Source organism: Anolis carolinensis, chromosome 1 (assembly GCF_035594765.1).
Source record: "Anolis carolinensis isolate JA03-04 chromosome 1, rAnoCar3.1.pri, whole genome shotgun sequence".
Lineage (NCBI taxonomy): Eukaryota > Metazoa > Chordata > Lepidosauria > Squamata > Dactyloidae > Anolis > Anolis carolinensis.
The window spans coordinates 48,628,832-48,773,010 of record NC_085841.1 but is presented as its reverse complement, the minus strand read 5'-3'; the positions used below and the strand labels follow the sequence as shown (position 1 = coordinate 48,773,010).

At 41.6% G+C, this 144,179-nt stretch overlaps 2 protein-coding genes across 7 annotated transcripts in view; both read left to right on the top strand.

The window, feature by feature from the left end:
• The window catches only part of LOC100567116 (calpain-1 catalytic subunit), a 55,859-nt gene extending 10,375 nt beyond the window's left edge, over positions 1-45,484 (top strand). The window contains exons 2-22 of the mRNA XM_003215899.4: positions 17,891-18,181; positions 19,162-19,231; positions 21,872-21,990; positions 22,235-22,368; positions 22,701-22,869; positions 24,819-24,902; positions 24,984-25,069; positions 25,580-25,654; positions 29,498-29,658; positions 29,985-30,154; positions 30,257-30,268; positions 31,186-31,397; positions 32,325-32,364; positions 33,337-33,402; positions 35,398-35,455; positions 35,595-35,659; positions 37,108-37,176; positions 37,307-37,385; positions 38,512-38,628; positions 39,342-39,400; positions 40,601-45,484. Coding sequence (XP_003215947.1) covers positions 17,936-18,181; positions 19,162-19,231; positions 21,872-21,990; positions 22,235-22,368; positions 22,701-22,869; positions 24,819-24,902; positions 24,984-25,069; positions 25,580-25,654; positions 29,498-29,658; positions 29,985-30,154; positions 30,257-30,268; positions 31,186-31,397; positions 32,325-32,364; positions 33,337-33,402; positions 35,398-35,455; positions 35,595-35,659; positions 37,108-37,176; positions 37,307-37,385; positions 38,512-38,628; positions 39,342-39,400; positions 40,601-40,627 — 2,118 coding nt within the window. The 5' untranslated portion in view covers positions 17,891-17,935 and the 3' untranslated portion in view covers positions 40,628-45,484. The remainder of the gene's footprint in view (positions 1-17,890; positions 18,182-19,161; positions 19,232-21,871; positions 21,991-22,234; positions 22,369-22,700; positions 22,870-24,818; positions 24,903-24,983; positions 25,070-25,579; positions 25,655-29,497; positions 29,659-29,984; positions 30,155-30,256; positions 30,269-31,185; positions 31,398-32,324; positions 32,365-33,336; positions 33,403-35,397; positions 35,456-35,594; positions 35,660-37,107; positions 37,177-37,306; positions 37,386-38,511; positions 38,629-39,341; positions 39,401-40,600) is intronic.
• Positions 45,485-73,058: 27,574 nt separating this feature from the next.
• On the top strand, positions 73,059-143,727 carry LOC100551915 (uncharacterized). 6 transcript variants are annotated; one of them, XM_062973824.1, is made up of 33 exons: positions 73,059-73,194; positions 74,055-75,766; positions 80,560-80,658; positions 87,414-87,575; positions 89,075-89,206; positions 90,773-90,961; positions 91,824-91,907; positions 92,859-92,977; positions 93,154-93,268; positions 94,150-94,236; positions 95,266-95,381; positions 103,240-103,363; positions 104,267-104,367; positions 105,125-105,218; positions 107,396-107,533; positions 108,316-108,572; positions 109,248-109,371; positions 110,892-111,053; positions 112,403-112,558; positions 113,489-113,706; positions 118,104-118,281; positions 124,636-124,773; positions 125,508-125,924; positions 126,857-126,964; positions 129,215-130,951; positions 131,953-132,033; positions 133,289-133,375; positions 134,302-134,393; positions 135,189-135,274; positions 135,963-136,029; positions 136,889-137,046; positions 138,647-138,802; positions 141,655-143,727. In XM_062973824.1, exons 2-33 carry the CDS (start codon positions 75,347-75,349, stop codon positions 141,891-141,893), a joined length of 6,441 nt encoding a protein of 2,146 aa, XP_062829894.1. In that variant the 5' UTR covers positions 73,059-73,194; positions 74,055-75,346; the 3' UTR covers positions 141,894-143,727. The 6 variants fall into 6 exon arrangements, with proteins under 6 accessions (XP_062829894.1, XP_062829890.1, XP_062829886.1 ...); XM_062973820.1 differs by having other exon boundaries at positions 110,892-111,119; positions 131,956-132,033; XM_062973816.1 differs by having other exon boundaries at positions 110,892-111,119.
• Positions 143,728-144,179: the final 452 nt, after the last annotated feature.

The window sequence follows — 144,179 nt, the reverse complement described above, 5'->3', positions numbered from 1 at the left end:
ATCTTTGGGGTAGGAATCTGCATATATGAGTTTGTGACTTTCAATTTGGAAGTGAACAACAGTTGGCCCTCTATATTCATGGATTGTACCATCCACAGCTTCATAATATTTGAAAAATATCTAAAACTCTTAATTTTGCCATTTTATATGAGGGATATGGACACCATTTTCCTATACCACTGTATATAATTGAACATTCACATATTTTGGTATCAGCAGGGAATGGGGGCAGGAACCAAACCTTAATCAAGACACATTGTAATTTTATCTCATTGACAGAGCTTGGTAACATTGTTTTTTGGACTGCAACTCCTTAGTGCCATATAACCTATATACTCAAATATAAGTCTAGAAAATTTACTTTAAAAATCAGCCCAAAAAACATTGATTCCAGGTAGAAGGCAGTCCCAGTCAGAGTTGGCTTGACACACCTTCCTCTGGACACATTCACCCTCCATTTATTCCTCTTCAAATTCCACAGCACTCTTGGTAGCAGCTGACCTCCAGTTAGAATGCTCGAAGTCCAGGGCTTTCCGGTTCTCTGTGTCTATGCCACAGTTTTTAACGTTAGCTTTAAGCCCATCTTTAAATCTCTAGTATATATAGTAGTCCAGAAATGTAAAAGTTAGAGGTATTTGTTTTAGTACAAAAACTAGAGTAGTGTAAGGGATTTTTGAAATGGGATGGAATTGGAAATTTACTACTGTAAATTTACACTGTTTTGAATATGGAAGGGTGTTGCATGCAAAGATGCCCATTTCACTGTGTCTCTCACAGACCCAAAGAGCATACATTGAAATAAGCAGCTTTGTATGCAATGCTCTTTATAGTGCATACACACTAGAAACCCACCATTTCCGGTGTGTGGAAATGGAAATCTGTGTAGGCTGCTTTTCACCTGCAAAGTGGCTCTTAATAAACCATAGTATGGTTTGTAAGAGCTAACCCATCCCCAGAAGGAGATTGTCAAAAGCAAGTTGAAGTTGATAGTAGTTCTAGGATTGCAGGAGAAAAGAATTCTTCAAGTCTCTTGGGTTAGCTGTAATGTTTAAAGTAGTAGTTTCTTAGTCATTACTAGGAGCATGAGAGGCTCCTTTTTTTAATGACTAAACAGTGCAGTGTTTGTTGTCGTTTCTGCAATTCATCTCTGCTGTCTTTCTGTCTAGAGCTTAATCTATTCAACGATCTGCCACAAAACAAAACAGACCTTCCATATTTGGAGGTCAGAATGAACTAAATACATACAAATGTATACATATATACTTGGTTCTTGCATGCTATTTCACAAATGTGGGCTATCTGGTTAAAGGGTGTTTGCTTTCTTCAACGAATAAGATTTTAAGACTACCTGTTGATTTGTCAGAGTCTATTGTGGCTTGTAGCATGACTTTCCTGGATCTAGACGCTATACTCCTATTTATGCAGGCCAAAATCCCATTGGCTTTTTTCGCCTCCTCGCCACATTGTAAGTTCATGTTTAACTTGTTGTCCACGAAGACTCCAAGATCTTTTTCACACGTACTGCTGTCGAGCCAGGTGTCTCACATTCTGTATCTTTGCATTTCATTTTTTCTGCCTAAGTATCTTGCATTTGTCCCTGTTGAACTTCATTTTGTTAGTTTTGGCCCATCTGTCTAGTCTGTTAAGATCGTTTTGAATTCTGCTCCTGTCTTCTGGAGTGTTAGCTATCCCTCCCAGTTTGGTGTCGTCTGCAAACTTGATGATTGTGCTTTCTAACCTTTCGTCTAAGTCATTAATAAAGATGTTGAACAGAACCGGGCCCAGGACGGAACCCTGCAGCACTCCACTTGTGACTCTTTCCAAGATGAAGAAGACGCGTTGGTGAGCACCCTTTGGGTTCATTCACTTACCCAATTACAGATCTACCTAACCGTAGTTTTGCCCAGCCCACATTTGACTAACTTGTTTGCCAGAAGGTCATGGGGGACCTTGTCGAAGGCCTTACTGAAATCCAGATACGCTACATCCACGGCGTTCCCCCCATCGACCCAGCTTGTAACTGTATCGAAAAAAGAGATCAGATTAGTCTGGCATGATTTGTTTTTGGTAAATCCGTGTTGACTATTAGCAATGACCGCATTTGTTTCTAAGTGTTTGCAGACCACTTCCTTAATGATCTTTTCCAGAATCTTGCCTGGTATCGACGTGAGGCTAACCGGACGGTAATTGTTTGGGTCGTTCTTTGTTCCCTTCTTGAAGATAGGGACCTGTCACGACCCAGGCTACAGAGCACCAATAACCATACGCAGAGGCCAGATTCTATCTAATATCTTTATTAAGGAAATATATAAGATTAATAAAAATAAATGTAAAAGTTAGTTCAGAAGCAGACCTTTCAGGAAAGGTCAAAATTAGTCCAAAAAAGCAATGTCCAATATGAAATATTATGTTCCAAAGTTGTAATCCAATAACCGAAACACTCACTTTGCCAGGCAAAGTGAGGGGAGATGACAAGGTCCTTTAGTCCATAAACTTGAGCAAGGCTAGGAAATAACTTGATACTTGAAGCAAGGCTTAAAACGTGGAACAAGGTAACAAGGAACAAGAACAAGGTCCGTGGAATAACTTGGTAAAATCCGTGATACAAGGCAAGGTATAGTCCTGGAAAACAAGCAAGGTCCGTAGGTAAACAAAGGCTGGAAACTGGAGCGAAGGCTGGAAAGCAGGGCAAGGCTTGAGCAGGAACGAGGCTTGAAACGGAGCGCGCTGTCCAGACACAACTCGCTCCGGAGGCTGACGAATTGACTCCGCGAAGTTACTACGCGGGTAAAACACCTATATAGAGTCTAACTTTCTCGCCGAAGCAGTTCCCTGGGAACCAGAAACGAAAGCTAAACTCTGGGACCAGATGTTTGACTCCCTAAAGATTCTCACGGAAAGCAGTCTTAATTGGCTACATTCTTAGCTGCAATTCTAGCACTCCTGCGCGAAGCTGCTTCCAAACCCCTCTGTTGTTTACAAAACTCACGGCGCAAGAACACGGGAGATGTGGGCTCTGGGTTTGTTTGACATACTTCTGGGACACAACTTTCTTGCAGGTGCAAGGTTCCCAGATCTGCCTGGGAAAGATCTGGCTGAGAAGATTCCAGTTCTGACTGGGAAGGTAAAAAACCCAAGTTTTCTTCTTCATCAGGGATTACAATGTCCTGAGCAGGACTACAAGGCCCATGGGTCATCACACTATCCCCCTCCTCAAGGCCCCTCCCAAACTGGGGCCCTCTCCCCGAGGCGCGAGGTCGCGGCTTGGCGGGATAGGTCTGATGAAAGCGACGGGTTAGATCAGGAGCATGGACTGTGGAGGCGTCTTCCCAAGAGCGTTCCTCAGGGCCAAAACCCACCCAGTCAATGAGATATTGTAGGCGGCGGCGGTGAAAGCGAGAATCCAAAATGTCCTCAACCTCGAACTCCTCCTCCCCATTCATCAAAACAGGAGGGGGGGCCGGTTGGTCTGTATCAGGACGCACACCATCCGCCGGAAGGAGCAGGGAACGGTGAAACACTGGGTGGATGCGCATTGAACGCGGAAGTTGGAGTTTGAAAGTCACGGGGTTTAATTGCGCCACCACTGGATAGGGGCCAATGAAACGGGCATCTAACTTCCGGCAAGGGCGGTGGGAGGGCAGAAAGCGAGTGGACAGAAAAACCCGATCTCCTACCTTGATTTCGGGGCCCGGCTGGCGATGTTTGTCAGCGTGGCGTTTATAGTCCTCCTTGGCTTGGTCTAGTTGCTGGAGCAAAAGTTGTTGTACCGCTGTGAGTTCCTGCAGCCAATCCTCTGCTGCGGGAACTTCTGAAGTTTCAATGACAGGGGGAAAGAAACGTGGATGGAAGCCGTAGTTTGCAAAGAACGGCGTTTCTTTTGTAGAAGCTTGAACTCCATTATTATAGGCAAACTCTGACAGTGGTAACAGAGAAGCCCAATTGTCCTGTTGATAGTTTACATAACAGCGAAGATACTGCTCCAAAGTGGCATTGGTGCGCTCCGTTTGCCCATCTGTTTGGGGATGATGAGCTGAAGATAAGCGAGAGTCTATGCCCAATAGTTTTTGTAGTGCCTTCCAAAAACGAGAGGTGAATTGAGATCCACGGTCTGTGACTAAACTCTTGGGCAATCCATGTAGTCTGAAAACATGTTGAAGGAATAGATCTGCAGTCTCTTTGGCCGTGGGAAGACCTTCACAGGGAATGAAATGGGCTAACTTGGTGAAAAGGTCCACCACCACTAGGATCGTGGTGAATCCACAGGAAGGTGGTAGGTCAGTGATGAAATCCGCAGAAATTATTTCCCATGGCCGAGATGGGGTAGGAAGGGGATGCAGAAGCCCTGAGGGCTTCTCCCTTCTTATCTTGGAGCGCTGGCATACTGGGCAGGTGTTGACATATTTTTCCACATCTTTGCGGATCTTGGGCCACCAAAAATCCCTTAGGATCAGATGCATGGTTTTAAATAGTCCGAAATGCCCTGCTGGTTTGCAGTCATGACACAGACGAAGCGCTTTCTCCCTGCCCGGTCCGGGTGGGATATAAACATGATTTCTATAGCATAGCAGTCCATCTTTAAGCGAAAAGGGAAAATGCAGACCTTGGCGAAGTTGGTCCTGCGCCCAGGCATCTGCTTGCTGACTAGCCCTGATTTCTTGAGCACAGATGGGTCCTGGAGTAGAGGAAGTTGAACCAATGGGAGTGGATTTGGTGTTCCCCACTGTGAGCGTGGCAAAGTTCTCGGGTTGTAGTAATTGGGATTCAAAGGTCTCCTTGCGTCCTGCAGCGTATTCCGGTTTACGTGACAGGGCGTCTGCTTGCTTGGTTTGGGCTGGGGTCACATAATGAATCTGGAAGTTAAAACGTTCAAAGAACAAAGCCCAACGTTGCTGCCTCTGATTTAGTTTGCGGGCAGTTCTTAGATGTTCTAGATTTCGATGATCAGTGTGGACTTCAATGGGAAATTTGGCCCCTTCTAGCCAATGTCTCCAAGTTTCAAAGGCTGCCTTTATGGCCAGTAGTTCCTTTTCCCAAATGGTGTAATTTCTCTCTGGTGTGGTTAGTTGACGGGAGTAAAAGGCACAGGGATGAAGGTGGTCTCCCACCGGTTGTAAGAGTACAGCCCCAATTGCCACATCAGAGGCGTCCGCTTGCACAACAAAAGGGGTTCCAGGATCTGGGTGCTGTAGAATTGGCTGGGACGTGAATAATTTCTTTAGTTGCTGGAACCCTTTCTCTGCTTGATCAGTCCAGCGGAAGGGCTGTTTTCCACGGATGCAGCTAGTGATTGGGTCAGACCAGCGGGCAAAATCTGGAATGAACTTGCGGTAATAGTTCGCGAACCCCAAGAAACGCTGCACCTCTTTCTTGTTAGTTGGCGCCCGCCATTCCAATACTGCTGAAACCTTGGCTGGATCCATGGAGAGCCCTAGAGGCGAGATACGGTAACCAAGGAAATCTACCTCTTGTAGATCAAAAGCGCATTTTTCCAACTTGGCATAAAGTCCATGATCCCGCAATCGTTGTAACACCATTTTGACGTGGTTCTCATGTTCTGATTGTGATCTAGAAAACACCAAAAAATCGTCCAGGTAGATTATCAAGAACCTATCTAGATAGTCCTGAAAAATGTCATTGACAAAATGCTGGAACGTTGCGGGAGCTCCGCATAATCCAAAATTCATAACTCGGGACTCGAATAATCCGAATTTGGTCTGGAAGGCGGTCTTCCACTCGTCCCCTTCTCTGATGCGAACTAAGTTGTAAGCCCCCCGAAGATCCAGCTTGGTGTAAACCTTGGCTCCTCGAAGCCGATCCAGTAGATCCGAGATTAAGGGTAGGGGATAGCTGTTCCGCTTGGTGATATTGTTCAATGCTCTGTAGTCCACCACCAAGCGTAGTTCCCCTGACTTCTTCTTCACAAACATCACTGGGGAGGCGGCTGGGGATTGAGAGGGTCTAATGAATCCCTTACGAAGGTTTGTCTCTATGAATTCCCTGAGAGCTTCTTGCTCTGGTTCAGTCAGGGAGTATAGGTGCCCTCGCGGGATCGGGGCCCCCTCCACCAGGTCAATGGCACAGTCATAAGGTCTATGTGGGGGTAATTTCTCGGCTTCCTTTTCATTGAATACATCCCAATACTCGGAGTACTTCTTGGGCAGGGTGATGATGGGCTCGGTGTCTGTGGCATGGCAGACCTTGGCTACAAGGCAATGGTTTTGGCAGTACTGTGAAGCAAACTGCAGTTCTCTGTTGGACCAGGAGATGCTTGGGTCGTGGAGAGTCAGCCATGGAATTCCCAAAATCACAGGGAAATGGGGAACCTCGGTAACAAAGAAGGAAATCTCTTCCATATGTTCCCTTATCCACATCCTGGTGGGTTCCGACCACTGACTTACGGGGCCCGTCTTGAGGGGGCGGCCGTCTATGGCTTGCACCACACGGGCATTCTTGAAATCATGATATTGTAATCCCAGAGAGTCGGCATACTCTCTATCAATGAAATTGTTGGTGGCTCCGGAGTCTATCATGGCGTGGATCATGACGGGTCCCCTTTTTGCTGACCATAAGGTGACCACGAGAAGGAACAGGACCCCGGTTGGCGGCTCTTGAACGGGTTTTTTGACCGGGTTGGCGAGCCTCTCTACGCCCGGTCGTTGGCTTCCCCCGCCGGCTGTGTGCCAGCCGGCTCAGACGCCTTCGTCTCCGTGGAGGACGCCGCCGCAAGACGGGCGGCGGGCTTCCCTTTGGCTGGGCACTCTCTGGCGAAGTGGCCCCCGTTCCCGCAGTACCAACAGAGGTTTAAGCGTTGACGACGGGCCTTCTCGGCGGCATCTAATCTGGGACGCACGTTGCCCAACTGCATCGGCACCTCCTCGCTTCCTCTGGGGTATGGGGTTGGTGGTGGGGGTCTCCACACTGGACGTGGCTGAACGCTGGCGGGAGCGGGGGGTTTTGCCCCAGCTCTACCGCTCTGGCCTCGAACCCACTGTTTCCTGTTGGCAATCATGACTTCAGCCCGTAAACATTGATCAATGAGTGCTTCGAGGGTCTGGGGAGGATCCACCTTGGAGATTTCCTCCAGCATTTCGATGTTGAGACCCTCCCGGAATTGTCCTCTGAGGGCTACATCATTCCAGCCGGTGTTGTGGGCCAGCACTCGGAACTCGGCTATGTACTGAGACATAGGTCTGTCTCCTTGGAAGAGGCGACGGAGTTTGTGACCGACTGCCTCCAAATTGTCCTCGATTCCCCAAGTCTCTTTAAGGTGGTCCAAGAAGCGTTGCGCGGATCTTAGGTGTGGAGAGGCTTGGTCGAACAGTGCCGTCGCCCAGTTGGCCGCTGGCCCGTCTAGAAGACTGTAAACCCATGCCACCTTGATGTCTTCTTGGGGAAATTCGGCAGCACGGGCCTCTAGATAAGCTTGGCATTGGCGACGGAAAACATGAACCTTAGAAGCTTCTCCAGTAAACTTGGTTGGCAACGCCATGGCCGGTAGACAGATTCCGCGTTCCTTCAAACCTTTTATTTCTCCATCCTGGGCATTGAGCTTATCACGGATTCGATCCACCTCATCCTTGTCGATGGTGTAGGTAATCGGCTGGCCGCTCGGCCCAGGTACGGTTCCGGTAGACATTCTGGCCGAGGTTGATTGGTGCTTAGGGTGGCGGAGTCAAACTGTCACGACCCAGGCTACAGAGCACCAATAACCATACGCAGAGGCCAGATTCTATCTAATATCTTTATTAAGGAAATATATAAGATTAATAAAAATAAATGTAAAAGTTAGTTCAGAAGCAGACCTTTCAGGAAAGGTCAAAATTAGTCCAAAAAAGCAATGTCCAATATGAAATATTATGTTCCAAAGTTGTAATCCAATAACCGAAACACTCACTTTGCCAGGCAAAGTGAGGGGAGATGACAAGGTCCTTTAGTCCATAAACTTGAGCAAGGCTAGGAAATAACTTGATACTTGAAGCAAGGCTTAAAACGTGGAACAAGGTAACAAGGAACAAGAACAAGGTCCGTGGAATAACTTGGTAAAATCCGTGATACAAGGCAAGGTATAGTCCTGGAAAACAAGCAAGGTCCGTAGGTAAACAAAGGCTGGAAACTGGAGCGAAGGCTGGAAAGCAGGGCAAGGCTTGAGCAGGAACGAGGCTTGAAACGGAGCGCGCTGTCCAGACACAACTCGCTCCGGAGGCTGACGAATTGACTCCGCGAAGTTACTACGCGGGTAAAACACCTATATAGAGTCTAACTTTCTCGCCGAAGCAGTTCCCTGGGAACCAGAAACGAAAGCTAAACTCTGGGACCAGATGTTTGACTCCCTAAAGATTCTCACGGAAAGCAGTCTTAATTGGCTACATTCTTAGCTGCAATTCTAGCACTCCTGCGCGAAGCTGCTTCCAAACCCCTCTGTTGTTTACAAAACTCACGGCGCAAGAACACGGGAGATGTGGGCTCTGGGTTTGTTTGACATACTTCTGGGACACAACTTTCTTGCAGGTGCAAGGTTCCCAGATCTGCCTGGGAAAGATCTGGCTGAGAAGATTCCAGTTCTGACTGGGAAGGTAAAAAACCCAAGTTTTCTTCTTCATCAGGGATTACAATGTCCTGAGCAGGACTACAAGGCCCATGGGTCATCACAGGACCACATTTGCTTTACTCCAATCTGCTGGGACTTCTCCCGTTTTCCAAGAACCCTCAAAAATGATTGCTAGTGGTTCCGAAATAACTTCCACTAGTTCCTTCAATACTCTTGGGTGTGGTTGATCTGGCCCTGGAGACTAGAATTCATTTAGAGCGGCCAGGTGTTCCCGAACAACTTGTTTCCCAATTTGGGGTTGGATTTCCCCTAATCCTTCATCCACTCCATGTTGCTGAGGTTAAGGCTGGCTTTCTTTTTGTGAGAAGACTGAGGCAAAGAAGGCATTAAATAGTTCTGCCTTTTTCCTATCCCCTGTCAGTGTTTCCCCATCTTCTCCTCGCAGAGTCCCTATCGCCTCCTTGTTCTTCCTTTTCCTAAGGACGTAAACAAAGAAGCCCTTTTTATTGTTTTAAATGTCTCTGGCAAGCCTGAGCTCATTTTGCGCTTTAGTCTTGCGAACCTTTCCCTACAGGAGTTGGCTATTCACTTACAAATGTGACTCTCTTACCCTCAAATTTTCAGGGCTTTTAACCATGTTTTCTCTATAATATTTTCACCCTTTATGGACCCAGTTTACATGAGGTTAAAAACAACAGGTTAGTTCAGAGTTTCCAATGTTTTTCTTGCCTAAGGGTTATAATGGGATACATCTAATACAGATTCAAGATGGGCTTTAAAATATTTCTACTTGAAGTTATAAAAAGGTGTTGTTGTTTTTTTGCTGCTTTATTAAAACGAGGCTTGCTTCTGCAAGAGAGGGCATGTCAAGGGATGGATTGGAGGGAAAACTTCTGCCCCATTGGTACCCCCTTTTATCCTTTCCCCCCCTCTATGGCAAGAGCAGCAGTCTCTGCTGCTGCACTGAACACTGCTGATGGCAACTGCTTTTTGTGACTCAGTCCCTTTCCGTTGCCCTCCTCTGTTGGTATGCCTCATCACTTCCTCCTCTTTTTGCTCCACTCTGCACACTCTCCATCTTTATCACTGACAGTTTCTGGACTTAGTGTACAAACAAGAGCAGAGAGACTAGCAACACAGAAAGTTGTGGTTGTGTGCTTTCAAGTCATTTCTGACTTATGGAACACCTTAGGTTACCCTGTCATGGGATTTTCTGAAAATAAGAGTGTGTCACACAGTGGGTTTTCATGGCCAAGCAAGTATTTGAACCTAGTTCTCCAGAGTCTTGGTTCAGTGTTCAAACCATGCTGGCTCCATAACACAAGAATGCTGGACTTCTATTCCTGATACTGATTGGGGTTGCCAGTCTCCTTTCTTCCATGGCATTGGGCATAGGTGTATCTATATGTGTGTGTACATATGTGCTGTATTCTCCTTCCTAACAACAGTCCTATTCCCACAATCCAGGATGGTGTGGAGGCCATGCTGGAGTGCTAGCGGTGATTGTGTGACTAGGGTGCACACTCAAGTGCTGGATGTGTACTGGAGACATTTCCAGTATTCCCCCTACCTACATTCAGCTAAGTCCAGGTTCAAGCTTTATTTTGCAGAACTGAGGGGTGCCACAGCAACCCAATCACTGTTTCCTGATCTAGCTGTAATAAAGGGGTTTAGAGGTTTCTTCCCTTTCCTTCACCCATGCACATTGTAACAGGGTTTTTTGTTTGTTTATTTAAGGAAAATGGTTAAATAAACACACAGGTTAACCCTGAGACAAGTTCCAGTGCTGATTAGGCCATGTACCCTGTCCAGGTTGTCCACAGTCTGTGAGAAGCACTTGCAATACTGTGAGACTTGTAAACCGATATGTTGTGGTTGGTTTTGAATGTGAGAAATCCAACTGCTTAATTTTCAACTAAATGCACTGTTCCACCACAAGCTCAGTGGATTGTATGTAATTAGAAAGCTATTTTATCAAATGCACTCAAATATGTACTTTCGCAATACAAACATTTTTCATAGACCACCAGTTCAGTTTTCCTCGTAATTTCAGAAAATGTCTAAGAACCAGCTATTCTTATGCAGACTGAACTAAAAACTGTCATTCTGCCCTCATTTGGAAACAAGAATATCTGTTTATATGCACCCTTTCACAACTACTCAGACCAAATCTATTGTTATGTATTTAAATAAGCATCTTTAATCTAGCCACCTTTATTTTTTAAGAAAAGTATCTGAATTGGGAACATCTACTGGTGGTGTGCTACAATCCTGCTTTTACAAACAGCACCTTTAGGAGCAAAATAACAAGTGTATCTCCTAGCATTGCTTATTATTGGCTATGCTGGCTTGGGAACCACAGTCCAACAACCCCCAGCCCTTAAAATATAGGGGATGGTTTTCATTTGAAAAAACTTAGAAGGGGCTTACCATGATTTGGGACTATTTCCCAGCCATGCCAACCTCTGCTCTAAAATAAAAACATCAAAAACTGTACTACATTGGAAGAAAGTCCTTTATAGTCCAACATTATATCCCTGTTGTGAGCAAACAGATGCCTATGTAAAGTCCACAAGCAACTGGTACTGAGAAACATGCTGTCTCCATGCTTGGGGTTAATACAAGGCTATTTTCAGTACAAGGCTCCCAGACTTTAAAACTACCACCCAGCTAGACTCCTTGTTGTCCTTCCATCAACTGGCAAAGCTTTTTCATTCCAGGACACTTCTGGATAATAACCAACTATTTTTAACAAAAGGCCTTTTAGTAGTCTCATGCTCATTAGTGTTTCATAGACTCATTAGTATTAAAATGTATTTTAATAATACATTTATGTGTGCTTTTGTCTGTTCCTACTTTAAACTACATCTGTTTTAATTTTGTAATCCTGGTTCTGGGTATTAATAGTGGGAGATAAATAAAATAATTCTAGATTAGTAGCTAATGATGTCATATCTTCCTTGTTTAAATCCACTTGTTTAATCACATGAATGACATCACTTGAAATTTGGCTTTTGGAGACAAGGCTTCATTAATGCAAACCTTCACCAAATGCTTGGGCTGGCCATCTCATTTCCTCTCATTAATACTCCACTCCCACCCAATATTTCACAGCCAGCTTTCATTCTTTTGATCCCAATGAAAAAGAAAAGTGATGTCAGGAAGACCACCAAGATCTGGTTCTTAACAAGGTACCACTGTTTGTTCTTTGAAATACAGTAGAGTCTCACTTATCCAACGTTCTGGATTATCCAACGCATTTTTGTAGTCAATGTTGTCAATACATCGTGATATTTTGGTGCTAAATTTGTAAATACAGTAATTACTGCGTATTGAACTACTTTTTCTGTCAAATTTGTTGTATAACATGATGTTTTGGTGCTTAATTTATAAAATCATAACCTAATTTGATGTTTAATAGGCTTTTCCTTAATCCCTTCTTATTATCCAACATATTTGCTTATCCAACATTCTGCCGGCCCGTTTATGTTGGATAAGTGAGACTCTACTGTACTGCACAAATATTATTTATTTATTTAAAAGATTTATATTGCTCCCTCCTCACCCTGAAGGGGACTCAGGGCGGAGCACAACATATACAGTAGAGTCTCGCTTATCCAACATAAACAGGCTGGCAGAATGTTGGATAAGCGAAAACGTTGGACAATAAGGAGGGATTAAGGAAAAGCCTATTAAACGTCAAATTACGCTATGATTTTACAAATTAAGCACCAAAAACATCATGTTTTACACCAGATCGACAGAAAAAGCAGTTCAATACATGGTAATGTTATGTAGTAATTACTGTATTTATGAATTTAGCACCGAAACATCGCAATATATTGAAAACATTGACTAAAAAAACATTAGCTACTAACAAATTGACTAGAAATAAAGATAGAATTGTATAAAATAAACTTACAGTAGCAATATTGTTGGAAATTAAATCCATAAAAAGTTCAGTCTTTGCTGCCTAGAGAAACAGCCATGGATTGGGGTGGGAGGCAAAGTGCACTGGATAATCCAAAACGTTGGATAAGCGAATGTGGTATAAGTAAGACTCTACTGTATATGGCAAACATTCAGTACCGGAACATAATAATAATAATAATAATAATAATAATAATAATAATAATAATAATAATAAAACTTTATTTATACCCCGCCACCATCTCCCCAACGGGGACCCGGGGCGGCTAACATGGGGCCACGCCCAGAGCAATACAATATAATAACATATAAAAACAACATATCATAACACAATTAAAAGCAATACAATAGATAATAATAGACATTACATCAAGAAATCAAAACAAAAACAAAAAAAAACCCAGTAAAACTGTAAAACAAGGGCAGGCCGCATGGACATGAGGATAAAACTCGGAGTGAGAGGGACAGAGGGGTACTCCACTGTGGACAGGGACACATGAAAGTAGGGCAGTCTAGAGGATAAATGCTGAGGGGGGAGTAACACAGAAATATATAACAGAAATTACTCACCGAAAGCACAGCGGAAGAGCCATGTTTTCAAATCTTTCCTAAAAGCTAACAGAGTGGGAGCTTGCCTGATCTCAGTGGGTAGTGAATTCCATAGTCGGGGGGCCACAGCGGAAAAGGCCCTCTCCCTTGTACTCACCAGGCGAGCCTGGGATATAGACAGTGGTGATAAAAGGGCCTCCCCGGATGATCGCAAGGATCGGGCAGGTGTATGGAAGGAGATACGGTCACGGAGGTAGGTGGGTCCCAAACCGTTTAGGGCTTTATAGATCATAGAATCATAGAATCATAGAATCATAGAATAGTAGAGTTGGAAGAGACCACATGGGCCATCTAGTCCAACCCCCTGCTAAGAAGCAGGAAATCGCATTCAAAGCACCCCCGACAGATGGCCATCCAGCCTCTGCTTAAAAGCCTCCAAGGAAGGAGCCTCCACCACGGCCCCGGGGAGAGAGTTCCACTGTCGAACAGCTCTCACAGTGAGGAAGTTCTTCCTGATGTTCAGGTGGAATCTCCTTTCCTGTAGTTTGAAGCCATTGTTCCGTGTCCTAGTCTGCAGGGCAGCAGAAAACAAGCTTGCTCCCTCTTCCCTATGACTTCCCTTCACGTATTTGTACATGGCTATCATGTCTCCTCTCAGCCTTCTCTTCTGCAGGCTAAACATGCCCAGCTCTTTAAGCCGCTCCTCATATGGCTTGTTCTCCAGACCCTTAATCATTTTAGTCGCCCTCCTCTGGACGCTTTCCAGTTTGTCAACATCTCCCTTCAACTGTGGTGCCCAAAATTGGACACAGTATTCCAGGTGTGGTCTGACCAAGGCAGAATAGAGGGGGAGCATAACTTCCCTGGATCTAGACGCTATTCCCCTATTGATGCAGGCCAGAATCCCATTGGCTTTTTTAGCAGCCGCATCACATTGTTGGCTCATGTTTAACTTGTTGTCCACGAGGACTCCAAGGTCTTTTTCGCACACACTGCTGTCAAGCCAGGCGTCCCCCATTCTGTATCTTTGATTTCCATTTTTTCTGCTGAAGTGAAGTATCTTGCATTTGTCCCTGTTGAACTTCATTTTGTTAGTTTTGGCCCATCTCTCTAGTCTGTCAAGATCGTTTTGAATTCTGCTCCTGTCTTCTGGAGTGTTAGCTATCCCTCCCAGTTTTGTGTCGTCTGCAAACTTGATGGTCGTGCCTTCTAACCCTTCGTCTAAGATGATGGTCTGCACCTTGAATTGGGACTGGAAAATGAACGGCAGCCAGTGGAGCTCCTTAAACAAGGGAGTGGATCTCTCCCTGTAACTTGCCCCCGTTATTAATCTGGCAGCCGAGCGTTGGACCAATTGTAGTTTCCGGGCCGTCTTCAAGGGAAGCCCCACGTAGAGCGCATTACAGTAGTCCAGTCTAGAGGTAACTAAGGCATGGACCACCGTGGTCAAGTCAGACTTCACGAGGTATGGTCGCAGTTGGCGCACAAGTTTGAGTTGTGCAAAGGCCCTCCCGGCCACTGCCGACACCTGTGCTTCAAGCGTCAACGCTGAATCCAGGAGGACCCCCAAACTGCGGACCTGTGATTTCAAGGGGAGTGCAACCCCGTCCAGCACAGGTTGCCACCCAATACCCCGATCCGACGGGCAACTGACCAGGAGGGCCTCTGTCTTGTCAGGATTGATCCTCAGCTTGTTCCTCCTCATCCAGTCCGCCACAGCGGCCAGGCACTGGTTCAGCATCCGAGGGGCTTCCTTGGAATCAGATGGGAACGAGTAGTGGATTTGCGTGTCATCTGCGTAGAGATGGCAACACCCTCCAAAACTCCGGATGACCTCTCCCAGCGGTTTCATGTAGATGTTAAATAGCATGGGGGATAGGATAGACCCTTGCGGGACCCCACAGGTCAATGGCCAAGGGTCCGAGCAGGTATCCCCCAGCTTCACCATCTGTGAACGGCCCTCCAGGAAGGACTGGAGCCACTGCAGAACCGTGCCACCAAGCCCCATCCCAGAGAGCCTCCCCAGAAGGATACCATGGTCGATGGTATCAAAAGCCGCTGAGATGTCCAAGAGAACCAGCAGGGTCACACTCCCCCTGTCCAGCTCCCTGCGGAGGTCATCCACCAAGGCGACCAAAGCAGTCTCGGTGCTGTGCCCAGGCCTGAAGCCAGACTATAGATATACATAAACACTAATACCAGTTATCATCACATTAAAACAATTATTTAAAACCATCATAGCTACTATTACGAAACTACTTTTCAGCCACTACTGTTCATTCCTTTTAGGTCCACTTTATTATAACTTGAATTTGTGAATATTAGAAACTTTCCACCTGAAGAAGACTTGGTCAAGGTCCAAACCGATTGTGGAAGTATAGAGGAATATTTGTTTATAGAGACTTTTGTTGAAATTTCCTTTATAAGAAAGAGAAAGAAAACACCATTGTGAACTTTAAAGAGGAAATCTGTTTAAAATAACCCTTGTTGAAAATTCCCTTCTACAAAAAAGAAACAATAATCAGTATTGTGAATGTAACAAACATATGTTTCATTGTATACTGTTTTTGTTGTATCTTTTACAAGTTGTTGAAACAAGAATATATTTGTGAATACTTCAGTATTGTAATAGTGGAGTATTACTTTGCTGATTCAAGGGAATCCTTTACTCTCATTACTCTCACGTTGATCTAATCTCGCCAGGGAGGGAATTCCATAGCCAAGGGACTATTTATTTATTGGGTTGTTGTATGTTTTCCGGGCTGTATGGCCATGTTCTAGAAGTATTCTCTCCTGACGTTTCGCCCACATCTATGGCAGACAGATATTTCTATCCTGCCTTTCTCTACCCCAAGGGGACTCAAGGCGGCTTACAAACGGCACTGCCTTGGACATAAAAACATGAAGTAAGATTAAATTAAAATTGATACATACATCAAACATAATTAAAATACATTTCAATGTTTAGACACATCACCCAAAAGCAAGGTCTAAGGCCGTTCCATAATCAAATTGCATGATTTCCAGTAAACTTATTGCAGTCTCTGAGAAGGCCCTGTCTCTCGTCCCTGCCAATCGCACCTGTGATGGTGGCGGGACCGAGAGCGGGGCCTCCCCAGAAGATCTTAATCTCTGCAATGGTTCATAGAGGGAGATGCATTCAGACAGGTAAAATATGGCCAAAATGTGTTGCCATTCAACCACAGGAAACTTCCCTCTGTGCAACTTGAACCCCTAAAATTAGGTTGATATCTTTTACATAAGCATATTGACTAAAATTCAAAATATGATATTTGGAGGGGGGGAACCTGTTTTAATTCTGCATCTCATGCAGATGTTAGGCACAAGAACACTACTAGAAATTTTTTAAAACCTTAACACAAAATGAATTAAAATGATCCCCAGACCTCCAGGGCCATGCTGTATTCACAAGAGCTATATGAAGTCTTGAAAAATTGTTATGAGCTTTTACACTTTAAAAAGGAAGGAAGACAGATCAATGACAATACATTGATAATACAAAGAGCAGGAGTCTTTTCCTGGAGGCAGACATCATTTGTACAAAGTTTAATTACAGTATTTCAAAATAGTTATAAAAATGAGAACAAAAATGTACTCGGCACCTGTTACTTCTGCACACAGAGAGGGAGCATGCAAGTGAATGACGCTGAGTGGTTGAGCGAAAGCATATGCCATTTCTTGCTACCACCAGAATCTGCCTTAGTAGTTGCAAATTTTATGCCACCATGTTCTTGGAATATATGTTGCTTCCCAGTATTCTGTGTAGCTGGGTTGCGATGGGTTGAGAATGGTCTTGAAGAAAGTTATGTAAAAAAGGAGTCAGAGAAGTCAGTATGAATCATTGCTCACAATCAGATGTTCTAGAAAAAGTGAAGTAAGTATTGATGCCTTTTGTAACAACATACTTGTTTGGAAAATCATCCACTGCTCTCTTTTATCTTAAAAATAAGTATAGAAACCATTTGGGAAAAACAGTAGTCAGAACTCAGAATAGAACTTTCAGCTGTCAAGCCCAATTTAACAAGGCAGCACCAGCCTTTTTACCTGGTCTCCGCATTAATGAATCAATTAAAAATTAATAATTAGTAATAGGTCATGGTCTGGTGTTCAAGTATTATTATTATTGCTACCTATTATCATTATCATCATTATACATTTGTATGGAATCCTTTCAGTAAAAATATTATAGTAGAAGAGTGAGTATTTACTTCTCCCTTCTCTCCAAATCTGAAGATGTTTGATGAGCAACTTAAAATAAAAATTCGATACATTGTACGGTTTTAAATCTTCAGTTACATCATAGTCTGTAGCAATAAAATATACAGTATTTAAACTGGTAAAGAAACTGGTTAGGATTTGCTACTTTATTACGTTGTTTACTGCAGACACACTTCTGCAACATAACTCTTGAAAGTCTGTCATTGTCTGGCCCCTTTTCACCATCTCACCATTGTCACTGCTTCCAACTAGATAAAAGACAAGATATGGTGGATATGCACCCTAAAAATCCTTTGTGGAAAGGATCTTCTTTGTCATAAGCTTTTTGTTAACTTAGATGCACCTGTATATGTATGTAATGGTATAATTTTGTATCATATCCCATTTATTTTAACCAGTTGTTCCTCCACAGCCATAAGAATAGTTTAGCACAAGGGTGGGCAGTTGTTGCATTCTTTGGGGTTTACTTGCTTGCTGCTAGATGGTCTGCAGATGTTCTTGTCTGTCAAATTGAGCCCCTCTGAAGTGGTCACAAAGACACCAGCATGCAGCAGAGGCTTCCCCATTTCATTTCCAGCTGATCGGTGGTCTGTTTCAATGTGCTTTTATTTTGGATTTTAGGAGTGCTGCTGAAGCCTCATTTTCCTTCATCCTGCTGGACGTGTCATGATGCCCTTTGGAGGAATGGCTGCCAGACTAGAAAGGGACCGTCTGCGAGCAGAGGGCGTGGGCAGTCACCAAAATGCTGTTAAATACCTGGGTCAGGATTACGAAACCCTGAAGCAGGAATGTTTGGAGAGTGGCCGATTGTTTGAAGATCCCCAGTTTCCTGCCATCCCTTCTGTCCTTGGCTTCAAGGAACTGGGGCCAAATTCTGGCAAGACCCAAGGAGTGCGTTGGAAGCGCCCATCGGTGAGTATCTGCTAAGAGGAAGCTTCATGAAATGCCCTGACTTGGCATTCTGCATTGTAATAATTCACATTAGCAGATTCATAAAAAACTTCTTCACTCATTGATTCTATGCTAGCATTTTTGTGCTTGTTTTCTGCACCCAAGGCTATACCAATTACTTCAATGGCCCTTTTCCATCTTCTTATTAATTCCTCTTTCCCATTTAAACCTCTTTCTTTGCACTCCCAGAAATTACTAGTATGGGCTTCAGCCAAGTTGCAAATGATGTTACATTTGCAGAGGGTTTTCTTGTCTGCAGAATGGGAGAGATGCCTGGCAGTGTCTGCTCTTGAACTTTCATTTCAGCAGCACTGTATGGACTCCTACTGACCTCTTTATATCAAATACTTAAGTCATTGCGTTGGAACCTCAGTCAAGTTACATAGTTATCCCTTTTTTTTAGTTTGTAGAACAGCAATGATCTGCATAGTTTTTCAGGTCAGTTTTGGTCTTATTTGAAGAAATTGAAACTTAGACCATGATATGAGATCTACACACACCATTATAAGTGATTCATAGAAATGGAGTGAGAAGTAAGGCCCAAGAGTCATCTCATGCAAACCCTTGCTTATGGAGGAACTGGAGACAATGTGCTGATGTTATTTCAAGTCCTGACTGAACTCTGAACTTCCTGAATGATGCCCTGCTCTTTCTTTTGCCAACTCAAGATGAGAGACAATCTGAATTGAACTAAATAGAAAAGAAAAGCCAATGAGTCTTTTTTTTTTAAAGAAAAAGGTCCATAAAGATTTTTGAAGATGTTAAGAATACAATATGCATTTAAGCATATGCTATTTACAAAACTTCAAATGTTAATTTTTGGAACTGTATCTCCAAGGAGTTCAATGTGGCTCTTTTCAAGTTCTACCCATTGCATTGTGTTGTCTGTTCAGCTTTTGTGGGAATGCTGAGGAAACCACTTTTACTTTTTACTTCTACAGGAAATTGTGGATGACCCACAGTTTATTGTGGGAGGTGCTACAAGGACAGATATCTGCCAAGGGGCTCTGGGTGAGTAATGTATATTCATTCTTTGGAGAAGTGATGGGATGAGGGAAAGAGTAAATTAGTTGGTGAAAAGAGAGGGTCAGAATTTGGGTGTTGAATACATTTGTGGACAATAAGCCTTGAGTTGAAGCCAAACACTAGTTTATCAATTGCCAAATTTTGCTGTTCCAGCTCCCTTGACAACTAAGATAGAAAGCAATACATAGGCTTAATAAGGCAGTTACATCATCAGGTCTTCAGGTTAATGAGGAAAATGCTTTAGAATAGAAAGATAGTTACTTTCTTTCTACTCAGTAGTTAGTAACATGTGTAAAAGAAAGAGTAACTATCATAAGTGGTAGCTGTAGAAAATACACAAGAGCTTATTGTGGCTAGGCAAATATTGTGTACAAATTTACCATCATGCTGTTTATGAAACATAAATCAATGTTATCTTCACTCTTGGATTCGATCTCCAAGGCATCTCATTTGTATGTACAAGTAAAATATTTCAGCACTAAAAATGTCCAAAATACTTCTGACCCCAAGCATTTTGGATATACTGAACCTTCAGCTTTATAGCAGTAATATAAGAAATATGCGTCATAAGTCCAACCTACAACCCCAGCCCTTGAGATGGTGGGTTATTCTCATTGGAGTCAGAAAGTATCCCACAGTTCACTCAGTGCATGTTTTTGTTTATTTTTAAAATTCTGGTCTGTGTGCATTAAAGATTTCCCCATTGCTACAGCATTATGGTGGAATAACAGAAGCTGTGGCATTCTTAATAGAACCAGACACTCTATCCCCACTGAAGAGTAATAGGCCTATACCAATCTATACTTTCAATTGCCATTTGGTAACTACATTATTTTTCTATATATCCCCCAGTGTATGGGGTTTTGTTTTGTTTTGTTTTGACAGTGGGGGAGAGGAAAATAATCTACATTCTTTTGATTAACAAGTTATTTTCACTAACCAGGGGACAAGGCATCAACATTTAAGCTGAGCATGCATTCCTATTTCAGACCGAATCAAATAGAGACAGCATTTTTAAAATGTTGCTTTTTGGCTTGTGTACAAAAAAAGCATGTTTTCAAACAGAAATCAAATGGAAAATAATTATATAAATAAAATTGGCTAATTTGAAGATGGGCATAATGCCAACATTAGGCATTGTCTAATGCAAAATTCTTGTAACTCTTTAAAAGAAGCACCAAGTAAGATATTTTTCTTTTATGAAAAGCACAGTTTCGGTTAAGAAATTCTCCTTCATTGTTTACATGTCATAATAAAGGAGAGAATATTACTGTTTCTCATAAATATTGAAGGTTTTACCAGAGAAATGGTGTTGATGCATTTGCCTTCGGTTTCCTCTCCCAGAATACTCCAGCCAGCGTGGCTAGTGGCTTGGGGAGTTTTGTTCAAAAGTAACTTTTCCAATTTTTGACACAAATGTGTCTCAAAGCAAAAGAAAATATTTTGAGTGGCCTCATAAGGGAAGGTAAAGGTACCATGAGCAATGTAGAGTTGGCCCTCTGCATTTACAGATTTAATTATTGCAAATGTAATTAATATGTTTCTCTAGATCTCTAGTGTGACCACAGTTGTTGTGCTAAAGGACACCTCTAGAAATCGTTTGGTCCTCCAGGACATCTCTGTGATCAATTATCACTGAAAGTTGACCATAGAGTCTTACTGGAGATCTTTTGGAAAGGCATGACCTTTTAAAGATCATAACCTTTTGGAAAACCAGAATCTCCATAACCTTTTGGAGAAAAATTGCATTCACAACCATTTTAAAATCATAACCTTTTGGAAAAGTATGATCTTCCAGAAAAGAGCCAAAACATGTTTGAGTAAAATCTTCTCCTCAGTGGTACTTATGCAAGGCAATTTGGTTTTCAGTGGTTAGTCTGATAACCTAGTTGTCTCTGATCTGTTAGGAACAGAGATTATGCCAATGCCCAAAATATAGCAGTTCTTCAGAAGTGTTCTTTTCAGTGCCCAAAAACATCTACTCTCCCATAAAAACATTTTGTTTCTATAGCATGCTCTCAAGAGACAAAAATAAAGTATGCTTCTTTAAAAGTAACATATCAGGTTTGCTCATAACTTTCATGTATTCAGCATACAGGTACATAACTTGTCAATCCAGTAACAGATAGGATTTGAAGTAGTTTCTCTGTGCAGATAACACAGGGTATCTTTCTTTTAATCAACAGCAACATGAGTTTGGTCTTAACAGTCCAAAGTCTAATAGCATCTTATGTTCTAAAATGGAGTCTGAGCTTTGAGCAGTCCCAGAGCTGATCATGTGTTCTGCAGCCCCTCCCACAACCTCAAGAAACATAGAGTAAAGGGAAAGCATATAAAACATACATATACAACACTGAGTGCAAACAGAATCACATATAAACAAAATGACTAGTGGAGGTTTGAAGAAGATTGTTATTTTCAACAAGCTCCTAGGAATTCCTAGAAAAACATTCCTTCAGGAAAAATGGTGATTTCTCCATTTCTCCATTTTTGTGGGGTTACTGTGCATCAAATCCCTATGAATGTAGAGGGCCTACTGTGCTGATATTGAACATATGGATCAGAAGTAAGGAAATTGGAATCCAAATATTCTAGGATCTGGCATTCTGTTTTCCTGCTCTTCAGGTGATTGCTGGTTACTGGCTGCCATTGGCTCCCTGACTCTCAATGAGGATCTTCTGCACCGAGTTGTGCCTCATGGCCAGAGCTTCCAGGAGGACTATGCAGGCATCTTCCACTTCCAGGTGAGATCAAGGAAAAGGTTGTTCGTATTTCCCCTAGAAAGTGCTACATAGTCTTTTCTCAAAAATGGAATGGAATTGAGCTGTGAAAAATGTACAGCCATAGACAAAAGGAAGTTTTTACCAATGAACAAGGTGTTGTTTAGCATTTAGTGTCCCCATTCACACCTAGCATCTATTTTACTTTTGTCTTATCATCATCAACCAGTTTTGGCCCAAATTCATTGTTCTCCTCTTATCTCCCCAGATCTGGCAATTTGGTGAATGGGTGGATGTGGTAGTTGATGACCGCCTGCCCACTAAAGATGGAGAGCTGGTATTTGTGCATTCAGCAGAATGTCAAGAGTTCTGGAGTGCTCTGCTAGAAAAGGCATATGCTAAGTGAGTACTGTCTTAGCCTATATTATGCAGAGTACATAATTGAGAGTGTTGGCTTCCCCTCCTTGATGTACCTTTTCGAGGAAGCTCTGTTCATTCTTGGAGCCCACTCCTATTTAAAAACAAACACCCTCACATTGCCACTTTTTTAGAGATAAGGAGGTGTGGTTTAATATTATCTTCTTAAAGGCTTGAAAATTACTATTTTTCTGTACAACTCCAAGAATCTCTCCACCAGCATGGCCATCAGCCAACTTTCTTGAGTCGGATAGTTAAAAAAATAACCTTTCCAGACTCTGATCCATCTAATTGTCTCAATTCTGTTCGGCATATAGGTTGAATGGCTCTTATGAGGCCCTGTCAGGTGGCAGCACCACAGAAGGCTTTGAGGACTTCACAGGAGGCGTAGCCGAAATGTACGATCTCAAGAAGCCACCTAGGAACATTGCTCAGATCATTTGCAAGGCTCTCGAAAGGGGTTCCCTCCTTGGCTGTTCCATTGATGTAAGTGCCTCAGATGGGTGTCATTTGTGAAATGCTTCAGATTTGGAATTTTATAGGGAACCGATCTCTTCTTCCATTTGGCTCTGGTTTTTGAAAAAGTGTTATGGGACCTGCCATAAATATTGGTGGCTTTAATTGGTTGAGATTGATCAAAGTAGAACAACAGAATGGGCCCAAAGATTAACTGAAAATTGTAAGATGGGATGGAGAATGTTAAGCTACAGACCTTTTTTCCCCATATTAGGCTGTACAAACATGTTTTGGCTGGTGCCTCCTTGTGGTGGGTAGATGCATTGAAAATAGCTCTTCAGCAAATACCATTCACAATTCCTTTTTTCTTTGAATTTTTCCTTGTGTTCTTCAAAAATATAGCTTTGCTGGTCAAGTGCTGGTCTGACATACACAGTTCCATGTTTGATTATTTGCCCATTGCAAATCTTTCTACAATTTCCCTATCCATGTTTTTTCAAAAGGAATAAATAAAAATTGTATTAGTAATTCCACATGGAGAGACCCATTAGTTCTAAGTTTAAAGGAGGAGTCCGTCAAATAAAAGCTTACCCACATTTTGCCTTTGTGTCCTTTAAGAAGCAAAAACCGAGATTCTTTCAATGGATTCTAAATAAGAAATAAGACATCAATCTTAAGATGCTAAAAAATCAGTTGTTTAATTAGTAGAAAAGCCAAATACATTTGGCCTATGTGTTTACTCTTAAGGTCGTCTTCAGTGATATAAAATCATAAAATAATAATACATAAATACATAATATTAATTACATGAAACCGTATTACTTTGCCTATAACTAAAATACCTCTCCAACTGTTTACTGGATATTTGTCTTTTTATGACTTTATATAACCCCCTGAAAAAAGGCCTTACACACAGACCAAAACGCAGAAGTTTCTGCTAGTAAAAGAAAAATCTGTTTCCCATATCTATTTTCATTCCCTGCCATGGCTGATAATGCATTGAATCCTCAGGTTAGGTGTGTTTAGATATATTTGTAATCAGAAGGTTTTTTTCCTCCTCCAGTTCATTTCGGAAAAACTAAAAAGGCAATATGGAACAAGCAAGGAAAAGGAATGAGAGCCACATCCCAAATATATTACGATGGGATGGGTTAGAGCTACCCTTCTAGTTGGAGACATATATCGTTTATAAAGTTTGTGTCTTCCCAAATATTGTGAATACCAAAGTTGGTGCACAGTTGACACTGTTTAGGGATTTTTAATTGTTTATTATTTATTTATTTATTTATTTATTTATTTATTTATGGTACTTTACCCCGCCTCTCTCAGCCCCAGAGGGAACTTCACAACATGGCAATAATTCAGTGCTTTCAAAAAGAGTACAAAAACAGCAATTTAAATAAAGTAAAATATTAAAATACAATTAAAACAGTTAAAACATTTAACTCCAAACAACAGAGTAAATCACATGGTCCATAGGCATAGTCCAGGCCATTCCATTAGTCAGTTACATATATTTTATTGCATCAGATTTCTGAAGGCTTGGTCAAAGAGCCATGACTTCACTTTTTGCAGAAAATCAGGATGGAGGTGGCTGATCTAATCTCCCTGGGGAGGGAGTTTCATAGCCGAGAGGCCACCACCGATAAGGCCTTGTCTCTCATGCCCGCCAATCGCACCTGTGAAGAGGGCGGGACCGAGAGCAGGGCCTCCCCAGACCATCTTAAACTCTGTGATGGTTCATAGAGGGAGATACATTCGGACAGAGAAACTGGGCCAGAACCATTTAGGGCTTTATAGGCTAAAGCTAGCATTTTGAATTGTGTTCGTTAATGGTTAATTCTTAATCATACATTATATTTGGTGTGCATCATCATCTATGAGTGATGTTTTGTAGTCCTCTGAAATCTAAGAGGCATAAAAGAGTAACCTTTCTATGGGAAGTTTATTGACTAAAACCATCTTCCCTTTCTTAACAGATCACCAGTGCATTTGATATGGAAGCAGTTACTTTCAAGAAACTAGTGAAAGGTCATGCCTATTCTGTCACAGGATTTAAGAATGTGAGTTTCTTTTCCATTGGGTGGTAAGCTTTTCATGAGGTTATCCGGGTTTGCAAGTTGTCTAATACCCCACTTTGGCAGGTGGACTATCGTGGCCAACAAGAATCACTCATCCGCATAAGGAACCCCTGGGGTCAGGTGGAGTGGACTGGAGCCTGGAGTGACAGGTGGGTGTGACCAGGTCAAGACACCAAAGCCACTGCAATAGCATTTTGGGGGGGGGGGGGCTAATCTGTGACATCTCAGAATGGCCCTATTATGTAAGGGTATATAAAAGTGACTCACAAATGCAGCATTATCATTCAGTATAAATGAACCATTGTAGAAAGAAATGGCAGCATCATTTCAAATACAAGTGCTTTTTGATTGAATAAATTCATCTTTGTAACTCTGAGACATTGAAGGAAAAATCAAGTAAGGAAACTTACATTGGATCAGTCCGGTTTAGTTTATCTACACTGACTGGCAGTGTATCTTTAGGGTTTCAGATGTGTCTTTTTAATTCTCTCAGGAAATACTAGGAACTGAACCAAGGACCTTTTTGTGTAGAAAACTGATGCTCTACCACTGAATTGTTGCTCTTTGCATCAGACTTTTTGTTCCCTAGAAATAATATTATTGGATCAATTCAGAAGGGAGAAAAACATAGCATAACAGTCTTTCGGTTGCTATCTTAGCTCTTCTGAGTGGAATGAAGTGGACCCTGATCAGAGGGAAGAACTGCATCTAAAAATGGAAGATGGTGAATTCTGGTAAGTTTCTAAATTAATGGCACCATTGATTGTTGATATGTTGGTTGTCACATCTGTGTCAGTAAATTAAAAATATTTGTTGCTGGTAGAATGCTTTGTTAGACATTATTACTACTACTATTACTTATATACCTTTTTTCTCTTAGAGAGACTCAAAGCAATGTACAGTGGTAAAAAATATAATACAGAATTTAAAACCTAAAGACTATAAATATTAAAAGAGAATTAAACTTAGAAGTATCTAAGAATTAATAATTAAAACCATCCAAACCAATTTAAAATGCATAAAACACCACACAACACCCTGACTCTGTCTTTAAGATGTTCTTTAAAATCCTGCCTGAATAAAAAGATATTAGCTTGCTGCCGGAAGGAGGGGCAAAACAATAGAATTGATTACACTTGTTTTCTGTAACATGTAACCTTACTTAAGAGGCATCCTGGAAATCTTTCATTTGCTCATTATAGAACTCCACTTAAAACAGAGCCAGTGCTACTAATAAGAATGTAAGTAGAGAAGCGTGTTTTTTATAATTTTCTTTTTTTTAAAAACTTTTCCTTAGTAGTGTTAATATGGGAGTTTCATAGATCTATTGTGTATGTTATTTTTACTCCTTTATCTAGCGTGCTAAGCACAATAAAATTAAAACAGACACAACACCCGAGGAAGTGATAACGAAACAAAGGGAACAACCCGGGAGACCTTGTTGTGTTCCAGTTCTTGGCATTGCAAAGCAAACGAAGAATTCGTTTGAATATAGAAACTGTTATCTTGGACACTGAATATTTTTACTACAATTGACATTGGCCCAAGATTCTACACAACTCCAGGAATAATATGGACTTGGTTGTCTCTTTTTGTCTGTTATTTACTTTTGATATAGTATACTTTGTGAGAGTATGACATGGATATTGTACCTTTGTTTATGAAATCCTGAAAGCAATTTTGTTATATGCAATATAGTTTGAAGAGAATTACTTTAATATAGAGTCGTAGAAACCTGAATTGTATTACATTTCTTGGGATTGTTACAAGAGTGTATATACATACATTATTTTTCTATATTATTATAGATATTTGTGCATTATCAGCTAAGCATCTCTGTTTTGTCAGGATTCAGCTTCAATTTGTTTTTCCTCATTCAGCTCATTACTTCTTCCAGACATTCATTCAGAGGTGTGAAGTCTTGGCTTGGCTTTTTCCCTCCTCTGTTTCACTTCCTTGTTTAGTTTTCCCTTTGGTGTGGGCTTTTCCATTTGTACTTAGTTTTAGGGGTAGAGCTTAAAAACCTCCTAGAGGCCTGGCTCAGTTGGTTTAGCCCTTTTGCCTCAGAGCTTGCCTGAAAGGCTTTTCCCTCCCTTTTTATTCTGTATCAGAGTTTTAGAGGAGAAGGCCAGAAATCAGGTTCCTTGGCCTTGGCAATCCAGACAGGCATCCTTAGCACGTACTTTACCATTATAGCATATATTTTACCACCGCCATAGCAAAAATCCAGTATTTTACCACCAAAATAGTATTTTACTACCACCATAGCAAAGTCCTGTACTTAACCAATATAGCTTAGATTATTTTACCATATACAGTAGAGTCTCACTTATCCAACACTCGCTTATCCAATGTTCTGGATTATCCAACGCGTTTTTGTAGTCAATGTTTTCAATACATCATAATACTTTGGTGCTAAATTCGTAAATACAGTAATTACTACATAGCATTACTGAGTATTGAACTACTTTTTCTGTCAAATTTGTTGTATAACATTATGTTTTGGTGCATAATTTGTAAAATCATAGCCTAATTTGATGTTTAATAGGCTTTTCCTTAATGCCTCCTTATTATCCAACATATTTGCTTATCCAACATTCTGCCGGCCCGTTTATGTTGGATAAGAGAGACTCTACTGTAGTTATTATACCCTATACTTACAATTATAGCTTGTACTTTATCTATAGCCTAGTATTCACTATTATAGTATAGTTACTTCACCATAATTCTGTACTTTACCATCTTCGTTCTGTATTATATCTATAGCCAAGTATTTACCAACAATATAGTCCAGTATTCTACCTTCAATAGCCAAGTACTTTACTATATAGCCAAGTTCAACCGACAAACTTCGTCTTTGTAATATATTATTTTGATTCGCCTTTCAAGAACCCTGACTGAAGTTAACTTTGCCTTTTGTTTCCAGTAAACTTATTTTGGTTAACTTTATCCTTAGCTGTAGCTGCTTTTGAAGGCATGGAGAAATATATTTGGGTGTCAACAGCATACTGATAACACCCTGCCCCATGCCTACAGGTGATCTCTCCCAGCGGTTTCATGTAAATATTAAAAAGCATTGGGGATAGAATGACACCTTGTGGGATATCACATAGTAGCTCCTTTTTTTTTTTTTTTGAGGAGCAGCTATCCCCAGGTGCCACTATCTAGAACCTGCCTGAAAGGTACAACCAGAACCGCAGTGCCTCTTATACCCCCCCCCCCACTGTTCCAGAAAGATACCATGGTTGATGGTATCGAAGGTTGCAGAGAAGTCTAGAAGCACCAACAGGGACACACTCTCCCTATCAGTGTTGAGACAAAGATCATCCACTAAGGTGACCATAGCAATCTCAACTCTGTATCCTGCACTGAAGCCAGTTTGAAATTGGTCAAGGAAATGTGTGTCATCCAAGACTGCCTGAAGTTGGAAGGCAACTGCCTTCTCAATCACCTTGCCCAGAAAAAGAAGTTTAGACACTGCTCTGTAGTTATTAAGGTCCAGAGGGTCCAGGGAGGGCTTTCATCAGTGAACAATTTCCATCTTGTTCATCTTTTGAACTAGATGGAAAATTCCCCTCCCTGAGATATGTGTTAATAATTCATTGTATTTGAGGTCAAATTGCATCTCCTCCCTGGATGACCAGCCAAGAGGAACAGGGATCAAGAAAGCAGGTTGTCCTTACTTGCCCCAGCAGCTTGTTCACATCAACAGTACTCACCAATTGAAACTGATCCAGCATATTCCTACTCACAGAGTCACTGGACACCTCATTGTTTTCTTCTGCTCCAGTGACATTGCTAAGTCAGTTCTTATGCAAGAGATTTTATCTATGAAGTGGTTGTTAAAAGCATCACGGAGAGCTACTGAAGGTTCTGATAATGGGTTTGGTAGGGAAAACACCTGGATTAAGCCTCTTGCCACTCTGAACAGCTCAGCTGGGTGAGAATTCGCAGATATAATGCTTGCAGAGAGGAAAACTTTCTTCACTGCAAGTATTGCCACCTTATAGGAGCAAATGTGCCCTCTTTACAGTGTCTTGTCACATAAAAGTCGAGGTTTCCACCATCTGCATTCTAGTCATAATCTCTGTTTCATTTCTTTGAGTGTCTCTGTATATCAGGGAGTCTGATTTGTAACAGGTCAAAGAGGATGTTTGGGAGCAATTGTGTCAATAGCCCTGGTTTGATAGGGCTTTATAGGTCATAATCACCACTATGAATTATGCCCAGAAATGCACTGGCAGCCAGTTGAGCTGCTGCAACAGATGGGTTGGCCACTCCTGTTCAAATTTACGAACACTTTTCGAAGCTAGGCCCAAATGACCTGACTTTCGACTGACCAGAAGCGCCTTGTCTAGATTCAGTTTCAGTTTGTTTACCCTTGTTAATGATGACAGATAGTATTTATACCTTTTGTGTCTGTACCACACAGGTGGGGAAAGAATGGCAGTGGTAGCCATTCTCTTTTTCCCTACAACCATTTCTGTCCTGTTCTTATGTCCCTTTCTGTTCTTGCCTGTTCTTGCTAACCTCACTGCTGCTTCTGTGTTATCTCACCATCACTTTTGTCCCTGCAGGATGTCTTTTCGAGAATTTATGCGTCAGTTTTCCAGGCTGGAAATCTGTAACCTCACCCCAGATGCTCTGGACAAGGATGGGTTAAGCAGATGGCACACTACCCTCTTTGAGGGAACCTGGCGCCGTGGCAGCACAGCTGGAGGTTGCAGGAACCATCCAGGTGACACTTGGATTTCTATTCTTTCTCCTTTGTTGTTGATGCATTACTGAAGTAAGCATTGTGTTCTGCATAGTTTATATACTTTGAAAATTGGGGCCCTGGCGCAAAATTGCATGCTATTAGTTTAGTTTTGTCAGAGTAAGTCTGGGATACATTGTATCGTATTTCCTAAAGTGGCTTCTATCCTGATAGCACAGCACTTGTGGAGACCCCCCACTACTGTTCATTTCTAGTGATGTTATTTGTAACCTGCCATTCTCTCAGTACAGAATTCATGAGGGCTTTTATAGCACTGCATAATTGGAGTCCTTCCTCTCTTCTTGCAGCAACATTCTGGATTAATCCACAGTTCAAAATCAAGCTCCTAGAAGAGGATGATGACCCAGAAGATGATGAGGTGGCTTGCACTTTCTTAGTTGCCTTGATGCAAAAACATCGCCGAAAAGCTCGCCGAGTTGGAGAAGATATGCATACCATCGGCTTTGCTGTCTATGAGGTAATCCCTCAAAGTTTTCTGATGTAAATTCCTGTCTAGCAAAGTTTAGCAGAAGCTAATTTCTAATCTCTTTTTTTCTCCCCTCTCCTGATCTTTTTGTAGGTTCCTGAGGAGGTATGTCCTGAACAATGAAGTATTGCTGAATTGTGACAAACGGAGACCTCATAGTCAATTGAAATTGATTGATCAAAAGATTTATTGTCTTTTTAAAATAATTCTGCATGGATTCTGGAGGGAAAAGCCCTTACCATTTACACGGCAAATGGTTACAGTGTTTGCACAACTTCTTAGACTATAATTGACCAGAATAGTCAAAGTTATATATATTCTCACTTGGGAGAAAAAAATCCTTAGCTCTGCAGTGAATGCATCCCCTTTCAGAGTAGAAGATGCAACATAAGGAAATGTTTCAACATATCAGTGGCAAATGGACTTTTCCTTTGTTATGACACCTTCCTAACTTTGTGTCCATCACAAATAAGTTTTTGGTTCACAAGACTTCCTCTCCATCTGTGTGTTTTTATCTCTGGGCTTTTTTTTTGGTTGTGTCTGTACCTACTCACTAAAGGTGTTGGCTCCTTATCATCTGAAGGGAGGGGCAAACTACAGGCAGTCCCTGGATTATGAACAAGATAAGTTTTGTTGTTAAGTTGAATTTATATGTCAGTCAGAAGAAGTACATTTTAAGTGCAACTCCAGCCATATATGTGTCTGTGTTTTGGATAGCATAGGGAAAGCTTAACACCCCTGTAATGTATGTTCTGCTATTTGCACCTCTGTTCAAAAGATTTCACTTCACTTTCTGTCCCTGTAACAATTGGATTTTAAAGATTTTGGGTTATTTTGGAAACAAGGATTGCTAACAAAGTGGATATGCATTTTCCCCATGACAACTCTTACAGGAGCGAATTCCCTTCCTAGAAGTAGATTGTTCTATGCCATTTGGAACTAGGAGTCATATGTACGTCGGATGTTTGTAACTCAGGGGTTGCATGTATTTACTTAGCTATACACAGTTGCTTCTCTCCTAGGCACAGGGCTGCCAAAATGTCCACCTGAAGAAGGATTTCTTTCTGAGAAACCAGTCTCAGGCTCGCTCAGAAACCTTTATCAACCTGCGGGAGGTGAGCAACCATATCCGCCTGCCTCCTGGTGAATACATCATCGTGCCCTCCACCTTCGAGCCCAACAAGGAAGCAGACTTTGTCCTGCGTGTCTTCACAGAAAAGCAGTCTGATGCAGAGTAAGTCCCATGTACTGTATGAGTTGCTTTACTATTTCTTGTTGCTTGTAAGGTATTGATGAATATCCCTCAACAGAGATTTCCTGGCGCTCTGTTCTCTAACCTCAAGAGTCTTGTGTTGATGAAGCTTATTTGGAGGTATGGAAGGAAAACTAATTTGTGTTGTAGGTGTGAGCAGAGGAAACCTAACAGTGCGACAATTATTTACAGTGACATGTTTAACTACCTGAGTGAATAACCCATCTCTGTATGTGGCAGTGGGGCAACTTCTCTCTGAGATACAGCAAGGGTGGTGATCTATTTTCATCCAGATCTCAACTTCTGCTAGATCCCTTTTTTTAATGTTCATTTTTATCCAATGAAACAAACATACCATCACGCAAACAAGGACGTATGCAAAGAAACAAATTACATCAAACATGCAAAACAACCATTTTCTTCTTAATATAAAACACTAACCTACAACAGCTAACAAAACAAAAAAGTCAAATCAATATCCAGAACGAACATACAAAAGTAAAAGCAATGAACAAATGTAAAAACCAATCTACCTGTCTAATCCACAGACCTCCCATTTTCTGTCTGATGGTTTTTAGTTCTGATTTGTCCTCTCCTTTAAGAGATGTTATATAACCACACTTCTACATTTAATGACTCGTTACTAGCTCATAAATCCCACAATTAGTTAAGTCTCCCAATTTTATATTGATAAATCCTCAATTTCTCTGGAATTTAGATAGATACCTCTCTTCCATCAGCTTTTCCATTAGTTTGTCGGTCTTAATGACTTTAAATGTTGGTTAGCCATTGTCATAGACATTTCTTTTCCATTCTGTTGTGTAATCAGAAACACTTCATACAGGAGTTCCTCTCCATCCCTTTTATGCATACTTACTAGAGACCTGTTTCATAGCCTTTCTATTTCAGGGAACTGGATGAGGAGATCTCTGCAGATCTTCCAGATGAGGTAAGGACTCCATCCAGGAGATGCATTATTTAAATGTTACCCCCTCCCCCTTTTTACTTCTTTGTACTGTGCCTTTGATGACTACAGTGTACATAGGTACTTTGCAAGAAGCATATCAGTATTCCCCTTCACAGTTGGCTTATTTGCTCCCGAAGAGCTATGTTTATTAAGTAGGCCTTGCTGGTCAAAACAGTTTAGGGTGAAAGATAGAGAAGAAAGCCAAACTGAAGGAAAGAGAAAAAGGGAAAAGGTGTAAAGAGGTGACCTGATGATGGAGGAAACATGAAAGCAAGTTCAGCATCATGTGTTGGTCAGGATGTGTGCAAGTGATACGGTAGGCTTATTACTTAACCATGGAGCAGTGTTGTTCTCAGCTTGATCTATGTTACTCTGTTATTACAAGGATAGAGGGGTGCGGGGCAGAGAAAGCTCTGTATGTCCTAAGTTCATTGGAGAAGAATTCAGAGGTACAGGCAGTCCCCAAGTTATGAACAAAATAGGTTCTGTAGGTTTGTTCTTAAGCTGAATTTGTATGAAAGTCAGTACTGGCACATTTTAAAAGTGTAACTCCAACCAGCTTTGGATAGCATAGGGAAGGGTAACTCCCTTGTGTTTGTTTTGCTATCTGTGCCCCTATTCAGAAGATTTCACCTTACTTTCTATGCTTGTGATAATTGGATTTTGGGACATTTTGCTTGTTGTCAATTGGTGATAAAGCTTCAGTGGAAACACCTTTTCCCCATGATAACTCTTTCAGGAGTGAATTTCCCTTCTGAGGGATAGATTTATCTCACTTCCCATTTTCTCATCTCCATTCTTAACTATGAGTAATTTGTAAGTAGGATGTTTGTAACTCGAGGACTGCCTGTATAGATAGTATAGCTATAGCCTGCTCTCAGTGTAAACCTCAAATTATAAAATGATTACAAAGAATGCTGTTTGATCAGCTCCTCCTAAATTTTATTTTCTCAGGAAGAAATCTCTGAGGACGATGTAGATGAGAACTTCAAAAACATGTTCCGTCAGCTTGCAGGAGAGGTGTGTGCTGAGATGCGATACTCTATACATTTCTCCCGTGCCAATTTTTCTGTTCAGAGAACAGTCAAAATCTTCAGTGAATGTGAATATGCAAAATATCACACTAACTGGTAATGTAGAAGCGATAACCATTGTCATTTGGAGGGTGTTTGTTCTAATGGATATAGCGTTTGGATTTAACAAGAGACTGATCTGACAGGTTTCCTCTAAGGTCACTTTCTTTCAAGCCCAACTATTGTTGCTGTTGCTAACTTTATTTACTCGTATATCCTCCTTTCCCCGATGCACCTAAGGTTAGGCTTTAAGACAGCATATACACTAGAAAGATTACAATTAAAATGTTGCACAAAAAAATCAACATTAAACTGAATTAAGTTATTAGCCAAATAAGAAACATGCACTCTAAAAAGGTTTTAAAAGTTACACAATACAATATAAAACAATACAGCGCTTATAGCCCATGTCTTAACCTATCAGTTTTAGGAAAGTTAGGAGGATTGTTTTAGCCTCCCTCTGCCTTATATTATCACAAGGATAGAGTTTTGGAGAGCTTACATCTAAAATTAGTTTGCAGAACAAGTTTAGGGTCCCCCTCCCCAATAATTTTCAGGTTTATCTTACTATGTCCCCACCCTGTCACCCCAATTAGAAAGAATCAGAACTATACAGATGGCCTTTAAAGCAAATGAAGTGTGTCATTTGATAAGAGAGGAGAATCAGGTTTCCAGGAATTCTGCACTTCTGCTTTAAAACAAGCCAGGCTCCTTGTACATCATGTTATACATTGAAATCGCAGTTTTGTTTTTGGCCACCACCACACAATTTTAAGATACAGCCCTATTTTTGGAGAAAAAATGGAAAAATTATACTGTTGAATATAGGACGGACCCTATTCATTTGAGCCCAGCATGCCGCCTGGACTTCTCCCTCTTTCTTTTTCTCTCTGTGTTGCTTGGTGTCATTAGAATTCAGGCAGCCACACAGAGAGAGGAGGGAAGAGAAAAGCTGGAAGGCCCAGACTTCTGGGTCTGGCTTCACTCTTTCTCTCTGGAGACAGAAGACGGGAGAAAAAAACTCTGTGCCTAAGCCAGGGTTTCCTCTCACCCCTCCCCACCTCCAGAGGCAGACAGAGGCAGAGAGGTGCCCAGGACACCTGGCTTCTCTCCCAATTCTCTTTAAAAAGCAACCCTGCGATTCCAGGATGCCATCATTCCAAGATTCACCCCTTTTTTGGAGCCTTAATTTTGGGAAAACAAGCACGTCCTAGATTCGATGTTATAAATTATATTGTTGGCCTTCTTTGGAAGAAGGTTGGAAAAAATCCAAAAATCCATATAGTGAATGGAAGCACCTTATAATTTATGATCTTGTGACATCTCAAAGGTGGTGAATTAGACTAGAGTTTCTGGTTGGTGGTTTCCTAGTCATATAGAATTCTTATTTACACCAAAGGGATGCTTTTCCTTAAGATTATTCAGAACTGTCCTTTAACACAGTGTTCATTCATGTAATGGTTCATGGACTGGTCCCACTTCCTGAAATAGTCCCAAAATAAATTCCAGGAAGGAATAAACAAATGGTAGTGGGGGATGCTGATCATCATATCATATATTTGTTTTAATATACATTATAATATAATAATAACTTTATTTTTTATTCCACCTCCATCTCCCCAAAGGAACTTGGAGCAGCTCACATGGGGATATGCCCAATCAAACATAGATTAAAAACATAATTCAGTAAAATTAACAATCTTATAAGCACATAAAACAGCATTCCTTAGTTTAACACTTGTCCTTACCTGAGGAGTTTTTGCTAGAACCTGGAAAATGTGGGAGATGGAGGAGGGGTGATTTGGAATACAAGTCTCCAAACTCCCAGCTCAATGTGAACATTGTCCTGATGTGGAACTATTGAACTGCTTTTGGAGGAGGGTGAGATTCTGAACAAATAGGAACAATCATAAATGGCTGATGCTCTGCTTTCTTCCCCCAGGACATGGAAATCAGTGTCTTTGAGCTCAGAACTGTCCTGAACAGAGTCATTGCCAGGCGTAAGTGCTTCTTATTCAGCTCTCTGACTCATAGTGTGTGGGGAGTAGAACTTCTGCTCCTTCCTTTCCATGCACATACCTTACCCATGTATCATTTTGAAAACAGCTTCATAATTGTTCTTGTTCCTCACTTTGACAGACAAAGACCTGAAGACAGATGGGTTCAGCATGGATTCTTGCCGCAACATGGTCAACCTAATGGATGTATCCTCTATTGTGGTCAATAGGTTCACGGGGTCTATCCTTAAGCTGAAATGTAGTGTGACTTTTTTATTTGTTTTTGCTTGTATTATATTAAGCAGAGTGGGAACTCTATGAGGCAGTTACTAAGCTGTAGAACAGTTTTATCTCGCAAATGTGTATAGCTTTTCCAAACCCCTAAATTGGTTAGAAACAGATCAAAAGTTCAGATTGTTACAATATTGCAGAAATCAGTCTGTACTTGAGGTCGTGCATATTTATTGACACATGCTTCACCCTCTGAAAAATATTGCATTTAAGTGAATGCCTCTGGCTGTGTTTGACTGAGTGCATGGAGGAGAGAGAGAGAGAGAGAGAGAGAGAGAGAGAGAGAGAGAGAGAGAGAGAGAGAGAGAGAGAGAGAGAGAGAGAGAGAGAGAGAGTTTAGCCTGAAACCCTTGCCATTTCCCAGAGCATTTTATTCTTGCAGCCTGACCATTTTGGGCAATGTTTCTTTTGGAACAGTGTAAATAAGGACCAAAGCAAAGTGGGCAGAGAACAGATGCAAAGAATAAGATCCAGAAGTGAGAGCAGTTAAGCTCATATGCCACCTTTTACATATTTATGTTTTCTCTTTTCAAAGAAGCACTTCATCATTTGGCAATAGGGAACTATGTGTGAGAGAAGAGACTACAACCACAAATTGTTGTACTCCACCTCAAAGGAGAGGTGGATTATAAAATAACATATAATAAAACAGTAGTAGTGGTAGTAGTAGTAGGAATAATAATAATTTAGTAGTAGTATTAAAGCTGGTTGCCTGATTTCAGAAAACTGTCAAGACATGGATAGCACTGTATTCCAGTAACAAACACTTTTAGGAAGTTAGTTGTAGCACTCACAGCTCTTATTTCATGTTTTTATATACTGTCATCCCTCTGTATCCTCAGATTTCGCATGCATGAATTCAACTATCCACACTTTAAACTCCCCCCCCCCCCAATCTAAAAAGTAAACCTTGATTTTGCCATTCTATATAAGGGACACTACTTTACCACATCTTTGTTTATAATGTGACTTGAGCATCCACAGATTTTGGTATCCATGGAGTTGGGGAAGGGAGAAGTTCTGGAATCAAGACCCAGCAGATACCAAAGAGTCACTCTTTGGCATAGATTTGGCACAGTTGTATTCCAAATGTTTTCACCATTCCAAGCTGAAAAGCACACAAATGAAGCAATTATACAACACATATATATCCAGGTAGTGGGTCTAGAATGGAGGGGTGGGTGGGATTGACCTTATTAACTTAAATTTCAACCAATACTATTTTTGGATTTCGCATCTTTCAGTTCTTTCAGCTGTTTTGGAGGTCCTGCCTATATCATGTGTTTCATCATCTTTTCCTCAGAATTTGTGATTGTAAGCTTTATTCTATTGATTTTTTTCTCCTTGACTGTTCTGTTCTTCAGAAAGATGGCAGTGCTCGTCTGGGACTTGTGGAGTTTCAGATCTTGTGGAACAAGATCAGGAGCTGGCTGGTAAGGAAGGGAAAGAGGCATGGGTCGATGGCACAATTAGCACAGTTCTTTGGGAAGAGATCAAGAGAGTACACAAACCATAACAGTTGGGAAAAGAATCACAGTGTCATCATTTTTTTTGTCATAACAGAATATATTTCGTCAGCATGATTTGGATAAGTCAGGCACCATGAGCGCCTATGAGATGCGTCTGGCCTTAGAAACAGCTGGTAAGTTTTAGAATGAAAAATCATAAACATGCTGGGGGCACTGGGGTGTTTGTTGGGAGTGCTTATAAGCTGAAGTAGCTGGTGCATTGACTATTCTGTGTTCTTTGGATGCTGATATATCTTATGTAATGCCATTATTTTCTTTTTCCCATTGAGGAGAGAGGGCATGACCAGTTTATGTGTAGGGTTAATACTCACTCTCTGAACCTCCAAAGGCACAAGCAGTCATATCACCAGAACAGAGATGTAAAAATCCATCAGTTATGTTCTCATTGCATTCCTTAGATTCCTATCAACATATTCATCCCAATTCCATTATCAGGTTGTGATGCCTTTTATCCCTCTTCACTAATGCAAATAAAAAACCAATGTGTTTTTCAAATGCATAAACATAAAATAAAAGTTTCAAACGTAGTCATAGCTTGCAAACATTTTTTTCTCCAGAATGTTTTACAGCCCTTACAGGATTTCCTAGGCACGATGCATTCATCCTATTGCCAGTCTTCAAAGAACTGGTATTTTTTGTAGTGAAATGAACATCCAGCAAATTCCTCTGTCTGAGAGAGATCAATGTTCTTAACCTCCCTTGTTCACGCCAACCCCAAAGTGTCTGTAAAAAAATAGGAACAGCTTCATTTTCTGGCATCATATCCACCACCTTTGATCCATTTATGAACATGGAGAAATTAAATCTGATGTATGTCATACTCCACTCTCTCCCACTGTGGGATCATCAAAAGGTTTGCTTGCTTTCAACATTACAAAGTTTGAGTCTTTTTTATTTATTTAAAAAGAAGAGTAGTCTTGAAGGGGTGCCTCATCCCTTCATTTATAAAACACACTCAATATACTGATTTTAAAGTGATTGATCTTAAGTAAACAGCTTTTTTAAGGTTGAGAGGGTTTGAGAAAGAAGTAGGTATCCTTTTAATTGAAAACTATTTTATTCCTTCTTTTGGGCACTCCTCCCCTACATACATTTTTCTGTGTTAATGGAATTGTATTTTCGCTCCAGTTTGTTGTCTTGCTGATATATATTTTTTGGAAGAACAACATTCTAAGAACTATGTTCCTGGTTTAGACTCTTGGTAGACTTAACATTCACATCCATTTTTTCACATTTTAGGATTCAAACTGGACAACAAGTTGCATCAAGTGCTGGTGGCCCGATATGCTGACGACTCATTGGGTGTGGATTTTGATAACTTTGTCTCCTGTTTAGTGAAGCTGGAGACCATGTTCAGTAAGTGTCTCTATTGCTGAGTCTGAGCAGCCTTCTATAGGAGCAATTTGTGAATCCCAACAGCATGTAAGGATACACCTCTAAGTATTGCTCCCAAATGCTATCTCGAAATCATAGAGGCTATTTTCACTATATTTTATTTAGTAGGGCTTAGCCAGGAGCCCTTCATGTTGTATTTTAGTGGAAAGTCCTTTCCTGAGCCTAAAATGCCTTCAAATTTCTACATGCAGTTTAGGTCTAAAAATCCCAAAAGCCCCAGCCAGCTTGTCCAATGGTCAGGAGTTCTGGGAGCTGAGGTCCAAAACTCCTAGAGGGCCAGTGGTTGTGTAGCCCTGATTTAGATGGCATTTGGTGTCCAACAGAATGGGAGACTGGGGAGCAATAAAAATACATGTGGCTTTTCAAAAGGAAGAAACAAGTTGATAGCAGCTCTAGCCCCTGCAGCCACCCCTTTCACCAGAGTGGGACATGCTGTGGGCACTCATTGTCCTGAACCAAAAACTTAACTGGGTTTTGCACTTGTTATTCTGGAAAAATGAAAGAAATATACATAATTCTGTATTTTGCAAGATTGTGTAGAAATTGGGAGATATGCTCCAGGTTTTGAAGGAACAAATCTCTCTTTGAAAGCATATTATATTTATATCCCCCTTTTCTCTCTACAACAGAGACTCAAAGTGGCTTACAAAGTGGCTTTTCTTAAAATCTTGCAGGGTTCTTCCAAAGCATGGATCCTGAAGGTACTGGCAGTGCAGTGATGAACCTTGGTGAGGTAAGAAAATTGAAACTGCTAGATAAGTGACAACATAAGCTCAACTAAATGGAGCCCCGGTGGCAAAGTGCGTTACAGCGCTGAGCTGCTGAACTTGCAGACCAAAAGGTCCCAGGTTCAAACCCCGGGAGCAGCGTGAGCGGCCGCTGTTAGCTCCAGCTCCTGCCAACCTAGCAGTTCGAAAACATGCTAATGTGAGTAGATCAATAGGTACCGCTCCGGCAGAAAGGTAACGGCGCTCCATGCAGTCATGCCGGCCACATGACCTTGGAGGTGTCTACAGACAACGCCAGCTCTTCAGCTTAAAAATGGAGATGAGCACCAACCCCCAGAGTCAGACATGACTGGACTTAACGTCAGGGGAAACCTTTACCTTTTTTAAGCTCAACTAAAAGCTCTCTCCCAGAAAGCATGCAGTATAATTTTATGTACCATTATGTACCGACATGGGAGCTAAGGCAGCTTAGGACTGCTCTTAAACCTTCATGTGGTGAACCCATTTTAACCCTGCAAATTTAAGGCAACTAACATCCCAATTTTTTTGTTTATTTACTTGAAGTAGCACTCAGAATGTGAATAAAATATGAAATATCAGGGGAAATATAGGGATTGGTGAAGAAGAGGAATCAAGTTCAAGCTTGTCCCTTCTATGGTGGGACCCTAGCTAGCCAGGAGCCTGGAGGAATTATACAAATCACAGCCTAATGCATTTTTTCTTGGTGTCTTGGTTTCAGGCCTGTTCCTGGGGTTATTTGGGGCACTGAATCAGAAAATTGCATTGGATAGACCACATCAACTCTAGTTTCTTAGATATGGTTGTCATTGTTTTCTGTGGGTGAGCAGATAACGATTGGCACATGACATACGTTCTGTATCTTATAAGCTAGAGTTGGTTGGGGAAAATGTTGCAATCTATGGAATCAACAGATTTACTCAGAAACAGATCTAACATTTGAAGCACAAAAATGTGTTTCTGAATGTATGTGCACCTTGGCCTCTTTCAAGCTACTTTTAACACTTCCTTGGTGGAAACTATATCTGTCCCTCGTGGTTTGAACCATGATCACATTTTCAAAGTTATGTAATTTCACTACATTATTCTTTGGCCAAACTGTGGAAGGCAGATAATACAACAGTTATTTGTTCACCTAACATCTGGTCTTCTACAAGTGCATCACTCTTGCTGTCTTTCCTTCACAGTGGCTGACATTCACAATGTGCGGCTAGAGCAGAGGTGGACCTTCTGGCTGTGCTGACCCTGTCGGACTGGGCTACCCAAGTGCCTCCTTCAGGCTGATACCGGATGGCCCAACTCCCCTCCTTTTTTTCATCAACCCACTGTTGAGCCCAATGTCTGATTCCTCCATTCCCCTTGTTCACCCACATAGTAGTACCCCACGGCATAAGCACTCTTGCTCTCACCAACACCATTGTCTCTGTAGGGATCAGTCTCTCTTTTAGGGGCCAGGGCAGAGAGGAGACAGATTTTTCCTGCTGTGAGCTTACCTTGCAACATCTCTTGCTGAATTGAGACAACCAAGAAAAGATCAGGAGTGTGTGCTGGTTTTAGAATCAGTTTGCCTATCGGGAGGGCTCCCTTCAAAGTTGGCAGAAGGACTTCGGTGGAATGTTGTTGCTTCTCCTAAGAGGTTGGCCTTTTTATATCACTTGGTCCGGTTACTGATTCTGCTTTTGTAAGGAAACCTGCTCCTCTCTCCTGGAATCATTTCTCTTTGGTTTTGCTTTTCACTGGTAGTCAGTGGCCATGGGCAAAAGGGATATGAGGCCTGTATTCTACTCTTCAGTCTTAAATAAAAGAATTTTATGGAGAAGTTTTTTGCAAAGACCACTCAGGATCCCACTTCCAAGAAGTAACACAACTGTTCTCCCTGCAGAGAGTGTTTCCACTCCTGCAAAAATACAGAGATGTAGTGCACTTGGTTTGAAAACCGTAGCCTTTTCCAAGTTAGAGTCACTGAGAATCCCTTATAGAAGCATCACCGGATTCCAGGAGGCTGAGCAAGATTAGGTTTTGGTCCTGATCCCAAACTGAAGTGCTGTGCATCAGGATGTCTGTGTCCTCTGCACAGAGTAGACAGGATTAGTCACGGAACCTTTCAACACAGGTTCATCTACAGAGTGAAAACATAGGTCATTCTAGGATTGTGAAACATCTCAGCTAGAAAAGAGGGAAGAAATCTAGACTATACAATGCTCTCCCAGTCCACATGCTGCAAGAGGGTTCATTTTTCCTTGACTGTTTAAACCAATTAAGGCTGGATGTGATTAGTAACAAATTCCTATCATGGCAGAGTTCAAAAATTAAGGTATAACCATTGCTTTCCTGACACTGTTCCTTTCAGTGTTCTCCTTATTTTTCTAAGAGTTTATTTTTAAAAAATGTACATTGAACGATTAAAAAATATAGTCAAAATATAGAACTTCTAGTAGGGCTCTGCAGTTTGCCACAGACATGCCCTTGGCTTTGTTTCGTACATATGCTAGATGACCATACAGTGTTCCCTCACTTATCGTGGGCGTTACGTTCCAGGACAACCCACGATAAGTGAAAATCTGCAAAGTAGGGATGCTAGGCTTTTCCTTAGGAAGGAAGTAGAAAGAGGGAGGGAAGAAGGGAAGAAAGAGGCAGGAGAACATGGCACCGCCTCCTTCTCCTCCCGCTGCCATTTGGGCTCCTTCTCCGCCCCGCCATCCCCACCTGACTGAGACCACCACCACTGTTAATCATATTTTTATGATTTATAATATTTTTAGTGTCTATTAAAAACTGCAAAACAGCAAGTCCACGAAAAGCAAACCACAAAGTAGTGAGGGAACACTGTACATCATTCAAAAGACATTGGGGAGCTGAATTGTTCTTTCCTCTATGACATTGTTTTTTTCTGAGGAGACAACTTTTAAAAAGCAAGTAATTGGAAAAACACAGGAGAGCTTCAGTACACAATCAAGAGTCTCATCTGGCATCCCTGAGATAAAATAAAGCCTGCTGGTTTGGGCTTCTTGTGTTTTAATCCCAGCACCTTTCCATGCAACTCAAGAACTATGCAGAATAACTAATAATGTGGCTTTGTTGAAGCTGTTAGCATGAACTTGGTCAGTCAAGCAATATAGAAGCATTATAACTAAACAGGCTAGCACAACCAAAGGTTAGAGTCCCATTCACATACTATCTGCCTTGCCTGAAACTCTTACCTTGGCCTTGGCTAAGTCCTTTTTCTGGCTTTTATTATTTCCATTCTGAATTTCTGAATAGCATAACAAGCAAAACTAGGAGGGACTATTACCAATTATAATGCTGAGTTGCTACACTGCTGTGGATGGAGCTCTCAATCATGCGCTGCTTTCCCAGAATGAGGGTAGAATTCCCAGCCAAGTTTCATTTGCAAGCCTCTGATCTTCAACTGTAGTCAACTTGTGCAAGATTGGATTTATCTTTAAAGCATGTCCATCCAGCTGTCATATTTTGGAGTAATTTAACAGAAACCATTCAGAAGAGTTGTCAGACTTTACTGGTGCTCTGACATCAACTGGAAACTGCATTCCACAAATAAAATGTGTGTTCTTAAAAAGTGAAAACTAAAGTAACAGAGAGGGAAACAGAGTAAATGTTTTTTGAGCTACTATGCCTATATATGGAAATTGCAGTTGTCCCCTTGGGTTTTTGAAGTCATGCCTAGCATTTGACAAACCTATTGGAAGTCCACAATCACATCTCTGTCAGTCAGAGTGGTGAAATTTAATAAAATGTGGTTCTGGCAATTTTTTAAAACGCTAGGTTATCAAGCAAGGTGCAAGTCTAATGCTGAGAGGAAGAAAGTGGACATGAGGGCTGAGACCTTTGCTGTTGGTTGAGAATTCTGTCCAGCGGCTCCTCTGCCTCACTCCTTTAAACACTGCCTCATATGAAAATTTGAAACTCCTGAAATAGAAATGTTAATATATTTCAAATTCTTAAAAGTGAAAAAGATGCCAAGCAGCCTTGTTCCAATTCTAGGCTTTTGCAGCTGTATTTTTTTTAAAACCCACCCACCATCTTCCTCATGTGAATCATCCCTCATCCAATTAAGGAGAGCTGAGAATTATGTAACCAGTAGATGCAAGCCAGCTATATAGATTTTATGCAGAAATTAGAAAACTACCTTTGTTAATAAAACTCCTCCAAGCAGCATAACTTGTTAGCTTGGCAATTCTGGGACCTGATAGTCCTAGAAGCCATTTTCCAAGCTTTGGGTTGGGAAGATAGATTGCTAGAAAGGAAGTGGCTAGCTTACATGTAGCAAAATTAGAATTACAGAATGAAACCATAACAAATCAGATTGTCTTCTACTGTCTCGCACACTTACACTCTTGTGTGCCCATTGTCGTCCACAAGGACATTCAGCCTCTGGTTGCATTTCATAGAATCATAGAATCATAGAATCATAGAATAGTAGAGTTGGAAGAGACCTCAAGGGCCATCTAGTCCAACCCCCCGCTAAGAAGCAGGAAATCGCATTCAAAGCACCCCCGACAGATGGCCATCCAGCCTCTGCTTAAAAGCCTCCAAAGAAGGAGCCTCCACCACGGCCCGGGGGAGAGAGTTCCACTGCCGAACAGCCCTCACAGTGAGGAAGTTCTTCCTGATGTTCAGGTGGAATCTCCTTTCCTGTAGTTTGAAGCCATTGTTCCGTGTCCTAGTCTGCAGGGCAGCAGAAAATAAGCTTGCTCCCTCCTCCCTATGACTTCCCCTCACATATTTGTACATGGCTATCATGTCTCCTCTCAGCCTTCTCTTCTGCAGGCTAAACATGCCCAGCTCTTTAAGCCTCTCCTCATAGGGCTTGTTCTCCAGACCCTTAATCATTTTAGTTGCCCTCCTCTGGACGCTTTCCAGCTTGTCAGCATCTCCCTTCATCTGCGGTGCCCAAAACTGGACACAGTATTCCAGGTGTGGTCTGACCAAGGCAGAATAGAGGGGGAGCATGACTTCCCTGGATCTAGACGTTATTCCCCTATTGATGCAGGCCAAAATCCCATTGGCTTTTTTAGCTGCCGCATCACATTGTAGGCTCATGTTTAACTTGTTGTCCACGAGGACTCCAAGATCTTTTTCGCACACACTGCTGTCAAGCCAGGCGTCCCCCATTCTGTATCTTTGATTTCCATTTTTTCTGCCGAAGTGAAGTATCTTGCATTTGTCCCTGTTGAACTTCATTTTGTTAGTTTCGGCCCATCTCTCTAGTCTGTCAAGATCGTTTTGAATTCTGCTCCTGTCTTCTGGAGTGTTAGCTATCCCTCCGAGTTTGGTGTCATCTGCAAACTTGATGATCGTGCCTTCTAACCCTTCGTCTAAGTCGTTAATAAAGATGTTGAACAGAACCGGGCCCAGGACGGAGCCCTGCGGCACTCCACTTGTCACTTCTTTCCATGATGAAGACGACGCATTGGTGAGCACCCTTTGGGTTCGTTCGCTTAGCCAATTACAGATCCACCTAACCGTAGTTTTGTCTAGCCCACATTTTACTAGTTTGTTTGCCAGAAGGTCATGGGGGACTTTGTCGAAGGCCTTACTGAAATCTAGATATGCTACATCCACGGCATTCCCTGTATCGACCCAACTCGTAACTCTATCGAAAAAAGAGATCAGATTAGTCTGGCATGACTTGTTTTTGGTAAATCCATGTTGACTATTAGCAATGATCGCATTTGTTTCTAAGTGTTTGCAGACCACTTCCTTAATGATCTTTTCCAGAATCTTGCCTGGTATTGATGTGAGGCTGACCGGACGGTAATTGGACTGACCGGACGGTAATTTCTTTTTTCATTGCCCCACTACAGCTGCAGCTGAGTCAGTGCATGACTTCCCTGGCCAACACCAGCCCCGATTCCTTTATGCCTTATGCCTCTCTCCAGGCCGGCAGTGTGGCCTTAGTGCTTTACTGGAGGGCTTTGTGCTCTCGCGCTGCTTTAGAGTTCCTCCAGAATATGGCTCCAGTGATAAAACCACTTTAGCTCAAGGAGCAGGGCTGTCTCCTCAGCTTAATTTGCAACATATGTGAAGTAATAAATAGAGATATAACAAAATTCTGCTTTTGTGTGAAGTTCGTGTTTGTACCAGAGAGTGGATTTATTATGCTCAGGGTGATGCAGAAGTTGGATTAGCCCTTTGACTGAAATCAAAGGGATAATCATTTTTGAAACTTTGGAGACACAGATGGAACTCCTAAGAGCAAATGCCAGGTTCTGTAGGCTTTATTTTAGAAGAAACTGCAAAACCACCTCTTTGGGATTCCTTACCTAAGAAACCCTGAAAAATTATTGGGGTACCCCATGGATAGGCGACTTGAAGGGACATACATAAAAGAACATGGTTTTGTCACCACAGTATTATCATACACCAGATACAATAAACCATTTCCCATAAATGAAACAAAACAGAAAAGGAAACAATGACCAGAAATGTACATAGACTCACATAAAAGCCTTGGGGTGAAAATGCATTTTCCATCCCAAAGTGTTCATATTTTTCTAGGCCTTCATTTCTCTAAGCAGTGACAAGGGACAGTACTTGGGGTGGCCCTGTGTCTGAAATTATAAATTCAACATTTGCTTAGATCTGTCTCAAGATTTTAAGTGACTTTCAGAATCATTTTTTTAAAATCTAGAAGCCACTAGGTGGCAGAATGGTTCTTTCTTCCCCGCACAGACCACTTGACTTTGGCCTGTTACCTGGCAGTCCAACTCTGATCAAAAAGTGCCAATGGGCTGAACTCCAGCAAAGCTGCCCTCTTGGCCTAAACTCTGGAAGAAATCTGTATTGGAGCTCATGAAAAAAAGGACTGGCACGAGAAGCCAAGGAAGTATTTGCCAACTGGGCATCATCTTCTCTCCCAGTCCCAGCCTTGAATGCATGGAATGAGGTCATCTTTATAGCCCACAAAAGCACCTTGATGAAGAAGCAGCTAACACTCAGAAAAGGCCCTTGGGCACCTCTTCGGCCTCCAGACCTTTGAGAACTGAGGTGAAATCTTCTGTCCTAGGTAGTCTATCCAATGTTAGGCTGGCCTTGAATCACAATTACATCCATCCATGTGTAATTTTAAAAGACATCTCTCTTTATGTTGCCCAAATTCCTTCCCCCTACCTTCATAGGCCAATAGCCTACACAAGGAAAAAGATCTTTATGGAAATCAATATCTCTTCAATGTCTTTATGAATGATTTGGATGATGGAATAGAATGGATGCTTATTAAATTTGCAGTTAAAACCAAATTGGGAGGGACGGCTAATACCCCAGAAGATAGGATCAGAATCCAAAATTACCTTAACAGATTGGAGACCTGGACCAAAGCTAACAAAATGAATTTCAAAAGAGAAATGTACGGTACATCTGGCAACCCAGATCACAATCTTTATTTGAATAGAGAATTCACCACAGAACATACAAAAACACAAATGTATGCATTGTAGGCAATGTCAGTTTGGACATACAGTAGAGTCTTGCTTATCCAACGTAAACGGGCCAACAGAACGTTGGATAAGCAAATATGTTGGATAATAAGGAGAGATTAAGAAAAAGCATATTAAACATCAAATTAGGTTATGATTTTACAAATTAAGCACCAAAACATCATGTTTAACAACAAATTGGACAGAAAAAGTAGTTCAATACACAGTAATGCTATGTAGTAATTACTGTATTTATGAATTTAGCACCAAAATATCACGATATATTGAAAACATTAACTACAAAAATGCGTTGGATAATCCAGAATGTTGGATAAGCGAGTGTTGGATAAGTGAGACTCTACTGTACTCGCTCCAAGAGTCTGAAAAGCTATCTGCCGTGATGTCCAGATTTCTTGCTCATGTCTGGCTCAGAAAAGGGATTCCTGCAATAAAGGGCGGACAGCTTTTTCCTGTTACGTCAGAAGTCAAATGGTGTGTGCTACTGGTGGTGGTGGTGGTGCTGGTCCAAATATTTGAAGTTAACATTCAGTCCAAAACCCTTAGCTTTAACAGTTGCAAGAAATAGATTGTTGCTATTCACTGCAAGCTTTCAATTAGATAGCTCATTCAGCATGGAGTCTTTACAAGCTCCAGCAAACACACTCTCTGTTCCTTTGGCAGAGAACGGCACTCGCCAGGCCAACCTGATCAACCAACCTTGTGCCAAGGACCCAACAAAGGTCGATCCTGTTCTTTTCCATCTGGCTACTGCCTTTGTTCGATTCCAACAGACATGATACTGCCTGAGAAATGTGAATGGAGGCTCTGGGAAAACCGAGTTTCCGCAGAAACCACAGAATTAGCAAGAAGGGCAAAGGAGCAGAGAGGATCCCTGCTGTTCCAACGCGTTGAATTTGAGAAGTCCGGACCACACAAGGCATTTGCCGTTGGATAGGATTTGGAGAAGGCCAGAGTTCTTTTCCTGTGTTTTCAGGCCAGCTGTGGCTCGCAGCTGGACATTAAAAGTTTCCAGGAAACATGTTCAAATTAAGAAGAACCTAATGCTACTCACAAAATATAATACAGGCAGTCCCCGAGTTACAAACATCGATTTACAAATGATTCATAGTTAAGAATGGAGGTGAGAAAACAAGAACTGAGAGAAATCCACCTCTCCAAAGGGAAATTCACACCTGAAAAGTTATCATGGGGAAAGGTGTCACCACTGAAGCTTTTTTACATATTCTAGTTTCCACAACAAGTCAATTTAAAAAAATTCACAGGGACAGAAAGTGACGTGAAATCTTCTGAACAGGGGCACAGACAGACAAATAACCACCACAGGGATGTTAATATATTAAAATAGCCTCAGCCAACAGTTTTGAGACCATACATTGATTTTCTTAGAAATATGTTTTAAAGTCCTTTGCCCTTAGTAAAATTGTTCCTTGCAGATGAAGAAAATGGTTTCTGAAATGAAATGGTAGCCTTAGTATATAATCAAACTGGTGAGCCGAGAGGCTGAGGTCTGATGGCCAAGCCTCACTTAAGACCTCCTGAGCAACTCTGTGCTCTGGTAAACTGTCTCCATAGAAAATTTAGATTTCTAAGAAGTTACTTTTTTGAACTATAATTTCCAGAATGACAAGGATGCACTGTCTAGAATATTCTGATGGCATATGGTTGAAATTAACCTCCCAGTAAATATTTAGGAGTAAGAAGGAAAGGTAAGTTTCTTCAAGATATCATAATTTGACACAAAGTGCTGTGGGACATGACTTCAGGGAATCAGTATATGCTTTTGCTGTTTTTGTTGCTGTTTTGAAGAGGTAAAAACAGCTTCAACTTAACTGTTTCTCTCCATCTTCAGTACCTCCAAGTTTTGGGACAAGCAATACTTTTGTGACTCTAGGGAAAGTGGTCAGTTAGCTAAAAACAAACAGAAGGAACATATTTGTGGCAGAGAGCAATTGGGGTCAAGAACACTGAAGTCAGAGAGAAAGCAACAAAAACCTACAGTTCAGATTTTTGGAAAACTAGCAAATCAGGTATGCAAGAGAGTGAGAAATAGAAAAATAAAGTTTGGAGTGAGTACATGGATGAATACAGTCAGTTATCTTACTGTGTGCTAATGGTGGGAAAAAGTTTGCCGCTCATTCAAGTGGAATCATAGAGTCATAAAGTTGGAAGGAGCCTCCTGAGCCATCAAATCCAGCTCCCTGCTCAATGCAGGATTTCCAGCTAAAGCATCCCAATTCCTTTTTCGAAGACATCCACCGAAGGAGCCCACTACATCTCTAGGCAATGGGTTGCATTGCTGAACCTCTCTTGCCATCAAGAAGTTTCTTCTAATGTTCAACTGAAATCTCTAGTCCCCAAAACCTTAAACCATGAGGCCTGCTCCTGCCTTCTGGGGCAGTGGAGAACAAGAATGCGGTCTCCTCTCTCACAGCCCTTTTAATATTTAAAGACTGTGATCATGGCACCCTTTCGTCTTCTCTTCACCAACCTGAACATGCCCAGCTCCTCAACCCTTCTTCATGTGTTTTGTTCTCCATATTCTACTGAAGAAACGCCAAGTAGAATCAGGAGTTTTAGCCTTTTGTTCTGGGTTCTCCAACAAATACTAACTTGGGCATATTGCTGCTACAATTTATCTCTTTGAATCTCTCTTATTTCAATCCCTCAGTTAAACTATTGAGATATAACATGCTGAATTTTGAATCTTTTACAGTCATGATTGTGTAATATTAAAAAACAAAAGTTTTTCCTCATGCAGGTGTATTTTGTTCAGCCTGTTATACCAAGTGCATATGAGTTTTTCTGTTGACTTATGGGGACCCCGTGGATTTCACAGGTTTTTCTTAGGCAAGGAATATTCAGTGGTGGTTTTCCATTGCCTTTCTCTAAGATACAACCCATAGCAACTAGCATTAGTTAATGTCTCCCATCCAAGTACTAATCTGGGATGACCTTGCTTAGCTTCCAAACTCAAGCAGGGCCTGGTGCCTTTAGGATACCTAGGCATTATATCATATATATCAACAGATTAACGTGATTAACATAGTAAGAACTTATTTATATGGTTGTAAACTGTCCACTTACTATTTTGTCTTGCTCTCATGTATATCTATGTGGTTTGAAAAAAAGTCAGCTGGCATCCTCTTGGTTAGTTCCAAGTAGGATAGACTCATTCAAACAATTGATGACTGGTTAGTCAACATATAGACAAATGTAATGGATTAAATGGATCTATTTTAATCAAAACCAGAAAAGAATTTAGGCCAGTTTTCACATTCTCTACCCAAGCAGCCTAAAATCAACTGATTATTCTAATTTAAGTGGGTCCATTCTATTGCCAAACATTACATCACTGCATCAAACACTCATTTAAATTACATTAATTCTCTAGGTCTATAGAATCAATGTTGTTCAGGACATAACATATCATAACATTTAATGCTTTAAAAAAAATCCTTCCTTGCCATTCTAATTCCTGTTGGCCAGAAACCTCTTCTCTTTCCTCTTCTGTTGACTTTCTTTACAACCAGCTGTTTCATGAGGTCCCCACCATTTGCTTCTTCAGCAACTGCTTGCATAGTTGAGGAGCCTCTTTCTAACCATCCAGCAGCTTCCGAGCAAAGCAAGTGGTGGGGAATCCACACAGGCTGGGCCCAGCTGTTCATGCCAACTGCTGTTGATGCTGCCCATTGCACGCAAACCCTCTGACATTCCCTCTACCCAAAAGATGTGGGCTTTCCCTTCCCCTGCCTTTTCTTGCCATAAAAATTCCAGACTTGTTGGCACAAAAGAGCTTTTTGTCTGGGGTAAGATTGGGCAGAGTTGAGGAGAGGCACCCAGGATGGTCCAGCTGCTGCTTCTGTTCATGGAATGGGGCCAGGTTTTGGACTCTTCAGCTGACACTTGCTGTAAAAGTATGCTGGCTGCTTATACAAGCTGAAGGATCAAATTGGGAAACTGACAGAAATAGTCTCAGTGTAGCAACAAGCCAACCTGAATTAACTGCTATCCCTTGACTGTCCTAAAGTTAGTGAATTCTATAGTTCAAACTCTCCCTATAGCAAATGGTCAAAACATAACAGTGAATTACTAACAGTTAACAATTTGCCTAAATATCCTAAAGGCACCAGATCCCATCTGATCTTGGAAAATTATCAAGTACAGTTAGTACTTGGAGTCCATTAAGGTGAACCAGGTGTTGTTGAGTATATTTCAGAGGAAGGAACTGGCAAAATCACCCTTTAGTATTTCTTGCCCAAGAAAACCCTATGACGTTTATGGAGTCATCATAAATCAAGAGGCAACTTACACACACACACAACAATTTGCTGCCTTTTCATGAAATCCTAGATTTGATGAGAAAACCAACTATTTGCTTCAGCAGGCTTTGTCTCTGTGTGGAGCTCCATCAAATGGATAGCCCTTCCACTAAGCAGGCAACATTACTCATGTTACTTTGCTAGTATTGTATTGGTGGTAGTAGTGGGGGAATTGCTTGTGGAATGGTCTCCTTCATTTACCAAAACGAATTGGGCAGCCTTTGGGTACTATGCCTCCTGGCTTAAAATGTTGAAAGGACACTATTTGTTCCTGTAATTTAGAAAAATGTCTTAGGCCAAGCCAGGACCGTAGCCAGGATTCTGATTCAGGGGGTGGGGGGTGAGATTTTGATTCGGGGGGATGAGATTTTGATTTGGGGGGGGGATGAGATTTTGATTCGGGCGAGGGAGGGGCTGAGTCTGAATGAGAGGGGATCTACCCTAGCAAACCTTTTGTATCATTATCCCAATACCCCCATGCATATGGGATATATTGAGCATGGTGCTCAGATCATGATATGAATAAGCACAACAGTTTAAATAATAAATTTAAGGCCTTCTCGCGGACCACCCTGAGAATTTCGGGGGGGGGGGGAGGCTGAAGCCCCTCAAGCCCCCCCCTCCCCCCCGGCTACATGCCTGGGCCAAGCATACTTTCCTAATTTCCTTAGAAAATGAGCAGATTTACTAGTCAGATGGAAATAACATGAATGAGGTGGCCTACCATTTCAAATGGGTTTCAGTTTTGACTGCCACCTACCTACTTCTGAAGAATAATATTTGAGATACCTGTTTTTTATTATCTGACTTCTTACCTCCAGAAGGTTCATGCTTTGGAGGCTAAAAAGGTTTTATTTCTTGAAAACAATCTTTCTTTCCTCTCTTTTTCCCCTAAAGTTTGCATGAAAGGAGCAAATATAACACATCGTTTGGTTAGAATTTAACATTAACCATAAGGTTTTCTCATTAGCTGACCAAACACCAGCAAAGTATAACTGTGAAGTTTATGCAGTTCTTTTCCCTTTCCCTTTCTCCTTAATTTGCTACCCAAGGGAAATGTGTAATGCTGCACAAATGCAAAACAGATCATTTCTGCATTTTATGCCACAAATCTCACCCTCAATCAGGTGACAATTCAACATGAATAAATCATTGCATGTTATTTAATGCTACACAATTCTGCTCACATTTTAATTGCTTATTTCCGTCTCTTGTACTTAGTCATATCTTTAAGTCCTTCCACATCTTCCCAAGCTTTTCTAGATCTCTAACCTAGGTAAAGGTTTTCCCCTGACATTAAGTCTAGTCATGTTCAACTCTGGGGTGTGGTGCTCATCTCCATTTCTAAGCTGAAGAGCTGGTGTTGTCCATAGATACCTCCTAAGTCATGTGGCCGGCATGACTGCATGGAGTGCTGTTACCTTCCTACCAGAGATCTATTGATCTATTCATATTGGCATGTTTTAGAACTGCTAGATTGGAAGAAGCTGAGGCTAACAACAGGATGTCACCCCGCTCCCAGGATTCGAACCCACTGCTCCACTGGGGGCTCATATCTACACTTCTGAAAAGTAGGGCAGAAGCCTCCATGTCTTGAAGGCATCTTTTCTCTAGTCAGCTACCTAATAATTGGAGGTTACAAAACAAACCACGCCTCAAAAACTAGGGGAAAATCAGTTTCTGATTCACACAGTTCTGGATAAGTAAAATTGGTTTCAGGACCCACTAAATGTTTTTGTTTATAGGCTAGTAGGCTGTGAATGTTCTGTAGTACTTTTCGTGGGGGGGGGGGGGGGGGGGTACCACAAAACATTTGAGGATAGCAAAAAAGATCTCTGTGCAATTTTCTGCTCAACACATAGCTACCTCCACAAATTTTGTTCGTGGTGTTTAATCAATACCTGCAAAACCATTTTGGGGTTCTGTAAAAGGAGAACCATTCATTAGGGAAACATGAAGGAAAATCAGCTGTTTTCTCTAACATTATTTGACTTTTTTCTGTTTGTGGAATTAGAAATCTACTCAGTTATCAGAAGACATTTGAGAACTTTACTGATTTCTTAAATAGTGTCAATTGGTTGTGTATATGTGCCTTCAAGTTGCCTGTTGACTTATGGCAGTCCCATAAATTTCTTAGGGATTTCCTAAGCAAAAAATACACAAGGGTATGCAAATCACAGAAAAATAAGTTCTTAGAGGACAGTGGAAGATTATGTATACAGTCAGCTTGACTTGGTTTTGAATGCATTTTCGCAAGATTAAAATGATCACAGATTGACTTCCTGTTCTGATGTCACCAGTAATCTAAAACCATCAGCAAATAGGAGGTTTTCAGGAGATATTTCATGTGGCATATATGGGTCATGAAAGTGGTAAATGAAGAAGGAGTAGCCTAAGAAATACACTATTAAAGGTTTTTAAAGCAATGACTTGATCTGGCTTGGTTGAAGGGAATACGGTCAAAACAAGAAATGATTTTCAGAAAACACTCTTTGAAGCATCCTATGCAAAAGACGATAATAATAACTTGATAACTTTATTCTTATATCCTGCCCCATCTCCCCAAGGGGAATCGGGGTGGCTTACATGGGGACCAAGCCCAGTAATGTACAAAAATACAACAACATAAAATACATTGCAATTATGATAAAATTAATACATAAAATATATAAAATCACTAGCTGTGCCCGGCCACGCGTTGCTGTGGCGAAGTATGGTGGTCTGGGAAATAAAGTATTGAGGAATTGGTGGTAGTTAAGGTCAAGGGTAAAGGTTTTCCCCAGACATTAAGTCCAGTCGTGTCTGACTCTGGAGGTTGGTGCTCATCTCCATTTCTAAGCCGAAGAGCCAGCGTTGTCCGTAGACTCCTCCAAGGTCATGTGGGATGACTACATGGAGCGGCGTTACCTTCCCGCCGGAGCAGTACCTATTGATGCACTCACATTTGCATGTTTTCGAACTTCTGGGTTGGCAGAAGCTGGAGCCAACAGTGGGGGCTCTCTCCGCTCCCCCAATTCAAACCTGTGGCCTTTCGGTCCAGAAGTTCAGCAGCTCAGCGCTTTAACACGCTGCACCATCAGGGGATATTATTTCCTAAAGGTTGTGAATATACAATATTTCTGATTGGGTTTTTTTGTTTGTTGGAGGCAAGTATGAATGCTGCAATTAGGAAAAATGATTAGGATTAGGCCTTGCAGCTTTAAAGCCTGGCTGTTTCCTCCCTGAGTGAATTTTTTGTTGGGAGGTGTTAGCTGGCCCTGATTGTTTCCTGTCTGGAATTCCCTTGTTTTCAGAGTGGTGTTGTTTGCGATATTTTATGTGCTTCTACTGTCTGTGGCCCTGAGAAAACAGAGGATTTTCCAGACTTTGATGATGGGAATACTTTGTTGGGAGGTGTTAGCTGGCCCTGATTGTTTCCTGTCTGGAATACCCTTGTTTTCAGAGTGATGTTGTTTGCGATATTTTATGTGCTTCTACTGTCTGTGGCCCTGAGAAAACAGGATTTGCAGACTTTGATGATGGGAATACTTTGTTGGGAGGTGTTAGCTGGCCCTGATTGTTTCCTGTGTGGAATTCCCCTGTTTATTTACTGTCCTGGTTTTAGAGATTATATTGTTCTGCATTATTCTATCCCAGTAATTATTTCATATTAAAGAAGAATCTCACTTATCCAACATTCGCTTATACAATGTTCTGGATTATCCAACGCAGTCTGCCTTTTCATAATCAATGTTTTTTGTAGTCAGTGTTTTAAATTCATTGTGATATTTTAGTGGTAAATTTGTAAATACAGTACAGTAGAGTCTCACTTATCCAACATAAACGGGCCGGCAGAACATTGGATAAGCGAATATGTTGGATAATGAGGAATTAAGGATAACCCTATTAAACATCAAATTAAGTTATGATTTTACAAATTAAGCACCAAAACATCATGTTAGACAACAAATTTGTCAGAAAAAGTAGTTCAGTACACAGTAATGCTATATAGTAATTACTGTATTTATGAATTTAGCACCAAAATATCACGATATATTGAAAGCATTGACTACAAAAATGCGTTGGATAATCCAGAACGTTGGATAAGCGAGTGTTGGATAAGTGAGACTCTACTGTAAATACTACATAGCATTACTGCGCATGGAACTACTTTTTCTGTCAAATTTGTTGTATAATATGATGTTTTGGTGCTTAATTTGTATAATGATTACCTAATTTGATGTTTAATTGGCTTTTCCTGAATCCCTTCTTATTATCCAACATATTCACTTATCCTGCCGGCCTGTTTACGTTGGATAAGTGAGACTCTACTGTATATTTCTAATCTTATATTATCTGCTCAGAACTGGATTATCTGAGGCCCCTTCTTCACAGCTGTATAAAATGCACACTGAAGTGGATTATATGGTAGTGCGGAGTCAAGATAATCCAGTGCAAAGCAGATAATATAAGATTATAAATGGGTTATATAGCTGTGTGGAAGGGCCTTGAGTCTACACTGCCATATAATCCAGTGCAAATTAGATAATCTGTGGAAGAAGTCTAAGTGAGGCCTAAATCGGCCTGTCCCCTAACTGAAACCTGGCTGTCCCTTGGTTGCTAGGCAACCAAGTGGGCAGAGATTAGCCCTCTAAACTGGCAGCAATTGGATAAAAAAAATTATTGCTCTCCCTCTAATTAGGACTTTATTTTTCTTTTCTTTTTGTTGTATCAACCTTGAGGCGTGGATGATGGGTTGTGTTGTCAAATTTTGAGGTTGGGGGGCCTGTAGTTTTGTTGTTTTGTGAATTGCCGTGATGCCATCACTCTTTTATATATATAGATAACATACTCGACAACAACCTAACCAGTAGCCAATGACTGGCACAATGGTGTGTTCAATGTTAGATGTACGGGAAAAAATTATACTTGTGCAATATATAATCATTTTGCATTGCAATTATGACATATTTATGATATACAACTTTGGGAAGCGGAGATGGAAGACAGCTGACCAGCTACACCTGTTTCAAACAACTGCCATTTCAGAAATGGCCAAATGAACAGAGAACCAGGACTTATTTGTCCAAACTATTTATACTCTCTTAAGATTGAATAATAGACCGTATTGTCTGTCCCTTCCCAGGCATGCTGGGCTGAGAGACCAGTTGCCATTAGCCTGCTGTACTTATCCCACCCCAACCACAAAACTAATGATGTCTGCTAGGCAGCTGCTTCCAACCATTCCAGTCAAGTGGCTGCTCCTTTCATAAGGGAAGATTTGGTACTTCCTGGTGCCAGTAACTTCTCTAGCTGTGTATTCAGGTCTCAGTTCAAAAGCAATAAAAAGTGAAGGACAGCATCAGTCTTTTGCTTCTTGTGCGGTGTCAATACATTAAGGGGACTCCCTGTCCTGATCAATACTTTTTTAGAGTCATAGACAATAATGCATGCCTTGATGAACTCCAGACCAGGATAGTCCTCTAACTGCAGCCATGTTCCCCACCCAGTCTGCTCTCTGAGGAATACGGTAGAATAAATAAAGCACTGGGGATTTTTTTAGGGTATGCATATTTCTCATTATGTGCATTTGAGCCACAAAGTCCATGGTGCTCATTTGTATATGTCAGCACATTCTGATATGTGAAAATATACATTGCCTGGCCAGAAGGCTTGTGGTTACGATATGAGTGAGTGGGGAAGCTGAAGAAATTGGCCCTACCATTTAAAAACTCGGTAATCAAGGAGACGGCTTTTGATCTGCATTTTAAACTTGTCAGAAATTCTCTGTCTGGATTGTGTCAATTGTTTTGAAGTGATTCTTATCAATAGCTCATGATATGAACTCATTAATCTTAGGGTGCATGTCTCCCTCCCATCTTTTGGGCATCTGTCTGGGAATGTCATGATATCATGGGCCAAAAGTCATGTCCTACCCTTTCCCCCCTGCCTCCCATGTTATGGCACTCAGCTACACACCTGGTTATTATTCATTTTGACTCCATTTAGAGAGGCATTACAATAACTCAGAGTTTTAACAATCATTTTTCCATCTCACATTATTTCTAGTACTAATAGTTTTGATAATTATGACATTTTGTAAAAGAACTCATGCTGTTTACTACTAGATTGTCTTTAATTGAGTAACATTAAAATTTAATTAGGTAAACAAATATATAGAAGACAATATCTAAAAGTACTCTGCATATACATTTACATATTTTAATATAAATCTGAGAACCCCAGGAAAGACTGGCAATATTTCCAATCTCTATATTTTCTATTCATCACAAGATGGGGTTCCTCTTGATCATTTTATCAACAAACATGAGAATAAGATAAAGGTTTTCCCCTGACATTAAGTCTAGTCGTGTCTGACTCTGGAGGTTGGTGCTTATCTCCATTTCTAAGCTGAAGACCCAGCGTTGTTTGTAGACGCCTCCAAAGTCATGTGGTCAGCATGACTGCTGGAGTAGTACCTATTGATCTACTCACATTTGCACATTTTTGAACTGCTAGGTTGGCAGAAGCTGGGGCTAACAGTGGGAGCTCACCCCACCCCCAGATTTGAACCATCGCTCTCTCGGTCAGCAAGTTCGGCGGCTCAGCAGTTTAACATGAGAATTTTCAGTATTAAATACCCCCATTTATTTAAGGCAGACAGACTTCAATTTTTACCAATGTTAGAAGTCTATCAGTACTGTAAAAAGTTTAAAGTGAAAAACCTATTTTGACACATTTTATCTGTGTTTAATGGATTCAGCTACATAGTTCCCCTTGTTTGAAAGGGGAAAGGGCAATATCTGCTCATTCTGCATAAAAAGCTGGACAACATTTTTAAAAAAATAAGAAAAAAACACATGATTTGCAGTGAGAGAAGAGGTGGCATATTTCTGGATATTCAAGTCCAAGATATTTTCCTAAGGTCAGCTTGATAAATTCACCAGTCAATACTTCTAAAATCTACACCTGAATTTTCAGAGATGACAAACATGGCAATCAATGGATTACAATTTGTAGCCAATATGGCATCGTGGTTAGTCAAGTGTTGGAAAGAAACCAGGGAAATCCAGGTTTGAGCCCTTGCTGAGCCATGAAATTCAGACCAGATCTTTCCACTAGACTGTTGTCAGGATAAAAAAGCAAGAAAAACCCCATGGGTATTGCCTTTAGCCCAATGAAGAAAATTGTAATATAAATGTAACTAGATATGACAGCCAACGTGGTGTAATGGTTTGGAGACCGGGGTTCGAATCCTCACTTGGCCATTGAAACCCACTGGTTCTGGGCAAGTCACATTCACTCAGAGGAAGGCAAAGACAATCCCTTTTCTGAACAAATCTTGCCCGAAAACACTTCATTTTGTTTTGCATTAAAGTTAACATAAGATGAAAATGACTTGAAGGCAGAAAACATCAATAGTATCAGATACAATATATAGAACATATATATTGACTAATTGAGATCACTTTGCGTCTGTGCAAACAGAGACCTTCCCTGTGAGGAGATACCCTTAAATCTACTCATTGCAGTCCAGAACTGCCCCCCCCTCCCTACCTCTGAAACCTACATTACAAAGAAACAAATGTTGCTATGGTTCAGAATTGACTCAGATGAGGCAATGGTGACTAAGAAGAGATTTCTGATGGAGGTCTCATCATTCTTCCTTCAAAAAGATTTCCCAGGTGCATACACTTGGGACCTGGAAAACTTTACTTTTTTGGATGTCAGTTCCCCAAATTCCTCAGCTAGACCTATGCTGCCAAAAAGAAACATTTCCCAGTTCTGTCTATGTTGTTATCGCTCAGATAACAGGAGTAGATTTGAAAATAAAATCTCCCAGGACTTAAAAAATGTATGCATTTAAAAATATTTCTTTTTGCTGTTGCTTTCAATTGGTATTTTGTTGTTGTTATAAGCTTATATAGTCTGGTGTAGTTTTTAGCATTTTTAAAAACATGCTTGATTCTGTTATGAAGAGTAAGCTTGGTTTGCCTCAGATGCTTCATTCATTACTTTCCCGACCCGTATCCATCTGATGCTTGATAAAGAAACAGAAATATAGTTCAGTAAATAAAGATTTCCTAGTTGTAATATTGTCAATGAGCAAATTGAATGAACTGCTCCACTAAGTAATTTTAAAGTAATTTATTCAGTTATTTAATAAATATAAGACAAAGCAGGTCTTTCATTTCTTGGCATCTCAGAAAGTACTGTTTTGGTTATTGTTCTAGGTTTGCTGACCACATTTTTATTCCCATGGGCCATCTGATACACCGAAATACAGGGAAACAGACTCACAGCATATACAAACAAGCATGGGAGCTACACTGTCTATGTGTAGAATACTTTTATTAACATTTTCATAATATCTGGGTTCTATTGCCTCAATATTTCACTGTAATATATCTCTGACACCGTTTCTTAAAAGACTTTTTTTCTCCAGGCTACATACATCCTTCAGGCTCTCCTTACATATTTTGTCTCCAGGAATCTTGAACTTTTAATGTCCATATTTTTCCCTTTGAATGACTCCATCTTGTTTTTGTTATTTACTACAATCTCTACATTCCACTGCATAATATAACTGTGTTTGTTCAGAGAAAATTTGACATATTATCTCAACTCCCCAGTGTATGTGAGCTATTTTCTATGTTTAGATTATACTCTGATATCCTGTTCAATAGAGGAGATCCACTAAATCAATTGTCAAATGGTGAGTCAACATGTAAGTAAATACCAATGATGCAATGGCTTAACTCTAGTTGGAACAAATAGTGGTATATAGGCTTTAGAGTGTTCACAATTCTTAATTATAAGTCAGCCTTGTTGACTTCATACCCTGTATCTACTAAATCAGTGAGTTCAGCCAAGAGAAGGCCAACCACTTGTATAGCTCCTCTCCTTTCAAGAGTATCTGGGTAATAGCACATTTATGTAACTATGAGGTGAACAATTAAAGACACTTTCCTGATTTTCCTCTTCCCGGCCCATTCCATTTTCCTTTTGTACTATTCCAGTCTCAACGTAACCCACAGATGCAGAACCACACCTATTCTAGTCTTTGTAGAGAACTTAACAGTATTTTGATACTTTTTTCATTTAATACTTATTTGATATTGTTTTTTATTTAAGAATTATTTAAGAAAAGGTACTACCACTGTTACTGTTGCTCTTATTACTACTATCACTACTACATGTGTTATTCATATATCTTTGTTGCCAAAGAATCCAGCTGTTAGATGCTATGGGTTTCTCTTTTAGCCTAGAATTGTAACAGATTGACAATGCCAGCAGAGCACTAATATACTAAACAATTCTGAATACACAATTAAGTGTGTGGGAAGGGAAGGGGGGCCTGTAAGTTCTTCAGCAGCTTAAAAGACTCAGGGAAAGTGGGCTTGGGTGGCTTGGTGATTGGAAGGCAAGTCCCAGGAGCCTTACATCACCGTTGACCCTTGCCGTGCTCTTCCAAATAAGTGAGCTGTTGAGTGACTGTTTCTGATTTTGGAGCATGATGTTTCTATACTGGGGCCAGACTGGTCCCTTGGGTTGTTCTCTGCCTCCTCATGAGAAAGCTACAAGGGCTGGGAAAGGTCATCCCAGCTGAGCTCACTGCAACCTCTTTGAAAGGCCAAAGGATGGGTCGACATAATCACAACTGGTTTGGAAGATGGAAAGAAAAGAAGGAAGAGATGCTCTTTGATCTCAAACCTAAACTTCCACAAAAGCCCAAGCAAAGTGAACCTATTGCAATTCCTAATATTTTTGTATTTCATACTCCCTCCTCCTTAATTATTCTCTGGTGAAATCTTGCATAAGCTAAGTACAAAGATTCCATTTCCAGCTCTGCCTCCGCTCACTAACATAATAATGTTTAACTAGAGGCAGTAGATTAGATTCACCACTCCTTTTCCCCCAATTTGGTTAAAGGTAACGTACTTGAATTCTCTTGGCTTCTAAGTAATTATGACCATTTACTTAAATTAAGATTTAAACCCCACAACCAAGGAGCCACTGTGTGACTTCCAAGAAGGCACTGCCTCTTAATTCAATTCGTCAAGCAGGGCTCTTGTGTCATTGACTACAAAAGGCTGATCCAGCACTAGGCAGCAAAGAGGAGCAGACCAAATGGGTGTTTCTAAGACACTTCAGAATGATCCTGGCCGTTGGGGAAGAACGGTTCTAGCATCCTCAGAAAGCATCAATGCCTAAAAGCATGCACTAGGCCTTTGATGAATCCAAAGGAGTTAGAGCTGAAAAAGGTTGGGAGTTGCAGTTCATTGATATCTATACTTCACCCATTCTGGGAATAGATGGTAAGAAAGAAAAAAACAGATCAGATCTAGCAACTCCGCCTTGTTCAGAAATCCCTCTTTTGAGGTGTATAAGCTTCACCTCTCACAATTGCATCAGGGGTTATTACAGATATTCAGGGAAAAGACCTATTCAAAAGAAGTCAAGGTTTAGATCAGGAGCAGGTAAAGTTCAGCCCTACACATATTGTTTGACTACAACATACATCCGGATAGCCAATGCTGAGGAACGTTGGGAGGAGCAGTTCAGCAGTTCATGATCTGAATTGTGCTCTTCTAGGCACTCTATTGTTAGACCTGAACTCCCATTGAGTTGGCTTTTGTAGCGACACTTGAATGTTCCCTGTTTGAACCTCCCTGGCTTTGAACTCCTTGACTGTCTTGTTTCCAGAGCTCATCCAGAGTTGGCCTTCCCTGAAACAAAACTAAATGGTAAGATGGGCAGCTGATGTATCATTGCAGCATGAATCCCACCTGGGTGGATTATAATGGAAGTATCCAAACTGGTGAGTTTGTCTTGAGGACAGAGTTCAACATGTTGGGTAGCTACTTTAAAGTTCAAAATATGACTAAAAGTCCACACTGACATAAAAATAAAATCTGTAAAGCACTTCATGTGCTGAAAATGCAAATACAATGTCACATAAAAAGTCAAATATGTTCCTGCCCTTGTATGAAAAGAACCTTTGATGTGCATTCCTAAAACTTTTAAATTAAAAATTCAACAACTTTTGACAGACAAAATGATAAATGAGATAAAGGACAAATCTAATGTGACCTCTGAAATGTGGTTCCCGTCTACAGATTTTTCAACATTTCACAGATGAAATCTGGGATATGTATGGCAACACAACATCTGAATATGGTAAAAAATACCAAACATTAATTATGAGGAAGAATATACAACCTAGGAAAGGTTACAGCAGTTTGCTTTCACCGAGCTGACTGGGAAGTGAAGATCTGCCTTCCTCCTCTCCTCCCACTGAGGTAATTGAGTTCAAATTTCTTTTGAACTCAGTTTGCAGCAAATAATGTAAGCTTAGGGCAAAGATTGAAAGGTTAAGGAATATTGGGACATTTTAAGAGCAGCTGAAAAGATGTGATAATACAGGATGTATCAGGGCCATCCCATTCAAACTGGAAAGGTTGGAAGGGTATATTTCTGCCATGTAAATCCCATGGAGCTCAGTAAAAGTTCACATGCTTTGGATTGCAGCATTCACTACCAAAATGTAAACTTTTCATGCTGTGGGTTTTGTGAATCAGCCCAAAAAGGTTGTGCTGCAGATATACAAGAGTCCTAGGAGGTGATTCAGTTGGGTGGATCTCATGAAGGAGCAGCCTTGTTAGCATATTTGTGATATTTATAAACTTACAGAGTTGTATGGGTCACACCATGGGACATTGGAGCCCATGCAGCTGTACATGTGGGTGGAAGGCTCTTTGGCAGTGAAGCACTTATACCATTTTGTCATCATTGCTCAACTAGCTAGCAACTTAGTTCACATTTCCTGTATCATAACCAGCCCACTTGCAGTGTCATTTCAATAATAAAATATGAGTCGATTTACAGCAAACAAACCAATCATATTCAGACTGCATCCATTCAAGCTTTGTCACCATACCATTTATTTCCATGGCTGTCCGGTTCCAATGGGCCTTTAGTTACAGGTTCACGAAGCTGCAGAGACCCCATTGGGAGGTAATTTCACTGAGGGTCTCTTTCCATCAAAAGTGTCTGCCTTCCCAACCTGCTACTGAATAATGGTGTGTGGGGGGGGGGGGGGACTGAATTACATAGGGACTCAGCCACTTTACATCTATTGAAGAAAAGGGGACAACTCAAAGAAAAACCAGACAACATAATAATCTCTAAAGTAAGATCTGGATACAAGAATGTAAGGAACCAGCTTATGCTATGCCCAACAATGTTTTGGTCTGACTGGCCACTTTACATCTATTGAAGAAAAGGGGACAACTCAAAGAAAAACCAGACAACATAATAATCTCTAAAGTAAGATCTGGATACAAGAATGTAAGGAACCAGCTTATGCTATGCCCAACAATGTTTTGGTCTGACTGGCAATGGGTTTCAAGACCCCAGGCAAGAAGAGTTTTCCAGCTGTATGCTCCCCAGTTCTCAGAATGGGAGCAGAACTTGGAAACTTGCCTACGAATATGGTTCATGGAATTTCCCTGCTACATAAAGCAGGTGAGTTAAAATCCCTATTATTGAACATGATTTGATTTTGTTTACTAGATTGACAGAAACACATATTAGCTTTTCTAGTCAACAGATAATAAATAGGGATTCGGAGGACAATGCTGAATGGGGTGAACTATGGTATTTTGGATTCCTGAAAAGTACAAAATCCATGAAAAAGCCCAGCTCAGTTCGTCCTAGCTTGATGGGGTTCTCCACTTCTTTCTAAGTCCACTATACAACAATCTACCACACTGATCACCTTATCACGTTGAGTAATTTCCCAGTTGTAGGATACTTCAACCTCTTTTCAAGCATAGAGGGGCACTGAGTTTATCACATGATGAGTAAACTACTTCTGGCTGTCATGAATAGCCCTCCAATGTTGAAAAGAGGCAGAAGTGTCCTGAAAGGAGGGAACACTGGCAATCCACCTCATCACATTTAGACATTTTCCCTCTTAGGACACTTCAGCCTCTTTTCTAGCATGGAGAGTCACAGAGCTCATCACATATTCCACGGTTGAAAAGAGGCAGAAATATCCTGAAAAGAGGGAACTTGAATATGGACCAACAATCATGTTCAGAGCTCTTACCTTTTATTGCACTTTACTCCCCTCTTTACATCTGAAAAACTGGTGGGAGGGGAACCATCAAAATTTTCCCATCCTATTTCATTGCTCAACCATCAACAGTCTGTTGTATCCTATGGGCTTTGATACAGAACCATAGGATCCCATGGAAAGCAATGGTTTTAACCTGGATCACCGTCTCTTGTATCCTATGGGGTTTGGTGCAGAACAATAGTATCCCATGGAAAGCAATGGTTTTAACCTGGATCACCATCTCTTGTATCCTATGGGGTTTGGTGCAGAACAATAGTATTCCATGGAAAGGAACTGGTTTAAAACTGGTGTCAGTCTCCTTTAAGGTAAGGAGCTTTGGGCAGGGCAAGGGCAGGGCAAGGGATCTCTTGGTTTTCAGATACTGTTGTTTCTTCTGATTTAAATCAATACTGACCTTGTGATGAATGCAAGATGAATGTATTGCCAGCTCTTAAGTTTTCAGTGTGAGTCTGATGGGGAGGCAGAACTCCAAACGAGGCAACTGTCTCCCTTGATGGGATGATTATCTCCCTTAAAGGGAAGGACATCCATGCTTTCCCCTCTCAATGTGATGAGTTGGTTATTTGGTGAGCTCTTTTAAGTAGCTCGTGAGGTGGTACAGTCAGTTACCATTCCAACTATATATGCCTAAATCTGGACCTAGCACTATAAGTCACCTTTCCAAATAAATTTACAAAAGGAACCCCTGATCTCTGCTGCACCCAAATTATCTAAACTGTGGTATTCCATGTGGCTGAGAATTTTTTCATACTGCATACAGTCAAAGCTAAATTTGGCAACAGAGTAGGGTGAAATGGGAGCTGCCCATAGTTACAACTACTTGAGAACAAATGTGTATGTGATACATATTTCACAGGTACATTTTGCTTATATTCATACTTTACATTTTGTGGTAAAATGGACCCTCGGTATCCACTGGAGTTTGGTTCCAGAACCCCATGTGTATACAAAAATCCATGTGTTCCAGTATTATTGTATACCATGGCATAGTAAAATGGTGTCCCTTATGTAAAATTGCAATAAAAATGAATATTTCAAGCCATGGATGCTGGAATCCATGGATACAGAATCTGTGAATATAAAAGACCGACTCTAGATGTTTGAAGAAAAGAAGACAGACATGTTTCTTTGATGGATACTTTTTGCATTGGCCTTAATTCCTCCTAAAAGAAGAAGGAAAGCATTGAAGAATATCCAGCCCCACTTTCCCTGCAGTATAGAAACATGTGGCCATGTTATGACTCTGTCAAGGAAAATAAGTGACCATCTTTATCATAGCAAGAAAAAATGTAATGGGACTCTTAAACCTGTTGCCTGTTTCAGCTTTTGGTAGAGCCTTTCAACAGCTGTTCCTTGAAGCAGATCATGAATCTGTGGTGCACAAATGCTGTGACCCCTTTGCTCCCACCCCTTTCTCCCATTGTATGCATCTGAAGCCAGTGGTACTGCCATCCCAACAGATAGGGCATGTGGTTGTGATCTATCACTTGCACTGTATGTGTGTCCCTCCCCTCTCACTCTTGTTTTGGTGAGGGGAGGCCGAGTGTCATTTAAAGGACAGCTGAGGAGGCAAAGCCTTTTGGATTAATATTGTTCCTCATTGTCCAGCATATTGTCCTCCTGGTGCAAGAGGCAAACTGTTTTGTCGGGGGCAATGCAAAGACATTAATGCTGCTTTTAGAGCCCTTGGAGCTTTATGCAATTCTCTAGAGACGGAAGAAGAGAAGACAGCCAAACAAGGAGATCAAGACAGTAAGATCTGCTTTAGTTACACACTTATATTGCTTTTTCTGAGAACTGGGCCAGGGATGTATTCATTGCAAATATGATCTCTAGGGTTACTGCATCAGCCTGTGAACTTCCAATTGCATGACCTGATGAAAAAAATATAGAAAGAAAGAAAAACCTAATTGCAAACATGTGCCATTTTACCAGCCATTTAGACTAAAACTGAACATTAAAGATATAGAGTTGAGTACAGACCTGCTTATACTTAAAAGATATTCACTCAGTTCCTTGGGTCATGAACTTAATTTCCATGTATTCCAATGGGTTTGCTCCAAGTTTGACCAGATCTGGATCAAATGCAAAACTTTTAACACCGAGCTACTTTTGATGGAGCTCAAAGCTAATGGTTCATAGCAAGAGTTTCATGCTGCTTGTGACTTCAATGCTCTAATTCTGTGATTAAAGATACTGCAGTCCAGGAAGAAATAAACTGGGAAAAGGTTAAATGAAGGTACTTGATTTATTTTGCTTTCTGTCAGCATCCTTAAAGCATTCTTATAAAGTAAAGGAGTGAAGTATAAAAATGTGTCAATCTGCCAATAGAATTAAATCCCAGTTTAAACTGGTATTGTGGGAAATTAAAGTATTCATGCAGTAAGCATTTTCATTAATGTCTCATATATTGTTATGCACTGGTTCAAACTGTTGTTTTTAAACACTGATTTTAGTTTCTGCTGGGTAAAAAAGATGTTGAAGTCATTGCCACAAACTATCCGTGAACATCTTTCAGTTAAATGTCTTTAAGACATACAATATGGCATGTGTTCTTTAATCAAGAAAATCAAGAAAAGAGAAGCAATATTTATTGTTCCACTCAATAAAGAAAAAAAACTATACTGTACTGTCCTTTTTGTGGATTTAAATATTCACTGTTTTTCCTCTTTTACAGGGGTTCTGCCCCCTTAGCCCCCATGAATGTGAAGGGTAAACTGCAATAATTGCCAATATCCATTAATCAAATGTCATTATCAAAGGTTCATAATCTGCTTGCACACAAAGTGATGTAATATTTTAATAGGTTGATCAATTTACTGAAAGGCAATTCACTCATTTATCTTCGGAAATTGACTTTCAGCATCAATATTGCAGTGCTGATATGACTCTCTAAGATGCTGTCTAGAAATGAAGGAGTTATTAAAAGTATTTCAGAGACTCTGAAGGCAAGGAGTGTAAAGAGGCCTGTTAGTGAGAATAATTCGTGTCCCGTGCTTATTGATGAGTGTTCCTTTCTTTCTGTATTGGCAAATATGCTCTGAGATTCTTTTTTCTTGTTTCTCTAGATTTCATTCAGTTGCAATCCAAAAAGAACAGCATTTCCTGTGTAACTAGAAAACTGCTACTGAGCTTGTGGTAAGACCATATGTGATCTATCCTGTCTCACAGAGTCATCCATCCATTACAGTCAATTAACTAAGGCAGAACAATGAGGAGTTTTGCTGTTTCATGTTAAGAGACTCTTAGAGGTCAGTAAATTTGTAAACAAATCGGGAACTTCACATTGCAATCCTTTTCATACTTATTTCAATAAAATTAGCTGCTGGATCTCAGCCTCAGTAATTTAATCTGATCTTGGGCTGTTCAATTGCATCTTCAAAAGCAAAAAAAAGATGTAATTTTATAACTCAATTTAGCATATTTGTCCCGACGATTTGAAGATAAGGGATGGATTATTTTAATTATCTTTGTAAGGTATAATAAGAAAGGATATTGACGGAAAGGATTCTTAATATACATATTCAAATGAAATATTACCTTCCCATCCATTGTATTCACAAGACATGTACTCAAGATTCCTGAAAATCAGTTTCAGTATCACATAATTTGGTCACCATTATTGTACTCACAATTAGAGTGAATTAAAGCACCGTGAAGAAAATAATCATTCTCTCAGCACATGGCTATGCTCGGAATTTATATCAAAAGAACCATTCTCATGAGCTATAGCACGAGCCCTGGTGGTGCAATGGGTTAAACCCTCGTGCCAGCAAGATTGCTGACCAAAAGGTCGGTGGTGTGAATCCAGGGAGCAGGGTGAGCTCCTGTCTTCAGCTCCAGCTTCCCATGCTGGGACATGAGACAAGCCTCCCACAGGATGGTAAAACATCCGGGTGTCCCTTGGGCAACGTCCTTACAGATGGCCAATTCTCTCACACCAGAAGCGACTTGCAGAGCTATAGCCAAAGTCTAAGTTGCAAACTCTAGCACAGAATTTGGAAAACGTTCCTTTTTGGACTACAACTCTCAGAATCCCCATGTAGTCCAAACAAATAACTTTTTTATTGTTGTGGAGGGTCATTTGAACAAAGTAAATGGTTAACTGAGAGGCCTGAAATCAAACAGTCCCAACAGACTAAACTAAAAGGCTGGTTTCTAACTCATGACTCATGAAATAGATTAAGCCTCACAAAAATACATATTTGGAAATAAGGAGAAATAATGTCATAACAAAATAACAACTACATTTTCTCACTTCTAACTTGTCCTGTTAATACACATCTCCTAGAGTTTTAATGAGATCAGGAGACAATCCCTCCTTATGGCGGTCTTTTTCTAATGACTTCCTGTCATGGAAGTATTGATTAATATACTTTTAATTAGTTCTTGGACAATCAAATTATTGTTTCTTATTGGGATGAAGATGAAATACCAGTTCTTTAATTCACTTTTAAAAATTACTGAAACATTTTTTTTTCAAAACAAAGAAGATGCAACTAATTTTTCTATTTCTGTCCCATATCCCTCTCTCCTAGGAAGGCACAAGGTAAAAGCAAATTAAGAGCCAATTCATAACTAACCACAGTGGACAGGAAGCGATTAGATACTGACGTTGAAACCAGATGTTTAGTTAATTAATAGCAAAATAGCCTTGAAAAGTCTCAGTAGAATCTTTTTTTCAGTCCACATTGGACACACTGTGGCCATAATTGCATTTTAAATACAAAACGCATTACCACAATTCTGAAGAAAGATGGGAGAACAATATGGAAATACTGGAATATAGTCAGCTGGCAACAGTGTCATAGGGATTCTCTGTAGAAGGCCTGAGTAAACAATTTGAGATTACCTTGCTAATTTGAAAGCAATTACAGTTTCCGGTTACGGAAAATAATATTTTATTTTGATGCTATTGGGAAGAATACATCAAAAATCCAGTTCTCACATACAGAAATCTTATCTTGCAGCTAATGAGTTCTGCCAATGGTTTCTTTCCACCAGTTCAGTAAAACAGGACTTCTTAATTTTTTTCCACTTGCAAGCCCTTTCGGCTTTAGAAATTTTGACATCACCCCAGATATAAAAATATCTATATATAAAATATAAAGTAAGTATAATAGTCAAACATTTACTGATAAGCAATCAGCAGTTGCAAAGCTTGCTAAACAGGCTGATTTCCTTTTTTTATGAAGCATCTCCTGTAGAGTCTACTGTAAATATTGCATAACAGATTCATGTAATTGTCTAAAGCAACCACTAGGTGGCGTTCAGAAACCCCTTATGGTTGCCAAATTTTTCAGGGCCCCAACACTGAGCAAAGGGGATCCCATTTGGACCAGGACCCACAGTTTAAGAAGCAGTGGACTAAACAATGCAGGGGAATTCCTCTTTCCACCTGGGGACTCCCTTATTCTGCTTGAGAAAACTGGGGGGCTCTATGGAGCAGGCATGGTTCCCATGTAACGGTTTAGGGAAGAAGGGGCCAGGAGAACTCTCATTGCACAAACAGACATATGGTCACCTAATATTGGACCTAACCCAAATTACTTTCCAACATGTCATAGTGAAATGAGGGAACATTCAGCCCCACTAGCTTCTGCATCTTTCATTTGCTGGATAGATAAGACAAGGTGTATCAACACTGTTAACAGCTTTCATGGCCGGAATCACTGGGTTGCTGTGAATTTTCCGGGCTGTATGACCACATTCCAGAAACCTTCCCTCCTGATGTTTCACCCACATCTATGGCAGGCATTCTCAGAGGAGTGAGGTCTGCTGGAAACTAGGCAAGTGGGGTTTATATATCTGTGGAAGGTCCAGGGTGGAAGAAAAAACTCCTGTCTGTTTGAGGCAAGTGTGAATGCTGCAATTGATCACCTTGATTAGCATTGAATAACACTGCAGCTTCAAAGTCTGGCTGCTTCCTGTCTGGAGAAATCCTTTGTTGGGAGGTGTTAGCTGTTCCTGTTTGTTTCATGTCTGGAATTCCCCTGTTTTCAGAATGTTGTTCTTTATTTATTGTCCTGATTTTAGAGGGGGTTTTTTTAATACTGGTAGACGCAGTTTGTTCATTTCCATGGTTTCCTCCTTTCTGTTGACATGCTTGTGGATTTTAATGGCCTCTTGGTATAGTCTGACATGATGGTTGTTGGAGTGGTCCAGCAATTCTGTGTTCTCAAGTAATATGCTGTGTCCAGGTGAAACGTCAGGAGATAATGCATTTGAAACATGGCCATACAGCCCAGAAAACTCACAGTAAGCCACTATATCGACACTATTTAATGAATGCTGTTTGACATCACTTTTATCACCATGTCGCAAGGCTATGTAGTTCTAGGAGCTGTAGTTTTACAAGGTCTTTAGCCTTCCCTGCCAAAGAGTGTTGCTGCCTCACCAAGCGAAAACTCCCAGGATTCCATAGCATTGAGCCATGACAGTTAAAGAGGTATCAAACTGCATTAATTCTATAATGTAGATAGGTCTCTAACTAATTACAGTTGGATCAAGACCATGAGGAGCCAAGGCCATGACCCAGCAAAGGGTTTATTAATATTTTTCCATATCCTACCCAATTTGTCGTGGATCCACTCCTTTGGGCTTCACGCAATAGCACATTGCCAATAGCCTGAATCCTTTCTATGCCTTAAGTCAGCATCCTATTGTACTGTTGTCCACAGTTTGGAATATCCACACAAAATCCAGAAATTTACTGCGCAGTGCATAGTGTTTTAAACCATTTCAATATTTTTGATGTTTTAAATGTCCATACATACAAACTGTGGAACTGTTACTTTTGTACTTTTGTATTGTTTTCGATTTGTTGTTAGAAGTTGTATGAGGAGAAAGGTGGGATATATAATAACACAAGATGATGATGATACCAATAATAATAATAATAAGGAAGGGAGATGGGCGGGGCCTCCTATTCTCCGGGCAATGCCCGGCGTTCTGATCCCGCCTCCCCTGCCCCGAGGCTGGAGAAAGGGGGTGTCAATCTTCTCCGTTGCCATAGCGTCCGGGGAAGAGTCTCCTTCGAGTCCCTGCGCTCTTGGAGCCTCTCCTTGTGAATTCAGTGGCATCATCGCCTCCGACGCGCTGCGTTGCCATGGCGACGGCGATGCCCGGGCCCTGAGGGGGAGAGGGTCCCAGCCTGTCCATCAACCTAAGGGAGGAGAAAAAAACATCCCTTGTCAAGATTCCAGTGCCACCGCCTGCTATGCGCATGCGCACCAGGCAGAGGGAAAGAAGAGCAGCAGTCCTGCGCGCTCTGTCCCCGACTTGGTGGGATCCGTACTTTTGTAAAATGAATGCAGTTTGCCCCCACTTTGAAAGCCAAGGTCTCATGCGATATAAACCTGGGAGTTCCCGTTTTGCAAAGTCTGTAGTACTGGTGCCTCATCAAACTACAGCTCCTAGGATTCGGCAGCTAAAGTGGTTGCTGTCAGTTTTCCGGGCTGTATGGCCATGTTCCAGAAGCAGCCTCTCTTGACGTTTCGTCCGCATCTATGGCGGGCATTCCCAGTAGTTGTGAGGTATTTTGGAAACTAGGCAAGAGAGGCTTGTATATCTGTGGAAGGTCCAGGGTGGGAGAAAGAACTCTTGTCTGCCTGAGGCAAGTGTGAATGCTGCAATTGATCACCTTGATTAGCATTGAATAACACTGCAGCTTCAAAGTCTGGCTGCTTCCTGCCTGGGTGAAATCCATTTATTACCCTAGTTCCCCCAGGCGGGAAGCAGCCAGGCTTTGCCTTGTTTCCAACAGACCTCACAATAGATCTGTCACAGATGTGAGCGAAACGTCAGGAGATATTGCTTCTGGAACCATGGCCATACAGCCTGGAAAATGCACAACCACCCAGACCTCACAACCTCTGAATTTGCCTGCCATGATGCAGGCGAAACGTCAGGAAGAAATGCTTCTGGAACATGGCCATACAGCCCGGAAAACTCACAGCAACCCAGCCTAGAGATCGCAAGGGGAAGAACTTCTTCACCTGTTGAGTGGGTCATTTCAGAGTAGCTGTGCTCCACTCTCTGGGCGGCTTACAAATCGTGACTTGGCCCCCAGGCTGACCGACAGTCCCTTCGGCTTCTCCCCCGTTTCTTTGCCCTTCCCCAACTCCGGCCGACGGTCGTCCTGCTCGGTGGCTTTAAGGGAAGGCGGTTGGCGAGTGGCCAAGGCTTGGGGAAGCCGCCTTTCCTCTCCTTCCTTCCTTCCCTTTCCTTCCTTTCCCCAAGCGGCATGACCTCATGCGAAAGAACTCCCCGCTGCCTGACTGACGGAGTGGGCTAAATATAGGGCCCGGGAGCGGGAGAGTGGGGAGGTGGGGGGGGGGGGGGGGAGAAAGAGAGAGGGAGAGAGAGAGGGAGGGGGGAGGCTCCGCCCCCGGCGCCCCTCTCCCCCTGGCCTTCTCCCGCATCATGGTCTCCCTTTCCCCGCTCAGGTCCCGTCCGCGCCCAGCATGCCCGCCCTGCTCCTGCTCCTGCGCGCCCTCCTGACCCGCCTGCTGCTCGGGGCCCGGAGGCGCCTCTTCCCGCTGCTCCGCCGCCTCGGCGCCCGGGTCACCTCCCAGGAGTCCCGCGAAGCCCTCCTCACCTGCCTGCTCTGCGTCCTCAACCTGCGCAAGAAGGTGGACCGCGACTGAGCAAGAGGAAGCAGGAGGAGGCAGGAGGAGGAGGACTCAGCCTTCCCCTGGCCCCCAACTTTGCACAATGGAAGGGTCCCTGCTGCCCCCACTGCCCCCCTTTTGCTGAGACTACGCTTTGAGAAGGTCAGCGTCATCCCAGAGCAGCCGATTTCCCATCTGGCGCGATAGGGGGCGCCCTTGAGAGGAGGAGGACTGAGGACTCCACTTCACCCAGCCACCAACTCTGTCCAGGTGAGTTTGCACCTCCTCTTCCTCCTTTGTTTGGACTTCACTCCGGAGTGAGAAGGAAGACCTCCCCTAGAGCAGCCAGTCCTCCTCCAACACTTTCAGGGCGATTTTTTTCCCCCATGTGTCAGGAGCAACTTGAGAATCTGCAAGTCACTTCTGGCGTGAGAGAATTGGCCGTCTGCAAGGATGTTGCCCAGGGAACGCCCGGATGATTTGATGTTTTTACCATCCTTGTGGGAAGCTTCTCTCATGTCCCCGCATGGGGAGCTAGAGCTGACAGATGGGAGCTCATCCCACTCCCTGGATTCGAACCGCCAATCTTTTGGTCAGCAGTTCAGCCGGCACAAGGGATTAACCCATTGCACCTCCAGGGAGATAAGAGGCACTCTGGAGGCGAGGAAGAGGAAGAAGGCTCAGTCTTTGCAGCCCCAGCTCTTCCATGATTGTGTGTTCTTACGATGTTGTAACCTGCCTGGAGCCACAAGGCGAGGTGGGAATGAAAATTTATTATTATTATTATTACTTTATGAACTATATATATATATATATATATATATATATATATATTAGGACATACACATACACAACATTTACAGTTCCCACCACCACAAGGATTATTTTCATGTACATATTAATCCTTTTTGAGATAATCCTTATAGATTTAGATACTGTATAACATTTGTATCCTATTTCTTACGGCCTGATCTCTAGATTTATTCATAATAATATAATTCTTGACCCGTTTCCATCTTTCTTCAACTTCACGCATTCTGTTTTCATGATCATTTAATTTTACATCCATAATTTGGAATTCAAAATTTGGAATTCAAAAACTACTATTATTATTATTTTACTCTGCACAGGTGAGTGGCATCGGCAGCCCTCCGCACCTGCAGCCACCCACTTCCTTCTCTCTTCCTGAGATTTTACTTTGAGGGTGTGAGGACAAAAGTTTCATGCTTGAGCAGCAGACTCTGCTTCCACATTGGGGCCTTGATGCTTTCAGGGTAAGAGGAGATGCTCTGGGGGCCAGGAGGAGGAAGATTCACCATTGTGCAGCCAAATCTGCGCAAGTGAGTGGCCCCTGCAACTGCTGCCACAACCTACTTGGCTTGGACTTCACTTGGAGGGAGCAAGAAGGAAGATGCCACCCTAGAACAGCTTGCTCTCCTCCGACTGGAAGGCCATAACACTTTCAGGTCCTCTGGAGGCGAGGAGGAAGACGGAGCCTTTGTAGTCGGGCGAGGGGCACTGGCAATCCTTCACCACCTGCAGCCACCTTCTCCCTTGTGGGGACTTCACTGAGAGAAGGCACAAGGAAATGTCACCTTAGAGCAGGAGGAGCTTGGCCCTTTCAGGGTGGTAGGGGGTGCTCTGGAAGTGAGGAGAAGAAGGAGACTCAGCCTTTGCAGCCCCAATTCTGCGCTGGAAGCTGCACCAGCCGTCTCTCAGCACCTGCAGCCTCCTCCTCCTCCCTTGCAGAGACTTCACTTGGAGGGAGGGAGAAGGAAAACGTCATCCTCAGGCAGGCCACTCTCCTCCAACAGGAGGCGCTTGGTGCTTTCAGGGTGCTAGGGGGCGCTCTGGTTGCCCAAGCCAGGATCAGGGAGCCTTAAGAAGGAGAAGGAGAAAGGCTCCCTCTCTGATCTCATTCCTCCAGATCCACCCCCAGGCAAACTCTTCCAGCTTCATGTTTCTGAGAATTATTTCCACCACCCCCTTTCTGCTTTGAAGCCAGGCCTGAGCTCCCACCCACGGCTCTGCTTCTCCCGCCTTTGTTTTCTCATGGTGCTCGCAGATGCCTTCTGTGGTTCCCCATTGCCACGGTGGCTGGAGAGGTCTGGAAGGGTGGCCACAGCATGACTTCAACTGCTTGGGAACCAAAAAAGACCAGAAACCCTTTTCTTGGGGGCCCGTCAAGGCAAGCTTGAGTTCTAGGAGAATTCTTAAGCAAGGCTGACCAGTTGAGCAAATGCTTTGCAGCATTTAACTTGAGTGGTGGGGCTGAACAAGAATTTCATCTCTAGAGACTTCGGTATGAGATTTGTTACCTTTTCCTAGGATTCTCCAACCTTTGAATGCCTTGAGCAAAATAATCTGGGTTATCAAGACGCGTGACACATACACACACCCCGGATCTAATGCTTGAGGAACAATGTCCGACAGCACAGCAAGGAAAGTTCAGCCGTTCACAATCAGTACAAAGCTTTCCTTACCAAAGTACTCCCTGGATTTTCCGGGAGAAAGCTGTCAAGGTATCTCTATCGCTGCTCTGGATAACTGTGGCTTGCACAAAAACCTCAATGAGAGTGTTTCTCTGTATCTGGCTCGGAGTTCCCCGGTACCCGCAGGAGACGGGTTCAAGAGCACCAGCCCAATTGAGGGTGTTGTCACCCATGAAGATCGCCTCAACTGCAACTCCTTGTCCCGCTCCATCAAGAAGATCACCCTGTCCAACTGGCAGGGAGAGCCTGGTCCAGGTGAGCAGCATGGGATGCTTGGGGGCTCTCCCCACACCAGCTCTGAGAGGAACTGCAATAACAACAACTGCAGGACAGGAAAAGCACAGTTCAAGGTAAGATATTCCTTGCCCACCCCACCCTTTATTTTGTTAGGCTCTGCACTCCTTTCAACACACTCTCTGTGTTGAAATCTAATCCCCACTTGGTTTCTTCTCGATCTCTGGAATCTATTGTCCCTTCATCATTTATGTAGCTGGGTTGGCAATTCTAGGGTCAATTTGTGTCATGAGATTTTTTTTACCATGGAGGTGGTAGCTTCTGTCTGTTTATAGTGGAATACCAGTCACTTGGGAGCTTTGCATTATCCTCACTTTGTGACAAAAGTAACTCTGAGCAAGTTGACAGTAGGAAATGAGGCGATCATTTTTTTCTTAAACTGAACAAAGCTCCTGTCGACTCTGAAACCTCTTTCTCTGTCATAATTGACTTCACTGTGTGATACTGTTCTTGAGAAAACTTTCAGCCTGTTTGGAATTTAGTTTTCACATAAGTCTTCCGAAAATTGAGACTATAGCATAGGGTTTGTTTGGGGGTTTGGGGGTGGGGTGGGGGGCTTATTTTTCTGAATTATTTCTGTTCCAACTTCATATGTCCCCTCTTTGTATATACAACATGTTCGTGGTGTCATTGAAAAAACAACTTGGAGCATGCTGGAACAAGCCTAGGAAATGTTACCAAGCATCTAAGTTTCCCTCTTCCAGCAAACTTTCTAACAAGGCATGTCAGTTCTGGGCAGACTTTGTAAGAATATGGCATGCAGAGTGAAACTGGTAAGGGCTTGGAAGTGCAGTGATTGAAAGCACGTAGTAGTAATGCTCAGGCTTGAATGTAAAGGAGGGAGTTGCTCATACTGTATAAGACTACTGTTTTACATTTCTCAGCCTGAGACTCTCTCATTGATGCTTATAATTCAGAAATGCCCTTTTTACTTGCTCAGAGTTTTCTGTATAGATACAAGAAGGGCTTAGAAAAGTGACCTCTTTGGATTGCAATTCCCACCATGCCCAGCCAGAATGGTTACTACAAATATCACCCATTCCTGCCATACCAAATCCAGGCTGGTTTTGAGCAGAATCAGAAAACAAATTGCAATATTACCTCTGGCTAATTGTGTGGGTTTAAAAACACACCCTCAATTTGTGTAGGAAAAGGGTGGGCAAATCTCTGGAAAATGCATTGTCAGTGACACTTTCTTGAAGTGAATGTTTCAGGTGAATGTCTCAGGATTACATCAGATTGATTTTCCCATTATAAAAGTGCACCACTTCAGCTGTTTTCTAACCAAATTCCCTGCGTGGACTGTAAATATTAGAGACAGCCAATAAGCAATACTGTGGTTGGATTCATGATGTCATGGTTATGCTAGCATTTAGTTTTGCAAGCTTACGAAACATGTCCCAGTAGGATAAACTGAGTCCGTGCAGCTCAGTTCTGAGCAAAATTTTTGACAGATTTCTTGTAATGTATGGCAAAGGCATTACCTCACTGTGCTATCTCATCGGCTTCAGGGAAAGTGGCCTTCAAGCTGACCTTGAAATCCTGGCCAAGATTCTGTGTGCGTAAGTCCTTCTGTCTTTCCCTGGCACTGAGCCTGGCAGAACCCAGACTGGTTCCTCCCTTAGATGGATTAATCTGTCCCCCCCCCACCCCATTTGTGTGATCAGCACCAGCCAGCGAACCTTGCTGCCAGTTGGGTCTCCACCGAAGTCCCCACTTTCCAAAGCAATAGAAAGGTTAACTGGGTTCTTGTTTTCACATGTGCTCCCGGCTGCTGCTTGTTGGATGGGATGAGAGGCAGGCAGGGAGGAGCGGAGCGGGGGGAGCGTTGCCTCTGCAATCCAAGCAGAGCCGCTCTGCAGGAAGGATGAGATCATCTTGCGCTGACAGCCTTGTTTTCCTGAAGCTGATGGATTGAGGGGGTTTTGTATGTAAATAAAACACTTATGTCACCTGAAAGCTTATCTGCCACAACTGAGCTCAAGCTGGGGAAGTGCCAAGTGGGCTGTGGTGGTGGTAGGTAATATTTAAATATAAGGACAGGTTTAACCATGAGTCTCTCCAGCCACAGGGCATTATGCCCAGTAATGTAACAGCCGTTCAGTGTTTCTAACAACCAGTCATTCCATAAATAGGACAGGAGCAAAGCACCACCAATGAATTTATCAGTATTTTCCTCTACAGAGAAGTCTAATCTCTTTGTCTCTTGCTGGGTCTGTACTGTCCTATATCCCAAGATCTGATCCCAGATTATCTGCTTTGAACTGGATTATAATAAGTCTATACTGCCAGATAATCTCGAATAGACAGATAATATGGGGTCAGATCCTGGAATATAGGGCAGTGTAGATACAGCTTCAACCACCCAGCTTTCCAATGCAGAGCTCTTTCATGTCCTTTTATGTTTTATCCAGATAATAAGATCTCCTAAGCTACTTTGAGACTCCTTGTGGAGAGAAAAAGCAGGGTATAAATAAACATAATAAAAATAATATTCCAGACTTTTCTCTTAGTATATATGTCTCCAGTCTCCAGTTCCAAGGTGGAATAGTCTTTTTGCTCCTGCATTTGCTGAGGAATAGCATCCCATCAGGAAGCTAGCTGAGAAATGTTCAGGATTGTTTTAGCCACCTACCCACCTGATCTCGGTGCATTACAGCACGGAATAAAGAATAGGTACATCCATAGAAAAATCTATTAACAGGTAATTCATACATGTAAAGAACATCCCACCATGCACCCCAGGGACTTAAGATATTCTAAACAGCAAGAAATATAACATAGATGTTAGATTTTTCCCATAGCAAAGTGCACCCCCCAATAATTAAATTTTCCCATGGATTGGGGCTTAAAACAATTGAGCTTGTCTGATTAAACCATTCCATATACATAACAAGCCCTAGGCTGTACTACAGAAATGCATTTCACCCTACTTGTAAGTAAGCCCAGAAGGACTAATTTCCAAGTAAAATGCAGAAGTTTACAGCATTAGAAGCTCAATACAGAGGAAATGAATACAAGTTTATTTAGCAAAGTATAGGGTGTTCTGTGTCCAGAGGAATAGAAATAAACAATGCAGAAAGTGTAAATAAACTGCCATTTCTGCAGAAAGTGCAGTTATTCTGGAAATAACCTTTGCACATATTTATCTTACTCTTCTTGTTATAATTCTTGGATCATATCATGTCACTATTCTAATGATTTAAGTCACAGTTTTTTTTAATGTGTGACCATGGCAGCTTGTTGTGAATCATGAACTCCAATAAGCATTTGTGTTCCTTGTGTAATGCCTCTCTGCCAAGGTGACGTCATTCCCTTTGTTCTTTTCAATGGAAAGTTCCCCAAATCAGTATTTTCCTCCCTGCTCATCCTGATAAGTGCAACCATATGCATAGTGAATCTACCTTTATTTATTTATGGGCCATTCCTTAGGAGTGAGCCAAACTTGTAACCATCATCTGCTCAAAGGGTGTGCCAGAATGAACTATGCTGGTGAAGGGATGTTGACTTCATGTTTCATCACACAAATGTGTGGTACTTGTCTAGCACATTACCTTCTAAAAATGGTGCTATTCCTGGAGATAATGCCTGTGACTGCTGTATTAGGGGAGTTATTTTATTCCTTGGCTGCTAATAGAAAGTAAGCATCACAGAGAACAATGTGTTCTAATACAGCAGTCATTCTTCCTAGTTAAATCTGGCCATTTCCCATGTGCATGATCTATTTTCCTTTCCAAGCAGAATAATTTTTTGTGTAAACTTGAGGGACTGTGTTTTCTTGAAGTCACTTAATTTGAAATTTTTTTCCTCTTAGGAAAACATATGGTACAAGTAAACACACAGTATTGAGTGAGCTCTAGATTTTGGGAACCTGTTAATTTAGGGTGTTATTCGCTGTCCCTTTTCTGACAACATTTGAATAGTATTGACTTCCATTCCCATTTGTTAGCATAAAATCATAGAATAATAAAGTTGGAAGAGATCACACTGGCATTTTAGTCCAATCCTCTGCCATGCAGGAAAAGCACAATCAAAGCACCCTCGACCAATGGCCATCCAGCTTCTAAGGAAGGAGCTTCCACCACACTCTGAGACAGAGAGATCCAGTGTTGAACAGCTTTTATGGTCAGGAAGTTTTTCCTAATGTTCAGGTGGCATCTCCTTCCCTGCAATTTGAACACAAATAATATTTAAATGGAATTGAATGTTAGACTTTCATGTAGTTTTGCATCTTAGCTGAACAGATCTTTCTGTCTGGTAATCTTTTTTGGAAAACCATATTTAACTTCTGTACTTCTTTTGTGTTTGGAAATATATCCAAATTAAATGTTGAAGATGATGATGATGAGGTCAACAGATGTTTACTTTTGCCCATCATCTCAGAGTCATTGAATTGGAATAGATCTTAAGGGCCATCCTGTCCAATCCCATTCTGCCATGCAGGAATGCACAAATTAAATCACTCTCAACAGATGGCCATGCAGTCTCGGTTTAAAATCCTCCAGAGAAAGAGACTCCATTGCTCTCTGAGGCAGCTTATTCTGTTAGAATGATTACGGATGTATTTGCAAAAGAGCAGTAATCGATGAAAAGCTGTAGTTAAAACAACTTGGGGAGGGGGGGGGCATGGCAAATCTCAAAGCATTGCCTGGAGAGATTATGCTTTATGCAGAAGTTGAGACATGATGGCGAAGTCTGGGCTTGAAAAAAATCTCATTTACTCTGCCACTCCAGTCTGAACTGCTTAAAACCCAGCCACCTAAATAAGTGGTCTCTAGTATTCTGGGACAAGATGTAATATAACTAGATGAAACTGCATCCTCACCTGTTACATTACTTCCCCTTCTAGGTCTTTCTCAAAAAAGAGGGAGGAATAGAGGAAGAAAAGCAAGAAGTCAGGAAGCTCCAAGTTGGAAGTCGTTCTTCAGCAGCTGCTCCTCTTCACATGGTATGTACCATTGTAACCTTCTCATTCAGTCTTTCCAAACCAGTGGCCACACTGGCTGTGAATAACAAGACTCCTAGCCTTTCATGAACCTTAATAAACTCTCATTGCCACTTTCCAAAGTACAGTACTGGAAAGCTGACGTAGTGGTTCAGATATTGTATTACAGGTATGCTTTGGTGGCCCTTTAATAGACAGGTGTCTATGTCTATTTTGTTTGTTGGCATCAAGTATAGACTTAGAATGCCATGGACCAGTGGTTCTCAACCTAAGGGTCCCCAGATGTTAAGGCCTTCAACTCCCAGAAATCCTAACAGCTGGTAAACTGGCTGGGATTTCTGGAAGTTGTAAGCCAAAACACCCGGGGACCCTCAGGTTGAGAACCACTGCCATAGACAGAAGTTGGTGCCAAATACAGTTACTTATTACAGTATTTGGCTTATATACAATTTCAAAAGAGAACAAGTTCCGATTATTTTCCTTCTTAAACTGACAATGTGGCTACAATGTGTTATCACCCTTGCTTGAATGTTGGGGTGTGTGTCTGTAATCAATTATTTGTTTATTTCATCTATATTCCTGTTGTTGTTTTTAAAAAAATGCTTTTTAAAAAACATCACTTTCCTTCACTCATTATCCAAAGTGTCATGCATTGTAGATAATGTTATGAGTGGTAATGCAATCCTTCCATCTTCTGAGCAGTGCTAAGATATTTTATATTCAGCTATAGAACTCAAATCTGCCTTAGCCAACCTGCTGCTCTCCAGATGTTGTGGACTACATGAGCTAAAGGCCAAACCATCTGGAGTACAGAAGGCTAGGGGGAATGCTGATTTAAGCTGCTGCTCTTTGTAATGCTACTAAACAAGATTGTTCTGCTTCATGTATTGACCAATATCTAGCCAGGCAATATTTAAGAAGCCGGTGTTTTTGCTGTAGGACTAAAATAAACATATTATTTAGATGCAATAAACTTTATTAAATAGGTAGTAAATAAGGGTCCTTGGAAAGTTAGATATTCTGGCCCTTTTCTATGGGATCTTACATTATGTTCAGAAGCGGAACATGGAAGCAAAATGGTGAAAGAAACATTATATGAGTATGTTACCATTAATGTTAATGAGAGATTTCATGCCATTGTTGGAAAATACTATTGTATCATCATGTATTATAATGAAAAATGCTACTCTGTTATTTCTGAAACTGTGGATGAAGGGATACTTGAGAGAAATTTGAGACATTGTTCTATTTAAGTGTAAAGTACAGTTAGGTTCTCAGTTAACCAGATGTCAGACAACTGGAACTCTCAAGCAACTGCCAAAAAATCAAAGAAACAATACTGCAGTCACAAAGTTGTTCTTATAATACAGTAAAACTATTACATTAAGTTTGCCTTTATTTGTCTTAACTTGTATTCAATATTAATATCACATCATTACAAAGTTTATAGTATGGTATAGTATGGGGCATATTTTTAATAGCAGTAGGCCTATTTTAGTAGTAACTCAAGTAACCAGAAACTACATTTGTCCAGCATCTACCAATCCCCAAAGGTACCGTTTAACTATATATATTTAAAAAGTAAAACTAGGAATAGTAGTAAGAAGGAGCACCATATCAATAATATATAATGCTCTGAGTCTACTCAGAAGTGCTTTTATTGTACAATATCTCAGCAGGCAAAGCATTGTTTGGAAAAAGATCTGTAAGCAGTGACCAAGAAATGGAGAAAAGATTATCATGGATTGCGCATAAAAATTGGACATACTTAAAGTCCCTTAGACTGAGATAAACTTCAATAGAGTTTGGTAGAATTGCTATTAGGCAGGTGATTTAAATAACCATCCATTCAATGGTACTGCCTCAATGGAGGTGTGATGTGCAACTTGATTTGAAGGCACAAACACGTGGAAAATGTTAGGGGACTTACTTGTGAATCCTCAGAGGCTATGCTTGTCCCATGACAGAGGAAGGGAAGTAGGGGTATTAGGAATTTAAATTTTAAAAGAGATAGAAACCTCATAGGATAGTCACTTCTCGACCTCAGTAAATCCCAATGTTCTGCTGTTCCTATGAAGGAATGTTCACTTACTCCTGAATGAGTCCCGTTTTCTAAAAATATCTACATGACAGACCTAATTCCATGTGTAGTCTGCACCTAAATAGGAATTTGGGTAGTGGATGAGGGTTAACTTTGTGGCCTTACTGTAAAGCTATTTTTTCAGAGCTACAAGCTCTTCAGAATATGCACCCAAATTGGATTCTTAAAGTTTATCACACTTCTGAGTCATGTTCTACATATAATATGGCCCTGCCCCCGGCCCACGCAATTTAAACTTCCTCAGCTTAGAGGTCTTCTGTTGCAAAAGATGTGTGGTATGTGTTCTGTTAGTGTTTTGCACACAGGAGTGCTGAGCTTCTTGTTCCATGTTCTCCCATTTAAGAGCAGCCAGTACTGACCTTCCTTCCTGCAGTGGGATTTGAGATACTGTGTTTACAAATTTAGCCCTCCATGGTAGTTTGCAGCTGGACCTTGGGCTGCATTTGGAAGGAAGCCACTTCTGTAGCTGGCTGACCTTAGCTGCCTTGGAACAGTGACAGAACATTACATCATGGCTGACCAGAAGAACAAAGCTTGGAAAAGTTTCAGAGTTTCGCTCACTTGACGAGTTACTTAAAATAAGTGTCTCCAGGCTGCCTTTGAGGAGTAGGGCCTGAGCTCATTTCTAAAGAAGGCAGGGAGGGAAAGTCACCCATTTGTTTCAGGAAATCTTTGCTTAAGGGCTGAGTATAACCGAAAAAAATAGAAATTTAGATTTATTGTCTCTTGGGCCTGAGAATTAAAGAGGGAGTGGTCAGGATAGTGGCATGAGATGAAGCTGCAGATTGTTTCTTTACAACCTTTTGCGGGGTACATCTACACTATAGAATTAGTGCAGTTTGGAATCGCTTTAACTGCCATCACTTATTGCTATGGAATCATGAGAGTTGCTGTTTTACAAGTTCTTCAGACTTTTCTGCCAAGGAGTGTGGGTGCCTCAACAAACTACAAATTCTATAATTCCATAGCATTGAGCCACGGCAGTTACAGTGGTCTGCCTCAACTGCATTAATTCTACATTGTGGATGCACTTTGGAGTATATGCATAGATCTATCTCAGGTAGAACTTGAGAAAGTTACTTTTTTCTTTTTTTTTTTTTTGGACTATAGCTTCCACCGGCCATATTGGCTGAGGGGACCTGGAACAGTAGTCTGAAAAGTAACTTTTCCAAGCCCTGACCTCATGCTTGATTCTCAGTAGCTTTCAACAGGAAAGATGTCTGGAAACTTTTCTCTGGAATCATTCCTCCAGTGAGGCCTGCATTTGTATAGAGCTAGAGAGACCATTCATTCACTTGTGATAAATCAGACCATTTCGGTGAATTAACAATGTGAAAAGATTGAAGGATTGCAAGGGAACCAAACTAGATGAATGAACAGTCTGGTGGTGGCAGAATAAATGGGTCCAGGATTAGTCAGGGAGCTCATATGGGTCAGATTCTTGTGCTGTGATGTGAGAGACAGATGCTGTCTTAGAATAGAAACTTGCCAAGAACCGAGAGATCAACCAAATACATAAGAAATGAGTCTTCAGCATAGCAATAGGGATCTTAGCACTTCATCAAATTGAGATTATTCCCAAAGACCATATATGACAAGAGAAAACACATTTCTTCATTCACACATCAACCTTGTTGCAGCGGTAAGTCCCATCTTTTAACAGGCACAGAGCAGTGCTGAATCCTCCTCAGTGTTATCTCACTACACTATATCACAGGAACAAAGAACAGGAACAAAATCTGAGACTTGCTTTTCTCTCTGTCAGTCTGGGTGAGCTGAAAATTTCAAAGGCTCGGGATACATCTACACTGAACAATAAATGCAATTCAACACCACTTTAACTGCTATGGCTCAATGCTATGGAATCATGGGAGTTGTAGTTTTAGAAGGTCTTTCATCTTTGCCAAATGATGTTGGCACCTCACCAAACTACAAGTCCCATAATTCCATAGCATTGAGCCATGGCTGCTAAAGTGGGGTCAAACTGTATTAATTCCACAGTGTAGATACACCTTTAATGAGAGGCTGTTGAATCCTCTTATTTAATTATACAAGCTGTGATATTCAACATTGTTTGTGACGGGCTTAGCACAGAATAGAAATTAATAAATGTATTTAAATGTGCAAGTAAGTACTACTGCCTTGGGATGTTACAAGAAATGGTCCTAAGATAAAAAAAAGTTATTCCCCTGACATGAAGTCCAGTCGTGGCCAACTCTGGGGGTTGGTGCTCATCTCCATTTCTAAGCCAAAGAGCCAGCGGTGTCCATAGACACCTTCAAGGTCATGTGACCTGCATGACTGCATGGACTGCCGTTACCTTTCCACTGGAGCGATACCTATTGATCTACTCACAAAATGGTCCTAGCTGATGTCAAAAGAAGTAGCCACTGGTAATATCATGAAACACATTCAGTATAAACCATAGTTGTACAGAATATGCCATCCAAATAAAAAAGACCTTATCTAATAAGTGAGGGAAATATACATATGTGCACACCAACCTTTCAAGGCAATGCTCTTGTGCTGAGATTCCTCCCCTGCTGTTTGAGGACTGAGAAAGAGAACCAGGCCTTGTGAGCTACAAACGCTATTCATTGATATCTGGCCTATTTTCCTATCATGATATGATTCTGGCTTTTTCAGATCAATGACTAAAATAGAGTTCAACCACAGGCATAATGTCGTTTCTTCCCATGATCTTTCACAATGTGGGTCGTGGCTGTTTTGATAAATGAATACTTCTGTTCAATCAAGGAACTCACTTGATTCCCAATATACATTGAGCATAAATGCTGTAGAAATCCACAGAAGGACTTGAATTCAAGTGGTCAGTAGATAAAGGTACAGTTGGCCCTCCATATCCATGGGTTTTTCACCCACGGATTCAACCAGCCAAAGCTTGAAAATATTTTTCAAAATTCAAAAGCAAACCTTGATTTTGCCACATGCAGCGCAATACACCAATGTGTAGGCACACCCTGCTGTAGCTTCCCACTGTTTCACAGATCTTCAGAGTCTCTGGGATTCTTTTGAGTTGTCAATCATTTTATATAAGGAACATCATGTTACTAATTGCCATTTGTATATAATGGAACTTGAGCATCCACAGATTCTGGTATCCATGAGGAGTCCTGGGACCAAACGCAGGCAGATACAAGGGCTCACTGCTTTATTAGCTGGTCAATACACACCATATATAAACTTATGTAAATCGAGAACACAATATAGAAGACTATAGAGAAGGCAGATGAGAATTGTTGGGGAAGATGGTTCTTTTATTGTTGCTAGGACAGGTGTGGTTTTGAATATGGCCAGAGGGACCGGGACCTTTGACCTGTTTATAAGATGGAAAGGTAAAGGTAAAGGTTTCCCCCTGACATTAAGTGTAGTCATGTCTGACTCTGGGGGCTGGTGGTCATCTGACGTTGTCCAAGGTCATGTGGCAAGCATGACTGCATGGAGCGCCGTTACGTTCCGGCCGGAGCGGTACCTATTGATCTACTCACATTTGCATGTTTTCAAATTGCTAGGTTGGCAGAAGCTGTGGCTAATAGCGGGAGCTCACCACGCTCCCGAGATTCGAACTACCGACCTTTTGGTCAGCAAGTTCAGCAGCTCAGCGGTTTAACTCACTCACCACTGGGGCCTCCTTATAAGATGAAGGACACAATATTACTTTTGCCTGCTTATAGGTACTTGCTGAAGGAATGCAAATTACTTTCCCCTCCTGTTGTTATTCTAACATTCTTAACTATGAAGATTTTTATGAGTGCCCCCCATTAGTTCAGTGTTGCTTATTCCAAAATAAGAATACAGTATGTTGAATAGTTTGCAAGCAGTATTTATTGTTCTTAAGAGCTATCAATAACTACAGCTGCCTTTTTACTGCTTTATTGTTTAGTACATTTTAATGGGTAATTTCTGAGAAAGCTTGACAGTATAGGAGTCTTGGTGGTCCAATTTTGCCAGATCATTTGGTAGAGGGTTTAACCTGTCTACGGGAAGGCTTGAGCCCCTCCACTCAATCCCTGTTCCTAATCCAAGATCATTGGCCAAGGCAGCTGAGGCTTCAGGGAGCTGAAGTCCCAGAACACCTAGAAGACAAAGTTTGAGAATCAGTGTTATATTTATTTATATTCTGTCTTTCCCCCAGTTAGGGACTTAAACTGGGTTACAGCAATTAAAACAAACATATATTGTTTTTTATGTGACAGCATATAATATACAAACGTTAAAAAAACAAACCGTCACAAAATCTGAAACCAGTGAAAACAAACTAAAACAACAACAAAAACAAATAAAAGTCCAGCACATTACGCAAGCCATGTTTCTCAAAGGCCTGCCAAAATACTTGTGGAAAGGGTAATCTTACATCACAGCATTCTTGGAAAGAAAAAGTGAGGATACTGCCTTGAGCATACTGGAAGAAATGTGGGGTGTACATGTTACTAATAAATAATATAATAATTTGGACATATTTGTTGTGACACACAGATTTAGGTTTGGCATTCAAGGACCTGATTTGGCAATTTATTCTCCAAAACAGATTTGGCTTCTCAACTAATGGGCAATTGGGACACAGCTGCTCTGGTTTGATCTGGCTCAGCGGAAATGAAATAATTTTCTCTGTCTCCCTTTTCCCACTCCCTCTTAGATTGCAGAATCTGCTGCTTCAGCTTCATGGAAGGAAGGTGTCAAGAACACACAGGCAAGCGAAGTAGTGGGGCTGAAGTTTGGCAGCCAGAGCAGCCCAGGACTGGAAAACCTTTGCAGCAAGAGCCCCCTCACAGCTCAGTTCAGCCGCGATATGTTGCAGGTAAGGGCAGAGCTTGGCAAAGGAAAGAGTTTGGCTTCAGTGCCTTTGTGGAGTGGGATAGTGGAAGACTGTTCTGCTAGTCTTTTCAAACATTGCAGTAGAAAGGAAAGAGAAGATTTTTTTAATTGCCAAATGTCTTTCCTCTTTTAGAGTGAGAGGAACGTGCAGACGGAAGAAGGCAAGGCTTTTTTGGCATGGAGGAGACTGTTCTTGTACCATGAGGTCATCCTAGCAGCCTCTCTTTAAAATGAAGGATCAGAGGGGACAGTAACTTAATCCACAGACATCTGATTTGTTTCCCATTATTGTGCAGAGAGGGCTAAATCAAAGTAATTTAAATATATACATAAGTATACTTTATAACTGACAAGTTTTCTTGCCAGAGCTGCTCTCGTTCTGAAGGCCAGAAGTAAAATGTCTAGCACTTTGGCCACAGGGAAGTGAATCAGTTAAAGTGATGCCCTGAATATACTCACAGTGGCAGTCTCCAAACTTAAGGCTGAAGCAGTTTTGCATTTACTGCATAGCTAAAAACCCTTTGAATATCAATTCAAAGTGCCTTCTGCTGCTTGAAAACAGGAGTTCCATGTTTTTGACTAGTTACAGATGAGTTGGATATAGAATGACATTGTGTGATGGTAGTGATTCCGTTTGTGATTGGGGAGACTGCAGTTCACATTACCAGTCTCGTGTGATAACATCCTAAAAGAAGAATGCAGTTAAAACCACAGAAAAGTGAACATTAAAATAGAATTAAATTAATGTATTGTCGAAGGCTTTCATGGCCAGAACCACTGGGTTGCTGTGCGTTTTTGGGCTGCATAGCCATGTTCTAGTAGCATTATCTCCTAATGTTTCGTCTGCATCTGTGGCAAGTGTGAATGTTGAAAATTAACGATATAAGTAGCCACAAAGTTTGCAAAGTCAGTCAGTGGAGGTATCTGCATAGAGGTAGCCTGGTCTTCTTCAGCCGTAGATGCAGGTGAAACGTTAGGCGATAATGTTACTGTAACACGACCATAAAGCCCAAAAAACTCCCAAAAACCCAGAATTAAATTAATTCACAGTATTAGAATAATTCAAACTGTCCATTAAAATAATTTAACAAAATTTAAAAGATAAAAGCTATTTTTTCTCTTGTCTCTTCTGTTTCTCTTCTCTTGGTTAAAGACCTAACGAAAGAGAGTAATTCCATAGGACAGCAATTCCATAATGTATAACAACATTAAAGGGTATATTGAGTGATCCTGTGTTGCAAAGATGGGGAACCCTGTTGCCTTCCTGATGTTGTTGCATCATCCTTGCCATCTGAGATTGATGGGAGTTAATATGTGGAGGGACACAACTTCCACAATATCTATTTCTTATTGTTATCAGTTGTGCCTATAGTTCAACCTTTCTTTGATACAGCAAATATTTCAAATTCCTAAAGGAAGTAGACCATGTTTTTTCTGCAAAGGCTTATCCATTTTCCACATCTACTTACATTTCTGTTCCAGGCTGAAAAATGGGTACAAGGAAAACTCCTTGACCTGAAGGATGGTTGCAGTATTCAGGAATGGGGGCGCATGGCCCAAACTTTACAAAGAGATATGAAAGACTTTGATAATACTATGATCAAGCTGAACCAGGTACATCCAAATCTCCTTGGTAACATATGTTCTATATCTGAATTTGATTCCTGCTTTCTCTCTCTATTGTTGTCATGTGCTGTTAAGTCAGATTTGACAGTGATCTTATAAATTGGAAACTTCCAAGAAAGCCTATTATTAGTAGCATTGCTTCAATTTTGCAAACTCAAAGCCATGTTTGCCTTTATTGAGTCAATACATCTGTAATATGGATTTCCTCTTTTCCAAATGTTTTCAAATATGCTAAGAGTTGCTATCTCTTCCAGTGAGTCATAGCCTCTCATGATGTGTCTTCATCCCATTTAGTCATTTTGGCTTCCAGCAAGTTCTTCTTGTATTTATTTGTCTTTTTGTATTTCTTTTTCTTTTTGTATTTATTTTTCTTTTTGGTGGTCCATGTATTTTTAAACTTCTTTCCAGCATAACAGTCCAAATTATTTTTCCCCCTGTTGGCTTTCTTCAATGTCCAGATTTCACTTGCACATACAGAAAATGGAAATACTATGGTATGCATGATTCTGACTTTAGTATTTAATTGTTTGGGTTTACACTGATTTCTTATGTAGTTCTTTCATTGTTTATCACATTCTTTCCAAATTTTAACATTATTTTGATTTCCTGCTTATAGTTTCCATTTTGATCTCCATTTTGGTCAAGGATTTCTAATCGTTTCAGAATTTGCAGCACCCATTGCAAAATTATGCAAATCTTTTGCAAATTAAAGTCATATAAATTTATGTGTGTCGTTATTTAATTGTTTTATTATTCAGCGGTAATTCTGCTTTTTAATTTTCCATCTTAACTTTCATTATTCTTCAAAATCTTTGCTACTGTACTTTCTGTTGTGTAATATAGTATCATCTTAGTAAAGGTAAAGGGTAAAGGTTTCCCCTGACATTAAGTCCAGTCATGCCCAATTCTGGGGGTTGGTGCTCATTTCCATTTCTAAGCTAAAGAGCTGGCATTGTCCATAGACACCTCCAAGGTCATGTGGCTGGCATGACTGCATGGAGCGCCGTTACCTTTCCGCCGGAGTGGTACCTATTGATGTACTCACATTTGCATGTTTTCGAACTGCTAGGTTGGCAGAAGCTGGGGCTGACAGTGGGTGCTCACTCCGCTCACCGGATTCGAACCTGCAACCTTTTGGTCCGCAAATTCAGCAGCTCAGCACTTTAACATGCTTCACCACCAAGGGCTCCTTATCATCTTACATGCCCTAAATTATTGCTTCTTCTTATAATTTTAATGTCTCCTTTCTCTGAATCTAAGCCTACTTGCTGTATTGTGTGTACAGTATGTCATAATATGATATTTTCTAAACCAGAGTATGGATTTTAAGATTATACAATATTCAGAAATGTTCATTTCTTTCAGAGCAATCCACAGTTTTCCACAATCTGCAGAGGCAAAAGATGGCCTATAATTTACCATTTTCTTTCTGTAGAACTTATCTCTACTTTCAAATACATGTCTGCATTTATCCACACCTCAGTTCAAGAGTTTCTCAGAAAGTTGGTGATGGGGATGAGTCTTCAACATACTTATTTTCATTCCATTCTACAGATGGGTGAGCAACTCATGGTCCGACCAAACCACAGCATGGAGATCGCAAGGCGGCTTCAATCCCTGCAAGAACAGTGGCAACTGCTGAAGCAAATGGCAACAAACCAGAACAAGCCAGTGGGAGGACTCAGGAGTCTACAAGAGTTCAACCAGAAAGCTGAACAACTGGAAGCTTGGATCAGACAGAAGGTACCTACCAGGCATAAACAGGGCCAAAGCCAAGCAATTAAATTCAAAATAGGGTTTTCCTGGGAAAGCCTTAGAAGACTTTGCCCTCAGTTGTGACTCAGTCATATCAAGATGGTTCCCATCCACCCACTATGAACTTTGTTTTCTTTAGGGATAGTGGCCCACCTTTGCTGGCCTTCCTAAGAGGTCAAGATCTTCCTCTGCCAACAGGCATTTGGGGAAGGATAAGGGGCACACTGCTCTGGGTTGTGGGTGGAATTTGGGCGGGGCGGAGGGGTTCCTGTGTTTCTGTAATTTTTGTATTCACTTTGTTTTAAATCAGTGAAAGTGTGTGATTGTTAGCCGCCTTGAGTCCCCTTGGGGAGAAAGGCGGGGTATAAATAAAAGGAAAGATGCAGATTCACATTTTTGGACTTCTTGTTTATTGACTGATTTTTCAGTGAAAGCTGCATATCTAGGGCTGAGGAGGTTTGATAGGGGTAGTTTTCATTATTGAGTCTTCCGTGTAGTTCAAGAGTGTGGAGTAAACATAGCTTTTTGGGTTACAGTTAGCCTCTAAACCCTTTTTTATGACATGTAATGGTTTCCCAAGCAGATCTCTGCCAGCCGTCCTCATATCAGGACCATATCAAAATATCTCAAGGTGGCTTGCAAATAACACAGAAATTGGTCAAAATCCATGTGCATTCTATTGAGCAAACTTATTAGCTAACAGTGATTTCTTTCAGAATTTTGATTTACAAATAGAGTTCATTTGTCTACACTGAAGCAATATTTGTGTCCTTTAGGATATAGAGGGAACTCAAAGCCACTTCATTTTCTTGATTTCCTACATTTTAATAATCATTATCCTTTCATCCAGGAAGAGAAACCTGTATTGTCTATCCTGCTACAAGAAAATGCAGACAAAATTCAGCTTACGCGGCGTATCCTTGACTTAAAACAGGTAACCATGTTCCTAACAATCTTATACAGAAATGTGAAAGCTCAGGGGGAAAGAAATCAGAAAGCGGAGGAAAGACTGTTTTAAATGTGCATAGAAGGATAGACTCTCCCCATCCCTCGCATTTTTCCCTTGACTTCAATAACTTTGGCATTCCTTTCTATGTCACATTATTGAAGTATGCTTCTAAAGAGCACTGTTTTCCTTTGGGGCAGTTGGATATGGTCTTTGGGTCTTATCTCAGATGATTTAAATGAAGGAACAGCCAATTTCTCATTAAAATCTGCAGCTGTTGTCGGCATGGAAAACTGTTCAAAAATGTTGCTTCTATATTTTCATTGGGTAGTAAAACCATTTTCTCAGCCTTCCTCCTCCTTTCCATTGGTAATTTGGGAAATGATGACATCTGACCTATGCAATGCTTGAAGGTCTTACCTTTTGCACCATAATCCCCAGCATCCCCCATCCAGGAAGATTTCCTCCATGCCCACAATCTCCATATCGTGGACCATTGATTGAGAGATAGGGCCCGGGATGTGGCGCAGGAGGGAGAGCAAGCCAGCTGCAATTAACTGCAATGAATCACTCTGACCAGGAGGTCATGAGTTCGAGGCCCGCTCGGAGCCTATGTTTGTCTTGTATTTGTTCTATGTTAAAAGGCATTGAATGTTTGCCTATATGTGTAATGTGATCCGCCCTGAGTCCCCTTCGGGGTGAGAAGGGCGGAATATAAATGCTGTAAATAAATGTAGGCAAACTTCTTGGATTGCTTAAAAATGCTGACACTTAATGTTGAAAGTTCTCCCTTTAAAACAAATTTTGAGAGCCAAGGTTATTCTGCCACGGTTTAGCAGGCAATGCCCATGGCAGCTGCTTTTTGATGATGTCATGCTTTCATGGAAAGTTAGTTCAAACCATTTCTCTTTTTCCTCTTCCCTTTTCTCTCCCAATTAGGAGCAGCAGCAGTTCCAGGCCCTGCATGAGGAAATCAACAGCCTGGCTCACAAGCTTGAGAAGCAAGGGAAGAGTGAGAGTCGGAGCATCATGGCCCGGCGTAAGCATCTCAATAAGAGGTAAGCACAGGGTAGCAACTCTTGGAGGAAAATGGAATGAGGGATTGTGGAATATGACCAAAAAAGTAACTTTTCTAAGCTGAACCAGGATTTACCCCCAAAAGACATGAAGACACAGAGCCTAAACTGCTTGCCTTTCATTTAAGTTCCTTGATCTGGCTCTTCTCTCCTTCTAGGTGGCTGCAAGTCCAGGGAATCCTGAAAGAACATTTTGAGACCCTGCAGTTGGCTCTGGAGGTAGCTGCTTTTCTACAACAAGCAGATGTGTTCCTGGGGGCCATTCGTGCAAAGGTATTAAAAAGGCTGAATGCAGTTCAACCCATCAGCAAGATGCATCTTCACCTTGCCCTGACAACCGCCACAGCCAGTTGGATAATATTAGTTTTTGTCATTCTGCATCTGGCAAGCAGATTGCTGCAGAATCAGATAACAAAATGAATAGCAAATTTCTCCCCACAAAACTTTTGAGCATGTCAGTGCAAGCATGTTGTCCTCCTATACAAATGACACTGGATGGATGTTGCTAAGGTCATAGTGTGCCCTGTATTAGATTGCAGTACATGAAAAGCTGCAAAGCTTGGAAGACATATGTTTCTGGACTGCATTTCCCAGAATCCCCAATCCTCTATCTGATATTATCATTAGCTGTGCTTTTCAGGAAAATCTAGAACATATAGTCCAAAAATAACGTTTCTGAATTCTGTAAAGCTCTAGAAACTATAGCCAGGAATACAAAGCTGTACATCTATGTCAACTTCTAAATCTGATTAAGAAGGCAATTAACTTAGAAACTGTGATCTAGTACATGTTTAAACATCAATGGAGAAATTATTTTTATGAATATATGTGACAATTATGGAGTTTACCATAGAATGGTTCATAGAGAGAATATTGGGCTGAGACTTGGAAGATCTAGGTTCAAGTCTTCACTGAGCCATTCATTTCACTCAATAGCTATACTTTCTCATTCTGAACTTCCTCACATGGTTGAGGGTAAAGTGGAGAGGAGACAAAACACCTTGAGCTTATTGGAGGAAAATCAAGATGACTAATACATAGAAATTCAGGGGCTTTTTCACAGACCCTAAGAGTGCACAGTGGATATTAGTCAAAGCGGAAGTATATAGTTCTACATGTCTCTCAGAGTTTACAACATGCCATCTCTTTTGCAGTGGAGGAGTCTTTGTGGATTGGGGAAGCAGAGGGAACCTGAGCCCAATCCAGATCTCGATGTCAGGGATTTAGCCAGCCAAGTGATGGTGAGTACCAGGCCCCTAGAGCAATGGTTGGAAGAAGAACATAAGGCTTGTCTCCCATCTCCTTCCTCAGTTTAGACCAGCCTTCCCAAACCCTTCCACATCAATAGAATTACAGTTCTCATCTTCCCAGACCTTGTCCACGTAAATTGACTAAAATTACCTGACCTGGACTCAAAGCTAAAGTTTGATACAGTTTGCAAAGAATCCACTGCAAACATTGAGAAAGCATAAACATTTTATACTAGTGTGAAAACATTTTAAGCAGTAAGTTAAAGCTTGTGATTTCCCAAGGTGGTTTAAAATTAAAAATTATTTTTCAACAAAATACTTTGTCATGATTTTTTTCCTCTAATTGTTAAATTTTAATCCCAGATGATATATAATTAATACATTAATATTTAGTTGCATTAACAATTCTTAGAGGAATTTGGAGGGATATTATTTCTAATTCATTTTTAACTATAACATATTTTATATGTTTTTGTTTAAATAAACATATCAATCCATTGCTTACATATTTTAACTTGATTTATGTCATTTTTAATTACTCAAAATGGAAATTCTACAGAGTCCCATCAATTTTCCCTTAGGCTATGCCCACTTTGGATATGTGGCTTTCAAACAGTTAATCACTGTAAAACGGGTCTTCAACCATGAAGAAGATTACCAGACTTAGAGTACTATAACTATCTCTCCATATTTGCAGTTTTAACTTTTACAAATCTGAGTATTAATGGTTTTGATTAAAATATTATCCCTAGAGATTTCTAGAAATAACAGTTCTCTCGGAATCTGTGTCCTCCAGTGCGATTCTGTGGACACTTTCACTACCAGTTGTCCATAGAGTCATGCCAAAAGTTATAGAAATTCCTTGAGAGCAGTTATCCCAGGTTTAAAAATAGCAATTTATTTATTCACTTTTTTCAATTATTTGAGGGTTTTGCACCCCTAACTCCAGAAAATGTAGATGGCTAATAGCATCTGTCAATATTCCTGGCTATTCACCCTGTGTCTTTGCTGCCATATCAGATGCTGGATGTAACTGTGTCCCAGCTGACCAGCCTCCATCCCAGCCTGGTGGCCTGGGTTTCTCTCAAGCATCAAGATGTCAAGGAAAGCTGGGCCCAGCTCCAACAACTGCTCAGGTATTTGTCTCATCTCTCTCCTTGAGGTGAACCTTCATTCTGTGACATGGTAATAAGTAAGAACACTCTTCCAACATATTAAACCTATTGTTCAAGATAGGGCTGCTCGCCTATTGTAGTTGTACCTTTAACAGTAATATGATGTGCAAAAGCCAAGCAGCTTTTACTGTAGTCCAAAAGGCCTCATTTGATACATTTCTGCATTTAAGGGTGCTATTAGAGGCACAGAAGCAAAACTCTTGGGAATAAGTGCCTGTCTGTGTTATCACTTTATTTAAATGTGCCTATGCTTTCTAATACAGGTTAAATATTCCTTCTCAGAAATGCCTGGAATCAGAACTGTTTGCAATTCCAGAGGACTTTTAAAAAATATTTGCGTATCTTGAAAATGATCTAACACAAAATGTATTTGTTTCATACAGATCTTATACACATAGCCCAAAGGTGATTTTATACACTACATTTTAATTAATAATTTTGTACATGATACAAAGTTTGTGTAGTTGAACCATCAGAAAGCTAAGGTGTCAGTCACTGTCTCAGCCACCCGTGGTGACCATTTTGGAGCATTTTGGATTTCTAGATAAGAGATACTCTACCTGTATTTCAGACTTATCTATACGTTGATAGCTTATAAAAGCATTTTGACCAATTATTTAGCCTTGGTGGCTGGATGCAAAGGGTAGTCTTTATTTCTGTTTATGTCAGGTCCCTGGCTGCTGGGCACCAATAACCTTACACAGAGGCCAGTCTCTATCTAATATCTTTATTAAAGGAATATATAAAATCAATAAAAACAAGTGAAGAATATAGTTCAGAAGCAGACCTTTCAAATGAGGTCAAATATAGTCCAAAAATGTATTGTCCAATAAATGATATTAGAGTTCAAAGTTTTAATCCACTTGACCGAAACACACACTTTGCCAAGCAATAGTGTGGGGAAATAACAGAGTCTTAGAGTCCAATGAAGCTTGACAACAAGGCTGGAAATAAACTTGATTCTTGACTAGGTCCGTGACTTGAGACAAGGCAAAACATGAAGCATGAAGCAGGGTCCGTGGTAAAACCGCGAGGCAGGGCAAGGCTTGAAGCTTGATCCGGGAAGCAAGGAACTGGGGTACGAAGTCCACACACGATCTCTCTCCTGAAGGTGATCAATTGACTCCGCAAAGAATCCCTCGCGCCAAACACCTATATTGGGTCTCGTTTTCCCGCCAACAGAACTCTTTCCCTAGAGAACGAGAAGCAAAACCCAACTCTGTCCAGATGTATGACTCCTTAGAATTTCCCAAGGGAAGCAGGCCTAATCAGCTTGATGTTTGGCAGCTATGCGTAAACTCCTCCGTTGGGCTTCTCTGACTCCCCTTTCTCTAGAATAAGATTCCTTCCTGGGAAACGGAGGGGAGTTCTGCCCAAGGCCTGTTTGGCTGAATTCTTGAGGGCAAACATCAACATCCTGCAGGTGAAGGGACTCCGGCTCTTGCTGAACCGGCAAAAACCCCATGTTTTCCTCTTCGTCTGCCACAATAGTACTAGGAACAGGACTACAAGGCCCATGAGTCATCACACTATCCCCTCTCCCAAGGCCCCCCTCATTCAGGGCCCCTCTCCGAGAGTCGCGGGGCCGCGGCTTGGTAGGGTAGGCTTGATGGAAGCGGCGGACTAAGTCGGGAGCATGGACTGTGGAAGCGTCTTCCCAGGAGCGTTCTTCGGGGCCAAAACCCACCCAGTCAATGAGATACTGAAGGCGGCGGCGATGGAAGCGAGAATCCAAAATGTCCTGAACCTCAAATTCTTCCTCTCCGTCCACTAGAACAGGGGCGGGGGGCGGCCGGCTCGCGTCGGGGTGGACACCATCCACCGGAAGGAGCAGAGAATGGTAGAACACTGGATGAATGCGCATGGAGCGCGGGAGTTGGAGTTTGAAAGTCACGGGGTTAAGTTGCGCCACCACTGGGTAGGGACCAATGAAACGGGCATCTAACTTCCGGCAGGGATGGTGGGAGGGCAAAAAACAAGTGGACAGCAGAACCCGATCTCCTACCTTGATCTCGGGGCCCGGCTGGCGAAGGCTGTCAGCGTGGCGTTTGTAGTCCTCCTTGGCTTGATCCAGTTGCTGGTGCAAGAGTTCTTGCACTGCTGTGAGTTCCTGCAGCCAGTCCTCCACTGCAGGGACTTCTGAGGTTTCAATGACAGAAGGAAAGAAACGTGGATGGAAACCATAGTTTGCAAAGAACGGGGTTTCTTTAGTTGAAGTCTGGACACCATTGTTGTATGCAAACTCTGACAGAGGTAATAGGGAAGCCCAATTGTCCTGTTGGTAGTTTACATAACAGCGAAGGTATTGTTCCAAAGTGGCATTGGTGCGCTCAGTTTGCCCATCCGTTTGGGGATGGTGAGCTGAAGATAAACGAGAGTCTATGCCCAATAGTCTTTGTAGTGCTCTCCAGAAACGAGAGGTGAATTGAGATCCACGGTCAGTGACTAAACTCTTGGGCAATCCATGTAGTCGGAAAACATGTTGAAGGAACAAATCTGCAGTCTCTTTGGCCGTGAGGAGGCCATCGCAGGGGATGAAATGGGCCAACTTGGTAAAAAGGTCCACCACTACTAAAATCGTGGTGAATCCAAGGGAGGGTGGTAAGTCAGTGATAAAATCCGCGGAAATTATCTCCCATGGGCGAGAAGGAGTGGGAAGGGGATGCAGTAGCCCTGACGGCTTCTCCCTTCGTGTCTTGGAACGCTGACATACAGGGCAGGTATTGACGTACTTCTCCACATCCTTGCGGATCTTGGGCCACCAGAAATCTCGCAGGATCAAGTGCATGGTTTTAAATAGCCCAAAATGTCCTGCTGGCTTGCTGTCATGACACAGATGAAGTGCCTTTTCTCTGCCGGGGCCTGGAGGGATGTAAACATGATTCCTGTAGCATAGTAGTCCGTTCTTAAGTGAGAATGGAAAACGTAGTCCTTGGAGAATTTGTTCTTGAGCCCAGGCATCTGCCTGTTGACTGGCTCTAATTTCTTGAGTGAAAAGGGATTCTGAGTTAGAGGGAATTGGTTCAATTGGAGTGGATTTGGTGTTTCCCACTGTGAGCGTGGCAAAGTTCTCGGGTTGCAGCAATCGAGATTCTGAGGTCTCTCTGCGTCCTGCAGCATACTCTGGTTTCCGTGATAGAGCATCTGCTTGCTTGGTCTGAGCCGGGGTCACATAATGGATCCGGAAGTCAAAACGTTCAAAGAACAGAGCCCAGCGCTGCTGCCTTTGATTTAACTTTCGTGCGGTCCTTAGATGCTCTAAATTTCGATGATCAGTATGAACTTCAATGGGAAATTTGGCCCCTTCTAACCAATGTCTCCAATTTTCAAAAGCTGCCTTTATGGCCAAAAGTTCTTTCTCCCAAATAGTGTAATTTCTCTCTGGAGCCGTTAGTTGTCGTGAGTAATAGGCACAAGGATGGAGATGTTCTCCCACTGGTGGCATCAGTACAGCCCCTATTGCCACATCAGAGGCATCAGCCTGCACAACAAAAGGGGTTTTAGGATCAGGTTGCTGTAGAATTGGCTGGGTCGTGAATAATTGCTTTAGCTGGTGGAATCCCCTTTCAGCTTGTTCTGTCCAACGGAAAGGTTGTTTCCCTCGGATGCAGCTGGTGATTGGGTCAGACCAGCGAGCGAAGTCTGGGATGAACTTGCGGTAGTAGTTTGCAAACCCCAAGAAGCGCTGCACTTCCTTTTTGTTAGTAGGCGCCCGCCATTCCAATACGGCCGAAACCTTTGCCGGGTCCATGGATAGTCCTAGTGGCGAGACGCGGTATCCCAGGAAGTCTACCTCTTGCAAATCAAAGGCGCATTTTTCTAGCTTGGCATATAGTCCATGATCCCGCAGTCGTTGTAGCACCATTCTGACGTGCTGGTCGTGTTCCGTCTGTGATCTAGAATACACCAAAAAAACGTCCAAATATATGATCAAGAACCGATCTAGATAGTCTTGAAAGATATCGTTGACAAAATGTTGAAATGTTGCGGGGGCTCCAGATAATCCGTAATTCATGACTAGGGACTCGAATAATCCGAATTTGGTCTGGAAAGCGGTTTTCCATTCGTCCCCTTCTCTTATGCGAACTAGATTGTAAGCCCCGCGAAGATCCAATTTGGTGTAAACCTTGGCCCCTCGGAGTCGGTCCAATAGGTCTGAGATCAATGGCAATGGGTAGCGGTTCCGCTTCGTGATGTTGTTCAGTGCCCGATAGTCCACAACCAAACGTAGGTCCCCTGACTTCTTTTTCACAAACATCACTGGAGAAGCGGCTGGGGATTGAGAGGGTCTGATGAACCCCTTGCGAAGGTTTGACTCTATAAACTCCCTGAGAGCTTCTTGCTCTGGTTCAGTCAGGGAGTAGAGATGTCCTCGCGGAATTGGGGCCCCCTCCACCAGGTCAATGGCACAGTCATAGGGTCTATGTGTGGGTAGTTTCTCGGCTTCCTTTTCATTGAAAACATCCCAAAAGTCCGAGTATTTCTTGGGCAAGGTGATGATGGGCTCTGCGTCCGAGGCATGGCAAACCTTGGCTACTAGACAATGATTTTGGCAATACCTTGAGGCGAACTGCAGTTCTCTGTTAGTCCAGGAGATGTTTGGGTCGTGGAGTGTCAGCCATGGGATACCCAAAATCACGGGGAAGTGGGGAACCTCGGTAACGAAAAAGGAGATTTCCTCCATGTGTTCTCTTATCCACATTCTGGTGGGCTCGGTCCATTGGCTTACTGGACCTGTCTTCAGGGGTCGGCCGTCTATGGCTTGCACCACTCGGGCGTTCTTGAAATCATGGTATTGTAGTCCTAGAGAGTCAGCATAGTCCTTATCGATGAAGTTGTTTGTTGCCCCTGAGTCTATCATGGCATGGATCATGACGGGTCCTTTTTTCACTGACCACAGTGTGACCACTAGGAGAAATAGGACCCCCGTTTGCGGCTCTTGAGTGGAGTTTTTGACCGGGTTGGCGAGCCCGGTCGCTGGCTTCCCCCGCCGGTTTGGTTCCAGCCGCCTCGACCGCCTCCGCCTCCGCGGAGGACGCCGCCGCCAGACGAGCGGTGGGCTTCTTCTTTGCTGGACACTCCCTGGCGAAGTGGCCTCCATTACCACAGTACCAACACAGATTCAAGCGTTGGCGACGAGCCTTTTCCGCTACGTCCAGCTTGGGGCGCACATTGCCCAACTGCATCGGTTCCTCCTCGCTTCCCATGGGGCTAGGGGCTGGCGGTGGGGATCTCCATACTGGACGTGGCTGGACACTGGCAGAAGCGGGGGGTTTCACTCCGGCTCTTCCACTATGGCCTCAGAGCCACTGTTTTTTGTTGGCAAGCAGAACTTCAGCCCGTAAACACTGGTTGATGAGTCTTTCCAGAGTCCCTGGGGGGTCCACCTTAGAGATTTCTTCCTGCATCTCGATGTTGAGGCCCTCGCGAAACTGTCCTCTGAGGGCTATGTCGTTCCAGCCGGTGTTCTGAGCCAGCACCCGGAACTTGGCTATATACCGGGACAACGGTCTGTCCCCTTGGAAGAGGCGTCGGAGTTTATGGCCGGCCGCCTCCTCGTCGTCCTCGATCCCCCAGGTTTTTCTAAGGTGGTTCAAGAATTGTTGCGCGGTGTTTAGATGCGTGGAACCCGCATCGTATAGCGCCGTCGCCCAAGTGGCCGCAGGCCCATCTAGGAGACTGAAGATCCACGCCACTTTGACATCTTCTTGGGGAAACTCGGCTTGGCGGGCTTCTAAGTATGCCTGGCACTGGCGACGGAAAACATGAACCTTGGAGGCTTCTCCAGAAAACTTGGTTGGTAGCGCTAGGGCAGGGAGACGGGCTCCGCGTTCCTTCAAGCCCCGTATTTCTCCCTCCTGCGTTCGGAGCGTGTCCCGGATCCGATTGAATTCATCTTGGGAAATGGTGTAACTGGGTGGCTGAGCTGGGACGTCCGCTCCGGTTCCTGTAGACATTCTGGCCTTAGGTTGTTTGGTGCTGTGGGTGGCGGAGTCAAACTGTCAGGTCCCTGGCTGCTGAGCACCAATAACCTTACACAGAGGCCAGTCTCTATCTAATATCTTTATTAAAGGAATATATAAAATCAATAAAAACAAGTGAAGAATATAGTTCAGAAGCAGACCTTTCAAATGAGGTCAAATATAGTCCAAAAATGTATTGTCCAATAAATGATATTAGAGTTCAAAGTTTTAATCCACTTGACCGAAACACACACTTTGCCAAGCAATAGTGTGGGGAAATAACAGAGTCTTAGAGTCCAATGAAGCTTGACAACAAGGCTGGAAATAAACTTGATTCTTGACTAGGTCCGTGACTTGAGACAAGGCAAAACATGAAGCATGAAGCAGGGTCCGTGGTAAAACCGCGAGGCAGGGCAAGGCTTGAAGCTTGATCTGGGAAGCAAGGAACTGGGGTACGAAGTCCACACACGATCTCTCTCCTGAAGGTGATCAATTGACTCCGCAAAGAATCCCTCGCGCCAAACACCTATATTGGGTCTCGTTTTCCCGCCAACAGAACTCTTTCCCTAGAGAACGAGAAGCAAAACCCAACTCTGTCCAGATGTATGACTCCTTAGAATTTCCCAAGGGAAGCAGGCCTAATCAGCTTGATGTTTGGCAGCTATGCGTAAACTCCTCCGTTGGGCTTCTCTGACTCCCCTTTCTCTAGAATAAGATTCCTTCCTGGGAAACGGAGGGGAGTTCTGCCCAAGGCCTGTTTGGCTGAATTCTTGAGGGCAAACATCAACATCCTGCAGGTGAAGGGACTCCGGCTCTTGCTGAACCGGCAAAAACCCCATGTTTTCCTCTTCGTCTGCCACAATAGTACTAGGAACAGGACTACAAGGCCCATGAGTCATCACAGTTTATCAGGAAGAAGTAATACAGGATACAAAGAAAGCCTGTCCTTCACTTCCCATTCTTAGCATGTGTGACTTGAAAAAGATCTTGCCAAACTGCATTCTGCAGACATAATGGCGTGTGCCCTTGAATCTAGCAACATTACTTTGTATGTCCCAGGGACTATGGTTCCCACAATCCCCTTGCACTATCTGGGCTGACTGTAATTCTGGAAGTTGTAATCAAAAAATGTAACATGACTACGCATTGCTCTGCCTCTAAGCCTCAGACTCACAAGCTCTCTTAAGGAAATTCCTCCCTTTGGAAGAGAAACATTCAGATGACTGAAAACAGAAGGGATTTAAAATGACAGAGGGCTGGAAATGAATGTGAACCAGGATGCCTGAGGTTGCAAAATGCCCCTGCAATTCTGGGTGCTTTTCCTCAGTAAGGTCTGAGATACATCCACACTGTAGAATTGACACAGTTCAACACGTTTTTACTGCCATGGCTCCTAAGATTCCTAGTTTGGTGAGGCACCAGCACCCTTTTGCAAAGAAGACTAAAGACCTTGTAAAACTAAAACTCCTGTGATTCCATAACATGGAGTCATAGTGGTAAAAGTGGTGTCAAACTGCATTAATTCAACACTCTAGTGGTTTATTTTGCTTTTTGCCAGTTCCTCTGAAAATTCCCCTTTTTTGTGTATTTTAGATGTAAACTCGTGGGCAGGGACTGTTTAACTGACTTTGGTAAATTGCTCTTGGCTGAAAAAATGTATAAGGATCCTTCAAGAGGATACTTCAAATTACGAAGCAATGATTCACAGGTTTGAATCAGGAGCCAAGGTTGCTCCAAGTCACAGCTGGGATTATTCACTAGTGATTTTTTCTTTTGTTTTCTTATCCATTCTCCACTTGCTGTTCTATACCTTTATGTTGTTTTGTATTATTTATCTTATTCCCTACATATCTTAGGAGTGAGAAGCCTCCACTGGTGGCTTTGAGAAGGAGAACGATTGATTCACCAAGTTCTGATCATGAGATCACCCCCTCTAGAAGCAGTCCAGGGAGAGAGGCTGGAGAAAAAACAGTATGGAAAGTAAGCATTCTACTCTCTCTAGAACGTTATTCTCTGATTCTTTCAGCGCTACATGTAGAAGATGAATCAAATTAAATCTGCCTCCCTTACATTAAAGCCACCTCTGAGTATTCCTAAGAAAACCCTACAAAATTCATAGAAGGCATTCATAAGTCAACAGGTGACTTGAAGTCACATACACACACAAAGTTGCAGCTGTGCGAGGGGAAAGGAGGAAGGAAGTGGTGAGAGGCAACCTCCTCCTCCTCCTCCTCCCCTACCTTCAACTGTCTTCCACCAGATAAGACAAAGGGAGAAGAGAATATAAATCACAGAACATTTGGCATTGTTGCACCTTTGCAGAATGAATATCTGATACTGGAATAAATCTTATAAGGGAGCCGAGGTGGTGCAATGGGTTAATCCCTTGTGCCATCTGGATTGCTGACCTGAAGGTTTAGTTGCTCACCTGAAGGTTGCCGGTTCAAATCCACGAGATGGGATGATCTCCCATCTGTCAGCTATAGCTTGTGGGGACATGAGAGAAGCCTCCCGGCAGGATGGTAACACATCTGGTCATCCCCTGGGCAATGTCTCTGTAGATACCAGAAGCGACTTGCAGTATGTTCTCAAGTTGCTTCTGACATGATTAAAAAATAAAATAAATGTTATAGTCTTAAGGCTGGTATTGGATTCTTTTGTCTTTTTATACTGAAAAAAACCCACATGGCTCTCTTAATACTTCAGAAGATCAGTAGAGTTTTATAGAAGAGATCATCTGAAATTGATCCCATAATCTGAGGGTCACAAGAGAGATTATTATTTTTGAGTTCTCGTAAACTTCATTCTATTTAATGGCAGATATTTCAGCATTGGGTTCATGTGTTCATTCATTCATTTGTCCATTTTTATTTTTGGTCATAGGCACATAAAGACATTTTAGAAAGCATGGCAGAGCACTTGAGAGATCCGGAGGGCAACTCAGACTCACCCAGAAGAGAGGACATTGCCAGTGACAACAAGAGGTATGCCATACACAGTATTCTCTGAGGAGATGGGTTTTTGGCAGATATGTGGAGATGAAGACAGATCTGTGTGGGAAATGATAAGATAGCGACAGGGAAGTAGGACTGTCTAGGCAAGGTGCTTGTTGAGATCTGCTTGTTGCATAGCAACTCATCCATGTGGGCGAGAATCTCTTTTGCTCTCATAGCTGCTTTTTGGAAGTAGATCAGTCTTGGAAAAGGCTGCTCCTTGGAAGTTCATCAGCTTGGGGAGTCCTTAATACAAAATCCAACTCCTTAAGGGTGCATTCTGGAAGTTTCATAGAAACATTAGGGAAACCATGAAGTTGAAACCTACAAGATGTTGCAATGTGAAGTGCAAACACACTGGCCAGCCATCAAGGCTATCATTCAATTCCTCCTTTTTTCTGCAATGGATCATCATTCTAGTCCAGTCCTCATAGGGTTCTTTAATGGGGTCCTCCCTTTTTTTTAGTAAATCTTAGAAATTTCCCAAGTTTTTTTCTGATAGCTTCCTCTTTTACATGGCTACATCAAAATCTTCACCAAAAGACTTCCATTGCCAATATGTACAAAATATAAATTGCCTCTATGCATTGCATTTTGTGTTGATCTCGAATATTCATTCTGCCTTCTCTTTATTCAGAGTATATATTCATAGCAATGGCTGTTTCACACATATGTACTTAATGTGACAGTCTGATTCAATAGATGAATCAGAATGTATGACCTCACCCTGATTCTCTGTCTCCTGTAGGAGGAGGAAACTTCTCAGGCAAGCAAATACTTCTGAGGACCCACCACAGCCAAAGAAGGCACACCCTCAGGACTTCTGCCAGGTGGCTGATGGGGTAATGTCTCTCCATTTCGTGGAATTTCCAAGTATCTCTCCTCCAGCAGCCCACACAGATTCCAATATTGAGGCAGTAATGCTAGATTTTCTTGAGCTGCTTGGGTAGATCACAATTTGAATAAAAGAGAATCAGGCTAGGATTTGGAATGAGCCCTGGCATAACTCTCAAATTTATCGTAGCCTATTATTTTTTGTTATATATTTGTTTACATCCCGCCTTTCTCCTGATAATGGAATTCAAGGCAGGTAACAACATGTTTTTAAAATGCAAATTAAAAATAGTACAGAAGTATTAATAAAAGCATAAATATAAGATTTCAAAATCAAACTATTGCAAAGTTAAAGAATTAAACATTATTGTAGGAATCATCATTGGTGATCATTCGTGTCCGAGTACGATGGCCTTCCAAGTGTAGTATCTTGTTGGTGGGTCCATAGGTGAATGTTGAGACCTTTTCTTGATCCACATGTTCTTCCATTGTGAGGACATCGATTTCCAGGTGGAAAGTGGTCCCAGTTAGGGTTGGCTTGACACATCTTCCTCTTCACATGTTTCTCTCTTAAGCCCTCCATTTGTGCCTCTTCGAATTCCACAGCACTGTTGGTCATAACTGACCTCCAATTAGTACACTCGAGGGTCGGAGCTTCCCAGTTCTCTGTGTCTATGCCACAATTTTAAAGGTTGGCTTTAAGCCCATCTTTAAATCCCTTTTGCTGCCCATCAACATTCTGTTTTCCATTCTTGAATTGGGAGTATAGTAACTGCTTTGCTAGGCGGTGATCGGGCATTCAGACAGCGTGGCCAGTCCAGCAGAGCTGATGGAAGAGGATCATTCCTTCAGTGCTGGTGGTTTTTGCTTCTTCCAGAATGCTGGCATTTGTCCGCCTGTCTTTCCAAGAGTTTTGCGGGATTTTTTGGAGGCAGTGCTAATGGAATCCATGACAACCATGGGTCTGTCTCAGGTGGTGTCTTGCCCAACCCATACTGCGGGACACATTTTGGACCTTGTTTTCTGTGTAAAATGGGATGAAGGTGATTGTGGTGTGGAGGAACTTGTCACAGTTCCGTTGTCATGGACCGATCACTACTTGTTAGGACTCCAAATCTCCTCAGGGTAGGGGAACCAATTAAGATGGTCCGGCCTAGGAGGCTTATGGTTCTGGATGGATTCCTAACAGCTCTTGGGGATTTTCCTGTCACTTTGGCAGGCAATTCTGTCAAAGCTCTGGCTGACCTCTGGAATGAGGAAATGGCCAGGGCGGTGGACTCAATCACTCCTGAACTCTCTCGGAACAGAGCCAAACCAGCCCCTTGGTTTTCCAATGAGTTGGCGGCGATGATATAAGTGAGGTGGAGGCTAGAACAACGTTGGCGGACAACTCGAAGGGAATCTGACCAAGCACGGGCTAGATTGTATTTGAAAACCTACTCCATGGCAATGGAGGTGGTTTCTTGCATCTGCAAGAAACTGCCCAGCTGAGCTGTTTTGAGTGGTTAGAAGGCTTTTAAAGGCATTTAAAGATGATGGTGTTTAAGATCTATTCAGGGGATGCTATCGTTTTAACTTAGAATATGTTTGATGGAATTTAACTGAATTTTGAATACTGTTTGTGTTTAATTCTGTTTTAATGTTTGTATATTTGTATATTTTAAATGTGATACCAATACTTTTCTATCAAGCCACTTTGAGTCCCCTTTGGGGAGATAAAGCAGGGTATAAATAAAAATTATAATAATAGGCTGTTCAAAATGCAAGTAGGAAAGGTGTTGTTGTTTTTGAAAAATAGCCCCTAGATATAAAATACCAATGCATTTGAAGGATAGCAGAACATGATAATATACTTAAATTGACAAGTAATTTTATCCCAAGTGTATAACAGAATCATAGAGCTGAAAGAGACCACAAGAGAGCCATTCAATCCATTCCTCTGCCATGCATTGAATATACAATCAAAGTTTTCCCAGTAATGGGCATCCAGTCTCTGTTTAAAATTTCCAAAGAAGGAGATTCTAGCCCACACTGTGGGTCTGCATATTCTACTATTGGACAGCTCTTATTGTCAGGAATTTCTTCTTAATGTTAAAGTTTTCTATCTTCAGTCCAATACTGAGAGAAAGTTGAAATGTTAAAAGTATATATGATAATAATACAAATATATTGCATCTCCTTTTAGAAACTACAAGAATTATTGCATACTGACTGCAGGTGGAGCCCTCAAATGGACAATGCCCTTGAAGAGCTGGAAGAACTATGGGAAGAATTAAAAAGAAAGCACCAAGAGAATGGTGCAGCCCTGAGGGAGATTGATACAGTGAGTACTACCCACCTTGGAAAGCAATGTCTCAGTTCTTTCTTCCCCTTCAATAACATAGTGTTTCATATTATATTGTATTATAGTTGCTAAAGTATGATAGCCCAACTTAACATATCACTGTAGAGTTTCCCATCGATTGATCTATTGATGGTGGGTGGAGACAATGAAACACTGGATATTCTAAGATAAACTATTTATTATTAGAGATTTCATCATAATGCTCTTCATGAAATGAGACAGTGTTGTTTTTTGTTCGGTAATACATTGTTGTAGTTTAAAACAAAAGACTTACACAATTACATTGCATCACTTGCAGTTTTTGCTCCTGAGAAAACTGTATTTCTATTCTCATTTCAAGGAGTTCATTCTCTTACATTTGGGTCTTGCCTTGAAAAGCAGAATCTGTATTAACTTTTCTGTGCCACAGAGTTTTTCTCCAGTGATTAGAAACATGATGATTGGGATTAGAGGTATACTTCCTTTTCCTCCTGCAGAACTGCTACAGTTGTGGGAGGCACAGACTTTCCTACTCGATGTTTTAATACCGTGTTGTGTTTTTTGTTTTGTTTTTTTGTTTTTTTCGGCTGCTGTGTATATATTATTATTGGTTTTTATTATTGTTCTTTGATGTTTCATATTTTATTTTATCATTGTGTTGTATCTGATTTTGCTGTGAGCCACCCCGAGTCCCCTTCGGGGAGATGGAGGCGGGATATAAATAAATTTCTTATTATTATTATTACTCACGTTTCTCTTACACGGCTCCTTCGTATTTGCAGGCCCTGAAGTTGGTTGGGGAGCTGGAGGAAGCAGAGAGTTGGCTAGGAACCACGGTGGGCTTCCTCTCTGCCCCCAGAGCAAAGAAGAAGCCTGCTGACCTCCACGGGGACCTGAAAAATATTGGCACCCTAGAGAACCAGGCTGGGGTCTGGAGTATTAAGCTTCGGGCCCTGCAAGAGAAAATCCGGGTGGAATCTTCCTCAGAACACACAGCAATGGCAATGATTCAGAGGAAGATGGAACGAGTAAAAGAAAGGTGAGTTCTAAGAAACAAAATTGTTTTCTGTATAGAAGTGGCATAGGAAACAGAGAAGTGACTGGGGAAACAAACCATATTTCTTACCAGGGGCATGTTTTGGGATGGATTGATAGAGACCATTAACTTAAAATAATGGCAAAAAAATGACTCAATCTGATTGATTCAAATGACAAAAAAGGCAATTCTAATCCAACGCTATGACAATGTAGCCAACATCACGATGAATTTCTTAATTAGGAAGAACTGCTGATAGTAAGAGCTCTTCAGGAGTTGATACAAAATGGTGGACTCTTTCTTTGGAGGGTTTTACACAAAAATGTCATGGCCACATCTTGGGGATTCTTTAGTTATGGCTTCCTACACGCTACATTTCTTGAATATCCTCTTCTGAACATATTCCAGCTTTTCAGTGTCCTTAACAAATTGGAGTAAAGAGGTCCGATTCTATCTCCCATCTCTAACTGTTTTTGTGTTTGTTGAATTAAATTCAATAGCAGTGTTTCTCAAACTCTGCTCCTCCAGGTGTTTTGGACTTCAGCTCCCACAATTCCTATCAGCTGGTAAGATGGCTGTGATTTCTGGGAGTTGAAGTCCAAAAAGCCTAGAGAAGAGTTTGAGAAACACTGCTTTGTAGGATATAATTCTACCAAGGTGTCACGTTTTTCTTGCCAGGTTCGTTTATGTGCAGGATGCCCTTCGGCGCCGAGCATCGGATTTGCGTGATTCTTTGATTTTAATAGAATTCTTGCAGAATGTGCAACTGGAGGAAATGCTAAGTCAGAGGAATGAAAAACAGGTGAGGAGGGGAAAAAGATAAGACAAGGAAAGTATGAGGAAGGAGGAGATATGTTCTCAATTGTCTCCTAGTAGTAGATTGAAATGTGGACAACAAGAGCTCTCTCTCTCTCTCTCTCAGTTTGGATGACAAGACAGTATTGCATATTTCAGGTTGGAGTTAGTTCTAGGGGTAGGGCAGGCAAGCGTTGGCTGAGCCATAGTTATTCTGTGGCAGTTTACCATATTGGAAATTATCTTACAGTTCAGGTAAAGCCCACATGATCCAATAATACAGCAGCTGAAGCCAGATGGGGAAGGGAACAAAGCATTTTTCAGTGGCTCAGCAGGAGGTTAAAATGAACCAGTAGTTGTTGCAGTTGCCACTATTTCTGCAGAACTGCGGAAGTACACATCACATACGGGAGCTTTTGCAGTTCTTAGACTTCTGCTGGGGTGTGTTCCAGGCTCACTGCCAGCCCATGGAGAGGTTTTTTTTTTATTTCCAGGCTTGGTGCCACTGCTACCAGGTCTTGTGTAAAAAGAAGGTCCATGAGTCATAATGCTGGCACTTCACTCCCTCATTTGCTCCAAATGGCACAATGGGTCCAAGTACACATATCCATCATCCATCCTGCCAGCCTGCATCAGTCACTCCTGGCTTTGGGGTGCACCGGTGTTGCAAAAAGGCAATACAGAAATAAACATCTTTGCCAGGGGATCCTGCAACCACTGATAGGAGGTTTTGGATACCAAAGGTTTAAAGTCACCTAGAATCTTCTGTAAAAAATAACACTTTTAACTTCCTTTACTTTCACTCAAGCTGACTTTTGTCTTGGATGTGCAGAAAATAAGTGCAGCTCCCTCAGACCTTAGCCAGCACCCAAAGTCCTGGCAACCATCATGCAGAACTATGTTCTTGTTAGGCATTAATCTCAGAGGTATCCCAGGTTCCAATTTGTGTGTTACTCTCCTTTCTTTGTTTCAAGGTGGATTTAAAATCCAAATTACTTGGGCAATACTGGTCTTTTAGAGCTGAATTCTGCTGCTGTCCTAACCCCGGCCACCTCCTGTCATTAAAGCAAAGTGTAGTCTGTTAATCCTTCATTTTTCTGATTTTTCCCCCAAAACATAGTTCTAGAAACAACAAGAGCAAGATTTTTACAACAATTTTCCTTAAGTCCCATTACTCCCCAAAAAACAAAACAAAATGAATAGTGGTTTTTCTGCCACTTCCTGTTTTGTTTTGTTTGTCACTTTTATAAATGGGTTCGTGAAGATAGAAAATGGGGTTCCTGGACTCTTCGAATTTTGTCACCTCTATTAATAGTATACAGCTTTATGCTTATGCTGCTCTTGGTAATTTAGAAGGGAGGGAAAAGATGATGATAGAACAGTTTTAGCAAATCATTGTCAGCATCAGATTCCTCTCTAGTAGGAGATGAACAATTGCAATGTTATAACAAGTATGTTGTGAGGATAGATTGAAAGTTATCTGTATCAGTATATACTATTGTTATTTATGTGTCTGTTTTGCTGTAGGCAGTGCCTAACAAGCTTGGCTCCCAGGAGTCTTTGCAATTTCTCATAGCCCAGAGTGGGCAACAGTTGAGCACTGAGGACATGAGCAGGCCACTGGAAGAGCTTCAGGAAGCAGTGGAGATGCTGAATGATGTGGCGAAGGAACGAGAACAGGCCAATGAGGCAAGGAAACACAGAGAAAGCTTTCCATACGTTGAACAGACCTTTGGGGATTGCGAAGAAACTGGGGTAATATATGAAGTTGCCCTTTTGCATGAATTGGTCCATCCAGGTCAATATTGTCTCTGTAGATTGGTAGCAGTTTCTTGGAGATACAGGCAGGGGTTTTTCTTGACTATGCCTAGAAACGGAACCGAATAATTTTGCATGTTGAGCATGTGCTCTATCATTGCATGGCTTCCTCTTCTGAAAAATGGAGTGAGTTAAATAAATGGTCTGAACCAAACTCACTTTCTAAAAAAAGTCTTCTGTCAGTGAAAAATGGTGAAAGAGGACAGCCTTACATTTTAGGGTGTGGAATCTTCTGATAATAAAGAATGAATAGATAAGGCACAAACCTAAGAGACAACCCCAAATAACATCTCAACCAAATTTGTTGTTTGGTTAGGAGTATGGTGTTAGGGCATTTGATTTGTACTTGAAAGATCCAGATTCCAGTCCTTACTGCACCTTGAACCAGTAATTTTCTCTAAGCCTGACTATCTTATAGAGCTGCTGTGAGATAAAAGTGAGGAGGATGAGGAGAAAGGTGTACACCACCATCTTGAGTTCATTGGAGGAAAGGCAGGATATAAAATAATAAAATAACTAAGATGATGATGATGATGATGATGATAATGATGATAACTATACAAGGTCCTGAAGTGTAAAGATATATTACTGAATACTAAAATTACCGTAGGATTGTCCACACTGTTATATTTCCCATTTCTATGTATGGTTGTGAACGTTAGATAATAAAAAAAAAAATCAACTCACTTGAAATGGGATGTTGAAGAAGAGTATATGACTATTGTGAACTGTCACAAAGAAAAATGGATGAGTCCTAGAGCAAATCAAGCATTAATCTAAGAAGCCAGGATTATTAAATTGACACTGTTGTACTTTGAACATATCATGGAAAAATATGACTTATGAGAGAATACAATAATGTTTGTTAAGGTAAAAGACAATAGAGAGAGAGAAAGACCACATTCCAGATGGGTAGATTTTATTAAGGAGGCTTGGCTCTGAAACTGCAAAACCAAGAGCAAGGCTGTTGATAGGAGGCTTTTCATTCACAGAATTGCCATGTGTCAGAATCAGTTTGATGGCAATTAGCAACAATAAATAAATATCATAGTTGAACAAATAATATCCTTAAATGAGATGTGGACTAGAAGCCATCACCTTGTACCTGCGGCTAAATAAAGATGTCTGGATGGCTGTGACATCAGATTTTAGGAGTGATAGTACTCTCTCAAGGGGTCTGGGGAAACAATGTGTCATTTTTCACTTCTTTTTCTTCTCAGTTGGCCTGGATCATTTCTCACATGCAGACTGTGAGGGACAGAGCTGAAAGATTGGCTGAAGACATTAGTCAGGCAGAGAGAAGTTTTGCCATGGTGAAGAGTGAGGGAGATTTGCTGGAGCTGGAAAGACTGCTGGAAAGGCAGAAAGAGATTGAGGTGAGACCAAAAGTGTTGTAATGGGACATTAATTCTTAGGTGAAGAGGATTGGCTCAGGTAGTGCTTTAATTCTCCCTTATTTGCTATTTTTAGACTTGTCTGCTTATAGGTTATAGGCTTGATGCATTACATGATTTAGCCAATTTGGTCTTGGGGAAATCCTAAAATGGCTGGCATTGTGTATGGCTCAGCAAACCATAGTAATTTGGCATGCCAAACTATGCCGCAACTGGCCATTCATTGCCTGCTGGGTTTATTAAAGAGTCCCTACAGCTGCCATCCCAGCAGTTGTGGAGAACATGGGATCTATCCAAGAGAGAGAGAGAGAGCACTCAGAATCAATGGCCAAACCTAAGCATGCATCATTACCATTGTTAAGTTCTGATACAACCTGAATAGAACAGGCTTTCCAGATGTATTACAAGTCCAAGTTTGCAGACCTACAACCCAGGATTTCTCCAAGACCAAACTGGCTTTAATCAACCAACACATCAAACAGGGGCAACTGACTCCCTCATATTGATAACACCCTACACCTAGCATACCTTACAACTTTTCAGTGCATTAAACTTATGGGATCGGAAATGCATCTGGAGGGCCACTTATTTCCCAACTGAAGGCTGGATGAAGTCGCTTCCTATGCTCCTATCTGCAGACTGCTAGAGAGGGCATTAAACGCACATTTCTCAAGTACAATTTTATATCATATGTGGGGGTTGCTAAGTATGTTAGGTTTGGCCATTGGCTACTTTCACTTTTTAACATGGGTCAGCATACATCTGGTGGATGATGATTCTGCTTTTCTTTGTTTTGTTTTCCAAGCTTAACAAAAAATCTCTGCTTATTCTTGGAGATGGCCAAACATTTACTATTGGGAAAGAGACACTGGTTTTAAATAATCTGAATACTATTGTTTTTCTGTTTCATAGAGTGATATGTCAAAGCTGGCAAAGGATATGGAAAAGCTGGAGAATGCAGTCATTCAACAGCAGGAAAACTACCTACTTCAAATATCGCATGAATCCAGAAGGATACTTGAAATACTAGAATCTTGGAAGGATCTACAAAAGTTGGTGTTGCAAAATGCACTCCATGGACAGCAGGCTAGTCATCTGCGACAATTCTTTAGGGATTATTTGGCCATTATGTAAGTTAGTGGCTTCTGCAAGGCTCTCCTTGTGTCTAGAATATTTGATTGTATGTTGCCTTCTGTTAAAATGCAATATATTCCCCAAGGTTACATGCTGCAGCTTCTTAACATTTCACATATTTATAATGTCTTGCTTTCTGGTGAATTTTCCTACCTTTGCTTTCTGTCATACTTAACCAAGAATATGGCTTGCACCTAAAGAAATCGCTAGAAAAGTCCACCAAATGTTGCATAGATTGCCCCCCCCCCCCCCGAATGGTTGCAACCTTTGGAGACTATCCAGGTGGTTTTATTTCCAGCTCAGCTTATCACATATGGACAAACTTGTGTCTCCTATTTGATCTCAATTTGTGTTTTCAAATATAGAGCGATTTAGATTTAAAACAAACAAACAAGCAGCCTTCAATCTTCCCATCTTGTGCTTTGTGAACAATAAACCCTTATCTTAACCACCTGCTTCTATTCTAGTTGGGAGTGATTATGGAAAAAATAATGCAAAAGAGAGAGGGAATGTGGAAGGAAGATAGTGTCACGACCCCGGCTACAGAGCACCAATAACCATACGCAGAGGCCAGATTCTAACTAATATCTTTATTAAGGAAATATATAAGGTTAATAAAAACAAATGTAAAAGTTAGTTCAGAAGCGGACCTTTCAGGAAAGGTCAAAATTAGTCCAAAAAAGCAATGTCCAATAAGAAATATTATGGTCCAAAGTTGTAATCCAATAACCGAAACACTCACTTTGCCAGGCAAAGTGAGGGGAGATGACAAGGTCCTTTAGTCCATAAACTTGAGTAGGCTAGGAAATAACTTGATACTTGAAACAAGGCTTAAAACGTGGAACAAGGTAACTAGGAACAAGAACAAGGTCCGTGGAATAACTTGGTAAAATCCGTGGAACAAGGCAAGGATTGGTCCTGGGAAACAAGGCAAAGTCCGTAGATAAACAAGGGCTGGGAAGCAAGGCGAAGGCTGGATAGCAAGGCAAGGCTTGAGCAGGAGCGAGGCTTGAATCGGAGCGCGCTGTCCAGACACAACTCGCTCCGTAGGCTGACGAATTGACTCCGCGCAGTTACTACGCGGGTAAAACACCTATATAGAGTCTAACTTTCCCACCGAAGCAGTTCTCTGGGAATCAGAAACGAAAGCTAAACTCTGAGACCAGATGTTAAACTCCTTAAAGATTCTCACGAGAAGCAGTCTTAATTGGCTACATTCTTAGCTGCAATCCTCGCACTCCTGCGCGAAGCTGATTCCAAACTTCTCTGTTGTTTACAAAACTCCCGGCGCAAGAACACGGGAGAAGTAGGCTCTGGGCTTGTTTGACATACTTCTGGGAGACAACTTTCTTGCAGGTGCAAGGTTCCCAGATCTGCCTGGGAAAGATCTGGCTGAGAGGAATCCAGTTCAGACTGGGAAGGTAAAAAACCCAAGTTTTCATCTTCATCAGGAATTACAATGTCCTGAGCAGGACTACAAGGCCCATGGGTCATCACAGATAGCATGGTAGCAGTCCATCATCTGAAGCTTCCTGCTGCATGAAGCAAGAGAACCAGAAAATCTACCATGGCTTTCATCATGACTCTGCAATTTCCCCTGACTTTTAGCAACTCCAAAAAAGGAATAATGAGAAAGGATTAGGAAAAGGAATGGAGTGAACTGAAAGTGGGGTATTGGAGTGAGGTGAAAAGAGCAGTGCTAAAAATCAGCTACAAGAAGGCAATGAATGGGATGGAAGTCATATTAAAAAATCACAGTATTGCAGCTGAAGTGGGAATCAGACTGTAATACAGTGTTCCCTCACTACTTCGCAGTTCACTTTTTGCGGATTCGCTGTTTTGCAGTTTTTATTAAACTCTAAAGGACTATTATAAATCATAAAAAATTACAATTTACAACCTAAGGAATGGAGGAAGGAGAAGCCAAAGGGAGAGAAAAGGAGCCCAAGTGGCAATGGTAGGAGAAGGAGGCGATTTATCAACACACTATTGATTGATAAAGACTTAAAATAGTGTATAACTACTAAAATAATGTATAAATATTAAAATAAATATAGCGTCCCTATTTCACGGATTTTCACTTATTGCAGGTGGCCCTGGAATATAACCCCAGCAATAATACAGGGAACACTGTATACATATTATATGTATGTTGGAAGTCTAGAGAAATGGAAGAAAGGAACTGGGAAAGGGTCCAGGAAGGAAAGAAAGATCTACAAAGAAATCTTCACTGTACCTGACAGCAGTATTTATTATTATTATTATTATTATTATTATTATTATTATTATTATTATTATATTTATTTATATCCCACTTTATCTTCCTCGAAGGGAACTCAAAGCGGCTTAACATAAAATAATCAGCATAACCATTTAAAATATACAAATATATCAACATTAAAACAGGATTAAACATAAACAGTATTAAAAAATTTCCAATTAGAAACCAGTAAAACAAATTCAAAGTTAAAAACCACAGTATCCCCTGAATTTATCTTAAAACACTTTCATCTTTAAAAGCCTGCCTGAATAAAAAGGTTTTAGCCTGCTACCAAAAGGACAGCAGGAAGGTGGCCATTCTGGCTTCCCTGGGCAGGGAGTTCCAGAGTCGAGGGGCAGCCATCAAGAAGGAAGGCCCACTTTCTCGTTCCCACCAACCAAACTTGAGATGGAGGTGGGGCTGAGAGAAGAGCCTCTTCTGAAGATCTCAGGGCCCGGGCACATTCGTAAAGGGGAATGCGTTCAGCCAAATAACCTGTCTAGGGCTTTAAAGGTCATAACCAGCACTTTGAATTGTGCCCAGAAACAGACTGGCTGCCAGTGGAGCTACTGCAACGGGGGTTTGTCTGTTCCCTGTAGCCTGCCTTAGTGAGCAACCTGCTTGCAGCCCTTTGGACCAGCTGAAGTTTCCGAGCACTCTTCAGAGGCAGCCCTATGTAGAGTGCATTACAGTAATCTAGACAGGATGTAACTAAGGCATGTACCACTGTGGCCAGATCAGGCTTCTCAAGGAACGGGTGCAGTTGATGCACAAGTTTTAATTGTGCAACGGCCCTCCCGGCCACTGACAACACCTGGGCCTCCAGGTTCAGTGCTGCGTCTAGGAGGACACCCAAACTGTGAACCTGTGTGTTCGGGGGGGGGGGGGGGGTGACCTCATCCAGCACAGGTTGAATTCCTATTCCCTGGTTTGCCTTCCGGCTGACCAGGAGTACAGTGTTCCTTCATTTATCACTGGGGTTAGGCTCCAGGACCACCTGCAATAAGTGAAAATCCGCGAAGTAGGGACGCAATATTTATTTTAATATTTATACATTATTTTAGTAGTTATACACTATTTTAAGTCTTTATCAACCAATGGTGTGTTGATAAATCGCCTCCTTGTCATCCCGTTGCCGCTTGGACTCCTTTTCTTTCCCTTTGGCTTCTCCTTCCTCCCTTCCTTAGGTGGTAAATTGTATTTTTTTATGATTTATAATAGTCTTTTAGAGCTTATTGAAAAACGGTAAAACAGCGAATCCGCGAAAAGTGAACTGCGAAGTAGTGAGGGAATACTGTACCTCTGTCTTGTTTGGATTAAATTTCAATCTGTTTTCCCTCACCCATTCCTTTACTGATGGCAGCCACTGGTTGAGGCTCAGGACAGCTTCCTTGGCATTAGGTAGAAAGGTGTAATAAATATAGGTGTCATCTGCATATAGGTGGCACCATACTCCAAAACTCTGGATGACCTCTCCCTGCGGTTTCATGTATATGTTAAACAGCATGGGGGACAAAATGGAACCCTGACTAACCCCAACAGCTGTTTTATCAGCCAGGAAGGGCAAGGATCTGGAATACACGTGGTAGCTCTCACCTCTCCAAGGATCCTGTCCACATCCTCAGGCTGCACCAATTGAAAAGTATCCATCAACACTGAACAAGCAGGAGCCAAATTTATATCCATTGGAACTGTGTCAATGACAGCATCTAAGTTGGAACGGATCTGATTGGATCTCACCCATGACCATGGAAGAAACATTTAATAATAAAGATGATAAAGTAAACAACATGAAAAAAACCCACTATATTTGTACTTTTTAAATTATTTGGGGCAGTTAAAAGGTCACAAAGAAGCATGCCTAATCTCCTGGAAAAGAAAAACAATGAGACATGCATTGGTTGGAGGTCAGAAATAAATTAAAAAAATTCCATACACAAACAATTGTCTAGAGACAGATAATGTTGAACTCCTAGGTCTTCTCTAGGCTTCCTTACCCTCAAATTTGTTTTATTATTTTTTTTAAAAAATCCTCAAATGATTACCATAATTTATAGAGGACACAAAGGTAATTTATTCACTGTTTAAGGCCCCTAAGAAGTATTAATGTCTGTCTATTTCTTCACTCTCCAGCTCCTGGACAGAAGATACCAGGGCACAGATCTTCTCAGAGAGTTCAAGTACACATGGTCTGACAGAAGCTCAGTGGAAAGAAATCGAAAATAATATGGAGGCAAAATTCAAGGAGTTTGAGGATTTGGCAACAGCTGGATGGAAGCTGATAGCTGAGGAACACTTCTTGAGTGAGACAGTAAGTGTGCAAGACCACAGCACACAAGTAGTCCAGATGCAAACTTGCAATTAGGGTTGTTATATGACCAGAATGGCTGCTTTATCTAGACATTCTACTTACTATCTGTCTAGATCAGTGTTTCCTAATATTTGGTTCTCCAGGTATTTTGGACTTCAGCTTCCTGAAACCAGACAATTGGCCAGTCTGGGTGGGCCTTCTGGGAATTGATGTCCCAAAAACCTGGAGAATAAAAGGTTGAGAACAATTGCTCTATAATCTAGATAAAATAAAAACCTTGGCTACACGTTCGTATTTTAAAAATAAGGCTCTGTCCCTTTAGGACAGGGGTCCCCAAACTTTTTAAACGGGGGGCCAGTTAACAGTCCCTCAGACCGTTGGAGGGCCGGACTATAGTTTTTTTTAAAAAAAACTATGAACAAATGCCTATGCACATGGCACATATTTTATTTTGAGGTTAAAAAAAGAAACAAATACAGCCTCAATGTTAATAATAATAATAATAATAATAATAATAATAATAATAATAATAATAATAATAATAAAAAAAAGAGGGTTGGAAGAAACCCTTGGGCCATTTAGTCCAACCCCCTTCTGCCTTTCTGCACCAAAAGCACAGCAAGGAACCCCTGACAGATGGCCACCCAGACTCAATGTTAATAATAATAATAAAACAATGGAGAGGGTTGGAAGAGACCCTTGGGCCATTTAGTCCAACCCCCTTCTGCCTTTGTGCACCAAAAGCACAGCAAAGCACCCCTGACAGATGGCCACCCAGACTCAATGTTACTAATAATAATAAAATAATGGAGAGGGTTGGAAGAGACCCTTGGGCCATTTAGTCCAACCCCCTTCTGCCTTTGTGCACCAAAAGCACAGCAAAGCACCCCTGACAGATGGCCACCCAGACTCAATGTTAATAATAATAATAAAACAATGGAGACGGTTGGAAGAGACCCTTGGGCCATTTAGTCCAACCCCCTTCTGCCTTTGTGCACCAAAAGCACAGCAAAGCACCCCTGACAGATGGCCACCCATCCTCAATGTTACTAATAATAATAAAATAATGGAGAGGGTTGGAAGAGACCCTTGGGCCATTTAGTCCAACCCCCTTCTGCCTTTGTGCACCAAAAGTACAGCAAAGCACACCTGACAGATGGCCACCCATCCTCAATGTTAATAATAATAATAATAATAATAATAATAATAATAATAATAATAATAATAATAATAATAATAATAATAATACTGGAGAGGCCCCACTAAGGCCTCCAGCCCAGGGAGAAATCCGAAATAGCAATATACTCCAGATTTCTCCCAGGACTGGAAGCCTGAGTGGGGAAAGAAACTCTCCCTCACTAAGGCCTCCAGCCCAGGGAGAAATCCGGAGTATATTGCTAATCAAGAATAGCAATGTACTCCAGATTTCTCCCAGGACTGGAATTCTGAGTGGGGAAAGAATCTCTCCCTCACTCAGGCCTCCAGCCCAGGGAAAAATCCGGAGTATATTGCTAATCAAGAATAGCAATATACTCCAGATTTCTTCCTGGACTAGAAGTCTGAGTGGGGAAAGAAACTCTCCCTCACTCAGGCCTCCAGCCCAGGGAAAAATCCAGAGTATATTGCTAATCAGAAATAGCAATATACTCCAGATTTCTCCCAGGACTGGAATTCTGAGTGGGGAAAGAAACTCTCCCTCACTCAGGCCTCCAGCCCAGGGAAAAATCCGGAGTATATTGCTAATCAGAAATAGCAATATACTCCAGATTTCTCCCAGGACTGGAAGTCTGAGTGGGGAAAGAAACTCTCCCTCACTAAGGCCTCCAGCCCAGGGAAAAATCCGGAGTATATTGCTAATCAAGAATAGCAATGTACTCCAGATTTCTCCCAGGACTGGAAGTCTGAGTGGGGAAAGAAACTCTCCCTCACTCAGGCCTCCAGCCCAGGGAAAAATCCGGAGTATATTGCTAATCAAGAATAGCAATATACTCCAGATTTCTTCCTGGACTAGAAGTCTGAGTGGGGAAAGAAACTCTCCCTCACTCAGGCCTCCAGCCCAGGGAAAAATCCAGAGTATATTGCTAATCAGAAATAGCAATATACTCCAGATTTCTCCCTGGACTGGAAGCCTGAGTGGGGAAAGAAACTCTCCCTCACTCAGGCCTCCAGCCCAGGGAAAAATCCGGAGTATATTGCTAATCAGAAATAGCAATATACTCCAGATTTCTCCCAGGACTGGAAGTCTGAGTGGGGAAAGAAACTCTCCCTCACTCAGGCCTCCAACCCAGGGAGAAATCCGGAGTATATTGCTAATCAAGAATAGCAATATACTCCAGATTTCTCCCTGGACTGGAAGTCTGAGTGGGGAAAGAAACTCTCCCTCACTAAGGCCTCCAGCCCAGGGAAAAATCCGGAGTATATTGCTAATCAGAAATAGCAATATACTCCAGATTTCTCCCTGGACTGGAAGCCTGAGTGGGGAAAGAAAATCTCCCTCACTCAGGCCTCCAGCCCAGGGGAAAATCCGGAGTATATTGCTAATCAGAAATAGCAATATACTCCAGATTTCTCCCAGGACTGGAAGTCTGAGTGGGGAAAGAAACTCTCCCTCACTCAGGCCTCCAGCCCAGGGAAAAATCCGGAGTATATTGCTAATCAAGAATAGCAATATACTCCAGATTTCTCCCAGGACTGGAAGTCTGAGTGGGGAAAGAAACTCTCCCTCACTCAGGCCTCCAGCCCAGGGAAAAATCCGGAGTATATTGCTAATCAAGAATAGCAATATACTCCAGATTTCTCCCAGGACTGGAAGTCTGAGTGGGGAAAGAAACTCTCCCTCACTCAGGCCTCCAGCCCAGGGAAAAATCCGGAGTATATTGCTAATCAGAAATAGCAATATACTCCAGATTTCTCCCTGGACTGGAAGCCTGAGTGGGGAAAGAAACTCTCCCTCACTCAGGCCTCCAGCCCAGGGAGAAATCCGGAGTATATTGCTAATCAAGAATAGCAATATACTCCAGATTTCTCTCTGGACTGGAAGTCTGAGTGGGGAAAGAAACTCTCCCTCACTCAGGCCTCCAGCCCAGGGAGAAATCCGGAGTATATTGCTAATCAGAAATAGCAATATACTCCAGATTTCTCCCAGGACTGGAAGCCTGAGTGGGGAAAGAAACTCTCCCTCACTCAGGCCTCCAGCCCAGGGAGAAATCCGGAGTATATTGCTAATCAAGAATAGCAATATACTCCAGATTTCCTCCTGGACTGGACGTCTGAGTGGGGAAAGAAACTCTCCCTCACTCAGGCCTCCAACCCAGGGAGAAATCCCGAGTATATTGCTAATCAAGAATAGCAATATACTCCAGATTTCTCCCAGGACTGGAAGTCTGAGTGGGGAAAGAAACTCTCCCTCACTCAGGCCTCCAGCCCAGGGAAAAATCCGGAGTATATTGCTAATCAGAAATAGCAATATACTCCAGATTTCTCCCTGGACTGGAAGCCTGAGTGGGGAAAGAAACTCTCCCTCACTCAGGCCTCCAGCCCAGGGAGAAATCCGGAGTATATTGCTAATCAAGAATAGCAATATACTCCAGATTTCTCCCAGGACTGGAAGTCTGAGTGGGGAAAGAAACTCTCCCTCACTCAGGCCTCCAGCCCAGGGAGAAATCCGGAGTATATTGCTAATCAGAAATAGCAATATACTCCAGATTTCTCCCAGGACTGGAAGCCTGAGTGGGGAAAGAAACTCTCCCTCACTCAGGCCTCCAGCCCAGGGAGAAATCCGGAGTATATTGCTAATCAAGAATAGCAATATACTCCAGATTTCCTCCTGGACTGGACGTCTGAGTGGGGAAAGAAACTCTCCCTCACTCAGGCCTCCAGCCCAGGGAGAAATCCCGAGTATATTGCTAATCAGAAATAGCAATATACTCCAGATTTCTCCCAGGACTGGAAGCCTGAGTGGGGAAAGAAACTCTCCCTCACTCAGGCCTCCAGCCCAGGGAGAAATCCGGAGTATATTGCTAATCAAGAATAGCAATATACTCCAGATTTCCTCCTGGACTGGACGTCTGAGTGGGGAAAGAAACTCTCCCTCACTCAGGCCTCCAACCCAGGGAGAAATCCCGAGTATATTGCTAATCAAGAATAGCAATATACTCCAGATTTCTCCCAGGACTGGAAGTCTGAGTGGGGAAAGAAACTCTCCCTCACTCAGGTCTCTAGCCCAGGGAGAAATCCGGAGTATATTGCTGATCAACGTATTGCTAAACCTGGAGGAAACACACCTTAGTAATTAATAATTAATTAAATAATAATTAAAATACCTTTTGATCAGCAGTAAAAGGCAAGGCTCCTCCACAGCTTATGCAGGGAGAGTGGGGAGCCAGGTGAGGCTCAAAGGCTCATAGAGCAGAAAAGTGGCCGGGAAGGCGGAAAGGCAAGTCTCCAAGGCTTGTGCAGGGAGCGGGACAATGCAGGAAAGGGAGGAAAGCTGCCGCGGGCCGGATAAATGGCTCCGGCGGGCCGGATCTGGCCCGCGGGCCTTAGTTTGGGGACCCCTGCTTTAGGACATGAAGATAAATTGTGGAAAGCAGGGCCTAATTATTTTGTGAGAAAAGAACTTTCTGCTGCCTTTTAGTGATAAGCAATGAATGAGTGAAATATCACAGTTCTTTTGCCATGCCAGTTAGCATTATTTGGGGTAAAATATTGAAAGTGATCCTAGTCTGTTTGCTAAAAGCAAAAGTGAATTCTTACAGGGGCACAGAATACTGTAAAAAAGATGGTAAAAGAACTAAGGCTTGGGAATGAAGTCTGTTGCATTGGCTTCAGTAGATGTTACAATCTTGCCTGGGTTTTCAGGAAACAGGATAAATTCATTTTATTTTCTCTAAACCTACTGAGAGCTGAATTTGGTGGTTCCAGGTGAAAAGAAGGAAATGAGAGGAAACAGAAGAAGCAAAGGTGGGCAGGTTAGCAGGCAAATAGACGCACAAAAGCTTATTAATGTAAGATTTAGATGTCGGTTGTGGTTCTTGCATTCCTGATGAATAGCATCATGAAATCTAAATCCTTTTGGAAAGACTAACTTCACATGTCCTTGTAAGTGTTGATGCCTCTTTGCTTCCAATGATAAGTAAGTTAATAAGCAAATAATCCTAGAGCCACTCTCTCCTCCAGCCATCCAAGTGTACTTTTGTTTCATTAAGAGTTCACTCACAGGCAGCAATTCACAGGATTGCCGTAAGTCAATAGGCAACTTGAAAGTGTCCACATACATGCAAGCAGTCAGTCTCCATTAGTAAGGTTAGCACTGTCCTCAAGGGAGGCTTCACAGTTGTAGGTCATGTAGGTTAATGTTCAACTTAGTCAAAACCCTAGAGCTGTAATACTGAAGCATGCAATATCTCAAATTCTCCCGACATGAAAATATTATGTTTAGGATTCCCTAGGACCTGACAAAATAGCTTTGTTGGCCTAATGCAGTTCCTGGATTGTCTGTTTGTCAGTCCTGGCATAGAGGATGAGTCTGTGCATTAGTTTTTCATTAATGCAGTTACTGCTAAGGTGATGGAAAAGAAAAAAATGCTAATTGTCATAGGTTCAGTGACTGCAAATGGGAAATCTGTGAATTTCCCATTCTTTGTCTGTGAGGTAAGATGATAAAGAAATTCTATTTCTAAAAGGATAACCAGTGTGGTGTAGTTTTTAGAGAGTTAAATTAGAGCTCAGCTCTACAAACCCCCTCTTGAACATAAAGCTGATCTTAAACAACTCACAGTCTATCCGCCAAATTACCTTATTATTTTTAGAGAACATGCAGCAGTTAAAGGTGTTGATTTAAGGAGCAACTCTGCCAGTGGTTTGGGAAAAAGAAACTAAGCTTGGTTATAGAAATGCTATTCTAAGATAGAATGGTAATTCAGGGTGGTGATCTATTCTAACCACATCTTGGAAGATCAAGAGAGCACTTAAGGGAAGAAGAAGAGGTGGTGGAGAAACATCTCTAATAGTGTCAGTTCACATCATAGAGGTGTCAGACAGAAAAGCAGGATACTATTGCGATTACTACTGTCCATTGTGAGGCATTCTTCACTCTATAGTGCTAAGCATTGTTGCATTTCCAACAATTGGCAAGCACAAGAGAGTTGGGGGACAACCACAAATGCTGCATTATTCTCTTTGGAAAAAAGGTGGAAAATTGATCTTATAAATAAATAAATATAAATGCTCTCAAATGTGAATTAGTCAATGAGTCTGAAGCTCATATTTAAAGGTGGGGGAAAAAGAATTTTGCAAAAATTTTAAAGTGGCATTGCTGCCTCTTTTTGTTTCTAATATTTATTCTGCCTTCAGATAAAGGAACGATTGGAGGAGCTGCAAAGTATGCTGGGATGGGTGATGGTTCGCTGGCAAGCACAGAGTTCGCAGAAGGATGCTGACAATGAAAAGAATGGCCAAGAGTCTCGGGATGGTATTCTTAATAAAACCCAGGTATGTCGGGTTAGTATGCTGTTGTTGTGTAGTTTTATAAAAACTGGAACTAGCAAGCAGCCCCATTTGCTGGACTTAGTAAAATCTAAAGCAAAGAAATAGAATAGATCAGGACAAAAAAAGCTGGAAACTTTTTTATTATTATTAAAACTTTTAAAATTAAATGTCTGAAAGGATTCTGAAAATTATAGATTAAAAGCTATTCATCCGCACAGACAGGATAGTTGGTGCACTAGCTTTCACTGTGCAAATATATACCTAAACATGGCCATACAGCTACAGGTCTTAATCAAGAAATACACCCAAACTGAATTTTCAAAGACATGTAGCCACATCCACAACATACATTGGGGTTTCATTCTGTGATCTGCTTTTTGACTACCGATAATTAGGAGATCTCTATCAGGGGGTCCAACAAAAGTTAATGAGTCCTCCTTGGTTCATTAACTTAGCTTCTTCTTCTGCTTTGTTTCTTTGCTAATGTTATTTTGACACAGGATAAGGGCCAGAATGGAACAGTGGCAAAGTTAGTAGTTGTGTCATCAGGCAGTAAGCTTTGATAGAATAACTGCTCTGAACACTGATCTATGTGACTAGAGTGAATTTTCAATGGTTTTTAGCCATACCTTAAGTGAGTGAGATTATGGCCTTTAAAAAAAGGGAAATCCTAGACTCAAGGGAGTGATTTGTTACTGCTGCAACTTTGTTACCTACTGTATTTTTTAATGTTACAGATTAAAGTGCATCCTGAAACCTGTGTATCTGGGGCAAATGATACTTTGAGCATGTGTGTGGCTGAAAGCCCTGTACTCACCCCGGGCTCACTAAAGAATGGTTCTGCAGCACAGAATTATGAGAGAAAAGGGAGCTCTATGTCCACTGCAATCCTGTCTACCATAGATGTCCTTCCAGTGCAGAAACAGAGCTTGAAAGAATTGGAAAACCATGTTCCTGCTGAAATAGCCATCCCCAAGAAGACTCTGGTCCTAGAAGCTTCAGAGACACCAGTATTGGTGCTACCACCACCAGGCCCCGGCAGCCTGGGAGGCACAGTAAACTTGATCTTGAGCATTGGGAAGAAGGAGGAGAAAGAAGCTCCAGAAAACCAATCTAGAATATCACCACCATTGGGACAAGAGGCCTTGCACAAGGTAAGAGACAGTTATTTTCTGGGCATGGCAGATTAGAGTAACTTGGTAGCTCCAATGCAAAGAATAGGTCTAATCCCTATCATTTCTGACTATTAGGCCATTCTGGTTGGGGGAGATGGGAATGGCACTTGAGAGCATCTGAGTGCCAAAAGAGATCTACCTTACCCAAGCAAAATCAAAGGCAAGATTTTCTAATAGAGCTGTTGTGCTTGAGTACCCTCAGATATTGTTGGAGCTGAACACATATAGCTATCAAAGAATGATGGAAGTTTCAGTCAATGACATTTGAAAACCCACCTGCCACTGCCTTTCATTAAAATGATCCAAAATAATTCCATGAAAGAAATGGGATGTAAGCTTTTTTTCATGTCAGGAGCAACTTGAGAAACTGCAATTCACTTCTTGCATGAGAGAATTGGCCATCTGCAAGGTCGTTGCCCAAGGGATACCTGGATATTTGATGTTTTACCATCTTTGTGAGAGGCTTTTCTCATGTCCCCTCATGGGGAGCTGGAGCTGACAGAGGGAGCTCACTCACTCTTCCCGGATTCAAACCACCAACCTATCGGTCAGCAGTCCTGCCAGCCTAAGGGTTTAATCCATTGCACCACCAGGGTCAATGCATCCTGGCTAAGGATGACCAGTGAGTCATTTCTAACTGGGTATTAGGATGATCATGGTCACTCAAAAGCAAAAAGGCCAGAAACATCATTGCTTTTTAAATAAAAAGCTGCATAGTGTATTTCTAACTAGCACATCTTTATATATGTCAGGTTTATTGTTGTTGTGTTCCTGCCTATCTTTTCTTTGCGAGATTTGTTCAAATGGTCCTTGCCTTTTTCTGAGGCTGGGAGAGAGAGTGATTTGTATTCACACCTTTTTCACATCCATCTCTTTCTTCTTTGCTTTTTTCTTTTTCTCTTGAAAACCAGCACTCTGAAACTAAACCTTCAACCTGTAAAACTTTCTGGAAACGTTGTCAGGGATTTTTAGGTAGTTTAAAGAGAAAGAAAAGGCTGCCACGCCAGCATGCAGAAGAGGTAAACATGCTACAGGAGTGGAGTGAAGTGGGGTGCATGCTAGATGGTTTGGCTGCATGAACCCTTGACTAATCTATCACAGCCTCACTCCAAAGGAAGCTCCACCACACAGCCAATTTCCCAGGTTTTAGAGGACTAGCAGGTGTTTTAATCTCATCTCCATGTCTACAATGTAAGAAGGCATGGATGAGTTAGATGGGCATTGCAAATTGTGCCTGAACTCATGAAGAGCTGTACAAAGGAAAGTCCTTCTTTAGTACTTTGAATATTTTGTGAATTTTCTAAAGCAGTGGTTCTCAACCTGTGGGTCCCCAGATGTTTTGGCCTTCAACTCCCAGAAATCCTAACAGCTGGTAAACTGGCTGAGCTTTCTAGGAGTTGTAGGCCAAAAACCTGGGGACCTACAGGTTGGGAACCATTGCAATGTAAAAGCAAAATGACAATCCATGCCTCTTATAATAGCCTAGATGAGAGAATTTCAGCCTGTTTCCATGTCGTCATATTTCCATTCTGTGAGAATCCCTGTCTTTGCAAATGCCCTATTCCAAACAACATCCTGACAAATCTAGACTTAAACTTATAACCAGCACAGTGAAATATGGAACAGTATCATACAAAACATCACCCTCTTTCTGATCCCATCACAAAGCGGATGTAGAATTTGACAGAGAAATGAGCTTGAGTTATTCTGCCTTTTGATTTACATTAAAGGACAGGGCCAACTAGTTTCCTTTATTGAAATGTCTTTCTGACAAGTGATAGTTTGGGAGCTCAGATAGAATGTCACTAGAAGGAAGGATAATATGAAGGATAATATGCTACACACATCTTTCTCTTGGGGTGTATCTACAGTGTAAGGTAGGTAAAGGTAAAGGTTTTCCCTGACATTAAGTCCAGTCATGTCCAACTCTGGGGATTGGTGCTCATCTCCATTTCTAAGCCAAAGAGCTGGCATTGTCCGTAAACACCTCCAAGGTCATGTGGCCGGCATGACTGCATGGAGCGCTGTTACCTTCCCGCTAGATCTATTGATCTACTCATATTTGCATGTGTAGAACTAATAAATGCCACTTTGCCATGACTCAATGTTATAAAATCACAGGAGCTGTAGTTTTACAACGACATTAGCCTTCTCTGTCCAAGAGTTCTGGTGCCTCACCAAATGATAACTCCCACAATTAAGTTGCTGTGAGTTTTCTGGGCTATATGGCCATGTTCCAGAAGCATTCTCTCATACATCTGTTTTCTGAGGCTCTTACATTACCTAGTATGATTTTAAAATGGCATGGAAAAGCCTAAGGGTTCTGTGAACTACAGCTGCTGGAGCTGGGAGACTGGTGGCTGAATGATGTTCCAGAGACAACTCTCTAAAACAAGTCACTGGAGATATTGTCCAGCCATGTGGGATGAAGATAAGGCAGCTGCAGAGCTTGTGAACAGAAGAGGGTTTCTGGGGATAAAGTGAAATTCATCTAGGAAACCATCTGCCATTCATGAAGGCAATGCAGTCTCAACCCCTAGCAATGGAGTTAAATATCTAAGCCTCCGCTGCAGCTGTTGCAGATAAATGATCCCTATTATACTGTGATCTGATTGTGAAAGTGCACAGTAGCACCTGCTGCAGTGTTTTACCCTACCCTAGTCTCCTTTCTGGCATCTGGGAAGAAGGAAATTTTGATTTTAAATATGCAGCATCCACTAGGACACTGTAAGAATGTTTCCATAGCCACTATTTCAGATTGTATCTCAATGCTGAAGTAGTGGGAATGACTTATGGTCCATTCAAGCTAGCAATTCCACCCCACCTCGCTTCCTGCAGAGTCTGTGGCAGAATTGGGGTCATCCCAGTGTCTTAAAACATAATTGGTAACTCAGACCTAGTTTCTCCATGGGACCAGAGTAGAGAAATCCTAATATCCTTGAACCCTTTTGTGGATTGTTCTCTGTAGTGATTGTAATGAAGCATGAAGGAGGCCTTCTCTGATGGACGGCCAGCACTGAGCAGAAGAAAAGCATGTTATCAGTGCATGTTGATAAAACAAGAGTTGTGTGACTGCAAGTTTCCTATGATGCCATTCAGATGTTATTTTAGACTCCCATAATCTAGAATAGAGTTTGAAAAGATTACTTTGTTGGACTATAGTTTTCAGATTCTGCCTAGCTGGACGAGTACATGAACAGTAGTTTTTTTTTAAGTAACATTTCAGAACCTTTGAGATTGTTTCTTATTGTTGCTTCCCCTCTCCACAGGTGAGCACTTATTTGCAGGTGAAAGAGAAGGATTTAGATGTCGTCCATGAAGGTTCAGTCTCCATGCCACAAACTATTAGCCAGATACCCTCTCAAACTTATTCTTCCCCACTTCCTAGACCAGGGTGGACTACTACAGCCACCCAAACTTTGCCCAAGGCCAGCTCCAGCTACTTTTTGCAAAGCCTGAAGCAAAAAGGGAAAGGGAAGACAGCAGAAGATGCCCAACTGCTCACCTTGCAGGGGATCATGGGAACAGAACTAAAGGATCTTCAGTTTGGACAAGAAAAGAAGCAGAGCACTAGTAACACATGGCCCCCTAAGAACAGGAGAAGGGCACAATACCTGCGGACATCAAGAAACCTCAGAAATATGGCTGATGATGTGAAGAACCCACTGGCATGGGTTATCGACAGTGATTGTGACTCAATAGGAGAAACAGCTGAAAGACATGTACTCTTGGGACAAAAAAGAGGCCTCGGTAGCCCCCAGTTACCAACAGTGAAGCTGAACAAATGCCAGCATCTTTCTCTGGGCTCTGTCTTGAGCCTGGAGCTCCCCAAAGACCCCACTATCCTTAGAAATGTCCATGAGACCATCAAGGTGACCAAAGAGGGATTAGCAGAAAGGAAGTGTTCCAACCATGGCTGTCAGTTGGCTCAAGGAAGCTCAGATGGAGCAAAGATCCAGGAGAAAATTACCATCCTGCAAAAACGGGGACTAGAAGGGCAGTCAGAGATACACCAAAGTGCCCGCAGTAGGGATAAGGGTGGTACATGGTTTGAAGAGGTGAGTGCCAATCCAAGCTACAGCAGGCATAAGGCTCACATTGTGCCTCCTTGTAGGGAAGACAGACTGAGTCCCAAGAATTACAGCAGCTCTGGTGATGACTTTCTGGATTTCAAGCAGATCCGGCTGTCCCGCATCAGTGTACTGCACGAGCAGATAGGCTGGGAGTGGGACAAGCTAGCTGCTTCATTGCGTACAACTGGAAGCTCTAGTCATGTAGAGGCAAAAGACCCAACTGAGCAAAAAACATCCAGGATGAGAATGAAGTCCTCTCCTACTAAGCATGCAAGCAAGGCTTCTTACACAACTCAAGTGAAGAATCCTTTAGTAAATGAAATGCCAGAGAAGGAAAACACCCAGAGCTCCATGGAAAGCTTTGTAAGAATTACTCCCATATTAACACCCCTGGCCATCAAATCTCCATCCAAGTTGTCTGTGTTTGAACAGGAAAGCATCCCGGCATCATCAAAGCCAGGCTCTCTCATCCTGACTTCCAAAGGAAATGTGACTGAAGGGCCAAAGTCACAAGGTCTAGAGATGTGTCCCCCTGCCCATGAGTTGTTTGAAGAGGAGGAAGAGGAACTGCAGGCCATATGGAACAATGTAGAGAAGCAGAAGAGAAACACAGGCACCCAGAGCATCACAGGGGAAAAGGCAGATAAGGTCCAAAGCCCAGACAATTATAATGGGAAACTCATACTAACATCAGCAGATAACATCTTGGTAGCCAAGTTCAAGCTTCCTACCCCTGCCCAGAGCTTGGAAGGAGGGAGAGCTACCAGCATTGGACTTGACAGCAAAAACAGCTCAAGTCAGCATGACTGGGCATCCAGGCCTTTTTTCCAGAAGCAGTCTGAGAGGGCAGAAGCTTCGCCCATAGGATCCCTACAAAACATATGCCACCTAGAACCAAGGAAGCTCGAAGACGGGGACAGAAATATTGGAAAGGTCAGAATCATTGTATGTCAAGGTAGGGAAATGCAACATGTTGTAAGGATAGAGCTTGGAAAAGTTGCTTTTGCACTAAAACTCTCAGTATACCTGATCCTACATTGTTAATGGTCATGTGTCAAAAAAGTATAGTCAAAAAAGTATTTTTTCTTAGTTCTGTTTAACAGATTTTCCTGTTTTAAAAGGCAAAATTTAACTGTTTTTCCATACATATTCCCAGATATTGTGAACAAATAGTGCAAATCAACTGCTAGCCTGTAGGAAGCCCACAATTTCCGGCCCTCCGGGTGTATTGGACTTCATCTCCCAGAATTCCTGACGAACAAGTTTTTATTTATTTATTTATTTATTTATTTATTTTTCAAACTTATATGCCGCCACTCCCCTAGGGCTCGGGGCAGCTTACAAAACCAGCTAAAAGCTTCTGAGAGTTGAAGGCCCAAACACCCGGAGGATCCCAAGTTGCACAGGCCTGCTTTATAGTAAAATCAAAAATAGGGAACCAGAAATACAAATAATGAGAGCTGTGTCATTACTTCTGAAAAGCTGTGTATGATTCCATCTCCTCCAGCAAGGCACCTGAATTGACAAGGGAAAAATGAAGAAGTTGGCACTGAAAATAAATTTAGTGGGTTGATTTTGTGGTATAAGGCTTGCTTTCCTCATGAAGGTAGTAGATGTTAGATTGAAGGTTTATTACATCAAAATGTTGGCTCATAACTAATAGCAAGGGAATAACTCTATGATGTCAGCAGCAAGCTTATTAGATTAAGCTGGTCGAACATTTTGTTCAAGCATCAAGTACAATCATTTGCCACACCAAAAGAAATGCATTCATTATTAACTTGGGAAGACGAAAAAGGAAATGTGATTAGTGGAAGCATATCATTCTTTCTTTGCTCAGTTTTTTAAAGCAATCCTAAAATTTCTTAGTAAGTAGAACTCTGTTGCTGGAGGACATAGTTCATGTTTGTTCACCATTGTATTTCTCCTTCCAGCAGAATCCCAGTAAACTGGAGCTTCAGATGATGGAAGGGACACTGGAAAGGAAGCATTTATTACAAGCAGGAGGCAAAAAGGTATTGTCAAGTCTGCACAGCATTATAGTGGGTTGAGTTGCTCTTTTCCTTTGCACTGATATGCAAATAGACAAAGGAGAGCACAAAAGCCAACACTTCCTCAATGTTTATTCACATAATACCAAGTCTTGGCTACACTACAAGATGTAAGTTTTCCCAACTGACAAAGCATCATAGATTTTATGCCTCCCTTATACCTCCAAGTATCAGTTTCCAAAAAGGACACATTCTAAGTCTGAAGAGGTAGAAAGAAAGTAGGTGTCATCTTCAGATATTTTCTAGTGGCATAGCATATACTTGCTTGATTTTGGAATTAGTGATAATGTCGGTGACTGAGAATTTATGTCACTTCTCAGAGGAAAAACCCATACTAACTTCAACCTCTTAAATAAAAATCTAATTTTACCACCTCTAATACTTTTCAAGTGCTGCATATGACTGCATTCTGTCCCCAGTTGTCTCAAGTGCTTGAAATAATGACTTAATTTAGATATGTGCAGAACAGTGAGATTTATTTTTATAAAATACAGCAGGTAAGACATACAGAAGCTAAGTTTGCAACTTTCAATCCACAGACACTAGCCAACACTTTCACAAACATGCTTTCAAAATCAATTAAAAGTGCATATTTATGTATTACATTAAGAAGACTCTAAGCCTTTGCATGTTGGGGCACATTCAGCTAGAGAAATGGCCATAACAAAGGCTTGTACTTTAGAAACTCCATTAGATTAGATGAGATGTGCGGAGCAAGCAACTGGAAGACACTATCTACATTTGTCCTGCACTATAAGACTGATAAATGCATAGTTGCAGGAGTGATTTTTGCAAGCTGTATTTTGCAGGCTGTGCTCTACACAGAAGCCATGGCCCAGTATTCAAGTGCGTGGATAATATCTCAAGAGTATTGTGGATTGCTCCTCTTTATCATCCAAAGAAAGGGGTGTTGGAACTCAATGTAAAGAGTAATTCTTGAATGAAGAACAATCCACCAAGCAGATGAAGAAATTCTTATTTAGCCTTCCAAAGGCAAATACAGACAGACGGGGAACTTCATACACATGTATCTTACAAATCAGTCTTAATTTTCATGTACTCCAAATCAGTGCGGAAAAGTTACTTTTCGGGCATACAGCTTCCAATGCACTCCCAACTTGTAGGCATAATGTCTGGAGTTTTAGAAATTATACTCCAAAAAAAAAAAAGATTTCCAAGGTTTTCTCAGGATCTGACTTTTTAACTTGTGTTCTCCTAGGCAAACTGTCGTTCCTGGAACTCGTTCCATACAGTGCTGATGAGACAAACTTTGTGTTTTTATCAAGACAAGAAAGATACCCTCAAGGTAATTATAGCCATTTAACATCAAAGGGGAGGAGGAAGGGAAATAAGAAAGTGAAAGCTTGATAGTGTAGGAGGACCTTTGCCAGAAACTTTTGTGCTTGTTCTGTTTCTTTCCTATATCCATTTAAATTCTGTTTCAGTTCATACCTTCATTGGATTCATAACATCACTCTTCATGCAAAAACTTTTCAGGAAAATATTGGGCATGCATAGGGTTGAGGATGTACACTTGAAAATGTTGTTTATTGATTGATTTTTAACTGTTGGTTTATAGTAAATTGCTTATACATTTTACTGTATACTCTGCCAACACAGAACTTGAAACAACACAGAAAAATTACTGTTATGCAGTGCAATCATTAGACACAAGCATGTCTATTTTAAGTGGCAAATCTTATAAGCAGCAAAACCACCACAAATTATTTAAAGAAGAAAATGCAAGAAAAGGGGGGAAACATTAGAAAAAGAAAAAGCACCACCATTCCTGAGTGATAATGTCCACTCAAGAGTGAGATATGTAGCTACCAAGACTATATTCTGAAGCTCAGAGATTGAGCACAGTTACTTTTTTTTTTTACTATAAATTCAGAATTCTCATAGTCAGCCTGGTTATACTGGTTGGGGAATTTTGGAAACTGCAAAAAGCAACTTTTCTAATTCTGATGAAGTATGAGCTCTACCAGTGAGAAAACTCTGCCCTGAGCATCATAACTGATAAACATAATAATAAGTTCAGGCCATTCCTTGAAGATTCATATTTCCAGATATAGATAGTCACATTTTGGGTGGCCAGCCATTTTTAAAGAGCTTTTGCTTTGTTTGCATCTACTTTCAGCATTACTCCATTCTTCCAGGCCAAAGAAACATTTATTCACTGGAAATATTATTCTGTTCTTCTAAATAGCTTTTCTTTTCTTTGTACTGCAGAGCTCTGCAGTGGCCTTCCCACTAAACATTTCTGGAGCTGTTTGCACCCTTGATAAAGAATATACCAAAAAGGACAACTGTTTCACACTGCAGTGAGTAGCCTCAGATTTCCATCTCTAAACAAGTTAATGGGTTCATACAGTTTTGACCAACACATGGTAGCAAGAAGTCTCTTTCCTTCTCCTCTTGCTACTACTATTACTATAAATCTTGCAGGGTGCATGCTAAACAATGAAGAGGCCAGGGCCAAAGCCAGAAAAAAAATTGGGGGGGGGGGTGAAACTTTTTTTTTAGTGAATCATGAAGAGTAGTTCCATAACACAAAATAATTTAGAAATCAGACTCCATCAATAAACTTCAGTGCACACTCAAGACAGATATATTTCATTGGACACTCATGGGGATATGTGTAGCCAGTTAAAATTCATGAGTACTGTAAATCAGGTTTTTAAAAACCTGACAAATTGGGGGAGGGGTTGAACCCCTTAACTCCCCCTCCCCCCCTTGGCTACAGCCCTGGAAGAGGCTTAGTGAAGTGCAGAATAGCTATTAGCTTCTGTGGCACTGAATTTGCTCAAGTATGAAGTCTAAACCCTAAAGAACTGTCCAAGGTGCTTAACCCTATTCCCAAAATAGTTTCAACATCTTTACTTGTTTTCTTAAAGATCAAACTAAATCCCAGGGTGGATTCAGATGCACTGACAAGGAAGCTACCACCGGCTAGTAGGTGAAATGCCAGCCCCTGAAAACATAACAAGTGATGCTAGATCTTTGAAAGATTCCATCTCCTAGTTCCCAGATTGTTGTGGTTTTGAAACTTGTTCAGTCCATTTTCTCCAGTGCTCCAACAGATTACTTTCTACTGATTTCTTTTTACACACTTGTAGGATGAAAGATGGCTCCAAGTATCTCCTTAGAGCTACAACTGAGCCACTCATGAAAGAGTGGGTTATAAAATTGCAGCAAAACTCAGGTAAGGCAGAAATACTGTTAAAAGGAAACCATTGATACCATTGTTAGATCCAGGGGAGGGAGATACATAAGGAATCAGAAACATAAGGCACCTGGAGATCTTAATGTGGCCAGTCTGTGATTTCCCATATTTTTCCTACAATGTGTCCCAAAGTAGGATTTATCTTTCTAATATAACAGGGATTGAGATACACGCACGCGCACGCGCACGCGCACACACACACACACACAATCTTGGGACCTCTTACTGTTGGCTGTATTAACTAAGGTAGATAGAAGTTGAATTCCAACATCTTGAAAGAGACCATTCTCCACCACTGAGATAACACAGGGATGTACTCGGCAGTTGAGATTTACACAAAAGAGATTGTAGTTTAATTTCTAATGTGACCAAAATGTTTATGCCAAATACTTTTTTTTTCCTGCTCACATATAAAACTTTGATACTGAACTTCTTTAAATGTTAATTTTAGTTATATACATAAAGTTCAAAGTAGAATGTACCACGAAGGTATCTAGATTATATATTTATTACTTAAATATGCTGTTTAAAACAGATGTAAAAATGTAATCTGGCTGTGTTGCTCTGAAAGGTCATAGATTTTTTTGGTGAGCAGTTTGTATATGAAAAGTACTTTGTGTGTACTTTTAACATCTATTTCTCAATGGATACTTTCTTCTGTTCCAAGGTGTGCTTGATGTGGATTATTTCCAGTCAGCTTCCCAGGCTGCCCAAGAAAAAACTTGCTCTGTTAGGTAAGTACAGCTAGCAAAGCTTCACTGCAGATGGATTTGCTGGGAGCAGAATTACAAATCACTTTGTGTTCCCAATACCACTTTAGACTACCAATTTATATATGTTATCCAGTGCTATTTTGCCCAATATTCTAAATAAAACCATGTTCTAGAACTTTATGTCTAAATTTAAAAACAAAGGATAAGGTATATAGGCTTTCAGATTTTTCAATGCTACTTTTTCATACCTTTTTAAATAGAAGTCTTAATACTTGGAAATGACTGAAGATATTTATAAGTTTTAGCCACTATTAGTTCTTTCTGTCTGCCTTCTCTGGCCTTTGCCTTATTAGTGATGGCAGTTCCCTCAGTTACTTTCCATTAATATTCAATTGCTGATTTTTTTTTCCAGCTATACAAACGATTCGGTATGACTGGGGATCTTTTTTGGCTCAAGGGCCACATACAAACACATTTCTACACACACTGGTATAGAGACCAAGACAAAGGCATTAATTCTTGTCAATTTAATCATTTTTCAACAAAAGGTTCAAAGCATAGCTCAATGTCTACTTAGAAATGAGTCCTAGTACAGAAGTTGCAATGCAGAGTTTTAGCTCCATGCAGCTGCTTCACAGGTTTAAGTAACTTGTCTCAAATGTAGCTTGTTGATCTGTTAAGGAAGTCCTAAAGGTCATAAATGACCTATGGGACATATGTCCTGCATTGCTTCATTGGTTGATCAGTTACATCCAGGACTCTTGTCTTATGTTTGTGGGAGACAATTGCTAGAGCTATATCTTACCAGAGACTGGCGGTATAGCCCTGTTCAAGTGAGGATTGCACCTAACTGTGTTTCCATTGTTGCCATTCTTTCCAGTGTGATTCCTGGCAGAGGTGTTTCCCACTTCTTGGGTCTTCAGCATCCCTTTGCAAGCAAGAACCAAGATGCCATGCTGCTGCCAAGGTCAAGGGGCAAAATGCAGTTGCCGTATGGTGCACATGAGGACCCTCTTGATACAGCAGCATCACAGACAGGTGAGTCTGTCAAATTCAGAGTCTCATCAGGCAGGTTTGATCTTCATCAGCAGTACTCTGGTATCTCTTCATCTAAAGTGCATCTATGTAGAGTGCACCATTCTTCTGAACATGCTGTTGCCAAGAAGCATGCAGCAAGCAATAATCTCAAGCCTTTCCCATGTCTTCTTCCCTCTTAATACATTCCAATTTATTTATTTATTATGTTTTTATTTATATCCTGCTTTTTCTCTCCATAAGGAGACTCAAAGCGGCTCACAATGAAAAGCATTACAATACAACTTAAAATATCCAAATATACAAATATTAAAGCAGTATTAAACTTCATTAATATTAAAAATAATTCAGGTTAAAACCATAAAAGCATATAAAATCACAGCAGCCCCTGACGGTCTTAAAAACCTTCTTCTTTAAAAACACATAATCATCATAAACATTTTATAAAATACTAGTGTGCCCGGCCACGCATTGCTGTGGCGAAGTATGGTGGTATGGGAAATAAAGTATTGACGAATTGGTGGTAGTTAAGGTAAAGGGTAAAGGTGTGGAGTCCAGATAATCCAGTTAAAGCAGATAATATAAGATTATAAATGGGTTATATAGCTGTGTGGAAGGGCTTTGAGTCTACACTGCCATCTAATCCAGTTAAAATCTGATAATGTGTATTTTATAGGCAGTGTGGAAGAGGCCTAAGTGAGGCCTAACTCTGCCTGCGCCCTGGGCTGAGTGGGTTGCTAGGAGACCAAGTGGGCGGAGCTTAGCCTTCTAACTGATAGCAATTGGATAAAAACAATTATTCCTCTCCCTCTAATTAGGACTTTATTTTTCTTTTCTTTTTGTTGTATCAACCTAGAGGCATGGATGATGGGTTGTGTTGTCAATTTTCGAGGTTGTGGGGTGTTTAGTTTTGTTATTTTGTGGGTCGCCATGATGCCATCACTCATTTATATATATAGACTCATATTAAAATGTACCTCTACAAAATACATATATTAAAATACACAGGGAAAAGATTAAAATATAGTGAACACAAGATACGGGTTTAAAATTCATGATTAAGGCCTGCCACAAGAGAGAGGTCTTCAGATATGTTGTACATTCCGGCAACTCCTTTAGCTGTGGGATCTTTTCCAACTCCTAGAAGTACTGAGGAAATTACAGGGCTACGCAAGAACATAAGAAGAGCTATGTTAGGTTATACTGAAAGGCTTTTTCTAGTCCAGGTTCTTGTTCACATAGTGACCAGCAAGTTGCTTAGAGGAAGCCCATGAACTGGACTTGAGTGCAGCTGTATCCCCCAACAACTCATACACACCAGAACATACTGCTTCTGATAGTGGAGGTGCTCTTTGTCCGTGATAACCTCTGTCTAATCCAGTGGTTCTCAACCTGTGAGTCCCTAGGTGATTTGGCCTACAACTCCCAGAAATCCCAGCCAGTTTACCAGCTGTTAATATTTCTGGAAGTTGAAAGCCAAAACATCTGTGGACCCTCAGGTTGAGAACCACTGGTCTAATCCCTGGTCTAATCTTCACATACTGATCTCCTTGGGAGTTTTCTGCCCAGCCACACTACTAAGTCAGTCACTCTCTCCTCCCAGGAAATGTTCACAGATCTGCCATTTACACTACAGACCACAGCCTGAAGCCATGCTCCCCGACAGAGTCTGCAAGGTCACAAGAGACTAACTTTTTTCAGGAAGAGGAGGACTGTGGGCTAGTGGCAAACAAGAGGCGGTCGTACTCTTTTACATCCGGTATGTAATTAATGACTGTGATGGAAAACTTTACTAGGTGGAGATGGGGGAAGGACAAAGGAGATCTCCCACTTGCTCCTTAGTTCTTTTCCGATTTGTACCAAGAAGTCTCTGAGCTCCTATAGTCTCTGTCTAAAGTTTGTTCACTTTGACTTTTTCCAGCTACACACACTCATGCCCTTTTGTACCGATAGTTGTGTGACCAGCATGATATCATTATGCTATTTTCAATTTCTGGCTGTGTCCTTTCAAGGTTCTTCCCAAAGTAACAAGTTAATTGTTTGATTTTGCCACTAGGGGTCAGCAACACACTTTGTCTTCAAATTTGCAGGTACAGTAGGGTCCCGCTTATCCAACATAAATGGGCTGGCAGATAAGTGAATATGTTGGATAATAAGGAGAGATTAAGGAAAAGCCTATTAAACGTCAAATTATGTTATGATTTTACAATTTAAGTACCAAAACATCATGTTTTAAAACAAATTGACAGAAAAAGCAGTTCAATACACAGTAACGTTATGTAGGTAATTACTGTATTTACAAATTCAGCACCAAAACATTGTAATGTATTGAAAACTCTGACTACAAAAACATTGGCAACTAACAAATTGACTACAAATAAAGATAGAATGGCATAAAATGAACTTGCAGTAACAACATTGTCGGAAGTTAAATCCATAAAAAGTTCAGTCCTTGCTGCCTAGAGAAACAGCTGTGGATCCGGGCGGGAGGCAGACTGCATTGGATAATCCAGAATGTTGGATAAGCGAAGGTTGGATAAGTGAGACTCTACTGTATAATGCTAAGGTTCTTGAAGACTTATAAAAAGATGTTAAGATCCATTCACATGTCTCTTCTATGTTTGTAATCATCCAGTCATTTATCTCCAAATATATGTGTCATCCAGTCCCCCAGTGAAAGAAATGGTAATTGGTCCTGTGTGACATTTGCAAGCTTCCATCTTGAGATCTATGCTTTAAGAAGTTTTGACAAAATAGAATGTGGGCACATCAGCCTTTTGGATTACAACTCCTAGAATCCCCAGCTACATGGCCTACCATGGTCTAAAAAAGTAACTTTTCCAGGCTTTCTTTGCGCACAAAGCAGCTTTGTGTTTTCTGCTTTATGAATGAAGGATAGTGGAATGCTGTGCCTCAGGCAACCATGGCTTAGAGCCAAATGGCTTGGAAAGACCCAGATTCAGTGCATAATCCCTGAGCTATGCGGCCATGCCCTCTGCCCTGGAAACTATTTCATGTTTCATTATTTATGTATTAGATGCATATCCCCCTTTTCCTTTTCATAATGCAGCGCTCAAGCCAGTAAATAAGTTAAATTGAACATGGTTTTAGAAATCTAAAGCATAAAAAAAACTTGTAGTGAAAACTACAAAGTTTTAAAAATATATTTGAAGGAATAAAATTTTCTGGAAATAACAGTGTAAACATCATAGAAGGTGGCAGGAAGCACGTAGAAAAGGTGAGTTTGAACTCCTAGGAAACAGAATTTCTCAAGGTGCTGCAATAAAGGTTTTTTTCTCCGTACTCATTAAACTTCATAGTGGTGCTGAGCCATGTAGAAAAGCCTTGTAACTGAAGGTGATGTGAAAACAGTGTGGGAAAATCTTTTAAGTAAGCTGGTTCCAAGCCATCTGGAGCTTCAATCTGAATGTTGTAGTATATCTTAGATGTGGAATGGTAGCAGATACGCAGGAGCAAGGTACAAGCATTCTGGACATCATCTGATCAGATGCCCCATCTCAGAATACTCATACACATCATATACATCTTTTTTCACATGTTCTAAAACTAAGCCTTGGGATTTAACTATAAGTTCTCGAGTTTCAGCTAACTCATTTAAACCCATGGAAGGACCCACTCAGAAATACCCTTCTTACATTTTGTTTTGTTTATTGCATTGACCTGCAATAAACAAAACAAAATGTAAGAAGGGTATTTCTATTTTTACCACAAAGCAAAAATTAACAGAATCATATGTTCTTGAAACAATTGTGTCATATTTTGTGCTTTTTAATGTTATTTTCTGTGTTTTATTCTTGATCTTAATTTTATGTTGAGATGCCAGTATTGGTACAAGCCTGGCCAGGCACTGCGATTGGCAGATGAGGCCCTGTTCTCAGCCCCACGCCCATCCCAAACATGGCTGGTGGGAATGAGAGAAGGGGCCTTCTCCGTGGTCGCCCCCACCTTTGGAACTCCCTCCCTAAATCAAAACATGCATTTTTTGTTGTGTGATGCCTAATTTGCTGTAATGTTTCACTATTGTCTGATGTTGATATCTGATATGTTATTATTTTATTTATGGTTTGTTTATTTGCTTCTCTCTTTTTTTGGTCAAACTTTATGGCATTTGAATGTTTGCTGCTGTATGTTGTAAACCACTCTGAGTCCCCATTGGGGAGATAGCGTTGGATAGGGTGTCAGTTTATTTATAAATTGACAGAAACATTTGGTAGAGTTTTAACAAACTATGGTAAGTTGTTCTGGAGCAGAGGCCTAACATACAGTTTAGCCAACAATGTGACTCTCCTTATTTGAAAATGAGTTAGAAGGGGAATCCTGTAATAAAAGATTATGTGTATCATAAAACAGTTTTAGCCATGTTGGCACCTTCCAGATGTTTTGGACTTATGCCTTACATCACTCCAGTCTTCAACCATCTTTAGCTATGGTAACGGAGCTTGTAGAACAGCACTTCTGAAGAGCACTGGACTGGGTAAGACAGTTATAAAAATAATGAGCCAGTGCCACTAAAGAGGCCTACTGTTGCTCATTGTCTTTTCATGCTGCTGCAGTAGTTAACTTATAATGCATCCCCATTCTCTCTTTCAGCTACATACCAGAAGATTTCCCCTTTGTCAGTGTCCAAAGAACCCCTGGGCATTGGCAGCAGCTACTCGGTCACTCTGTACATCGGAGAGCAAGCAGCTGCTCCCTCCAGGCCTCGCTGCCATTCCTTCGTAGCCACTGCTGGTACATCCCAAGATCTCTTGGGTGGGAGAAGCCAAGGCGCCTCGCCCCGCCAGAAGAACAAATCTGTTTTCAGAAAGTTCTTTGGAAAGAAAGACTGAAATACCAGCTCATTCCAGCACAAGACCTTTCATTGATCTACTAGGCCTGATTGCTTCCTGTGACTACTATTCACTTGCACATCTAGCCACTAAGATTTGCCAAGAAGTGGTTGAGAAAGGCTCTGCTCATGTTAAACACCTCTTAGTCCTGTTTTACACTGTTTTTACACTTTACCTATTCGACCCTAATAGGTGTTTATGGGGTCAAACTTTCTTCATGTTTTGTCAGGGTCATACCCTGCCAACCACCTTGAGACTTTTCCTTGTAGGCACTCAGTCCTTGTTTGCCATGCAAGCTAATGGAGAAACCGGATAAAGCATTCCTAATGTTTGCCTAGTTCTTGATGGGAGCAAAGAAAGAAAGAAAGAAAGAAAGAAAGAAAGAAAGAAAGAAAGAAAGAAAGAAAGAAAGAAAGAAAGGGCTTTCTTTTAACCAATTATCCATGCTACACAATTTATTACAAGCACAGGGTTGACAGCTGTTCTTTATTTTCCTTTTTCTTTACTCGACCTTGCTGTTGTACTTCCTAACCTAGGATGGACAGCTGCTTCACCAAATTTCAGAAGCTGTTGGTATGTCATATATGTCGTACATTTAGACAGAGGGATGGGAAGACTGCTTCTTTGTAGTACATCTTCCTGGAATCCTGCCCAGCCAGCAGAGCCGCATGCTGATTAACTGGATTCTGGGAACTGCAGTAAAAAAAAAATCAAGTAATTTTCCCAACTTGTAGTTTAGGTCTCAACAACTATTTATTTCACAACTTCCCCCTGGGTAAAGGGAAAGAAATGCAGTGGGCTCAGCTACTTCAGGTTCTGGCCCAAACTCGTACTACTGTATTCCAGCATCCACTTCATAACTGATTGTCCCTATGGCCAGGGTGGGCATTGTGCAGCCTTCCAAAGGTTGTTGGATTGCAACCCCCAGCACTCCTCACCACTGCCAAAACTGATAAAGGCTGTTGTGTCTTACAGTCCAACGATTTCTGAAAGGCTGCATGTTTCCCTTCCACCTCCCCAAAGGGAATGCGGCTCTTGACATGCTTTAATGCAGTGGTTCTCAACCTGTGGGTCTCCAGATGTTTTGGTCTTTAACTCCCAGAAATCCGAACAGCTGGTAAACTGGCTGGGATTTCTGGGAGTTGTAGGCCAAAACACCTGGGGACCCAGAGGTTGAGAACCACTGCTTTAATGGATCAGCAGATACAGGCAAGTGATGAAAGCCAGTGTGATGTAGCAGTTTGAGTTTGGACTGAGATTCTTGGAGGCTACCATTCAAATCTCTGCTCGGTCACAGAAACAGATCTTGGACAAGCCACATTCCATCAGATGAAGGCAATTGCAAACCTGAATAAATCTTGCAGTAAAAAAAAAAAAAAACACCAACCCTAGGAAGTGATCATCATAATTTGGAATTGACTTGAAGGAACATAGTCACAAGAACAGTTTCTCTTCATGCTGTGAAAAACCACCTATTTCATTTTCCCAGGTCAAGCTGATGTAAATGATAACATCACATACAGGGCAGTTATTTTTTTGATCAGCAGGCGAACCTGAATTAGACCTAAAGCCTGAGGAGTTATTTCTTGGGGAAATATGTACATTAGTGATGGATTAGTATTAGATGAGGGCTGCTGGTAGCTCTGGGCAGTAAAACATTTTGGAGATTTCAAAAGGACAATTTATGTATTTTTAATATTAAAAAATAAAACCTAGAACAAGCACCTCGTTGTCATTCTGCTGTCTTCTACGACCGTACCAGTGCAGCAATTAACGCTTATTAAATAGCCGATTGCTTCTCTTTGGGAGACATTAAAATCACATTAAAAGACCAGCCAGCTGTCTGTGTCCTTTCATTGAAAATATATTAGAGTTAACTGAGTTATACTTTAACTGATAGGCAATAAACCCGTTACTGAAAACAACTCCGACCTCAGGACACTGTAGCACATGACAGATAATGGTTTTAAAAAGGGAAATTGTTGGCAGAAGCCTTGGGGAGTGTTTTGTTTTATCATGATCAATCTTTCTTAACCTGAGACCCTTTAGATCAGGCATGGGCAAACCTCAGCCCTCCAGGTGCTTTGGACTTCAACTACCACAATTCCTAACAGCCAGTAGGCTGTTTAGGAATTGTGGTAGTTGAAGTCCAAAACACATGGAGGGCCGAAGTTTGCCCATGCCTGTTCTAGATGAATTGGGATTACGCCTCTATCTTTCCCCCAAACTGCATGGCATTCAGATGTGCTGTGTAGGAATTTTGGAGTTCTTATAACTTCACATCCA

Bases quoted from the DNA above. Each gene is read 5' to 3' on its own strand.
- LOC100551915 (XM_062973816.1), top strand. From the start codon at position 75,347: ATGTCCGACAGCACAGCAAGGAAAGTTCAGCCGTTCACAATCAGTACA. The intron at 113,707-118,103 runs GTAAGTTAGTGG...TTCACTCTCCAG, and splicing joins AGGGATTATTTGGCCATTAT to CTCCTGGACAGAAGATACCA. The intron at 135,275-135,962 runs GTAAGGCAGAAA...TTCTGTTCCAAG, and splicing joins AAAATTGCAGCAAAACTCAG to GTGTGCTTGATGTGGATTAT.